General features: G+C 57.6%; 12 protein-coding genes and 1 long non-coding RNA gene across 27 annotated transcripts in view; 10 read left to right on the top strand and 3 right to left on the bottom strand.

Moving 5' to 3' along the window:
- Positions 1-1,513: 1,513 nt before the first annotated feature.
- capn1 (calpain 1) lies at positions 1,514-22,192 on the top strand. Its single transcript, XM_069180209.1, is given in 23 exon segments — positions 1,514-1,694; positions 8,170-8,962; positions 9,399-9,468; positions 10,118-10,221; positions 10,224-10,238; positions 12,455-12,588; positions 12,934-13,102; positions 13,506-13,589; positions 14,011-14,096; positions 14,663-14,737; positions 14,827-14,987; positions 16,111-16,274; positions 16,574-16,585; positions 16,784-16,995; positions 17,211-17,250; positions 17,768-17,833; positions 17,914-17,971; positions 18,161-18,225; positions 19,256-19,324; positions 19,420-19,498; positions 20,681-20,797; positions 20,945-21,003; positions 21,083-22,192. Coding segments are annotated over 22 exon segments (2,127 nt in total). The 5' UTR covers positions 1,514-1,694; positions 8,170-8,701; the 3' UTR covers positions 21,110-22,192.
- A 4,959-nt stretch (positions 22,193-27,151) lies between these two features.
- slc22a6l (solute carrier family 22 member 6, like) lies at positions 27,152-34,090 on the top strand. Its single transcript, XM_069180266.1, has 10 exons — positions 27,152-27,636; positions 28,527-28,630; positions 28,913-29,067; positions 30,075-30,243; positions 30,559-30,682; positions 30,978-31,093; positions 31,471-31,685; positions 32,407-32,515; positions 32,775-32,978; positions 33,235-34,090. The coding sequence occupies exons 1-10, from the start codon at positions 27,310-27,312 to the stop codon at positions 33,326-33,328; spliced, it is 1,617 nt and encodes a 538-aa protein (XP_069036367.1). The 5' UTR covers positions 27,152-27,309; the 3' UTR covers positions 33,329-34,090.
- Positions 34,091-34,471: 381 nt separating this feature from the next.
- Positions 34,472-35,873, top strand: LOC138224027 (cytochrome c oxidase subunit 8A, mitochondrial-like). The gene is made up of 2 exons (XM_069180268.1): positions 34,472-34,649; positions 35,578-35,873. The coding sequence occupies exons 1-2, from the start codon at positions 34,536-34,538 to the stop codon at positions 35,671-35,673; spliced, it is 210 nt and encodes a 69-aa protein (XP_069036369.1). The 5' UTR covers positions 34,472-34,535; the 3' UTR covers positions 35,674-35,873.
- A 1,433-nt stretch (positions 35,874-37,306) lies between these two features.
- On the top strand, positions 37,307-45,809 carry LOC138224026 (ubiquitin thioesterase OTUB1-like). The gene is made up of 7 exons (XM_069180267.1): positions 37,307-37,415; positions 38,815-38,876; positions 40,852-40,950; positions 42,130-42,248; positions 42,360-42,444; positions 43,776-43,970; positions 45,261-45,809. Exons 1-7 carry the CDS (start codon positions 37,373-37,375, stop codon positions 45,456-45,458), a joined length of 801 nt encoding a protein of 266 aa, XP_069036368.1. The 5' UTR covers positions 37,307-37,372; the 3' UTR covers positions 45,459-45,809.
- Positions 45,810-47,385: 1,576 nt separating this feature from the next.
- On the top strand, positions 47,386-49,647 carry cskmt (citrate synthase lysine methyltransferase). Its single transcript, XM_069180549.1, is given in 3 exon segments — positions 47,386-47,718; positions 48,502-48,756; positions 48,759-49,647. Coding segments are annotated over 3 exon segments (756 nt in total). The 5' UTR covers positions 47,386-47,612; the 3' UTR covers positions 49,154-49,647.
- A 404-nt stretch (positions 49,648-50,051) lies between these two features.
- On the bottom strand, positions 50,052-56,145 carry LOC107075860 (ependymin-like). The gene is given in 7 exon segments (XM_069180385.1): positions 50,052-50,903; positions 50,906-50,982; positions 51,978-52,065; positions 53,099-53,285; positions 53,446-53,580; positions 54,297-54,331; positions 56,000-56,145. Coding segments are annotated over 7 exon segments (654 nt in total). The 5' UTR covers positions 56,076-56,145; the 3' UTR covers positions 50,052-50,847.
- A 2,858-nt stretch (positions 56,146-59,003) lies between these two features.
- On the top strand, positions 59,004-70,822 carry syvn1 (synovial apoptosis inhibitor 1, synoviolin). Its single transcript, XM_069180293.1, has 17 exons — positions 59,004-59,090; positions 59,726-60,129; positions 61,672-61,813; positions 62,636-62,728; positions 63,144-63,296; positions 63,425-63,473; positions 64,866-64,969; positions 65,437-65,563; positions 65,700-65,799; positions 66,171-66,236; positions 67,035-67,151; positions 67,267-67,424; positions 67,576-67,734; positions 67,831-67,968; positions 68,077-68,263; positions 69,322-69,428; positions 69,579-70,822. Exons 3-17 carry the CDS (start codon positions 61,682-61,684, stop codon positions 69,740-69,742), a joined length of 1,854 nt encoding a protein of 617 aa, XP_069036394.1. The 5' UTR covers positions 59,004-59,090; positions 59,726-60,129; positions 61,672-61,681; the 3' UTR covers positions 69,743-70,822.
- Positions 70,823-71,143: 321 nt separating this feature from the next.
- On the bottom strand, positions 71,144-77,658 carry gpr137 (G protein-coupled receptor 137). 3 transcript variants are annotated; one of them, XM_069180296.1, is made up of 9 exons: positions 76,550-77,658; positions 76,218-76,438; positions 75,504-76,085; positions 75,324-75,373; positions 74,361-74,583; positions 73,523-73,672; positions 72,556-72,684; positions 72,351-72,466; positions 71,144-72,231 (listed from the first exon to the last, which is right to left on the bottom strand). In XM_069180296.1, the coding sequence occupies exons 3-9, from the start codon at positions 75,876-75,878 to the stop codon at positions 72,111-72,113; spliced, it is 1,164 nt and encodes a 387-aa protein (XP_069036397.1). In that variant the 5' UTR covers positions 75,879-76,085; positions 76,218-76,438; positions 76,550-77,658; the 3' UTR covers positions 71,144-72,110. The 3 variants fall into 3 exon arrangements, with proteins under 3 accessions (XP_069036397.1, XP_069036396.1, XP_069036395.1); XM_069180295.1 differs by lacking the exon at positions 76,218-76,438; XM_069180294.1 differs by having other exon boundaries at positions 75,504-76,438.
- A 166-nt stretch (positions 77,659-77,824) lies between these two features.
- On the top strand, positions 77,825-85,957 carry pld7 (phospholipase D family, member 7). 8 transcript variants are annotated; one of them, XM_069180292.1, is made up of 12 exons: positions 77,825-79,682; positions 80,143-80,337; positions 80,952-81,617; positions 81,672-81,899; positions 82,148-82,389; positions 82,725-82,908; positions 83,441-83,555; positions 83,663-83,790; positions 83,870-84,073; positions 84,162-84,467; positions 84,630-84,729; positions 84,982-85,957. In XM_069180292.1, exons 1-12 carry the CDS (start codon positions 79,590-79,592, stop codon positions 85,185-85,187), a joined length of 2,667 nt encoding a protein of 888 aa, XP_069036393.1. In that variant the 5' UTR covers positions 77,825-79,589; the 3' UTR covers positions 85,188-85,957. The 8 variants fall into 8 exon arrangements, with proteins under 8 accessions (XP_069036393.1, XP_069036392.1, XP_015194271.2 ...); XM_069180291.1 differs by having other exon boundaries at positions 77,826-79,682; positions 80,952-81,590; positions 81,645-81,899; XM_015338785.2 differs by having other exon boundaries at positions 77,826-78,051; positions 79,240-79,682; positions 80,952-81,899.
- Positions 85,958-86,295: 338 nt separating this feature from the next.
- On the top strand, positions 86,296-89,430 carry polr2g (RNA polymerase II subunit G). Its single transcript, XM_069180297.1, has 8 exons — positions 86,296-86,450; positions 87,041-87,150; positions 87,247-87,406; positions 87,720-87,770; positions 87,910-87,975; positions 88,095-88,166; positions 88,254-88,287; positions 89,015-89,430. The coding sequence occupies exons 1-8, from the start codon at positions 86,439-86,441 to the stop codon at positions 89,026-89,028; spliced, it is 519 nt and encodes a 172-aa protein (XP_069036398.1). The 5' UTR covers positions 86,296-86,438; the 3' UTR covers positions 89,029-89,430.
- A 1,501-nt stretch (positions 89,431-90,931) lies between these two features.
- Positions 90,932-97,488, top strand: eef1g (eukaryotic translation elongation factor 1 gamma). The gene is made up of 10 exons (XM_069180298.1): positions 90,932-91,037; positions 92,802-92,960; positions 93,041-93,104; positions 93,742-93,884; positions 93,970-94,113; positions 94,759-94,888; positions 95,527-95,734; positions 96,169-96,341; positions 96,433-96,557; positions 97,219-97,488. The coding sequence occupies exons 1-10, from the start codon at positions 91,026-91,028 to the stop codon at positions 97,375-97,377; spliced, it is 1,317 nt and encodes a 438-aa protein (XP_069036399.1). The 5' UTR covers positions 90,932-91,025; the 3' UTR covers positions 97,378-97,488.
- LOC138224041 (uncharacterized) lies at positions 95,627-96,173 on the bottom strand. Its single transcript, XR_011182393.1, has 2 exons — positions 95,992-96,173; positions 95,627-95,905 (listed from the first exon to the last, which is right to left on the bottom strand). It is a non-coding gene; the product is annotated as an uncharacterized lncRNA (long non-coding RNA).
- Positions 97,489-118,665: 21,177 nt separating the features above from the next.
- ahnak (AHNAK nucleoprotein) overlaps positions 118,666-134,410 on the top strand; it is a 42,050-nt gene continuing 26,305 nt past the window's right edge. For 5 of the 6 annotated variants that reach the window (XM_069180341.1, XM_069180344.1, XM_069180343.1 and 2 more), the window contains exons 1-2: positions 118,666-119,006; positions 127,680-127,743. The gene's annotated coding sequence lies outside the window, so the exon portion shown is untranslated. The remainder of the gene's footprint in view (positions 119,007-127,679; positions 127,744-134,410) is intronic. The other variant, XM_069180342.1, reaches the window with a different exon arrangement.

Here is a 134,410-nt window from a genome sequence, read left to right on the forward strand (position 1 = left end):
CGTCCGGCATCACAGCAGCACCACTTAAGCACATCGTGAGAGGAGTTGCTGGGGTCTGGTAATTTAGCAAATTAACACAAAAGTTACACTAAGATGCCATAAAGCTGATTTGCTTTAGCAGCCCCAGTGGCTTAACGCTACATAGTAAACAACAGGAACAACACCCACAAACAGGACACAGCAGACCAATGTCTACTGCAGCTCAAAGGACAGAACCCAGAGCAAGACAGAGCAGGACAAGAGGTTATTACATATCAAAGAACAGGACAAGCACTCGGATCGTGAAACAAACTTTCTTCTGACTGTCTATAAGAGCTGGGAGACCCTTGCAGCCTGTCTGTTCTGTGGGGCCGACCCAGCGAGCGTTGTGGGACTTATTGAGCTCAATAAAACTGAATCTGCACAAGGCTGCGTCCTGCTCCTCTGAGGAAGAATTCCCCACAACACTGCCGATAAAGGCAGTACTTCCTGTTGGCACTGCACTCTGAGATCAGATAAGATCAGATCAGACTTTAGTTGAGGCGTTTGTGAGTTTGTGAGTACGATCCCTCCCAGTGAGACCCTGCAGGCTCCACGGAGACACAGCGAGGAATCAAGAGTCCAGCTCACCTGACATTCGGCAGGAGGTGTGATTCTACAGAGCAGAGCAGTAACACGTCAGAGACGATGGGCTGCAGTCCGGCCCGAGCTCATCTTGTTGATTCAGTGCCCTGATGGCACTCCGAAAATAGCTTTTAGGTGAGGTTGTGACTTTTTCATTTTTGTCTTTTTTTTTTTGTGCAAGTGCCGGAGCGATGAGTCTCTTGTGACCCAGCCCGTGTGGTGTTCTGCCCTGCTGACAAGATTGAAAACGACTCACATCTTCTTCATGGGTCCGAGGTGTCCAGTCCTGGAGGGCCAGGGTGTTCAGAGATGATAGAATCAGCTCTTGAATTCAGACATGTGAAGCTAAATTGTGTTATTTACCAACATCTTGAACTGATTTTTATCGCCTCAACACACACCAGTATAGTTGGTTATATTATACTGTTATAGTATAACATAGTTTGTTATATTACACTATACTGGAAAAAGGCGCCGTCCTTCGGATGAGACGTAAAACCAAGGTCCTGACTCTCTGTGGTCATTAAAAACCCCAGGGCGTTTCTCAAGAACATTCAGGGTGTAACCCCAGTGTCCTGGCCATATTCCCCCCTGGCCTTCACCCATCATGGCCTCCTAATAACCCCCCTCTCTGAACTGGCTCCATCACTCTGCTCTCCTCCCCACTGAGAGCTGGGGTGTGGGGAGCGGACTGGAGCATCATCCAGGTGGGGGTGGAGGGGATCCCCATGACCTGTAAAGAACTCTAAGTGGAGGGCCCAGAAAAGCGCTATATAAGTGTGAGCAATTATTACTATTATTGTTGTTATTATAGTAGAGAGCACAGATCCAGATCCGGGATCCGGAGCGCCCTACTGCGTTTGTATCGGCTCCGCTCCGAGCTCCGGCTCCGGGTCTTGCGGAAGTGTCCGTGCTCGGCAGCTCGGGAGCGCGCTCTGCGCTCGCCTGGGCTGGGTGTGTGTTTCAAAAGATTTAGCAACACATGCGACCGAGAGGCGGAGGCGAGGCTGTGAAATAGGAACTCAGACTCGCCCGGAGAGTTCAGAGTCACACATACAGACCGAGAACACGGCCGATAGAGAAAGGGCAAGGTACAGTAAACCAGCTTTTTCTGCTGCAAAAAAAAAAGAAAGTTTTGGAAAATCGCGCATCTTTAGTCACGGGGTCTCTGACAGCTCTGCTGCTGCTGTTGGGTTTGGTCCCGGGGGGTTCGGCTCAGAAACTTCTTGGGGCCACCGCGCAGGGAACTTGGGGTAATGCGATCGAGCTCCTCTGAGCCAAAACAGGGAGGGAGAAGAGGGGGGGGTCGGCGTGGGCGTCTCGCCAGGGCGGCAGCTTCACAAGAAGACAGAGGAAAAAGCGCAGCTTCCGCGTCGAGCCCTCGCTGAGCGCAGACTCGTCACAACAATCAATTCGCGTGGCTCCAGCGGGGTTTCGACTCTGGGAGCGTGCCCGTGTCGTGTCCGTGTCGTGTCGTGTCGTGTCGTGCGGGGCCGTGCAAACGCACCGTGGCGCAGCGAGTCGTTGTTAAACACGCACAGTACTGGCCCCCAGCCGCGGAGCTGCGGAGCTCGCTCTCTCTTCCTCTTCCTCTGCAGGAGCGGTTTGTCGGAGCCGATCTCTGGATACCCTGTGATGGGGTATTTCTCGCGCTCCTGGGGGGGGCATTTTGAAACGAGCAGACGCTGGCGAGTTCTGGGCACGAGGCGTGTGTGGGTGTGAGAGGGGAGGGGGGTGTGTGTGGGTGTGTGGGGGGGCCGGGAGTTCACTGTTGTTCCGTGTGGGATACTGCAGTATCCCGGTGGGAAGGGTGTTTCAGACAGCGGCCTGACAGTGTGTCTGTGCATCAGCGTGTGTGACCGTTGTCTCAGGTGTGCTGGAGTCTGGGACAGTCAGAGAGAGACTGTGTGTGTGTCAGTGTGTGTGTCAGCTTGTGTGACAGTTGTCTCAGGTCTGCTGGAGTCTGGGACGGTCAGAGAGAGACTGTGTGTATCAGTGCATCAGTGTGTCAGTGTGTTTGAGTTCTGTCTCAGGTCTGCTGGACTCTGGGACAGTCAGAGAGAGACTGTGTGTGACTGCTGTCTCAGGTGCTGTTGCAGGAGCAGACTGGGAGTCGGAGAGAGAGAGACCCCACACAGGGGCTGCCCACACTGCCTGTCCCAGAGCATCACTGAGCCAACAGCTGGAGCCCTGGGGCAGTGAGCAGAATATTCACTGAACGGACTCCTGCTGGCCCTTCCTCTCTGAGCACTGGTGCACCCTCCTCCTGAACTTGAACTTGATCTTTATTGCCATATGTAACCGGTACTGGTACAATGGAATTCTTACTGACAGGAAGTCTCTCGATTGTAAAACAAGTGTAAAAAAACAAAACAAAGTGCAAACAGTGCATCAAGACAATATACAAACAAACAGTAGACAATGTGCAAGTAAACATGCAGACAGTTTGAATGTAAACAATACAGACGTGTAAACAATGACTGGAGACGTACAATTAATAAATTACAATGAGGTAGATGGTGATGGTGTAGGTGTGGTCCGAGGGCGATGGCTAAATGTGTTCGCCAGTCTCACTGCTTGTGGATAGAAGCTATTGAAGAATCTAGTGGTCAGTGTCCGTATGCTCTTATATCTCTTGCCTGAGGGCAGTGGGGTGAGGAGCTCATGCCCGGGGTGGTGACTGTCCTCTGTGATGGCCAGAATTCTACCACGGCAGCGGTCCTCATAGAACTGTTTAATCAGCCGATGATCTTCTGGGCCATATTGACCATTCTCTGCAGTGCCTTTCTTTCTCGCGAAGAGGTGTTGCCATACCACACGGTGATCCCGTTGGTGAGGACGCTCTCGATAGTGCAGCGGTAGAAGTTCACCAACACATGTATTGGCATCCCCCATCGCTTGAGGCACCTCAAGAAATAAAGGCGCTGCTGAGCCTTCTTCATGATAGAGTCAGTGTTCACAGTCCAGGTTAGATCTTTAGAGATGTGAATTCCCAAAAACCTAAAGCTGGTGACTGTTTCCACTTCCGTTCCATCAATACTGAGTGGGCTGTGAGTGTGTGTCCGAAGTCCACTATTATCTCTTTCGTTTTCTTTATGTTCAAGTCCTCTCCCCCAGGGTGTGTTAATTACAGCCTGCTCAGCGCTCAGGCCCGCATCGGCGCTGCAACCCGATCCAGGAATTGTGCTGTTTCCAGCGCGATGCGGGCCCTAGGGTGGAGTGGAGTCAGATCGATTGTTGTGGCCTCTGCCTCTCTGCTCCAGGGTCTTATGACCCAGCCTGTGTGGCATCCTGCCCTGCTGACAAGACTGACAAGGTGTGTGTTTAAAAAGATTTAGCAACACCTGCGACCGAGAGGCGGAGGCGAGGCCGTGAAAGGGAGAAGAGGGGGGGTCGGCGTGGGCGTCTCGGAAAAAACGCAGCTTCCGCGTCGAGCCTCGCTGAGCGATGGGGTGATGGGTATTTCTCGCGCTTGTGGGGGGCATTTTGAAATGAGCAGACGCTGGCGAGTTCTGGGCACGAGGCGTGTGTGGGTGTGAGAGGGGAGGGGGGTGTGTGTGGGTGTGTGGGGGGGCCGGGAGTTCACTGTTTCTCCGTGTGGGATACTGCAGTATCCCAGTGGGAAGGGTGTTTCCGACAGCGGCCTGACAGTGTGTCTGTGCATCAGCGTGTGTGACCGTTGTCTCAGGTGTGCTGGAGTCTGGGACAGTCAGAGAGAGACTGTGTGTGTCAGTGTGTGTGTCAGTGTGTGACCGTTGTCTCAGGTGTGCTGGAGTCTGGGACAGTCAGAGAGAGACAGTGTGTGTGACTGTGTGTGTCAGTGTGTGACTGTTGTCTCAGGTGTGCTGGAGTCTGGGACAGTCAGTGTGTGTCAGTGTGTGTGTCAGTGTGTGTGTCAGTGTGTGTGTCAGTTGTCTCAGGTGTGCTGGAGTCTGGGACAGTCAGAGAGAGACAGTGTGTGTGTCAGCGTGTGTCAGCGTGTGTCAGCGTGTGTCAGCGTGTGTCAGCGTGTGTCAGCGTGTGTCAGCGTGTGTCAGCGTGTGACTGTGTGTGTCAGTGTGTGTGTCAGTGTGTGACTGTTGTCTCAGGTGTGCTGGAGTCTGGGACAGTCAGTGTGTGACTGTGTGTGTCAGTGTGTGACTGTGTGTGTCAGTGTGTGACCGTTGTCTCAGGTGTGCTGGACTCTGGGACAGTCAGTGTGTGTCAGTGTGTGTCAGTGTGTGTCAGTGTGTGTCAGTGTGTGTCAGTGTGTGACTGTATGTGTCAGTGTGTGACTGTTGTCTCAGTTACTGCTGCAAGAGCAGACTGGGAGTCGGCGAGAGAGAGACCCCACACACCAGTGTGTTAGAAACAGCTCGCCCACACTGCCTGTCCCAGAGCATCACTGAGCCAACAGCTGGAGCCCTGGGGCAGCGAGCAGAATATTCACTGAACGGACTCCTGCTTGCCCTTCCTCTCTGAGCACTGGTGCACCCTCCTCCTCCTCTCCCCCAGGGTGTGTTAATTACAGCCTGCTCAGCGCTGCAACCCGATCCAGGAATTGTGCTGTTTCCAGCACGCTGTGGGCCCTAGGGTGGAGTGGAGTCAGCTCGATTGTTGTGGCCTCTGCCTCTCTGCTCCAGGGTCCCGGGTTCGTGTTTTGCCTGGGGGGGGACTGTCTGGGTGGAGTTTGCATGTTCTCCCAGGGAGGGGCGGGAGTGTAGCCGGTCCTGGCTGGGTGAGGGCAGGGATCTGGACAGCTCCAGCCTGGGGCAGCAGGAGTTTCCTCCCCCTCCTCCCCCGCCTCTCTCGATGGGAGTTTCCCAAACCCAGGCTTTCCCCGGAGATCCGCAGGCACGGGCCCGTCCCGGCACGGCGCCCCACCCAGCCGGGGAGCGCACGGGACTTCGGGATCAGCCTGAGGGGACCGGAGACAGAGCCGCCCAAACCTGTTCCTCCAGCCCGTTCCGGCCCGGCGGCGGGCGCGAGGGTCTGACCCCAGGGTCTCCTGCTCCGGCTGTCCCGCCACGAGGCTGTGCTGCCTGGGAGCCGCGTGGGGAGGGGCTCCCCTCAGCGCAGTACAGTGAGATCGGGGTAAAAATACAGTACAGCGCAGTGAGATCAGGGTAAAAGCACAGTACAGCGCAGTAGAGCCCAGTGAGATCAGGGTAAAAACACAGTACAGCGCAGCAGAGCCCAGTGAGATCAGGGTAAAAGCACAGTACAGCGCAGTAGAGCCCAGTGAGATCAGGGTAAAAGCACAGTACAGCGCAGTAGAGCCCAGTGAGATCGGGGTAAAAGCACAGTACAGCGCAGTAGAGCCCAGTGAGATCGGGGTAAAAGCACAGTACAGTGCAGTAAAGCCCAGTGAGATCAGGGTAAAAGCACAGTACAGCGCAGTAGAGCCCAGTGAGATCGGGGTAAAAGCACAGTCCAGCGCAGTAGAGCCCAGTGAGATCGGGGTAAAAGCACAATACAGTGAGATCAGGAGAGTGGGTGCAAAGTGAGAGTGCAGCTGGTGTGTAGATTTGAATCGCTCTCGGGGCGTGAAGCTGTTTGCACTGTGAGAAATTCTGTTGCACAGCAATGTGTGGCCACTGTGTGAGCAGGGGAGAGAGGAATTCACAGGGCGGTGAGTTTGTTTGAGTGTGTCAGAGCATGCGTTCTGAGGGAGAGATCACAGGGGAGCGCCTCTGGGTGTGCGTGTCAGTGTGCCTGTGTGTCAGCTACAGGGGAGCGCGTGTGTGTGTGTGTGTCAGCTACAGGAGAGCGTGTCAGTGTGTGTGTGTGTGTGTCAGCTACAGGAGAGTGTGTGTGTGTCAGCTACAGGAGAGTGTGTGTGTGTGTCAGCTACAGGAGAGTGTGTGTGTGTCAGCTACAGGAGAGTGTGTGTGTGTGTCAGCTACAGGAGAGTGTGTGTGTGTGTCAGCTACAGGAGAGTGTGTGTGTGTGTCAGCTACAGGAGAGTGTGTGTGTGTGTCAGCTACAGGAGAGTGTGTGTGTGTGTCAGCTACAGGAGAGCGTGTGTGTGTGTGTGTGTCAGCTACAGGGGAGCGTGTCTGGGTGTGGCTGGGTTCAGACCTACCCCCAGGGGCAGAGAGATTTGTTTTTTTTTTAGGCCGTGTGCAGCAGGAGCACTAATATATCCCAGCTGCCCTCTGTCGGCTGCTGAAGTTTTTCTAGCGTCAGAAACTGCGGCGCTGCAGGGTTCCAGCGCGTCGTCTCTCGTCACCGGTATGGGACACAGGGACACAGGACAGGTCCCAGACAAGAGCAGCTGCCCGACTGGCCTAGAGTAGCTGATTGATCCCAGAATCTCCTGCAGCCGTTTCCTGAGAGAAACCAGAGTATAACCTGTGACAACAGGGCTGGGCAGCCTGTTCCCCACTCCCACCACCCTCTGTGTAAAGAAGAGCCTCCTGTTGTTGGTTTGCAGTGCTTCTCCTTGAGCCCTGTGGGCGGTGCTTCACGCTTGATTTTGATGCTCGCTGGGCTGGCTCTGTTGATGCCCCTGAGGATTTGGAACACTTACTGTATTTATAATAATAATAATAGTTTATTAATCATCATAGTTTCTATTTATAAAGCACCTTTCCAAATCCAAGAATGCTGTACATAGTGATAAAAAAACAATAAATAAAAATCAATAAAATAAAACAAGAACATACCAGACAAAACTGTAAGCCAAGCGGACAGGAGCCAGGAGCCAGGAGCCAGTACAAGGCTGTTTCAGCTGCAGCTTTAGAAACAGTCGGAAGTGTCGCAGGACAGATCCCTGCTGCCTGAGGACAGGGCCCCTGTGATGGGACACGATGGAGCTGTCGTCTCAGGTGGATTTCTCAGACGCTCGCTCTGCCCCCAAGAGGCACACACACACACAGCACCACATAAACATAACATGAATAATAAACATAACATTACATAGGAGGCATCAGCCCCAACGTGCTCATTACTCCTACAAGAATCCACACGGGTGACACAAGACCTTCGTGGCCTGCGTGTTTGCACGTAGCCACTAGTGGTAAAATTATTTTATTCCACGTCATTTATAGATTTCTTTTGTTCTGTCTCACCATGCATGCATGGTTTCTTAAGGGGTTCATGTTGTGTCGAAGGATGTTGTGTGACTTGTGTCTTTACCTGCCTGCAAAGCGAATTTCCTGTCTGGGACAATGCCAGGGGGTCAGTGCTGCTGTGTTAGTCTCCTCTGAGGAAGACCAAAGAGGTTCAGTCCTCTCGGCCTGTCGGTAAAGGCCGTCCCGCAGTGGAATACGGCAGCGGTGTAATGACAAGGGGTCGCCACTAGGTGCCGCCAATGTGCAGGGCGAAAGCTGGGCTGTAGTTCACGTATTGCAGGTGATTGTGAAACGGTGGAATGCAAGGGGGTTCTGTCATTTGCAGGGGACGGTGGTCAGGTGGCATTCCAGGTCCCTCGCGGTGTAACACGTGCTTTATTTTGTCGCACGCCGCTGTGCTTTTCCACCGTTTGACCTGGTCCTCATCGGCGGTGTTGCCCATGGCAACCTGTAACCTGTAACTGGCATTGCACTCTGAACCCCCATGGGTGTGTTTCTCTTCTCTTTCCAGCAGGGGATGCTGTCCTGGCCGGATCTGTACCCTCCTCCTCCTCCCTTCTGATTGGGCCGCGCTGTCCCAGTGCTGTTCTGTGATTGGCCACTGCTGCTCCGCTGTTGGGCTCTGATTGGTTGCTACTGTCTCCTTGATGTGCCTCTGCCGTTGTTGGGCTGGTCTCTACTGGTCCTGCGTCACGCTGTAATCGGCGCGATTTCTCCCTCTGGCCATCGCCGTGTTCCCCAACGGGCCCTGTTGTTCTGTTGCAGTCGTCTGCCGTCTGACTGAGACTCTTACTGATCTGCTATTGGCTCTCTCTTCTGCCTGGTTCCTCGTGATTGGCTTTGTCCTTTCCCCCGCCCTGCTCTGTGATTGGCTCTCCCCAGCTCTGTCTGCAATCTGATTGGCTCCGTTTGGCCCTTTGGGTTCTACAGTTGGCACAAGAGGCGGTCTGCGATTGGCTCCCTCTGTCCCTGCCTGCTGTCTGATTGGTTCATTCCGGCCTTGCCTGCTGTCTGATTGGTCCCCGGTGCGCTAGTGGGCGGACATGGCGGTGGTGGAGCAGGTGTTTGCCTCGGGCATGGCGGCGCGTCTGCGGAGCCAGTGGGACCGGGAAGGCGGTCTGGGTCAGCACCACCAGGCTGTCAAGTACCTGGGCCAGGACTACGAGACGCTCCGGGACCACTGCCTGCAGAACCGGACCCTGTTCAAAGATGACGCGTTCCCCGCCGAGCCGTCCTCGCTGGGCTTCAAGGAGCTGGGGCCCCGGTCCGGCAAGACGCAGGGCGTCCGGTGGCTGAGGCCCGGGGTGAGAGTCTGACAGCTGGACAGAGCGTTTCTCCACTGCGTCCAGCGAGTCTGTACCCCAGGGGTGTCTGTACCCCTTTGTGACCAGTAAGAGTCTGTACCCCAGTGTGACCAGTAAGAGTCAGTACCCCAGCGTGTCTGTACCCCATTGTGACCAGTAAGAGTCTGTACCCCAGCGTGTCTGTACCCCAGTGTGTCCAGTAAGAGTCTGTACCCCAGGGGTGTCTGTACAGTGTGTCCAGTAAGAGTCTGTACCCCAGTGTGTCCAGTAAGAGTCTGTACCTCAGCGTGTCTGTACAGTGTGTCCAGTAAGAGTCTGGACCCCAGGGGTGTCTGTACAGTGTGTCCAGTAAGAGTCTGGACCCCAGCGTGTATCTGTCCTCTGAGGGCAGTGTACTGCAGAGTCCAGTTAATTGTCCTTCCTCCTCTCTCTGTAGGATATCTGCTCGAACCCGCAGTTCATTGTGGGCGGAGCCACGCGTACCGACATCTGTCAGGGAGCTCTGGGTGAGCTGCGCCGCCGGTGACCCTGTGTGTTGGGAGGTCAGGGCAGTGGGGAAGATAAGACAGTGGGACTTTTCTGTCATCGTCAGCCACCATCTCTCTCTCGCTCTTTCTGTCTCTCTGACACGCAGACGTGCCTTCATCTCTCTCCGTACCTTCCTCAGCCCTCCTCTCTCTCACTGCTCTCCCTCTCTATCCTGGGGTGTCTCTGGGGCTGCGTTGTGCGGGGGTTGTGTCTCTGGGGTGTGTATCTCTGGGGTGTCCCTGGGGCTGCGTTGTGCTGGGGTGTGTGTCTCTGGGGTGTGTATCTCTGGGGTGTCCCTGGGGCTGCGTTGTGCTGGGGTGTGTGTCTCTGGGGCTGCGTTGTGCGGGGGTGTGTGTCTCTGGGTCACAGCGCGCTGTGTGTGTCCTGTTGACACTGGGGACTGGGGTTGATGTGCCAGTACACCAGGTTCGGACACGCCCTCTCACTGGCTTGCTCTGGGCATTTTTAGGGGCTACGTGTCCTCTTTCCTTGCCTCTCTCGGGGTCTCGCCCTCTCCGATACAAACCCCTCTCCCCAGCCTCCCATCATGGCTGCCCCCTCTGTACAGCTGCACGTGTGACGTCGACCCCTGACCCCCTCCTGACCCTGTGACCTCCTGTCTCCTAGGCGACTGCTGGCTGCTGGCGGCGATCGCTTCTCTGACTCTGAACGATACGGTGCTCCATCGGGTGGTGCCCCACGGGCAGAGCTTCCAAAGCCAGTATGCTGGCACATCTTCCACTTCCAGGTACCCCCCTGCGACCCTCCTCCTGCTTCCCCGAACTGCCAGCGCTGTACCTACCCCTCCCCTCTCTCCCAGTGCCCCAGGGGCGTCGTGTCTGCCCCAGCTGTTGCGCCTGTCCGCTCTGTGACTTCCCAGCTACACGAGCAGGACTATATTTACACGCGGTATTTATAGAGGACCCTCGCACATCACAGCCTCCCGCTGTCCCATAATCCTCTTCAACCTCCGCCGCCCCTTCCCTCATTAATACCACAGAGCTACTGATTTTCACACCCGGCTCGGCCACTGGTTCAGGTCCGGTCTTGTTGGACCAGGAGGACAGCTGGTCCGGTGGTTCACGTCCGGTTCTATTAGACCGGGAGGACAGCTGGTCCCCAGTGGTTCAGGTCCGGTTCTGTTAGACCGGGAGGACAGCTGGTCCAGTGGTTCAGGTCCAGTTCTGTTAGACCAGGAGGACAGCTGGTCCGGTGGTTCACGTCCGGTTCTATTAGACCGGGAGGACAGCTGGTCCCCAGTGGTTCAGGTCCGGTTCTGTTAGACCGGGAGGACAGCTGGTCCAGTGGTTCAGGTCCAGTTCTGCTAGACCGGGAGGACAGCTGGTCCGGTGGTTCAGGTCTGGTCTTGTTAGATCAGGTGGACAGCGGGTCCGGTGGTTCAGGTCCGGTCCTGTTGGACCAGGAGGACAGCTGGTCCAGTGGTTCAGGTCCGGTCCTGTTGGACCCGGAGGACAGTGGTTAGTTCACAGTCTCCTGCTTGTTCCTTCACTGCCCTGTCAGCTGGAATCCCTCCTGTGGGCTTGCCCGTTGCGGGGGGGTGATGAGACATGAGTCGAGACCTGCCTGCTCTGCCCTCCAGCCAACCGCTAATCATAGCACCAGGCCCGCGGTGTCTCGTGACGGATCAGACATGCGTTAGACATGCCTGGCCTGGGACACGAGCAGGACAGCTCACCAGCTCTGTCCCGCGGCCCGGCTGGCTGTCACATCCCCAGAACCGCTCCAGGGCTGGGTGACCGGGCTGGCCTGGTCAGGGGTGCCGGTGTGTGGTTTCACGTGGGGTGTCCGCTGGCTGCCTCAGCCCCGCAGTGGGCACAGCTCCCAGATTCAGGAAGATACATGCCTGCAATGCAGAGAGACCTGTCCATCTCTCTCTCTCTCTCTCTCTCTCTCTCTCTCTCTCAATTCAATTCAAGGTGCTTTATCAGCATGACCGAGGGGTACAATCAGTGTTGCCAAAGCAGATAAAAATAATAAAATTAACATAGAACAAAACACAAAATAAAAGTAGAATAAAACCTACAGACATATTACAGACATCTACAACAGAGACATAATAATAATAATAATAATTGCTTACACTTATATAGCGCTTTTCTGGACACTCCACTCAAAGCGCTTTACAGGTAATGGGGTCTCCCCTCCACCACCACCAATGTGCAGCATCCACCTGGATGATGCGACGGCAGCCATAGTGCGCCAGAACGCTCACCACACATCAGCTATTAGTGGGGAGGAGAGCAGAGAGTAATGAAGCCAATTCATAGATTGTCATGACATGTCATAAAATATTTACTGTACATATACTGTAGACAGATGGAGCATTATTGGGAGACAGGCTCACTGTTCCTCAGGCTGGGACAGGAGATCACACACTGGGCTGCCAGTTCTCTCTCTCTGGGACGTGAAGATGGCCAGCTATAATGGTAGCTGATGCACGGCTATAATGATTGTTGAAGCCTGACCTCTGGTGGCCACCTGCTGCAACTGCACCCGGGGGACAAGCCCGGACTCCACTGTCCTGCTTGTGAGAAGTGGGATTATAAAGCACACCAGTTCCCATGTCCTTGAAGGGCAGGAGCCTGTAACTACTCTTAGGGAGGTACTGTAAGGAAACTGCTATCGTTATCCTGCAGTTTGTCACTGAACTTTTCCAGGCACACACCTCCTCTTCTACTCTTTGCGTACAGAAGCTTAAATACCCTGTGCTGCTCCTGGTTCCTCCTCCTCCTCTTGTTGATCATGAAGAGCAGTGTCTGTATTTGGTTTTCCCAGGAGATTGGAACGTTTCGGTGGAAACCAGGATGCTGTGCTCCTGCCTTCTGTAGAAATCTCTTCGCATGGTCCTTCAGCATGCACTGTGGCGGCCATGTTTGTAGTCCTGGGGGGCAGGGGGCCTTGTAGTCCTGTGACGCGCGGTGTGTCCGTGTGCTCTTGCCGTAGTTCTGGCAGTTCGGCGAGTGGGTGGACGTGGTGATCGATGACCGGCTGCCGGCGCGAGACGGGAAGCTGCTGTTCGTGCACTCGGCCGAGGGGAACGAGTTCTGGAGCGCCCTGCTGGAGAAGGCCTACGCCAAGTGAGCAGGGAGCAGGGAGGAGGAGGGGGGAGATCGGGGAGGGGCAGTTATACGGGGAGGGGCAGCAGCAGGAGATCGGGGAGGGGCAGTTATACAGGGAGGGGCAGCAGCAGGAGATCGGGGAGGGGCAGTTATAGGGTTAGGGAAGGGGCAGTTACACAGGGAGGAGCAGCAGCAGGAGATCGAGGAGGGGCAGTAATACAGGCAGGGGCAGTTATAGGGTTAGGGAAGGGGCAGTTACACAGGGAGGGGCAGCAGCAGGAGCTCGGGGAGGGGCAGTTATAGGCTTAGGGAAGGGGCAGGGGGAGAAGCTGCACGCTGGCCTGACCCCCCCCCCCCCCCCAGGGTGAACGGCTGCTACGAGGCTCTGTCCGGGGGCAGCACCTCGGAGGGGTTCGAGGACTTCACGGGCGGCGTGACGGAGATGTACGAGCTGAGGAAGCCGCCCTCTGACCTCTTCACCATCGTCTCCAAGGCCGTGGAGCGGGGCTCCCTGCTGGGCTGCTCCATCGACGTGAGTGGGGGGCCGGGGCGGCGGTCCGGTCAGTACCTGCTCGGGGGGACCCCACTGCCCGCAGCCGCGTCGGCAGGTTTTCCCAGTAAGAGCCGGCGCCCCGCTGGGCTCCGGACCCGGCTAGCGGACGTCTCCCCGGGGAGACAGGACAGAGGGCATTGAAGTGAAAAACACTGTTCCCCTCCTTCCTGAGAGAGGCCTCCTGTCTGTGTGTGCCCTTGTGGGTAATGAGTAGCTGATCGATCATCCGTTTCTTCAGTTCGATCGTTGTTTCTTGGGAGGAGCTGGGGTATCAGCTCACAACCACAATAGCGACGCTATTTGTAGGGTCGTTGTCGCGGGAACGTTCGCCCTGCGTTGCCGGGAGACGGTAACCGTGCCGCCGTGTCTTCCCTGTCGCCAGATCACCAGCAACCTGGACATGGAGGCCGTGACCTTTAAGAAGCTGGTGAAGGGCCACGCCTACTCCGTGACGGGCGTGGAGGAGGTGAGGGCTCGGCCAATCCGCTTACACTTCCTGTATAAGCCATACCCCTTCCTCTTTCTCCCTCTCTCCTTCCTCCTGTGCCTCACCGTCTCCCTGACCAGCAGCACACTGAGCCAAGTCAGGCTGTGAACCAGAGCCAGGGGCCGATGTGCAGCTGATTCTTGAGAGAAACCAAGGTATCGGCTTCAACAGCGGGGCTGGGCTACCTGTTCCACTCCCCCACCACCCTCGGTGTCCAGTAGCTCGTGCCCTCTGGTTTGTGTCCCACTGCTCATTCTGAAGGGATCGGGGGCTCCTGTCCGACAGCGGGGAGACAGGGGTCTCTAGGCCGGTGTTCTGCCCTCTGGGGTGTCCTCGCTCTGGAATGGGAGCCCCCACACTCATCTGCTCTCCCCCTCTCCTGTCCGGTACCGTCCCGCAGGTGGTGTGCAGGGGCCTGCCCACCAAGCTGGTCCGGATCCGGAACCCCTGGGGAGAGGTGGAGTGGACCGGAGCCTGGAGTGACAAGTGAGGGAGGGGGGAGGAGGAGGAGGAGGAGGGGGGAGACAGGGAGAGGGGGAGGAAGGCAGACTGGGGGAGAGGGGCGTGAGGGTGACTGAGGCAGCGGCGGGGGGAGAGGGGGGCCGTGGCATTTTAGTTGTGCAGCCTTGCAGCGCTTGGGTCAGAGTCTTCTGTGGGGAGTTTGCGTGTTGTCCCTGGGTCCTCGTGGGTTTTCTCCGATAGCGGAGGGGTGGGGACGGAGGGAGGAGAGAAAGAGAGGAGCAGGGACGGGGGGGGGCGTGGCTGTAGCGTAGGCTGGGCGGGCCTTGTTGATCAAAGGGGGCGGGTGGGGCGTGTCAGTCGAAGAGGGCGGGGCCACCGCTGGGGCGGGACGGGGCGTGTCGGTAGAAGGGGCGGGGCCACCGCTGGGGCGGGGCGGGGCGTGTCGGTCGAAGAGGGTGGGGCAACAGCGGAGGCTGGGCGGGGCGTGTCGGTCGAAGGGGGCGGGGCCACTGCGGAGGCGGGGCGGGGCGTGACGGTCGAAGGGGGCGGGGCCGTGCCCGCTGGGGTTAACGAGCGCTCTCCTCCCGCAGCTCCACGGAGTGGAACAGCGTGGACCCGTCCGTCAGGAGCCGTCTGCAGAACCGAAGCGAGGACGGGGAGTTCTGGTCAGTCCGCCAGCCCGCCGGGGTCCGCCTGTCCGCTAGAGTCTGTCTGCTGGTCACTCACCCCCCCCTCCTCCTCCTCCTCCCCGCAGGATGTCGTTCACTGACTTCCTGCGGGAGTTCAGCCGGCTGGAGATCTGCAACCTGACGCCGGACACGCTGCAGTGCGCCCGCGTGCGGAAGTGGAACACCACGCTGTACGGGAGCAGCTGGAGGAGGGGCAGCACTGCGGGGGGCTGCAGGAACTTCCCTGGTACAGCGGGGAGAGGGGGCACACACTGGGGAGGGGAGGGAGAGACTGCAGGGAGGGGAGGCACAGACTGGAGAGGGGAGGGAGAGACTGCAGGGAGGGGAGGCACAGACTGGAGGGAGGGGAGGGAGACTGGAGAGGGGAGGGAGAGACTGCAGGGAGGGGAGGCACAGACTGGAGAGGGGAGGGAGAGACTGCAGGGAAGGGAGGCACAGACTGGAGAGGGGAGGGACAGACTGCAGGGAGGGGAGGCACAGACTGGAGAGGGGAGGGACAGACTGCAGGGAGGGGAGGCACAGACTGGAGAGGGGAGGGAGAGACTGCAGGGAGGGGAGGCACAGACTGGAGAGGGGAGGGACAGACTGCAGGGAGGGGAGGCACAGACTGGAGAGGGGAGGGAGAGACTGCAGGGAGGGGAGGCACAGACTGGAGAGGGGAGGGACAGACTGCAGGGAGGGGAGGCACAGACTGGAGAGGGGAGGGAGAGACTGCAGGGAGGGGAGGCACAGACTGGAGAGGGGAGGGACAGACTGCAGGGAGGGGAGGCACAGACTGGAGAGGGGAGGGAGAGACTGCAGGGAGGGGAGGCACAGACTGGAGAGGGGAGGGAGAGACTGCAGGGAGGGGAGGCACAGACTGGAGAGGGGAGGCACAGACTGGAGGGAGGGGAGGGAGACTGGAGAGGGGAGGGAGAGACTGCAGGGAGGGGAGGCACAGACTGGAGGGGGGAGGGAGACTGGAGCGAGGAGAGGGACTGCAGGGAGGGGAGGCACAGACTGGAGAGGGGAGAGAGAGACTGCAGGGAGGGGAGGCACAGACTGGAGGGGGGAGGGAGAGACTGCAGGGAGGGGAGGCACAGACTGGAGAGGGGGGGGAGAGACTGCAGGGAGGGGAGGCACAGACTGGAGAGGGGAGAGAGACTGCAGGGAGAGGAGACGCACACAGGAGGGAGGAGGGACAGACTGGAGAGAGAAGGAAAAGACAGAGAGAGAGAGAACACAGACTGGAAACAGGAGAGAGACTGAAGGGAGAGGAGGCACAGACAGGAGAGAGAGAGGAGGGCCACAGGGAAAGTGGGGGCGAATTTACTCCAATGTTCACCCCCGTGTCCCCCTCTCCTCTTCAGCAACCTTCTGGATCAACCCCCAGTTCAAGGTGGCCCTGAAGCACCCCGACACCGACTCGGACGAGTCGGGCTGCAGCTTCCTGGTGGCGCTGATGCAGAAGGATCGCCGCCGGCAGCGCAAGGAGGGCGCGGACATGGAGACCATCGGATTCGCCATCTACGACGTGAGCGGCGGGGGCGGGGCTGGGGGGCGGGGGCGGGGCAGGGGAGTGGCCTCAGCCGAGGTGGGAGGGGTCACATCGCCCTAGCCTTATATGGTGTGAAGGGGGTGGGGTTAAGAGGTGTAGAGGGAGGGGCCCAGCTGCAGATTGGCTCTTCTCTTGATGGCGTGGGCGGGGCCAGGCAGAGGAGTGGAGCCTCTGGTGGTCAGAGAGGGAGACTGGCTCGGAAGTTGCCCAGCTGGGGAGCGGGCGGTAGGTTTTAATACTGACACCCTTCTCTCGTCTCTCTCTCTCTCTCTCAGGTGCCTGATGAGGTATGTCCATCATCGCCGAGCGACACTCTCCGAGAGAGCTGTTTGTCTCTCCGCTGCCCCGTTGGTCAGTAACGCGCCCGCTGTGTGCGGCGGAGAGCGACCGTCCAGCAGCAGTGTCCACTCTGGCGTACGGTGCGGCACGGTACCGTGGGTGGTCACCTCCCATGTCCTCTCTCTCTCTCTCTCTCTCTCTCCCAGTACAAGGGTCAGTCGGGAGTGCACCTGAAGAGGGACTTCTTCCTCACCCACGGGTCGCGGGCCCGGTCCGAGCTCTTCATCAACCTGCGGGAGGTCAGCTCGCGGTTCTGCCTGCCGGCCGGCGAGTACATCATCGTCCCGTCCACCTTCGAGCCCAACAAGGAGGCCGACTTCGTGCTCAGGGTCTTCTCTGAGAAGCCTGCCGACCACGAGTGAGTGAGGGAGGGACCGAGGGGACTGTCCACTGCAGCCCAGGGGTCAGAGGGGACTGTCCACTGCAGCCCAGGGGTCAGGGGTCAGAGGGGACTGTCCACTGCAGCCCTGGGGTCAGAGGGACTTCCCACTGTAGCCCTGGGGTCAGGGGTCAGAGGGGACAGTTGAGGCGAGAGTGCAGCAAGAGTCTGAGTAACCATGACTCTCTCCACAGGGAGCTGGATGATGAAATCTCAGCTGACCTGCCTGCAGAGGTAAGACAGACACCTGGACACGCCCACCCTCCCCCAGACACGCCCACTGACGGGCCCCAAAAGACACGCCCACTGACGGGCCCCAATAGACGACCCCCCTCCCAGACACGCCCAGTGACGGCCCCCAAAAGACGCCCCCCCCCCCAGACACGCCCACTGACGGGCCCCAAAAGACGCCCCCCCCCCAGACACGCCCTTTGACGGCCCCCAAAAGACACCCCCCTCCCAGACATGCCCACTGATGCCCCTCCCAGACACGCCCACTGACAGCCCCAAAAGACTCGCCCACTGACGCCCCCAAAAGATGCCTCCCCTCCCAGACACGCCCACTGACAGCCCCAAAAGACTCGCCCACTGACGCCCCCAAAAGATGCCTCCCCTCCCAGACACGCCCACTGACGGCCCCAAAGTCATGCCCATCAGCTGCCTGACCAACACTAACGAGTGACCAACTGTGGTCAGACAGAGGGGGGTTTGACACTGGCACTGACCCAGGTGTGTGTCTGCGTGTTCACAGGTCGCACTGAAGGAGAGCCAGATCGACGAGGGGTTCAAGACTCTGTTCAGGCAGCTGGCCGGAGCGGTGAGCACACGCACACGCACACGCACACGGGGGGGCGACCCCAGTTCCTCACTTGCTCACTTGTGCGTCTGTGTCCCCAGGACATGGAGATCAGTGTGACGGAGCTGCAGACGATCCTGAACAGGATCATCTCGAAGCGTGAGTCCGGAGAGGGTGGGGGTGGGAGGGGGAATGGGGGTGGGGCTAGAGACACGGCTCCATCCTGACTGACCTCGGAGGCGAGCCGGAGGGGTGTTTGTGCCTGCTCCAGTTTGTGCCTGGTGCTGTGCTTTTTTTGTCTCTCCCTCCTCGCTGATCCCTCGCTCTCTGTCCCTCTGTCCCTCCCAGACAAGGACCTGAAGACGGACGGGTTTGGGAAGGAGGCGTGCCGCAGTATGATCAACCTCATGGACGTATCCTTCGGCCCCCCGCTGCTCTGTGAGGCTGGCCGCTGACGAGCCCAGCTTCATGCACTGCTCCTGCTGTGGAACCTGCTGCCGGGCTGTGTGTGTGTGTGTGCGCGTCTCCGCGTGTGCGCGTCTCTGTGAGTGTGTGGCTGTGTGTGGCTGTCTGCTCCTGACCTGTCTCCCTGCCCTGGACATCGAAGGAGGTCAAACGTACAGAGTCAGGAATCTACCTGTGTCCACTTGTCACCCCCCCCCCTCTCTCTCTCTCTGTTGCTGTCCCTGTCTCTGTGTCTCTCTGTCGCTGTCTCTGTGTCTCTCTGTCGCTGTCTCTCTCTCTTTCTTTCTCTCTGTCGCTGTCTCTGTGTCTCTCTGTCGCTGTCTCTCTCTCTTTCTTTCTCTCTGTCCCTGTCTCTGTGTCTCTCTGTCCCTGTCTCTGTGTCTCTCTGTCCCTGTCTCTGTGTCTCTCTGTCGCTGTGTCTGTGTCTCTCTGTCGCTGTCTCTGTGTCTCTCTGTCGCTGTCTCTGTGTCTCTCTGTCGCTGTGTCTGTGTCTCTCCGTCGCTGTCTCTCTCTCTTTCTTTCTCTCTCTGTCGCTGTGTCTGTGTCTCTCCGTCGCTGTCTCTCTCTCTTTCTTTCTCTCTCTGTCGCTGTCTCTGTGTCTCTCTGTCGCTGTCTCTCTCTCTCTGTCTCTCTGTCGCTGTCTCTCTCTGTGTCTCTCTGTCCCTGTCTCTGTGTCTCTCTGTCGCTGTCTCTCTCTCTTTCTTTCTCTCTGTCGCTGTGTCTGTGTCTCTCTGTCGCTGTGTCTGTGTCTCTCTGTCGCTGTGTCTGTGTCTCTCTGTCGCTGTGTCTGTGTCTCTCTGTCGCTGTGTCTGTGTCTCTCTGTCGCTGTCTCTCTCTCTTTCTTTCTCTCTCTGTCGCTGTCTCTGTGTCTCTCTGTCGCTGTCTCTCTCTCTCTGTCTCTCTGTCCCTGTCTCTCTCTGTGTCTCTCTGTCCCTGTCTCTGTGTCTCTGTCCCTGTCCTTGACTCAGCTGTGCTCAGAAAGATGGAAATGGAAAGCTGGGCCTGACGGAGTTCCATTTGCTGTGGGAGAAGATCAAGCACTACCTGGTGAGTGAAGACTAGACAGGAAACGTGGCCAGGCCGTGGGGTCGCAGTCCATCATTGTCCATCGCTAACCCCTGCCCTGCCTCTCTCTCTCTCAGACCATCTTCAGGAAGTTTGACCTGGACAAGTCCGGCACCATGAACTCCTACGAGATGCGCTTGGCGCTAGAGGCTACAGGTACAGACTCCTCCTCTACAGTATTCCCTTGTTCTCTCTGTTCCTGACTCTCTCTCTCTCTCTCTCCCTCTCAATTCAATTCAGTTCAATTCAAGGTGCTGTATCAGCATGACCGTGGGGTACAATCAGTGTTGCCAAAGCAGATAAAAATAATAAAATTAACACAAAACAAAACAAAAAATAAAAGTAAAATAAAATCTACAGACATATTACAACAAAGACATATCATACTGTAAACATACTGAGCATTATTGGGAGACAGACTCGCTGTCTGTTCCTCAGGCTGGGACAGGAGATCACACACTGTATTATTATTATTGAGAGACAGGCTCACTGTCTGTTCCTCAGGCTGGGACAGGAGGTCACACACTGTATTATTATTATTGAGAGACAGGCTCACTGTCTGTTCCTCAGGCTGGGACAGGAGATCACACACTGTATTATTATTATTGAGAGACAGGCTCACTGTCTGTTCCTCAGGCTGGGACAGGAGATCACACACTGTATTATTATTATTGAGAGACAGGCTCACTGTCTGTTCCTCAGGCTGGGACAGGAGATCACACACTGTATTATTATTATTGAGAGACAGGCTCACTGTCTGTTCCTCAGGCTGGGACAGGAGATCACACACTGTATTATTATTATTGAGAGACAGGCTCACTGTCTGTTCCTCAGGCTGGGACAGGAGGTCACACACTGTATTATTATTATTATTGAGAGACAGGCTCACTGTCTGTTCCTCAGGCTGGGACAGGAGATCACACACTGTATTATTATTATTGAGAGACAGGCTCACTGTCTGTTCCTCAGGCTGGGACAGGAGATCGCACACTGTATTATTATTATTGAGAGACAGGCTCACTGTCTGTTCCTCAGGCTGGGAGAGGAGATCACACACTGTATTATTATTATTGAGAGACAGGCTCACTGTTCCTCAGGCTGGGACAGGAGATCACACACTGTATTATTATTATTGAGAGACAGGCTCACTGTCTGTTCCTCAGGCTGGGACAGGAGATCACACACTGTATTATTATTATTGAGAGACAGGCTCACTGTCTGTTCCTCAGGCTGGGACAGGAGATCACATACCTCTCGCTCTCTGTTCCTGCCTCTCTCTCAGTTCCCTTTCTCCCTTGTTCTCTCTGTTCCTGACTCTCCCTCTCTCCTGTCTCCCAGGGTTCAAGCTGAACAACCACCTCTTCCAGCTCATTATCCTGCGCTACACGGAGCCCGACCTGTGTGTGGACTTCGACAACTTCGTCAGCTGCCTGATCCGGCTGGAGACCATGTTCAGTGAGTCCTGGTGTGGGGGGGGGGGGAGACACGGCGCCCCCCTGTGGCGAGGCAGCAGGGCGGCGCTCGGAGCGCTCTGAAAGTTTCCTTGGATCTGGGAGCGAGCTGTGTGCTGATTGGCTGTCTCTGCCTCTTGTCCGTGCGCAGAAACCTTCAAGACCCTGGACACGGACGCCGATGGGGTCATCTCGCTGAACTTCGTCCAGGTACGGTGTGCCCCCTGCCCCCTCCTGCCCCTCCTCCCCGCTGCCCCGTCTCACGCGGTGTCTCTCTCTCTCTCTGCAGTGGATCAGCTTCACCATGTTCGCCTAGACCGAGGCCCACGGCTGCTCGACCCCCGACCCCCGACCTCTTCACCTCTGACCTTTCTCGGAACGTGCCTTTTTTTTTTTGGGTGGTGGGACTCCAGTGCACTTTTTGTATCCTCTCTCTCCACCACGCCCGCTTGGATCGTACACTTCTGCCGCTACTGCCTGTCTCCAGCCAAGCCTCAGTCACGGGTCCGGGCCAGGCTCTTGGGTCATCAGGTCCTAAAGCCGACCGGTTCCGGTATTCGCTCGCTTAAAGGACTGGTTCCAGCTGGCGGCTGGCAATCCGGACTCCTGACACGCACGGGTCTGATCCACTCCGGGTTGTGCCGAGTTCTCAGCTGAACCGGCCGGTAGCAGCTTGTGGACAAGGGGAGCACCTGGAGTGGATCACACAGGCTGCTGTGCAATAGTAGGGGCCCGACGGCGTTCTGAAACCTGGAGTGGATCAGGGTGTGGATCCCCTCTCCGAGCACAGAGGGCTCGATTGATAGCAATATAAAACGCGGAGTGGATCAGGGTGCTATGCCATGACTTTCTGATGTCACACGAGGGCGGCCTTGTATTTCTAGCAGCTGGTTTACAAATCGACCGAGCACTGTGTCTGTACCTCCCGCGCTGTCTTCACCGCTGCCATGCCCCCCGATTCCCGTTTCTGAACGACACGGAAGCCCAGGGGTTGACCCCAGCGTCTTCTGTGATTGTTTCCGCCTGATCTGTCACCGGAGCCCCTAATTGCCTTAATTGATGTGCTTAATTGGGCCTTAATTGTCCTCCAGAGCGTTCCGTGATGCCAGCGTCTCTTGAGATGAGACTCGTGAGTGAGTCAGCTAGTCAGGGCGAGAGCTGGTTCGGACAAACACACGCACGCACACACACACGCACGCACACACGCACTGAGAAAGAGGTCCACAGCTATCCTTGACCAGCGCTACAGCTGCACTGTATCCAGAGTTCGGAATGCCAAAGAGAATGCCTTTCTGCAACGTTATTTTATAAAGTAGGGATCTTCTGTGGGGTTAACTCCTGTGTCTTCTGCCTTTTTTTATTTTTAATGGAGAAAATAAATTTGTTTTAAACTTCATAATGTTTTTCGGTATTTTATTCAGCCAAATTAAGTGTCATAATCTAGACCCTGACGGTCTCTCTCCCTGACCTGTCTGTCTGAATCTGTCTCTCTGACTTGTCTGGCTCTCTCTCCCTGACCTGTCTGGCTGTCTGAATCTGTCTCTCTGACCTAGCTAGCTCTCTCTCTCTCTGACCTGTCTGTCTGTCTCTCTCTCTCTGACCTGTCTGTCTGAATCTGTCACTCTGACCTAGCTCTCTCTCTCTCTCTCTCTCTCTCTCTCTCTCTCTCTCAATTCAATTCAATTCAAGGTGCTTTATTAGCATGACCGATAGGTACAATCAGTGTTGCCAAAGCAAATAAAAATAATAAAATTAACATAGAACAAAACAAAAAATAGAAGTAAAATAAAATCTACAGACATGTTACAGACATTTACAACAAAGACATATTATATAATATCGACATATACTGTATTCGGCTGGAGCATTATTGGGAGACAGACTCACTGTTCCTCAGGCTGTGACAGGAGATCACATACTGGGCTGCCAGATCAACTGAGTTCCCTCCTCCCTCTCCCAGTAGGATTGGGACCTGTTGTGGTTTTGGCAGGTGTGGGAACTCTGGGATTAGATTTCTGAATTTCGGGAAGAATGTTTCTCTAATCCCAGAGTATCTGTCACAGTGCAGTAGGAAGTGCACCTCTGTCTCTATTTCTCCCTGCTGGCAGTGGGAGCACAGCCTGTCCTCTCTGGGCAGCCAGGTCTGCCTGTGTCGCCCAGTTTCTATGGCCAGGTTGTGGTCACTGAGCCTGTACTTCGTCAGGGTCTGTTTCTGTTTGTTATTTTTTATTTTGGGCTCTCTCTCTCTCTCTCTCTCTCTCTCTCTGACCTGTCTACAGATGTCTGGATCAGTGTAATCACATTCCAACAGATTCCCCACACGTTTACAGTGACCAGCGCAGTAAGAGTTTGAAGGATCTGTGTTAATTATTGCAGTGCCCGGTGCCCAGCTCGTTAGCGCAATCTGGAGACGGGTCTGACGAGCGTCAGTGTGACGGTACTGTCAGCGGCGTGAGACACCGTTCAATCTCCCGGCAACGGGTGTGATGTCTCAGCCCTGACTACCCCTACTGCCTCTGTCTCCTTCGCCCTCTGTCTTCCTCTCCTTCTGTTCTTCTCTCTCTCTCTCCCGGTCTCACTCCCTCTCCCTCTCTCCCTGTCTCCCTCCTTTTCTCTCCCAGTCCTTACTCCCTGTCTCTCCCTCCCTGTCTCTGTCCACAGTCCTTGCTCCCTGTCTCACTCCATCTCCCCCTGTCTCTGTCTCACTCCCTCTCTCTCCTGGTCTCTGTCCCAGTCCTTGCTCCCTGTCTCACTCCCTCTCCTTCCCTCCCTCTCTCTGTCCCAGTCCTTGCTCCCTGTCTCTCGCTCCCTCTCCCTCCCTCCCTGTCCCCCTCCCTGTCTCTGTCCCAGTCCTTTGCCCTACTGGCCCACAGACAATCATTACCAGGCTGGCTCTCAGGTACGTGACTGGGAGAGCAGGGTGCCGGCTCACTGGACCTCACTGGGAATTGGCACAGCTCCCGACGAAGCTGGCCGCCAGAAACGACGCTGGCTTCCTCCTCGTGAGCTCATCGCAGTGTGCCACGCCCACGCCAGCGCCCGACGTTAATGGGGCGTGTCGCCTTAACGAGGCTGACGAGCCACTGTTTAACTGCGCTGTCCGCGAGAGGACTGTAAATCCTGCTGCATCACGGGGACCTGGAAGAGAGTCAAAGATCCGTTATTATTGATGTGTGCCCTTAAAGCTGAGGAGTAAGAATCATTTTCTTATTGTTTCAGAACCCCTGGGGTCCAGACTCTTACTGGACACGCTGTACAGACACCCCTGGGGTCCAGACTCTTACTGGACACGCTGTACAGACACCCCTGGGGTACGGACTCTTACTGGACACACTGTACAGACACCCCTGGGGTCCGGACTCTTACTGGACACACTGTACAGACACCCCTGGGGTCCGGACTCTTACTGGACACGCTGTACAGACACCCCTGGGGTACAGACTCTTACTGGGCACACAGTACAGACAACCCTGGGGTCCAGACTCTTACTGGACACGCTGTACAGACACCCCTGGGGTACAGACTCTTACTGGACACGCTGTACAGACACCCCTGGGGTACAGACTGTTACTGGGCACGCTGTACAGACACCCCTGGGGTACAGACTCTTACTGGGCACACAGTACAGACACCCCTGGGGTCCAGACTCATATTGGACACTCTACAGACACCCCTGGGGTACAGGCTCTGACTGGACACTCTGTGTCACAGGGTTGCTCTGTTTCGCCGGACATTGATGAGTGAGGTCAGCTCCCGGCGGCCTGCGTCTTGCTCTGGGACTCTGTGCTGTGAAGGGGGCAGTGGAGCTGGAGAGCTCTCCTACTGGAGCACAGTGTCTGGGGAAAAGGGGAATCACAGTTAGAGATTCTCCTGGACTTTGGAATCTTGTCATGAGGAGAAGGTCAATTGTTCCTGGCCTCCTCCTCCTCCTCCTCCGTAGGAGTCTGGCCAGGGACTCTCTCTCCCAGTGCCTCAGCTCTCACCACTAGCCCACACTGCCTCCCTCTCTCTCTCCCAGTGCCTCAGCTCTCACCACTAGCCCACACTGCCTCCCTCTCTCTCTCTCCCAGTGCCTCAGCTCTCACCACTAGCCCACACTGCCTCCCTCTCTCTCTCCCAGTGCCTCAGCTCTCACCACTAGCCCACACTGCCTCCCTCTATCTCTCTCCCAGTGCCTCAGCTCTCACCACTAGCCCACACTGCCTCCCTCCCTCTCTCCCAGTGCCTCAGCTCTCACCACTAGCCCACACTGCCTCCCTCTCTCCCTCTCTCCCAGTGCCTCAGCTCTCACCACTAGCCCACACTGCCTCCCTCTCTCTCTCTCTCCAGTGCCTCAGCTCTCACCACTAGCCCACACTGCCTCCCTCTCTCTCTCCCAGTGCCTCAGCTCTCACCACTAGCCCACACTGCCTCCCTCTCTCTCTCTCTCTCCCAGTGCCTCAGCTCTCACCACTAGCCCACACTGCCTCCCTCTCTCTCTCCCAGTGCCTCAGCTCTCACCACTAGCCCACACTGCCTCCCTCTCCCTCTCTCCCAGTGCCTCAGCTCTCACCACTAGCCCACACTGCCTCCCTCTCTCTCTCCCAGTGCCTCAGCTCTCACCACTAGCCCACACTGCCTCCCTCTCTCTCTCTCCCAGTGCCTCAGCTCTCACCACTAGCCCACACTGCCTCCCTCTCTCTCTCTCCCAGTGCCTCAGCTCTCACCACTAGCCCACACTGCCTCCCTCTCTCTCTCTCCCAGTGCCTCAGCTCTCACCACTAGCCCACACTGCCTCCCTCTCTCCCTCTCTCCCAGTGCCTCAGCTCTCACCACTAGCCCACACTGCCTCCCTCTCTCTCCCAGTGCCTCAGCTCTCACCACTAGCCCACACTGCCTCCCTCTCTCTCTCTCCCAGTGCCTCAGCTCTCACCACTAGCCCACACTGCCTCCCTCTCTCTCTCCCAGTGCCTCAGCTCTCACCACTAGCCCACACTGCCTCCCTCTCTCTCTCTCTCTCCCAGTGCCTCAGCTCTCACCACTAGCCCACACTGCCTCCCTCTCTCTCCCAGTGCCTCAGCTCTCACCACTAGCCCACACTGCCTCCCTCTCTCTCTCTCTCTCTCTCCCAGTGCCTCAGCTCTCACCACTAGCCCACACTGCCTCCCTCTCTCTCTCCCAGTGCCTCAGCTCTCACCACTAGCCCACACTGCCTCCCTCTCTCTCCCAGTGCCTGTAAGAACAACAATAATAATAACACTTCCTCACACTTCTGTAACTCTCTTCTGGACACCCCACTCAGAGCTCTGTACAGGTCATGGGGATCCCCTGCACCCCATGAGGGGTAAAGGCCAGGGGGGAATATGGCCAGGGCACTGGGGTAACACCCCTACTCTTTTTGAGAAAGACCCTGGGGTTTTTAATGACCGCAGAGAGTCAGGACCTCAGTTTTCTGTCTCTTGTCCTTGGACGCTGTAAGACTCCCCTGTCTCTATGGCTCCTGCTCCTGGCTTATTGTTTTACACGCCATGTTGCCCATTAATCCGCCCCCCCCACACGCATACCTCCCTCTCGCTTATAGTAAACCCAGAAAACAGTAACCAGTCCCACAGGATTATAGGAGTTTATGTAACCTGCTAGAAACACAGAGCAGAGTAGAAGCCTCTCGCTTGCTGGACACTGAAGACTGACCGCACACAGCCTGCAGCTCGCTGGACACTGTAGACTGACCGCAGACAGCCTGCTCACTGGACACTGCAGACTGACCACACACAACCTGCTCACTGGACACTGAAGACTGACTGCACACAGCCTGCTCGCTGGACATTGAAGACTGACCGCACACAGCCTGCAGCTCGCTGGACACTGCAGACTGACCGCAGACAGCCTGCTCACTGGACACTGCAGACTGACCACACACAACCTGCTCACTGGACACTGAAGACTGACTGCACACAGCCTGCTCGCTGGACACTGAAGACTGACCGCACACAGCCTGCTCGCTGGACACTGAAGCCTGACCACACACAGCCTGCGGCTCGCTGGACACTGAAGACTGACCGCACACAACCTGCTCGCTGGACACTGAAGCCTGACCACACACAACCTGCGGCTCGCTGGACACTGAAGCCTGACCACACACAACCTGCTCGCTGGACACTGAAGACTGACCACACACAACCTGCTCGCTGGACACTGAAGCCTGACCACACACAACCTGCGGCTCGCTGGACACTGAAGACTGACCGCACACAGCCTGCTCGCTGGACACTGCAGACTGACCCCACGCAGCCTGCGGCTCGCTGGACCCAGGGGTTTCTGGCCCCCGAACATCATTTCGACTCGCTCATTCGCCCCGCCTGTCGCACCCGGACCTGAGGGGTGAGGCGTGAGGTCAGTCCAGCTGCGTGGTCCACGGTCAGCTGTCCACAGCGCTGTCCGTCAGCCGTCTGGTGGGGGGGTGTCCGAGAGGAGGCGGGGGGGCGCGCTCTTCCCGGGTTTTTCCCTTGCTGGTTCCTGCTCCCGGGAGCTCGGCGCATGGCCTTCGCGGACGTGCTGGAGCAGGTGGGCGGCACGGGCCGGTTCCAGGCGCTGCACGTGGTGCTGCTGTCGGCGCCCATGCTGCTGGCGGCCAGCCACAACCTGCTGCAGAACTTCGCGGCCGCCGTGCCCGTGCACCGCTGCCGCGCCCCCGCCAACCTGTCGCGCCTGGCGCTGGACGCCCGGGGCCGGCCGGCGCCCTGCCACAGGTTCGCCCCGCCGCGGTGGAACCGCAGCCACAACGGCTCGGACCCGGGGCTGGAGGCCTGCCGGGACGGCTGGGAGTACGACCTCTCGGAGATGAGCTCCACCGTGATCACTGAGGTACAGGGCCCGCCCCCTCCCCTCTCTCTCCCCCTGTCTCCTCTCTCCTCTCTCTCCTCTCTCCCCCTGTCTCCTCTCGCCCCCTCCCCTCTCCTCCCTCGCCTCTCTCTCCCCCTGTCTCCTCTCTCCCCTCTCCTCCCTCGCCTCTCTCTCCTCTCTCTCCTCTCTCTCCCCCTGTCTCCTCTCGCCCCCTCCCCTCTCCTCCCTCGCCTCTCTCTCCCCCTGTCTCCTCTCTCCCCTCTCCTCTCGCCCCCTCCCCTCTCCTCCCTCTCCTCTCCTCTCCCTCCCCCTGTCTCCTCTCCCCCTCCCCTCTCCTCTCTCTCCTCTCTCTCCCCTGTCTCCTCTCGCCCCCTCCCCTCTCCTCCCTCTCCTCTCCCTCCTCTCTCACCCCCTGTCTCCTCTCCCTCTCTTTCCTTTCTCCCCCTGTCTCCTCTCCCTCTCTCCCCTCTCCACTCTCTCCCCCCGTCTCCTCTCTCCTCTCTCTCCCCTCTCTGACCATCCCTCTCTCCTCTCTCTCCCCTGTCTCCTCTCGCCCCCTCCCCTCTCCTCCCTCTCCTCTCTCTCCCCATCTCCCCTCTCTCCCATCTCCTCTCTCTCCCCCTGTCTCCTCTCGCCCCCTCCCCTCTCCTCTCTCTCATCTCTCTCCCCTGTCTCCTCTCGCCCCCTCCCCTCTCCTCCCTCTCCTCTCCCTCCTCTCTCTCCCCCTGTCTCCTCTCCCTCTCTTTCCTTTCTCCCCCTGTCTCCTCTCCCTCTCTCCCCCCTCCTCTCTCTCCCCCTGTCTCCTCTCCCTCTCTCCCCTCTCCCCTCTCTCCCCCTGTCTCCTCACCCTCTCTCCCATCTCCTGTCTCCCCCCTCTCTGACCATCCCCCTCTCCTCTCTCTCCTCCTCAGTGGGACCTCGTGTGTGACCTGCGCTCTCTGAAGCAGATGGGTCAAACCATCTACATGGGGGGGGTGCTGGTGGGTGCTGGTGTCTTTGGGAGCCTGTCAGACAGGTAAGTCCCGGTGCACACAGACACACCGCTCATGGCTCTAGGACTGTACCATCCCAATCCCCCCTTCTTCCCCTAGGCTGAATCAGCACCTGGAAACTATGTGTAAGTGCAGTTGAAACAGGAGGCATTTCTTTACACAAAGGGTGGTAGGAGCGTGGAACAATATAATTCACTCTCCTTTCTCTTCCTGTCTCTCACCCCTGCCCCTCCTATATCTCGGGCCCCTGCTCTCCCCCTCTCTCCCTCTCTCTTGCCCCCACCCCCCACTCCTGCCCCCTCCAGGTTTGGCCGGAAGTGGCTCATGCTGTCCGCTCACCTGCTCCTGGCTGTATCCGGTACCTGTGCTGCCTTCTCCCCCACCTTCCCTGCCTTCTGTGTCTTCCGGTTCGTGTGTGGAATGGCTCTGTCCGGCATTATGCTCAACTCCTTCTCCCTCAGTGAGTCTCCCTGCCAGCACATCTCTCCATATCAGTGCCTGTCTGTCTGTAGCAGTACCTGTCTGTCTAGATCAGTGCCTGTCTGTCTGTAGCAGTGCCTGTCTGTAGGAGTACCTGTCTGTCTGTAGCAGTGCCTGTCTGTCTAGATCAGTGCCTGTCTGTCTGTAGCAGTACCCGTCTGTCTGTAGCAGTGCCTGTCTGTCTAGATCAGTACCTGTCTGTGTGTAGCAGTGCATGTCTGTCTAGATCAGTACCTGTTTGTCTGTAGCAGTACCTGTCTGTCTAGGTCAGTACCTGTCTGTAGGAGTACCTGTCTGTCTGTAGCAGTGCCTGTCTGTCTAGATCAGTACCTGTCTGTGTGTAGCAGTGCCTGTCTGTAGGAGTACCTGTCTGTCTGTAGCAGTGCCTGTCTGTCTGTAGCAGTACCCGTCTGTCTGTAGCAGTGCCTGTCTGTCTAGATCAGTACCTGTCTGTGTGTAGCAGTGCATGTCTGTCTAGATCAGTACCTGTCTGTCTGTAGCAGTACCTGTCTGTCTAGGTCAGTACCTGTCTCTAGGAGTACCTGTCTGTCTGTAGCAGTGCCTGTCTGTCTAGATCAGTACCTGTCTGTCTGTAGCAGTGCCTGTCTGTCTAGGTCAGTACCTGTCTGTAGGAGTACCTGTCTGTCTGTAGCAGTGCCTGTCTGTCTGTAGCAGTACCCGTCTGTCTGTAGCAGTGCCTGTCTGTCTAGATCAGTACCTGTCTGTGTGTAGCAGTGCATGTCTGTCTAGATCAGTACCTGTCTGTCTGTAGCAGTACCTGTCTGTCTAGGTCAGTACCTGTCTCTAGGAGTACCTGTCTGTCTGTAGCAGTGCCTGTCTGTCTAGATCAGTACCTGTCTGTCTGTAGCAGTGCCTGTCTGTCTAGGTCAGTACCTGTCTGTAGGAGTACCTGTCTGTCTGTAGCAGTGCCTGTCTGTCTAGATCAGTACCTGTCTGTCTGTAGCAGTGCCTGTCTGTCTCCCCCAGCTTTGGAGTGGATCCCCACGCGTGTGCGCACTTTGATCGGCATGGGAACGGGATACTGCTACACGATTGGTCAGCTGATCCTGGCGGGCGTGGCGTACGTGATCCGTGACTGGCGCTGGCTGACCCTGGCCGTGTCAGTGCCCTTCTACGTCAGCTTCCTGTACTCCTGGTGAGGGCCGCCACGGGTTCGAGAGACCGCGGGCGTGTGTTCACCTCTGTGTACTCTGCGTGTAGTACTCCGTGTGTGTGACCCTGTGTGTGACTCAGTGTGTGTGTTACCCTGTGTGTGACTCTGTGTGTGTGTGACCCTGTGTGTGTGACCCTGTGTGTGACTCAGTGTGTGTGACCCTGTGTGTGACTCAGTGTGTGTGTGACCCTGTCTGTGACTCTGTGTGTGTGACCCTGTGTGTGACTCAGTGTGTGTGTGACCCTGTGTGTGACTCTGTGTGTGTGTGTGTGACCCTGTGTGTGTGTTATTCTGCAGCTGGCTACTGGAGTCGGCTCGCTGGCTGGTTGTGAACGGGCAGACGGACGTGGCTGTGCGGAACCTGCAGCAGGTGGCACGCATCAACGGGCGCAAGGAGGAGTGCAACAAGATCAACTCCGAGGTCTGTCCGTGTGTGCCCGCCTGTCTGTCTGTGTGCCCACCTGTCAGTGTGTGCCCACCTGTCTGTCTGTGTGTGTGTGTGTCTCTCTGCCTGCCTGTCTCCCTGACTGGAGCAGCGCTCGGTGTCCATCCTCGGGGCAGTGTGATGTCTGTCTGTGTGTGTGTGTGTGTGTGTGTGTGTGTGTGTGTGTGTGTGTGTGGGGCAGTGTGTTGACTCTGTGTGTGTGTGTGTGTGTGTGTGTCTGTGTATGTGTGTGTGTGTGTGTTGACTCGGTGTCGAACCCGTGTCTCTGCAGATGCTCCAGGCGGCGATGCAGAAGGAGATATCCTCCACCAAGAGCTCCCACACTGCGCTGGACCTGCTCAGGACTCCGGGGATGAGGCGAATGACTGCCTTTCTCAGCTGCGCCTGGTGAGGGCGCTGTCTCTCCCTCCTCTTCCCGAGCGGCAGAGTGCTCCGGACCCCGGGGGCCCCTCTCCCACCGAACTCTGACCTTCTGCGCTCGCAGGCCCTGCACAGGGGTGTCCAGCGCCAGGACCAGCTTAACTGAGCACACTGGCAGTAGCACAGACCTTATTAACATTAATTGAAACCATTAGCATCTTACTTGATCCAATTAGCACCTTGACCGAACCCTTTGATATTTTCCCTTAGCAGCTGATCTAATTAGCATATTCAATGACCCCTTTTATCTTTAATTCCATTCATTGGCATCTTAATTGGACCATTCCAGCAGGCTAACGGAGCCCATCAGCCTCTCCTGCTGACGTCTCCCCCTCCCCCGCCAGGTTCTCCACCAGCTTCGCCTACTACGGCCTGTCCATGGACCTGCAGAAGTTCGGCGTCGGCATCTACCTGATCCAGGTCATCTTCGGGGCCGTGGACATCCCCGCCAAGCTGCTCATCATGGCCACCATGAGCACGCTGGGGCGGCGCCCCTCGCTGAGCGGCGCCCTAACCTTCGCCGGCACCGCCGTGCTCGCCAACCTGCTGGTGCCCCACGGTCCGTCCCTGCCGCCCGTACGGGACTGGGGGGGTGTCGTCACCCGTGAGCCTGTGTGGGGTTTGACGCCACGCGTGGTTCTGTGCTGGATAGGAGGGGGGCAGTGTGGCTGGGAGGTTGCCGGTTCGAATCCCGCGGCCGGCAGAGGAATCCTATTCCGTTGGGCCCCCCGAGCGAGGCCCCTTCACCCCAGCTGCTCCAGGGGCGCCGTGTAAATGGCCGACCCTGCGCTCTGACCCCCAGCTTCTCTCTCCCTGTCTGTGTGTCTCGCGGAGAGCCAGCTGGGGTCTGTGGAAAGACACATTCCCGATGCAAGAGATTGTAGATGACCGATCAAGTGCCCTGGTCTGATCTGATCTGGAAAGAGACAGTGCCTGGGCTGTGGAGAGTCTCCAGGGGGGAGAAGAGAAGGGAAGCCGATAGAGGAAGGGAGAGCAGAGGGGGGGGGAGAGGGAGAAGCAGAGCCGGCTCTGGGGGGGGCAGGAGAGGGGTGAGGTCAAAGCCGGCAGACGGACAGAGAGGCGGAGACGGGGGCGAGCCCGAGGTTGAGAGAGGGGGGGGCGGTGCGATCCCAGCTCCAGGATCCTCTGGGGTTCGATGTCGAATGGGGGGTTCGGCGGTGTCTGGCTGGGGTTTCGCGGGACGGCCTGCCGCGTGACAGGTGTGGACAGGTGTGGACACGCGAGGACGGCGCGGTGACAGCCGGTGTCTCTGTGTGCAGATCTGCAGACCCTGAGGACCTGTCTGGCTGTGCTGGGCAAGGGCTGTCTGGCTGCCTCCTTCCAGTGCTGCTACCTCTACTCCGCGGAGCTGTACCCCACTGTCATCCGGTAACACCCCCGATTCCTCACCCCGTCACCCCCAGTCCTCTCCCTCTCTATACCGTGGAGCTGTACCCCAAATCTTCACCCTATCACCCCATCACCTCCAGTGTTGCTGTCTCTACTGTGGGGAGCTGTACCCCAGTTCCTCCCCCTATCACCCCCCCCTCTCTCTAGTGCCGCTGTCTCTCCTCCAGGGGGCTGTACCCCACCATCAGGGTGGAATACGGGGTGCTGATTCCGTCTCCCTCCTGCCCCCTCTCCCCAGACAGAATGGCATGGGGTGGGTGAGCATGATGGCCCGGCTGGGGGCCATGGTCGCCCCCTTGGTGCAGCTGCTGGGGGAGTTCCGGTTCTTTTTGCCCGGCCTGATCTACGGGGGCGCCCCCGTTGTTTCGGGGATCATCGCCGCCTTCCTCCCCGAGACGCTGGCAGTCGCCCTGCCTGACACCATCCAGGACGTGGAGGAGAGGTGAGGGGTCACGCAGGGGCGCCAGGGAGGGCTGGGACTGTTCTGACGCTGTCGGGCTCCAGAGGAACCTCCTTTTCCAAAAGACTGGACCTGAGCCACCGGACCAGCTGGTCTTATAACACTGGACCTGAACCACGAGTTGTCTCCTGTCCAAGCGTACAGTTCTGGACAACTGAATTATAAATGAATATATAAACTTCTGCTGACTTAATTACTGTTTTTTTAACATTTTAACATGCGTCTCTCCCTGTTCCAGAGCGCAGGGGCAGAAGGCGGCGAAGGCTCCGCCCAAAAAGGAGGAGCTTGTGCTGAAAGAGGTCAAGCATTCGCTGCTGAAAGAGGCCATATGAGACCACGCCCCCAATCACAAATGACCACACCCCATCACTTCTATAAACACTCCCATTGGCCAGTCCTATCGCCTTATTGTCTGTATCCCATATATGCGCCTTGTCCACATGCCAGCGTATTAGATCAGTACCCAGAGTCTCAGGGTGTCAGCATCTCAGAGAGCTGATTGATTTTAAATTTTTTGGCTGCTAACGAGAGGAGGCTTGATCCCAGTGTGGCTCATCTGGTAGTCTAGTAGCGCAATCATTCTAAAATTTTGTTCATCACCTCAACCACCTGCTCCAGACACCCACAACTCTCCTTTGTGTAAAGAACTGCTTCCTGTTCTCCGTCCTAAATGAACGCACGTCCAGTTTCGACCGTCCGGCAGCACGTCTCTGCTGCTCCGCCGAGTCTGGCGCGGTCACCTGGGCTGACCCCCGGGGTTCAACGAGCCGGTGTGCTTCAGCGTGTCAGCGGATGAGTGCGTCTCTGAGTCTGAGTGCGCCTCAGTGTGTCCGCGTGTCCACACAGCGCCTGTGTATCGGTCAGACCACATACAGATACAGAGAAACAGGATCTAAGTAAAGAGGACATCACCTGTCTGAAGCACAGAGAGGGGTGAAGATGTATCCCAGGGGGAGGGAACAGCTCTGTACGGTGACCCTTCAAGAAAGCCTGGAAAGGGATGTTGCTCACTTGCCCTTGTCTTGCCTGGTGTGTCTTTTTCCTGCCTCATGTTTTCAAATCCTAAATAAATAATTTCAATAATCTAGCACATACCCTCTGGCTAAAACTCAGTCTGCTTTTGCTTGGTGGTTTTGAGATTATTTACAGGTACAGCACTGCTGTATGAAATAAAAATAGTGCCGGATTCAGAAAGGTATTCTAAAGATTTAATTTCCTCTAACCAGTATGTATAGAAACGTGCAGGATTTTTCCCTTCACCCGACTGAAGGGGGTGTCTTTCCAAGGAAGCACGTTCCAGAGGTAGGGTTGCCAGCTCTGGCTGACTGTGGGCCTCGGCGAGTTTTATTTTGGGGGTGGGAGGGTTTTCTACAAGCTGGAGTGTCGATAAATAAGACACCCCCACCCAAAAGACTACAATTCCCAACATCCCCGGTCCTGAAGGCCGCGCCGTCGACGTCATATTCCCGTGACGACTCTTATTGCCTTCCGCTAGGAACTGACGGCTGCAGGTTTTACGACTTGAGCACTGGAACAGCGATGTCTGCACTCCTGCGAGGTGTCCTGACCGCCCGCTCGGCCCTGCGGGGACCAGCCATCGCCCAGCGGGCTAGTATTTACACAAAGCCGCCCAAGGAGGCGATCGGCACCGTTGTAAGTGTTCGGGAGTGAGTCTGGGCGCTGGCCCGGGATCCGGAGGGTGTCGCAGCCCGGGCGGAGAGCGCACCCGAGGCCGGGGATGTGCCAGGGGCCTACTTGTAATCGCCCGGAGGTCGACGTGGTGCGAGAAGTAAACAGTTCATGACGCTCAGTTATCAGCCGTAGTTGTGAATTTGGTCCTTCTTCCTGTTTTGCCGTGTGATGCGGGAAGGTCACGGTGTGTCCGGCTGGAGGTCGTTGATTCGGGTGGCGGGTTTAGCTGTCGGGATAACGTGCAGTCTTGGTTTTTAATACGCACACGGCCATCTCCCTAAATAGGTAGTAAGTAATAAGTAATATGGTTAGAAAGGGGGTCAGGGCAGATCGAGACGGTTTATCAGCGCAGGTGTGATGTAACCGGCCGCCTTTAAATAACCCCCTTCCTCTGCTGTGGGGAAAACCGACTCCTGTCGGCTTCGGCCGGAATGGAGACGCGCTCTTCCGCCCACTAACTTCTTACGAATCAGCGCCGAACCTCAGGGCTGTCGGAAGGGGTCCCGGCCGGAGTAGTCCCCGGCCTGCTGGCGCTCACTCTGACAGGTGATGGCTGAAGGCCGGCAGGGAAACCTCCTGCAGCTCCGGGGAATCCCGACTCTAGGCCCTGATCTTTATTCACCTCCCTGGCTCTGAATTGCCGGCTGATGCCTGATTCCTAGTTTTGTGGCAGAGCCTGGCTTTAGGAATTAGCTTCTAGTCCGTGGAGCGCAGCCAGGGATCTCCAGCTTCTCACTGTGCTTTGACCACCATTGTGCGGTCTGTGACCTGTGACCTGTGACCTGTGACCTGTGACCTGTGGGCACACGCCTCTCCTCGGAACACGGCGGGGGGGGTCACCCTTCCCTTTCCTTCCCTGATCCCCCTCGGCTTCTCTGCTCCCTTCCAGGAAACGGCCATCGGGATGTTTGCGTTCTCGCTCGCCATCCTGGGCCCCTCCGGCTGGATCCTGTCCCACATGGAGGACTACAAGAAGAGGGACTGAGAGAGCCCCGGGCCGGGCCGGACTGGACCGGACCGCCGCGGACCCCCAGGGACCAGCGCTCCCCTCCTTCCTCTGCCCCCGTCCGCGGGTCTCCCAGGAGCCGCCCGGCGCTCGCTGCCTCCACGTTGTTGTTGTTGTTGTGATGTTTTGTTTTTTTTGCCCTCTGACGAGTATGTTACAATAAAAGCTATTTAAACTTCCCTCCTGTCCTTGTTTCCCCCCGGAGGGCGCCGTCCGCCTGTCCTGCCCCACTCCACTGTGGGGTGTGCTGGGACACAGGCCTGGCTGCCTGGCCCTTCAGAGTGAACACAGCCTCACTGGACAGCAGCTGCAACAGGCATCTGCTTGCTTCATCAGCGGTTTGGAAGTTCCTTTAAACTGGGGCTGTGCGGTCCTGGAGGGTCAGTGTGTCTAGAACAGGGCTGTGCGGTCCTGGAGGGTCAGTGTGTCTAGAACAGGGCTGTCCGGTCCTGGAGGGTCAGTGTGTCTAGAACAGGGCTGTGCGGTCCTGGAGGGTCAGTGTGTCTAGAACAGAGCTGTGCGGTCCTGGAGGGTCAGTGTGTCTAGAACAGAGCTGTGCGGTCCTGGAGGGTCAGTGTGTCTAGAACAGGGCTGTCCGGTCCTGGAGGGTCAGTGTCTCTAGAACAGGGCTGTCCGGTCCTGGAGGGTCAGTGTGTCTAGAACAGGGCTGTCCGGTCCTGGAGGGTCAGTGTGTCTAGAACAGGGCTGTGCGGTCCTGGAGGGTCAGTGTGTCTAGAACAGGGCTGTCCAGTCCAGTCCTGGAGGGTCAGTGTGTCCAGAACAGGGCTGTGCGGTCCTGGAGGGTCAGTGTGTCTAGAACAGGGCTGTGCGGTCCTGGAGGGTCAGTGTGTCTAGAACAAGGCTGTGCAGTCCTGGAGGGTCAGTGTGTCTAGAACAGAGCTGTCCAGTCCTGGAGGGTCAGTGTGTCTTCAGAACAGAGCTGTGCAGTCCTGAAGGGTCAGTGTGTCTAGAACAGAGCTGTCCAGTCCTGGAGAGTCAGTGTGTTAAGAACAGAGCTGGCCGGTCCAGTCCTGGAGGGTCAGTGTCTAGAACAGAGCTGTCCAGTCCCAGTCTTGGAAGGGCAGTGTGGGTCACACCTCCCCTGTCCTAGACACACTGACCCTCCAGCACTGGACAGCTCTGAGCAGGAATCCCTCACAGAATCCCTGCAGAACACTCCTGTTTCTCTGCAGCCCCTCACGGGGCTGGTTCAGTTCAGAAGCACCACACACTCTCACACAGTGCGTCATCGCTCAGAGGAAACCGCTGTTTTTACTCACCTCGGCCCTGTGTTTGGGTTCACACTGCCCTGCACCGGGAGATTAAGCAAACTGTCCAACTGAGATTTACACCATTCCTGTCTCATTCCCTACCAATCGATGCTTCAACCCGTTTAACTCAGTATTTGTCCACTCGAAGCTGTCGAGGGATACTAGGTAAAAGCTATGTTTGCGCGATAGTATAGACGACCGTTTTCTTTTTCAGTTTTATTGAACATCAGATAATACAAGCGAAGGAGAAGAGGTTTCAAGCGGCACAATACAGCCGTGAGCTATCGCCATGCAAACCCCGGTGACGTCATCCCCGAGCGATCCCCAGCAGCCTGACCCGGAAGCTGTTGGAGAAGAGCGAGACGCCGGGGGGAGGGGGGTCAGACAAACAGGACCGGAGAGGAAAGATGGCGGAGGAGCAGCAGGAAGCGACGCAGGGAGAGATGGAAGGTAAGAAACGGGCGAAAACGGGGACGGGAACGGCCGGCCGGCTCTCTGCAGCCCCCGACGCGGAGCTCCGCTCAGACGGCCCAGCGGTGAAACCCGAGGCCGGGGACTGAACGGGGCAGCAGGCCGCGAATCTCCGGTCTGAAAGATGGAGGGGGGGCTGCCGTTTACATGGAAACCGGAGAAGAAAGACAGGAAGGGGGACAGAGATGGAGGGATGACATTAGGAGGGGAGGGAGGCCGGCAGAGCGCCAGACCGACGGGGTGACAGTCTCCGATCCGGGGATCAGGCGGCTCTGGGTTACTGGGGGTTTGTCTGTGAGCCGACCCGACAGACCCGATCAGTGACACTCGACCGCGAACCCCGAGAGGGAGAGAGAACTGAGCGAGTTACCCCAGCCCAGCCGTCTGAACCCAGCACACTGCACCGGGGTGTCCAGTGGGGTCAGCGCTGGGGGTCACACTGCACCGGGGTGTCCAGTGGGGTCAGGGCTGGGGGGTCACACTGCACTGGGGTGTCCAGCGGGGTCAGGGCTGGGGAGTCACACTGCACCGGGGTGTCCAGTGGGGACAGTGCTGGGGGGTCACACTGCACTGGGGTGTCCAGTGGGGTCAGGGCTGGGGAGTCACACTGCACTGGGGTGTCCAGTGGGGACAGTGCTGGGGGGTCACGCTGCACTCGGTTGTCCAGTGGGGTCAGACTGCACTGGGGTGTCCAGTGGGGTCAGTGCTGGGGGTCAGACTGCACTGGGGTGTCCAGTGGGGTCAGTGCTGGGGGTCAGACTGCACTGGGGTGTCCAGTGGGGTCAGTGTTGGGGGTCACACTGCACTGGGGTGTCTCGTGGGGTCAGTGTTGAGGGTCACACTGCACTGGGGTGTCCCGTGGGGTCAGTGTTGGGGGTCACACTGCACTGGGGTGTCCAATGGGGTCAGTGTTGAGGGTCACCTTGCACTGGGGTGTCCAGTGGGGTCAGTGTTGGGGGTTAAAGTGTACTGAGGTATCTGAGGTATCGGGGTCAGTGGACAGATGTCTCGGGGTCAGTTGGTCAGTGGACGGGTGTCTTAAGGTCAGTGGGTCAGTAGATAGATGTCTCGGGGTTGGTGGGTCAGTGGACGGGTGTCTCGGGGTCAGTGGGTCAGTAGATAGATGTCTCGGGGTCAGTGGACAGGTGTCTCGGGGTCAGTGGGTCAGTAGATAGATGTCTCGGGGTCAGTGGACAGGTGTGTCGGGGTCAGTGGGTCAGTAGATAGATGTCTCTGGATCAGTGGGTCAGTGGACAGGTGTGTCGGGGTCAGTGGGTCAGTAGATAGATGTCTCTGGGGCAGTGGACGGGTGTCTCGGGGTCAGTGGGTCAGTGGGTCTGTCAGAAGTGACCCCGTCTCTCACTCTTTGTGTCCGCAGGAGTGAACTGCCTGGCCTACGACGAGGCCATCATGGCCCAGCAGGACCGTATCCAGCAGGAGGTGAGTCCGCCCGCCACGGGGCCCCTTTGGAATCTGCTGCGATCCCCTGGGATCTGTTTTGGGAAGGATCAAGCGGTGTGCCTCTGAGGTGGGATATTCTTGGGATACGGAGTTTCCCTTGGGGCCCGGCCAGCTGGGTGGCGTGAGCTCCGTGCGCTTGGCGTGCTCGGTGTGTTCGGCGTGGTCAGTGCTCGGGCCGGGCTGGTCCGGGCAGCTGCAGGGAACAGGGATTGAGGAGGCAGGGAGGATGGAGCCCGTGCTCCAGTCTCCCTGCAGAGTTAGTGCTCAGTACAGGACAGCCGTAGGACAGCCACTGGTCAGCCGTAGGACAGCCATTGGCCAGGTGTAGGACATCGGTAGGACAGCCGTTGGTCAAGCGTAGGACATCGGTAGGTCAGCCGTTGGCCAGGCATAGGACATCGGTAGGACAGCCGTTGGTCAAGTGTAGGACATCGGTAGGACAGCCGTTGGCCAGACGTTGGCCAGGAGTAGGACATCGGTAGGACAGCCGTTGGCCAGACGTTGGCCAGGAGTAGGACATCGGTAGGACAGCCGTTGGTCAAGCGTAGGACATCGGTAGGACAGCCGTTGGTCAAGTGTAGGACATCGGTAGGTCAGCCGTTGGCCAGGCGTAGGACATCGGTAGGTCAGCCGTTGGCCAGGCGTAGGACATCGGTAGGACAGCCGTTGGTCAAGCGTAGGACATCGGTAGGACAGCCGTTGGTCAAGTGTAGGACATCGGTAGGACAGCCGTTGGCCAGACGTTGGCCAGGAGTAGGACATCGGTAGGACAGCCGTTGGTCAAGTGTAGGACATCGGTAGGACAGACGTTGGCCAGGAGTAGGACATCGGTAGGACAGCCGTTGGTCAAGCGTAGGACATCGGTAGGACAGCCGTTGGTCAAGCGTAGGACATCGGTAGGACAGCCGTTGGTCAAGTGTAGGACATCGGTAGGACAGCCGTTGGCCAGACGTAGGACATCGGTAGGACAGCCGTTGGTCAAGCGTAGGACATCGGTAGGTCAGCCGTTGGCCAGGCGTAGGACATCGGTAGGACAGCCGTTGGTCAAGTGTAGGACATCGGTAGGACAGCCGTTGGCCAGACGTAGGACATCGGTAGGACAGCCGTTGGTCAAGTGTAGGACATCGGTAGGACAGCCGTTGGCCAGACATTGGCCAGGAGTAGGACATCGGTAGGACAGCCGTTGGTCAAGCGTAGGACATCGGTAGGACAGCCGTTGGTCAAGTGTAGGACATCGGTAGGACAGCCGTTGGCCAGACGTAGGACATCGGTAGGACAGCCGTTGGTCAAGCGTAGGACATCGGTAGGTCAGCCGTTGGCCAGGCGTAGGACATCGGTAGGACAGCCGTTGGTCAAGTGTAGGACATCGGTAGGACAGCCGTTGGCCAGACATTGGCCAGGAGTAGGACATCGGTAGGACAGCCGTTGGTCAGGCGTAGGACATCGGTAGGACAGCCGTTGGTCAGGCGTAGGACATCGGTAGGTCAGCCGTTGGTCAAGTGTAGGACATCGGTAGGTCAGGTGTTGGCCAGGCGTAGGACATCGGTAGGACATCGGTAGGACAGCCGTTGGCCAGACATTGGCCAGGAGTAGGACATCGGTAGGACAGCCGTTGGTCAGGCGTAGGACATCGGTAGGTCAGCCGTTGGTCAAGCGTAGGACATCGGTAGGACAGCCGTTGGCCAGGCGTAGGACATCGGTAGGACATCGGTAGGACATCGGTAGGACAGCCGTTGGCCAGACGTTGGTCAAGCGTAGGACATCGGTAGGTCAGCCGTTGGCCAGGCGTAGGACATCGGTAGGTCAGCCATTGGTCAGCTGTTGGCCAGGCGCAGGTCAGCCCAGCTGGTGATCAGAACTGGTGTACCAGACCCGGAGTTCTGGATGGGCTTCCTTTCTTCCGTGCTCCTCCGCATGGCTCTCGGGCCCTCTTTCACCGGCTCTGCTCTTCCAGATCGCCACCAGTAACCCGCTGGTGTCGGAGCGGCAGGAGCTGTCGGTGCTGAAGAAGGAGTACGCGGAGGACGACACGGTGTACCAGCTGAAGATCAAGGCAAGGCGGGGGGGCGCCGCAGTGGGGTCACTCTCTCTCCTCGCTCCTGGTGCCGTCGGAGCCCCTGGATTGACGGGGCTGAAGGGAGCGTTGCTGCCTCAGTCATTTCACAACACAGCCCCCCCTCACCCCACGCTCGGGGTCCAGCGGGAGTGGGGGACAGCGCCTATCCCATCGAGCAACGGGCTCAGGCCGGGGTGCGATTACGGCACGCGCGCGCGGAGACCAACCCGGGCGCACTCGCCTCACCCCCACCCCCCCCCAGCGTGTCTGCGGACTGCGGGAGGAGACCTCAGCCCCCGGGGGAGCCCCTCCTGCCCCCACGTGCACCCCTGTGTTTTGTACTGCACGCTGGGTAGAGCACCGCTGACCTGCTCCTGTCCCCGGGAGCTGTGATGTCATTCGTCACGTGAGGAAAACACGCAAGTTAGCTTCTCCTTGAACGTGAAACCAGGGAGAACATGCAGACTCCACACAGACAGCCCCCCCCCAGTGGGGTCAGTGCTGGGGGTCAGACTGCACTGGGGTGTCCAGTGGGGTCAGTGCTGGGGGTCAGACTGCACTGGGGTGTCCAGTGGGGTCAGTGCTGGGGGTCAGACTGCACTGGGGTGTCCAGTGGGGTCAGTGCTGGGGGTCAGACTGCACTGGGGTGTCCAGTGGGGTCAGTGCTGGGGGTCACACTGCACTGGGGTGTCCAGTGGGGTCAGTGCTGGGGGTCACACTGCACTGGGGTGTCCAGTGGGGTCAGTGCTGGGGGTCACACTGCACTGGGGTGTCCAGTGGGGTCAGTGTTGGGGGTCACACTGCACTGGGGTGTCCAGTGGGGTCAGTGCTGGGGTCACACTGCACTGGGGTGTCCAGTGGGGTCAGTGCTGGGGGTCACACTGCACTGGGGTGTCCAGTGGGGTCAGTGCTGGGGGTTAAAGTGTACTGAGGGATGTCACTTATGCTTAATATTATAGGACTGTCACTAGATACATGAGACATACGTGTGTCAGAGTATGTAGATGGGTGTCTGTGGGGGTCAGTGGACAGCTGTCAGTGGGTCAGTAGATGTCTCTGGGTAGACTCCACACAGACAGCCCCCCCCCAGGTCCGGAACTGAACCCGAGGTCGCGGTGCTGCCCACTGTCCAGAGTAAAATCACACTTCTACCCTCTCCCTGCCCCTCTCGCTCAGGACTTGCACAAAAAGTATTCCTACATCCGGAAGACGAGGCCGGATGGGAACTGTTTCTACAGAGCCTTCGGCTTCTCGCACCTGGAGTCGCTGCTGGACGACGGCAAGGAGTTGCAACGGTACGGCCCTCCCCGTCCCCTCGCGCCCCTCTTCCCCGTTTCCCCGTGGCCGGGCCGCTAACAGCTGCCCCCCTCCTCTGCCCCCTGTCTCGCCCCGCCGGGGACCTGCAGGTTCAAGGCCGTGGCGGCAAAGAGCAAACTGGACCTGGTCAGTCAGGGCTTCACGGAGTTCACCATCGAGGACTTTCACAACACTGTGAGTCCGCCTCTCTCTCGGTGTAGAGTCCAGTGGGTCCGTGTGTCTGTATGAACCCCCCTCTCTCTCTCAGTGTGTCTGCATGAACCCCCCTCTCTCTCAGTGTGTCTGCATGAACCCCCCTCTCTCTCTCTCAGTGTGTCTGCATGAACCCCCCTCTCTCTCTCTCAGTGTGTCTGCATGAACCCCCCTCTCTCTCTCAGTGTGTCTGCATGAACCCCCCTCTCTCTCTCTCAGTGTGTCTGCATGAACCCCCCTCTCTCTCTCTCAGTGTGTCTGCATGAACCCCCCTCTCTCTCTCTCAGTGTGTCTGCATGAACCCCCCTCTCTCTCTCTCAGTGTGTCTGCATGAACCCCCCTCTCTCTCTCAGTGTGTCTGCATGAACCCCCCTCTCTCTCTCTCAGTGTGTCTGCATGAACCCCCCTCTCTCTCTCTCAGTGTGTCTGCATGAACCCCCCTCCCTCTCTCTCAGTGTGTCTGTATGAACCCCCCTCTCTCTCTCTCAGTGTGTCTGCATGAACCCCCCTCTCTCAGTGTGTCTGTATGAACCCCTCTCTCTCTCTCTCTCTCTCAGTGTGTCTGCATGAACCCCCCTCTCTCTCTCAGTGTGTCTGCATGAACCCCCCTCTCTCTCTCAGTGTGTCTGCATGAACCCCCCTCTCTCTCTCTCAGTGTGTCTGCATGAACCCCCCTCTCTCTCTCTCAGTGTGTCTGCATGAACCCCCCTCTCTCTCTCAGTGTGTCTGCATGAACCCCCCTCTCTCTCAGTGTGTCTGTATGAACCCCTCTCTCTCTCTGTGTGTCTGTATGAACCCCCCTCTCTCTCAGTGCAGTATTAATGTACTGGAGTGTCCAGTCAGTGTGTCTGTATGAACCCCTCTCTCTCTCAGTGCAGTGTTCATGTACTGGAGTGTCCAGTCAGTGTGTCTGTATGAACCCCTCTCTCTCTCTCAGTGCAGTGTTAATGTACTGGAGTGTCCAGTCAGTGTGTCTGTATGAACCCCTCTCTCTCTCAGTGCAGTGTTAGTGTACTGGAGTGTCCAGTCAGTGTGTCTGTATGAACCCCTCTCTCTCTCAGTGCAGTGTTAGTGTACTGGAGTGTCCAGTCAGTGTGTCTGTATGAACCCCTCTCTCTCTCAGTGCAGTGTTCATGTACTGGAGTGTCCAGTCAGTGTGTCTGTATGAACCCCTCTCTCTCTCTCAGTGCAGTGTTCATGTACTGGAGTGTCCAGTCAGTGTGTCTGTATGAACCCCTCTCTCTCAGTGCAGTGTTCATGTACTGGAGTGTCCAGTTGGTCAGTGTGTCAGTATGAACCCCTCTCTCCCTCAGCTCATGGACTTGATCGAGCTGGTGGAGAAGCAGGGCTCTCTGGCCGAGCTGCTGACTGCTTTCAATGACCAGAGCACGTCAGACTACCTGGTGGTGTACCTGCGGCTGCTCACCTCCGGCTTCCTGCAGAGGGAGGGCACCTTCTTCCAGCACTTCATCGAGGGGGGGCGCTCCGTCAAGGAGTTCTGCCAGCAGGTACCGGGCCCGGACCGCGAGTCTCTCTCTCGGAGCGCCAGGCGTCTGCAGTGCTGCCCGAGCCCATACAGGACCCCAGTGCCCCCTCACACCTGAACTAACGAGAGCAAGCGACTGCAGGAGCTCTGCACAGCCAGGGGACGGCCTGAGCACACGGCTGGTCAACACCAGAGCTGGCCGGAGGCTCACAGGACAGAGCAGTCAGGACACCCTCCTGCACCCTTTGTCTTAGCCCTGTGCTGACGGGGCTGTCTGATCTGTCCACTCTGTCTCTGTGTCCACCCCAGGCTGTGGTCACTGAGCCTGTCCTCTCTGGGCAGCCAGGTCTGCCTGTGTCCAGTGTCTGCTGTGGCCAGGCTGTGGTCACTGAGCCTGTCCTCTCTGGACAGCCAGGTCTGCCTGTGTCCAGTGTCTGTGTCCAGGCTGTGGTCGCTAAGCCCGGTCTCTCTGGACAGCCAGGTCTGTCTGTGTCCTGGCTGTGGTTACTGAGCCTGTCCTCTCTGGGCAGCCAGGTCTGCCTGTGTCCAGTGTCTGTGTCCAGGCTGGGGTCACTGAGCCTGTCCTCTCTGGGCAGCCAGGTCTGCCTGTGTCCAGTGTCTGTGTCCAGGCTGTGGTCACTAAGCCCGATCTCTCTGGACAGCCAGGTCTGTCTGTGTCCTGGCTGTGGTTACTGAGCCTGTCCTCTCTGGGCAGCCAGGTCTGCCTGTGTCCAGTGTCTGTGTCCTGGCTGTGGTTACTGAGCCTGTCCTCTCTGGGCAGCCAGGTCTGCCTGTGTCCAGTGTCTGTGTCCAGGCTGTGGTCACTGAGCCTGTCCTCTCTGGACAGCCAGGTCTGCCTGTGTCCAGTGTCTGTGTCCAGGCTGTGGTCACTAAGCCCGATCTCTCTGGACAGCCAGGTCTGTCTGTGTCCTGGCTGTGGTTACTGAGCCTGTCCTCTCCGGGCAGCCAGGTCCGCCTGTGTCCAGTGTGTGTGTCCAGGCTGGGGTCACTGAGCCTGACCTCTCTGGGCAGCCAGGTCTGCCTGTGTCCAGGCTGTGGTCACTGAGCCTTTTCATTGGTCAGGACTGTCTCTGACAGCGGACTTGTATTCAGACTGTTTTTGTTGAGGGACACTGAAGTCTGTCTCCCTGTTTCTTCCACCCCCATCCATCCTCCCCGCCCCCTCTCTCCTCCTTCTGTCTCCCTCCTCCTCCTCTCCCTCCCCGCCCCCTCTCTCCTCCTTCTGTCTCCCTCCCCCTCTCTCCTCCTTCTGTCTCCCTCCCCCTCTCCCTCCCCGCCCCCTCTCCTCCAGGAGGTGGAGCCCATGTCGAAGGAGAGCGATCACATCCACATCATCGCTCTGGCCCAGGCGCTCAACGTCTCCATCCTGGTGGAGTACATGGACAGAGGGGAGGGCGGGGCGGTCAACCACCACGTCTTCCCCGAGGGCAGCGAGCCACGCGTCCACCTGCTCTACCGGCCGGGCCACTACGACATCCTGTACAAGTAGCCGGGACAGCGCCCCCTGCCTGCGGCGCGCGGGACTGGCGGCGTCTGCGGCGTCTGCGGGGCGCGGGCTGTACGGAGACCGAGAGAGAGAGAGGGGCTCCGACCAGACGAGGCGTCCGGCCGCCCGGGCCGCCCCCAGAACACACACACACACGAGAGTAAAAAAAAAACAAAAAAAAAGCTTAAAAAAATTAAAAACGATAGCAGTGACTCCAAACCGTTTAGCGCTGTACAGAGTTTTTTTCTCGTTTCCGTTTGTGGTTGTAAATGGTATTGACTGGCTGTCTCTTTGGTTCTTTCCTGAGTTACACGACTTCCTTTCCTGTGTTTTATTAAAGGGATTCCAATCTTGCCCGTCTGCTCCGGTTCCTGTCCCAGCCGCTGGCCCGGCACGGGGGTGGGGGTGGGGGTGGGCCGGTTGTCACGGTTCTGAGGAGATCCCAGTACGCTCTGCTGGGGAGTGGTGCTGGTTCTCTTTCTCCTGAGGTCTGGTACTCTCTGCAGGTGAACAGCGCTGGTTCTGTCTCTGCCGAGATCCGGTACGCTCTTCTGGGGAGTGGTGCTGGTTCTGTCTCTCCTGAGATTCCGGTACTCTCTGCAGCTGAACAGCGCTGGTTCTGTCTCTGCCGAGATCCGGTACGCTCTGCTGGGGAGTGGTGCTGGTCCTGTCTCTCCTGAGATCCAGTACTCTCTGCAGCTGAACAGCGCTGGTTCTGTCTCTGCCGAGATCCGGTACGCTCTTCTGGGGAGTGGTGCTGGTTCTGTCTCTCCTGAGATTCCGGTACTCTCTGCAGCTGAACGGCGCTGGTTCTGTTTCTCCTGAGGTCTGGTACTCTCTGCAGCTGAACAGCGCTGGTTCTGTCTCTGCCGAGATCTGGTACACTCTACTGGGGAGTGGTGCTGGTTCTGTTTCTCCTGAGGTCTGGTACTCTCTGCAGCTGAACAGCGCTGGTTCTGTCTCTGCCGAGATCCGGTACGCTCTGCTGGGGAGTGGTGCTGGTCCTGTCTCTCCTGAGATCCAGTACTCTCTGCAGGTGAACAGCGCTGGTTCTGTCTCTGCCGAGATCCGGTACGCTCTTCTGGGGAGTGGTGCTGGTTCTGTCTCTCCTGAGATTCCGGTACTCTCTGCAGCTGAACGGCGCTGGTTCTGTTTCTCCTGAGGTCTGGTACTCTCTGCAGCTGAACAGCGCTGGTTCTGTCTCTGCCGAGATCCGGTACGCTCTGCTGGGGAGTGGTGCTGGTTCTGTCTCACCTGGGGTCCAGTACGCTCTGCAGCTGAACAGCGCTGGTTCTGTCTCTCCCAAGATCCGGTACGCTCTGCTGGGGAGTGGTGCTGTTTTTTTTTTCTCCTGAGGTCCAGTATGCTCTGCAGCTGGAAAGCGTGGGTTCTGTCTTTCCTAAGATCGAGTATGTTCTGCTGGGGAGTGGTGCTGGTTCTGTTTCTCCTGAGGTCCAGTACGCTCTGCAGCTGGACGGTGCCGGTTCTGTCTCTAATGAGATCTGGTACGCCCTGCAGGGGAGAGGGACACGAACCAGAGACCACAGGCGCAGGCAGCAGGGAAGTGATTTAAAAGCAGGAGCAGCTCCTTTACGCAGACAGTGGCGGGTGTCTGGAACAGCAGGAATGACGCTAGGGTGCCCTTCAGTGGCAGTATGCTGCTGAATAGCAATCAGGCTCAATAGGCAGAAAAGCTCCTCTCGTCCACCTCTGACGTTGGAAAAGACGGCTCTTTCCCCGATTCGGGGTGACCTAGAAGACTGACTGGACTGGGGCTCCCCAGGACCAGGGCTGGGGGACCCCTGATTCAGGGGGGACCTGTGAGACTGACTGGACTGGCCCCAGTCACCCCGAATCAGAGTCTTCTCAGTCTGTCCCGGAAGTACGAGGTACAGACCCACCAGCCTACCGCAGGACGCACCCTGGGAAAAATCTACATCTAACAATTAAAAAAAATACCATCATAACTTTGTGACCGAGCAATGACTTCCTCACTATACACAATGTCCACTTTTCCTTGAGCTGCATCACCGCCTGTCGATATCCCATCTACCACTGGCGGCAATTCAGACTCCCAAGTCAAACCGGAATCTCCAGGTGGACGGAGACGCCGCGTCGCAGCGCCCTCTGGCGGCGGGCGGGCGTGTGTCTGGCAAGATGGCGGCGGCGTTGGGCAGGCTGGTCCGCAAGAGACGTGTTTCGGTCATGTTCGCGGCCAGACACTGTTTCCCCTGGCCGTGTCGGCTCCACGGCACGCTGACAAGTACGTGGCCTCTCTCTTTCTCAGCCCCCCCGTCTCCCTGTCTCGCTCGCTGGGCGCTGGGGTGGGCACGCTGGCCGGGGTCGCTCTCGACAGCAATCACAGCTCCTCGGGAGCTTTTTAAATCTCATTTAAACCCGTACCGTGCGGCTCTGTGACTGCAGCAGAGCTCCGCAGAAGTTGAACCGTGTTTACTGAGCAGACGGGGAGAGCGCACAGCTCTTCAACTGCCCCAGTCACCCGGAGAGCCGTGTTTTTTACATCTGTAGTCCGTGGGCAGGACACGCTAATGACAGAATAAAGCCGGAGGAATGAGGGGTGATGATACTGCACATCCACGGTGGTTAATTAAGAGTCTGCCTGTGTCTCTCTCTCCCCTCTCCCCCGTCTCCCTGTCCCTGTCTCTCCTCCCTCTCCCTCTTCCTGTCTTCTCCCTGTTTGCCTGTCCCTGTCTCTCCCTGTTCCTCTCCCTCCCCTCTGTCTCTGTCTCCCTCTCTGTTCCTCATCACCCTCTATCTCTCTATACCTCCTCCTCCCTCTCTTCTGTCCCCCTGTCCCTCTTCCCTCTCTCCTGTCCCTCTGTTCCTCTGTCTCTCTGTCCCTCTCTCCTGTCCCTCTGTTCCTCTGTCTCTCTGTCTCTCTTCCCTCTCTCCTGTCCCTCTGTTCCTCTGTCTCTCTTCCCTCTCTCCTGTCCCTCTGTTCCTCTGTCTCTCTGTCCCTCTCTCCTGTCCCTCTGTTCCTCTGTCTGTCTGTCCCTCTCTCCTGTCTCCCTGTCTCCCTGTCCAGCGGACCTGATTGAGAACATGCACAAGAAGGAGACGTGGGACCGTTTCTACCAGCAGGGCGGCGCCGGCCCCTCGCCGCTGCGCCCCTTCGAGTGGTTCTTCGGCTACCCGGCGGTGTCGGCGCTCCTGCTGTCCTTCCTGGAGCCGGGGCCCGGCCCCGAGGGCCCGGCGCGGGTGCTGGACCTGGGCTGCGGCACCTCGGACCTGGGGCCGGGCCTGTACCGCGACTCGGCCCGCGCCGTGCGGGTGACCTGCGCCGGCGGCTGGCGGGGAGCCCCCCGCGCCCGGGGCACCCCGCCTCGCTGATCCGGGTGCTGGAGCTGGACGGCACCGCCGAGCTGGTGCCGCGGCTCGGCCCGCGGACCCTGGACCTGCTGCTGGACAAGGGCACCACGGACGCCCTGCTGCGCTCAGGCGGGGGCGCCGCGGCCGGCCGCTGCCTGCAGCAGAGCCTGGGCGCCCTGCGGCCCTCGGGGTCCCTGCTGCAGTTCTCGGACGAGGACCCCGACGCGCGCCTGCCCTGGCTGGAGAGAGAGGGCCGGGGCGCCCCGGTCCGGCTGCTGGAGCTGGGCGCTCTGAGGGGGGTGAGCTACTACTGTTACATCATCAGCCCCCCCGCGCCGGTGACCACGTCGGAGACTAATGGGCAGTGACCCCAAAACTGACCCCCGTGTGACCCCAAAACTGCCACCTGTACCCCAGCACGGGTCCCCATGTGTCCCCATCACTGACCCCTGTGACCCCAAAACTGACCCCCATGTGTCCCCATCACTGACCCCTGTGACCCCAAAACTGACCCCCATGTGACCCCTAAACTGCCACCTGTACCCCAGCACGGACCCCCATGTGTCCCCATCACTGACCCCTGTGACCCCAAAACTGACCCCCATGTGACCCCTAGACTGCCACCTGTACCCCAGCACGGGCCCCCATGTGTCCCCATCACTGACCCCTGTGACCCCAGCACTGAGCCCTGTAAACACAACGGGGGTCTGCTGTGCTGCCCCCTGCTGGTCAGTGTGGACTAAGGACACCTCAGGGGTACACTCCGAACCAGCAGCCTCAGGGCTTGAGCCACATGCAGGCCTGGAATCAGGTCTCTTATTCTGTTGTTTTTTTTAAAAATAAAATTTCCAGTTACCTGAAAGTCATGTTCCTGGGTTTGACTCTGGAGTGGAGCTCCTTCCGTGTGGAGTCTGCATGTTCTTGCTGTGCGTATGTGGGTTCCTCCAGGTGGTCCCGGTGCTGTCAAGGTTAACTGGGACATTATCCCTGTGTGTGTGTGTCTGGACTAGTGGACTGGACGGGTCCGAAAGGTTGTTTCTTCCCTGGTCAGGAATGATGAGCTGTCTGGCACTGGAGGGAGAGATGGGGGCCATCTTGTCACACAAACTAGCTGAGCTCCCCCGTCTCTGTCCAGGAGTGTCCTTCAGGGACTGGGGCGACAGCAGTCTGGGACCTGATCTACATTTGGGGAGACCTGGGTCTACTGTCCCTCTGTCTTTCAGTGGTTTCTGGACACACAGAGTTGACAAGAAGACACAGAGTCGGTTGTACTTTCCGAGTGTTTAATTTGCTGCTTGTGGAGTTGCAGGGTACAGAGAGTGAAAGAGTGAGAGAGAGTGAATTTCCAGCACCGTCTGTTTCTCTGATGATCAGTTCATCAGACACCAGCACCCGGAGTCTCACTGCGGGGAGGGTTTGAGTCACTACGCTACACCTGCAGCCTGACTCTGGGGGTTCAACCACAGGGAGTCAGTGACAGAGCTGGGGCTCCAGCTGGCCACCTCTGTGTCTAACAAGACCGGACCTGAACCGCCGGCCCAGCTGTCCTCCCGGTCCAACAAGACTGGACCTGAACCGCCGGCCCAGCTGTCCTCCCGGTCTAACAAGACTGGACCTGAACCACCGGCCCAGCTGTCCTCCCGGTCCAACAAGACTGGACCTGAACCCCTGGACCAGCTGTCCTCCCGGTCCAACAAGACTGGACCTGAACCACCGGCCCAGCTGTCCTCCCGGTCCAACAAGACTGGACCTGAACCCCTGGACCAGCTGTCCTCCCGGTCTAACAAGACTGGACCTGAACCGCCGGCCCAGCTGTCCTCCTGGTCTCCCCGGTCTCACACTGTCTCTCTCTGTGCCCCCGGGTGTAATTATGAGTTTTCAGCTTATTTTGCCGTGAAACAAGAAAGACTACAGAGTTTAGGATTCATGTTAAAACCCCACCGAGACCGAGGCACCACTGACACCAGAGTAAGGAGAAGGGGGGGGGGGTGAGCCCCTGAGATTAGCACCCCAAGAGATCTGCACTCCATTTTTAGAAGACCAGACTACAGAAGCGTGTGTGTCAGCTCCACACCCTGCTCCTGGGGGAGACGGAGATCAGATTTCGGGGCTCCCTGCCTCCTCGTCTTTGTGGTTGCAGAAGGAAGGAGGGATGAGGACGTTGGGGTTCCGGATACCCCTGGTTATGTCGTAGAACCTGGGGATCACAGATGAGAGCAGCCAATGAGCAGCTCATGTTCATGAGGCCACTTTAACACCAGTTAAGAGAGACAGACAGAGAGAGAGAGACAGGTACTGGGAGAGAGACTACAGCGAGAGAGAGAGACAGGTACAGGGAGAGAGGCAGGTACAGGTAGAGAGAGAGATACAGGTACAGGGAGAGACTACAGGGAGAGAGACGGGTAAAGGGAGAGAGACTACAGCGAGAGAGAGAGACAGGTAGAGAGAGAGATACAGGTACAGGGAGAGAGACTACAGCGAGAGAGACAGGTACAGGAAGAGAGAGATGATTACAGAAAGAGAGACAGGTACAGGGAGAGAGAGAGAGACAGGTACAGGGAGAGAGGCAGGTACAGGGAGAGACTACAGGGAGAGAGACGGGTAAAGGGAGAGAGACTACAGCGAGAGAGAGAGACAGGTAGAGAGAGAGATACAGGTACAGGGAGAGAGACTACAGCGAGAGAGACAGGTACAGGGAGATAGATACTGAGAGAGACAGGTACAGGAAGAGAGAGATGATTACAGAAAGAGAGACAGGTACAGGGAGAGAGAGATGATTACAGACAGAGAGAAAGGTACACGGAGAGAGAGACGGGTACAGGGAGATCGATACAGAGAGACAGATACAGGAAGAGAGACAGGTACAGAGAGAGAGAAAGGTACACAGAGAGAGAGGCAGAGATAGAGTCATCTCCAGAAAGAGACAGATGGAGAGAGTCAATTGTGGATCAGAGAGCAAGAGACAGAGACAGGTACAGATATAGAGAGATGGAAAGACAGATAGGGCCATACAGGGACAGACATGTCCAGACAGAGACAAGTGAAGAGAGTCAATCACACGTCGGAGAGAGACAGGGGGGAGTCAATCATGGACCAGAGAGACAAGGGGTCAGTCACGGATCAGGGAGAGACAGGGAGTCAATTTGGGATCAGAAGGAGACAGGCAGTCACGTAGTTCGTAGCGAGACTCACGAAGAGGCAATCCAGCCAGTACTGTTGCTGTAGTAGAGGTTTGAGATAGGCAGGCAGCCGAACTCGGTGAAGGTGGATATGTAGGTACCTAGGAGAGCCCGACACAGTGATGTATTAGTGGAGTACCACAGGGGTCTGTACTGGGACCACTGCTCTTAACTATCTATACCACTGATGTGTTAGTGGAGTACCACAGGGGTCTGTACTGGGACCACTGCTCTTAACTATACCACTGATTTGTTAGTGGAGTACCACAGGGGCCTGTACTGGGACCACTGCTCTTAACTATCTATACCACTGATGTATTAGTGGAGTACCACAGGGGTCTGTAGTGGGACCACTGCTCTTAACTATCTATACCAGTGATGTGTTAGTGGAGTACCACAGGGGTCTGTACCGGGACCACTGCTCTTAACTATCTATACCACTGATGTATTAGTGGAGTACCACAGGGGTCTGTACTGGGACCACTGCTCTTAACTATACCACTGATGTATTAGTGGAGTACCACAGGGGTCTGTACTGGGACCACTGCTCTTAACTATCTATACCACTGATGTATTAGTGGAGTACCACAGGGGTCTGTACTGGGACCACTGCTCTTAACTATCTATACCACTGATGTATTAGTGGAGTACCACAGGGGTCTGTACTGGGACCACTGCTCTTAACTATCTATACCACTGATGTATTAGTGGAGTACCACAGGGGTCTGTACTGGGACCACTGCTCTTAACTATCTATACCAGTGATGTGTAAGTGGAGTACCACAGGGGTCTGTACTGGGACCACTGCTCTTAACTATACCAGTGATGTGTTAGTGGAGTACCACAGGGGTCTGTACTGGGATCACTGCTCTTAACTATACCACTGATGTATTAGTGGAGTACCACAGGGGTCTGTACTGGGACCACTGCTCTTAACTATACCAGTGATGTGTTAGTGGAGTACCACAGGGGTCTGTACTGGGATCACTGCTCTTAACTATACCACTGATGTATTAGTGGAGTACCACAGGGGTCTGTACTGGGATCACTGCTGCCTCTCTTTTGAGACCTGTTTTGTGCTCACAGTGAGAGAAAGGTTCTCTGCCTTTGTACCACCTCCCCCCTCCTCCTCACCTTGTGTCTCCGGAACCTTCCCCTTCCAGACGTTCACGAGGAGCCCCTCCCCTGGGCTGGACGACCCCCCCAGGATCACCTGGCTGAGGAATTCGGCATCGGGGGGGATCTGGATGGGCTGGAAATGGGCCTCCAGTGCCGACTTCTCACAGGTGTGGTTGTGGTAGGAGATGGTGTACTGGACAGCCTGAGGGAGAGGGGTAGTGTCAGTGGGTCAGCGTGTGAGTCAGTGTGTCAGTCAGTGTGTGGGTCAGTCAGTGTGTGGGTCAGCGTGTCGGTCAGTGTGTGGGTCAGCGTGTGGGTCAGTCAGTGTGTGGGTCTGTGGGTTTGTGTGCGATGGCTCCTACCTCCCTGTAGAGCAGTAGTTTGTCGACAGTGAGAGTCTTGTTCTTGACTGTCACGACCTCCCGGATGCGATATTTCCTCCCGAATGCGTCGTAGGTAAACTGCCCGTACACTGCGGCGTGCTCCTTGGGGTCAAACTGTGGGATCGCCGGAGAGAATCAGCAACACCGTTCAGAAGGGATCAGCTTCCTTGGACGGACTCGTGAACAGACAGGGATCGCAGCGCCGTGGAGTCTGCACGTTCCCCGCAGACACTCCCCTGTCTGCGTGGAGTCTGCACGTTCCCCACAGACACTCCCCTGTCGGCGTGGAGTCTGCATGTTCCCCACAGACACTCCCCTGTCTGTGTGAAGTCTGCATGTTCCCCACAGACACTCCTCTGTCTGCGTGGAGTCTGCACGTTCCCCACAGACACTCCCCTGTCTGCGTGGAGTCTGCACGTTCCCCACAGACACTCCTCTGTCTGCGTGGAGTCTGCACGTTCCCCACAGACACTCCCCTGACTGCGTGGAGTCTGCACGTTCCCCGCAGACACTCCTCTGTCTGCGTGGAGTCTGCATGTTCCCTCTCCCCTCTCCAGCCTTTCAAAGACATGCTAGTTGGGTTAAGTGGGGTCCCTAATTTATCCCTCTGTGTGTGTCACGTGTGCTGCACCCATCAAGGGTGCAGCCCCAGCCTGTGAACTGTGAACTATGACCTATGACCTGTGCTTCCAGGACGGGCACTGGTTTGCCAAGACCCTGACCAGGCAGAATCCGCTCTCCGACGAGGGACTCAGAGGTGCAGAAACAATGAACAAACCAGAGAGAGGCTCCGCATTCTGGGACAGGAGGAAGAGGAAGAGGATACTCACGACAGACATGCTTCCTTCCAGGAGTGGGGGCGACGCTGTGGAAAGGGCCAGGGGGCGGGGAGAGAAGAGACAGTCGATCAGTGAGTGCTTCTGATGGGACCAGACTGACCGGTCTCCCTGACCAGTCGTCACCCTCCTGCAGGGACTGGTGACGATGTCTCATCTCTCTTACAGAGACCCAGACTGGCCAGGATTTTCAACATGGCAGGAAAAACAACTGGGAACAGCAGCCCCAGCTCTGTGATTCCATCAAAACACAGGTCTCAGGAAACAAGGAGCATCAAGAGTGACCACACACACACACACGCACACACACACACTCACGTGCACTCACACACACACACACTCACAGACAGACACACACGCACTCACAGACACACTCACGCGCACTCACAGACACACACACACATGCACTCACACACACACACACACACACGCACTCACATACACACACACGCACACACACACACGCACACACACACACGCACACACACACACACGCACTCACAGACACACACACACGCACTCACAGACACACACACACTCACGCACTCACAGACACACACACACACAGAGAAAGTACAGGGGACCAAATTCAAAAACACATTTGGAAGACGTAACACTTCCTCAGACTTTACCAGAGACAACCTCATTAACTCTCTTCAAATCTAAACTTAAAACTGACCTTTTTACCAAGGTCTGTGTCTGACTGCCGGCATCTGTACTTTTTTCATTGACTTGATTTGGGTTTTTTCTTTATTCACGTGCAGTGTCCTTGGGTTTGGAAAGGTGCTTGATAAATAAAAGTGATCATTATTATTAATACTGATTGATTTTGACAACAGCTGAGCAGACAGGTGAATTTCCTGCAATACTGATTGTTATTGATGATCTGTGCGCAATCAGGTTAATTCCCCATATTGCTGATCATTATTGACGATCTCTGAACAGATTAATTCTCCAAATTATTGATCATAATTGATAATTGCTGAACAGACACTAATTCTCCTTGTGGTCGATAACTCCTAACATACAGATTGCTTCTCAATATAATATCAATATCACTCTGGGTGATCTCTGAGCAGAGGAAAGTTTTTTCTCCATACTCCTAGTTGACTTGATGAGCTCTGAGCTCTGAATTAGCTGTGATAATTATTAACGAGCTCTCGATGTTGTGACCAGCGCTCGTTGAGCTCGTTAACCCCGCAGGTCTGCGTGTGGAGATGGTATTTTAGACCGGTGCTGCCAGATCTCTCCACCGTCCGCTCGGAAACAGAGGACTGGACCTCCCTCCGAAGACAGAGGAGAAAGTGGAGACACAGGAAGACCTGTCACAGTGCGGAGATGGTCCTGTACACCTGTACTGTACACCTCGGTACCCCCTGCTCTGTCCTCCCTTTCCCTCTCCCCCCTCCCTCACTCCCCACTCTCTCTTCCCCTGTCACCCCACACTCTCTCTCTCTCTCCCCCTATCACCCCTGCTTTCTCTCCCTCACTCTCTCACTCTCTCTCCCCTGTCACCCCACACTCTCTCTCTCTCTCTCCCCTGTCACCCCACACTCTCTCTCTCTCCCTCTCCCCCTGTCACCCCTGCTCTCTCTTTACCTCTCCCCCTGTCACCCCTGCTCTCTCCCCCTCACTCCCTCACCCTCTCCCCCCCCTCTCTCACTCTCTCTCAGACGATCGCGGTCTCTGTCTCTTACCGCAGGGTTTGGGCTTCTGTCCCTGGGCTGACAGAGCCAGACACAGGCAGATCAGGGCCAGAGCAAGGGGCTGCATGCTTCTCTCGGGCAGACGGGCTCAGTGCTGCAGACTCCAGCAGCTCCTCCAACACACATGAGGAACTGCCTGCAGTCCCTTATATACACAGAAACACTCCCCTCCACTGGCACTCCACTCAGCCAGGTTTTCACTGCAAACAGCCACCCACGCACAGTACAAGGCTGGTTGATCTCATGACTTTTGTGTAAGCATGATTTTATCATGACCCCACTGGGCTCTACTGTGCTGTACTGGGCTTTTACCCTGATCTCACTGGCCTTTACTGCACTGTACTGTGCTTTTACCCTGATCTCACTGGGCTCTACTGCGCTTTACTGTGCTTTTACCCTGATCTCACTGGGCTCTACTGTGCTAGTCTGTGCTTTTACCCTGATCTCACTGGGCTCGACTGCACTGTACTGTGCTTTTACCCTGATCTCACTGGGCTCTACTGCGCTGTACTGTGCTTTTACCCTGATCTCACTGGGCTCTACTGTGCTAGTCTGTGCTTTTACCCTGATCTCACTGGGCTCGACTGCGCTGTACTGTGCTTTTACCCTGGCCTCACTGGGCTCTACTGCGCTGTACTGTGCTTTTACCGTGATCTCACTGGGCTGTACTGCGCTGTACTGTGCTTTTACCCTCTGAGATCAGGGTAAGGGTATAGGACACCTGTCTGACAAGTGCTTAATCACATCTGGGAACAGAAAGCTGTGTGTAAATGGCAGGGCTGTGGGAAAGTAAGACCAGGAGTGCCAGCGGACTGGAGTCTGAGAGCGCAGCTCAGGTGACAAACATGCTGGGGGAGTCAGTCAGCTGACTTGCACACCTTGTAGGGCAGAGAGCACAACCTGTTTACAGAGGGAGAGAGAGGGGGAGGGGGAGAGGAGAGAGGGGAGAGAGGGGAGAGGAGGGGAGAGAGGGGAGAGAGGGGAGAGAGGGGAGAGAGAGGGGAGAGAGAGGGGAGAGAGAGGGGAGAGAGAGGGGAGAGAGAGGGGAGAGAGAGGGGAGAGAGAGGGGAGAGAGGGGAGAGAGGGGAGAGAGAGGGGAGAGGGGAGAGAGAGGGGAGAGAGGGGAGAGGGGAGAAGGGAGAGGGGAGAGGGGAGAGGAGAGGGGAAGAGAAGATAGAGAGGAGAGGGATTAGGAGAGAGGGGAGATAGAGAGCAGAGAGGAGGAGAAGGAGGGGAAAACCCTGTGTTTTGTTGTTACTGGAGATGCTGTTGTCACCCCACGTGCCTCCTGTCTCCTGACATCATGACGACACTCCCCTGTGTCCTCTCCACTGGGTCACAGTTCAGCTCTGCGTCTCTGACACCCTGGATCATGTTATTTCAAACTGTGTTTTACTTTACAAATAATCTTTTTCATTTTTTTGTTACTTTCTACTGGATATCAGTGTTTTATGGTCCAGTTGTTTCAGCACATTTGTGAAACCTCACCTGACTGACACTATATTAGTAAGGAGTTTCTGGACAGGGTGTCCAGTAAGAGCTTGGACCCCAGGGGTGTCTGTACAGGGTGTCCAGTAAGAGCCTGTACCCCAGGGGTGTCTGTACAGTGTGACCAGTAAGAGCCTGTACCCCAGGGGTGTCTGTACAGCGTGTCCAGTAAGAGTCTGTACCACAGGGGTGTCTGTACAGCGTGTCCAGTAAGAGTCTGTACCACAGGGGTGTCTGTACAGCATGTCCAGTAAGAGCCTGTACCCCAGGGGTGTCTGTACAGTGTGTCCAGTAAGAGCCTGTACCCCAGGGGTGTCTGTACAGTGTGTCCAGTAAGAGTCTGTACCCCAGGGGTGTCTGTACAGCGTTTCCAGTAAGAGTCCGTACCCCAGGGATGTCTGTACAGCGTGTCCAGTAGGAGCCCGTACCCCAGGGGTGTCTGTACAGCATGTCCAGTAAGAGCCTGTACCCCAGGGGTGTCTGTACAGCGTGTCCAGTAAGAGTCCGTACCCCAGGGGTGTCTGTACAGTGTTTCCAGTAAGAGTCCGTACCCCAGGGATGTCTGTACAGCGTGTCCAGTAAGAGCCTGTACCCCAGGGGTGTCTGTACAGCGTGTCCAGTAAGAGTCCGTACCCCAGGGGTGTCTGTACAGTGTGTCCAGTAAGAGTCTGTATCCCAGGGGTGTCTGTACAGTGTGTCCAGTTAGAGTCTGTACCCCAGGGGTGTCTGTACAGTGTGTCCAGTAAGAGTCCGTACCCCAGGGGTGTCTGTACAGAGTGTCCAGTAAGAGTCTGTACCCCAGGGGTGTCTGTACAGCGTGTCCAGTAAGAGCCTGTACCCCAGCATGTCTGTACAGTGTGTCCAGTAAGAGCCTGGACCCCAGGGGTGTCTGTACAGCATGTCCAGTAAGAGCCTGTACCCCAGCATGTCTGTACAGTGTGTCCAGTAACAATCTTTGCTTATTTGTCAAATGTTTCAGAAGAACTAGCAGGTCAACATGTTTGTTGAAGAAGGATTGTTTCCGCCTCCCAGCAGGGCATCAGCTCTGTTGACGGTAAACGGTATTGTCAAAGAAGAGATAAGGGGAAAAAAAGAGATACAAATCCACAGTTTGTATTAATGTATTTATAGGATTAAAACGGTTTCGAGCCGCTTCGAGTACAACTCACCCTTCTGTTGTTTGGTTTTTACCCTCAGTGTCGCTACACAGTCATGACACGTGGCGGCGCTGTCTGTCCGCTTGTTAAAACAGAAATTAAAACGTCCGCATGACGATTAAAAGAGCGACACGCGATTGGTCCGCGTCAGCAGACTGGAAAAACCATTTCCGTGGAATTCAAATTTGATTGGTTGATGTTTGTGCATTTGCCAGGAGGTGATTGGTTTGCAGTTTCACTACACGCCACGCCCATTGGCCCATTCCGAAGAGTGACGCCGGTTACCGTAACACCTTGGTAGAAGCGCATCTTTCGATTCCAATGGCTCTTTCCTGACTGAAATTTGAATTTGTAGAGACCTTTGGTCTGAAGATGACTTCAGCGTGCCTGGAAAATTAGAAGCGTCTCTTGTCATGTTTGCACGGAGCGGTTTTGAGGTGCGGGGTCTTTTTTTCTAGCCTGCAGCTCCACTGTCTTGTGTTTTGAAAAACCGTTAACTCGGATCGGGTGCTCTCGATCGTCTCATTTATCGTCATTATTTATTTCATTGAGCTAGCTTTAACAGACTGCACATAGTACATTATAGAGAGAACACGAGTCCTCGCATTATCACCTGAACACAATGCAAGGGTCATCAGTTATTGGAAGCGCTAGTTCTCTTGAAGTGTTAAGCGCATCCTTGCGATATTCGTGATATGCGCGTTTGTTATGATCACTATGGTAACTACAGTCCCCTTTCAGTCCAATCACAGCCCGACACGGACTCGGGGATCCGGTCATCGGGAAGGAATTTTGAGGGGGGGGGGGGTGTATTGGGGTTGTGAGTTAATTATTAAGCGTTTATAAACATCAGATCAGTAAAACGTGAACTCACCCAGTGTTAAAAAAAGAGTTTGAGACATTTTCCCTTGAATTGACGCTGAAGATGAAAAAAAGCATAAATTAATAATTTGAACTGGGCGGTTGGTACAGTCCGGCGGTCGTGCCGAGGGTTGGAGATTATATTTTAAACTGAAATGGGGGGGGGGGGCGCAGAATATTTACATGTTTGATTTCCATATTCTCTTCCAAGGTCTCTCAACCTCGCAGGGGTGAGGGGTCACTGGGTGTCTTCCGGCGCTGTAGAATGTATTGAACCCGGGCTGCATGAACCACGGTCGCGGCAGAGCGACTCCTCGGTGCTCCCCCTGCCCGAGCAGATGGTCGGGTCCGAGCCGGAAGTGAGGTGTCCCTCCTGCTCAAGGAGGATCTGTGGAAAATAAACACGCAGCTGCGAGACGGAGTTGTTCGAGACGCGCGGAAGGAGCGGGTGATAATCCACGGGAGAGGCCAGCTGGGGACGTGAAACGTTACGGGAACGCTTGTGGACCCGTTTTGCGCGCCGGTCTTGCCCGAACAGAGCCCACACCGACTGGGAGCGCCCGAAGAGGCCGGGGGAGGACTGCATTCCGCCGGCGTGACAGAGAGAGAGAGTCGGTAAGTGTACACCCCCACCCCCCCGTCCACACACACACACCGGGTCTAATAGACACGACGCGATACGGGACAGGACCGGTGCCTGTGCGTCACCAACACTCACTGTAAAACTCAAAACAGAGACAGGATTCCGGCAGGAGACCTGTGTTCGTATGGCAGAGCAGAGTCTCCAACTCGGGCTTCCCCAGTTACTGGGCTTGTGTGTGGAACTCGGTCCCTGGTGCTGGAGGCTGGACACGTGTTAACTTCACTTAAGACACGGAGCGGATCAGACTGCTGCACACCGGGAGTCTGACTGACAGCACTGTCACACCTGGAGCGGATCAGACTGCTGCACACTGGGAGTCTGACAGTACTGTCACACCTGGAGCGGATCAGACTGCTGCGCACTGGGAGTCTGACAGCACTGTCACACCTGGAGTGGATCAGACTGCTGCGCACTGGGAGTCTGACTGACAGCACTGTCACACCTGGAGCGGATCAGACTGCTGCGCACTGGGAGTCTGATTGACAGCACTGTCACACCTGGAGCGGATCAGACTGCTGCACACTGGGAGTCTGACTGACAGCACTGTCACACCTGGAGCGGATCAGACTGCTGCACACTGGGAGTCTGACTGACAGCACTGTCACACCTGGAGCGGATCAGACTGCTGCGCACTGGGAGTCTGACTGACAGCACTGTCACACCTGGAGCGGATCAGACTGCTGCGCACTGGGAGTCTGACTGACAGCACTGTCACACCTGGAGCGGATCAGACTGCTGCGCACTGGGAGTCTGACTGACAGCACTGTCACACCTGGAGCGGATCAGACTGCTGCACACTGGGAGTCTGACAGCACTGTCACACCTGGAGCGGATCAGACTGCTGCGCACTGGGAGTCTGACAGCACTTTCACACCTGGAGTGGATCAAACTGCTGCGCACTGGGAGTCTGACAGCACTGTCACACCTGGAGTGGATCAGACTGCTGCGCACTGGGAGTCTGACTGACAGCACTGTCACACCTGGAGTGGATCAGACTGCTGCGCACTGGGAGTCTGACAGCCCTGTCACACCTGGAGTGGATCAGACTGCTGCGCACTGGGAGTCTGACTGACAGCACTGTCACACCTGGAGCGGATCAGACTGCTGCGCATTGGGAGTCTGACTGACAGCACTGTAACACCTGGAGCAGATCAGACTGCTGCACACTGGGAGTCTGACAGCACTGTCACACCTGGAGCGGATCAGACTGCTGCGCACTGGGAGTCTGACAGCACTGTCACACCTGGAGCGGATCAGACTCTTGCGCACTGGGAGGACAGCTGGTCTGGTGGGTCAGGTCCGAGAACAGCTGGTCTGGTGGGTCAGGTCCAGTCCTGTGAGACTGGGAGGACAGCTGGTCCGGTGGGTCGGGTCCAGTCTTACCAGAGACTCTGCAGGTGTAGGTGCTGGAGCTCCCTGACCCGTCCTCAGCGGTGTGGCTGTGCAGAGTGTTTTTGGAGCAGCCTGCCTGCTCTGGTTTTCTGGTTGACCCTAACCCCTCCCTCCTCTCTCAGTGTGGCAGCGATGGTGCGGGCAGCGATGGTGACGGCCATCAGCGTGGCGCTCACGGCGGCGGTGGTGGCCAACGCCTACTACCTCAAACACCAGTTCTACCCCACGGTGGTCTACCTCACCAAGTCCAGCCCCAGCATGGCTGTGAGTACCTGCGACAGACGCGCTCCCTCCCTCTCCCTCCCCTGTCTCCTCTCTCAAAGAATTACACTGATAAATTACATTGAAGCAGATACATATCATTGGACATTCATAAAACATTTGAGACATGGGCTCACTGTTCATCAGGAGATCACACAGTGTATTATTATTATTGAGAGACAGGCTCACTGTTCCTCAGGCTGGGACAGGAGATCACACTGTATTATTATTATTGAGAGACAGGCTCGCTGTCTGTTCCTCAGGCTGGGACAGGAGGTCACACACTGTATTATTATTATTGAGAGACAGGCTCACTGTCTGTTCCTCAGGCTGGGACAGGAGATCATACACTGTATTATTATTATTGAGAGACAGGCTCACTGTCTGTTCCTCAGGCTGGGACAGGAGGTCACACACTGTATTATTATTATTGAGAGACAGGCTCACTGTCTGTTCCTCGGGCTGGGACAGGAGATCACACACTGTATTATTATTATTGAGAGACAGGCTCACTGTCTGTTCCTCAGGCTGGGACAGGAGATCACACACTGTATTATTATTATTGAGAGACAGGCTCACTGTCTGTTCCTCAGGCTGGGACAGGAGATCACACACTGTATTATTATTATTGAGAGACAGGCTCACTGTCTGTTCCTCAGGCTGGGACAGGAGATCACACACTGTATTATTATTATTGAGAGACAGGCTCACTGTCTGTTCCTCAGGCTGGGACAGGAGCTCACAGACTGGGCTACAGCTCTTTTGAGTTTCCCCCTCAGTAGGAGTGGAAGTTGTTCTGAGTCTCTCCTCTCTCCTCTCTCTCAGGTGTTGTACATCCAGGCCTTCGTGCTGGTGTTCCTGTTGGGGAAGTTCATGCGCAAGGTCTTCTTCGGACAGCTGCGCGCTGCAGAGATGGAGGTGTGTGTTGTGAGTGCTCGTGTCACATGGTGTGGAAGAGTCTGCCTCACTGCCCTGCACAATGACTGCGTTCCTGCAGCGTGGCAGTGTCTCTCTCAGCGCCTGACTGAGTGCTCCTGGTAGGCAGTGTCAGAGACCTGCCGGTCAGTGGGTCAGTCGGTCAGTGTCTCTCTCTCAGCGCCTGACTGAGTGCTCCAGGTAGGCAGTGTCAGAGACCTGCCGGTCAGTGGGTCAGTCGGTTAGTGTCTCTCTCTCAGCGCCTGACTGAGTGCTCCTGGTAGGCAGTGTCAGAGACCTGCCGGTCAGTGGGTCAGTCGGTCAGTGTCTCTCTCTCAGCACCTGATCAAGCGCTCCTGGTAGGCAGTGTCGGAATCCTGCAGGTCAGTCGGTCAGTCGGTCAGTCTCTCTCTTTCAGCACCTGATCGAGCGCTCCTGGTACGCCGTGACGGAGACCTGCCTGGCCTTCACAGTCTTCAGGGATGACTTCTCTCCACGATTCGTCGCCCTCTTCACCCTCCTCCTCTTCCTCAAGTGCTTCCACTGGCTGGCCGAGGACCGGGTGGACTTCGTGAGTGGGGGATCGGGGGGGGGTCGGGATGGACTTGGGGAGTCGGGGGGGACAGTGGGGGGTCAGGGAGGAGAAGGGAGCAGTGTGTCTGCTGGCTGAATCTTGAGTCTCACTCCTCTTCCTCACAGATGGAGCGAAGCCCCAACATCTCCTGGCTCTTCCACTTCAGAGTGCTGTGTGAGTGTCTGCCGCAGTGTCACACACACACTCTCGTACCACCACACTCTTGCCTGGTAACACGCTCGCTGACGCTCTGGTGAGCTCGCTGACACACACTCGTGCTCGCTGACGCTCTGGTGAGCTCGCTGACACACACTCGTGCTCGCTGACGCTCTGGTGAGCTCGCTGACACACACTCGTGCTCGCTGACGCTCTGGTGAGCTCGCTGACACGCACTCGTGCACGCTGACGCTCTGGTGTGCTCGCTGACACACTCGTGTACGCTGACGCTCTGGTGAGCTTGCTGACACACACACAGGTCTAGTGACACGTACGCTGACGCTCTGGTGAGCTCGCTGACACACACTCGTGCTCGCTGACGCTCTGGTGAGCTCGCTGACACACACACAGGTCTAGTGACACGCTCGCCGATGCTCTGGTGAGCTCACTGACACACACTCGTGCTCGCTGACGCTCTGGTGAGCTTGCTGACACACACACAGGTCTAGTGACACGTACGCTGACGCTCGCTGACACACACTCGTGTACGCTGACGCTCTGGTGAGCTCGCTGACACACACTCGTGTACGCTGACGCTCTGGTGAGCTCGCCGACACGCGCACAGGTCTAGTGACACGTACGCTGACGCTCTGGTGAGCTCGCCGACACGCACACAGGTCTAGTGACACGCTCGCTGACGCTCTGGTGAGCTCACTGACACGCACAAACTTCTAGTGACACGTACGCTGACGCTCTGGTGAGCTCGCCGACACGCGCACAGGTCTAGTGACACGTACGCTGATGCTCTGGTGAGCTCGCTGACACGCACATAGGTCTAGTGACGCGCATGCTGACTCTCTGGTGAGCTCGCTGACACGCACACGTGCACGCAGGCCCGGTTCCGCACTGAACCCACTGCCGCCTGCCCCAGGGAGGAGACAGCTGCTCCTGGTCACGCCTGGGTGAGCTCCTCACCGCTCCGTGAGCAGGTGCTTAAATTGCCAATGGGGCCGTTTCCTTTAACTAGTGATCCATTGCACTGACACTCCTGGTGCAGGACCTTCCTCGTTAATAAGAAGCTGGGGAAGTGGCTTGTAGGAGGTAACGTATTGCTGAACACCGTGACTCTACCCACACTCTGCGTAGATCAGTGCAGCGCCTTCTTACAATCATTCACCCCCAACGTCTCGCTCGTCTCGAGCGAATCCCTCCCACAAGTCCCCGCTAGCTGTGGCGGATCGCTGCTCGGAAATACAGCTGGGGTCGAGCGTCGCTGCCGTCTGTTGTGAACCCGCGCTCACTGTGCGTTGCGTTGTGGTGAGGTCTGTGTGTGCTCTTGAAGCTCCTCCGGCCCTGCTTCCATAATCCCCCTGTCTATTTGTCTGTCCGTCTCCCCTCCGTCTCTCTCAGCTCTGATGGTGCTGCTGGGAATTCTGGACTTCCTGTTTGTGAGCCACGCCTGTCACAGCATCATCACCCGGGGGGCCTCGGTCCAGCTGGTGTTTGGGTTCGAGGTGAGTTCCCTGCCTCTCTGTCTCGCCTCGCCTCGTCTCTCACGAGCTCTCTCTGCCCCCCTGCCTCGCCTCTTCCCTCACGAGCTCTCCCTGCCCACCTGCCTCGCCTCTGCCCTCACGAGCTCTCCCTGCCTCGCCTCTGCCCTCACGAGCTCCCCCTGCCTCTCTGCTTTTCCCTCACGAGCTCCCCCTGCCTCTCTGCTTTTCCCTCACGAGCTCCCCCTGCCTCTCTGCTTTTCCCTCACGAGCTCTCCCTGCCTCCCTGCCTCGCCTCTGCCCTCACGAGCTCTCCCTGCCTCGCCTCTGCCCTCACGAGCTCCCCCTGCCCCCCCGCCTCTGCCCTCACGAGCTCCCCCTGCCTCGCCTCTGCCCTCACGAGCTCCCCCTGCCTCGCCTCTGCCCTCACGAGCTCTCTCTGCCTCCCTGCCTCGCCTCTGCCCTCACGAGCTCCCCCTGCCTCTCCTCAGTACGCGATCCTGCTGACCATGGTGCTGACCACCTTCATCAAGTACGCCCTCCACACCGCCGACCTGCAGAGCGAGAACCCCTGGGACAACAAGGCCGTCTACATGCTGTACACCGAGCTCTTCACGGGTGAGGCTCGGGCCGCGGGTCCGGGGAGCGGGCGGCTCGTGTCCGTCCTCCTCCGCCGCCCCCCCGCTGTCCCGGGAGTGCGGTTCCCGGAGGTCCGCGGGGCCCGTCTGACCGTGTCCCTCTCCCCTGTGTCCAGGCTTCATCAAGGTGCTGCTGTACATGGCCTTCATGACCATCATGATCAAGGTGCACACGTTCCCCCTCTTCGCCATCCGCCCCATGTACTTGGCCATGAGGTCAGTGTCCCGGTCCGGAATCGCTCTCCTCCTCCTCTCCCTCCCCCCCCCTCCCGCGGGTCGTGGCCCCTGTCCAGCCTGTGTGGGAGGGAGGTGTTCCTCACCCTGGCTTCTCTCCGATATCGGCTTGAGCAACAGGGCTGGGCAGCTTGTTCCAGTCTCCCACCTCTCTTAGTGTAGAGTAGCTCCTCCTGTGCCTGGCGTGATCCGAGTATCGCACCCAAGACAGGCCTGGGAATCGGCTGGATCCCGACTCCCAGCTCTCCTTTCCTGTGTGCTTGTGCCCGGCCCCCTCCCCTTCTCCCCCCCCCCCCCCCCCAGTTGGCTCCGCGGTGACGCCTGTGCCCTCTCTCCCCCCCCCCCCCCCGCAGGCAGTTCAAGAAAGCTGTGACGGACGCCATCATGTCTCGACGGGCCATCCGCAACATGAACACGCTGTGAGTGCTGCAGCTGCGCCCGCCGACACGCAGAGCCTGCAGGGCGGAGCCGGTACTGAGCACTCACAGTGCCCTCTCCTCCCTCCCTCTCTCCCCCCTCTCCACCACCTCTCTCCCTCCTCTTTCTCTCTCTCTCCCACCTCTCTCCCCTCCTTTCTCCCTCTCTCCCCCCTCTCCACCACCTCTCTCCCACCTCCTTCTCCCTCTCTCCCCCCTCTCCACCACCTCTCTCCCACCTCCTTCTCCCTCTCTCCCCCCTCTCCACCACCTCTCTCCCCTCCTTTCTCCCTCTCTCCCCCCTCTCCACCACCTCTCTCCCACCTCCTTCTCCCTCTCTCCCCCCTCTCCTCCACCTCTCTCCCCTCCTTTCTCCCTCTCTCCCCCCTCTCCACCACCTCTCTCCCACCTCTTTCTCTCTCTCTCCCTCTCTCCTACACCTCTCTCCTCCTCCTCTTTCTCCCTCTCTCCCCCCTCTCCACCACCTCTCTCCCACCTCCTTCTCCCTCTCTCCCCCCTCTCCACCACCTCTCTCCCTCCTCTTTCTCTCTCTCTCCCTCTCTTTCACCTCTCTCCTCCTCCTGTTTCTTCCTCTCCCTCCCTCTCTCCTCCACCTCTCTGTACCTCTCTCTCCCCTCCCTCCTCACCTTTCTCTCTCCTCTCTCTCCCCCCTCTCCTCCACCTCTCTGTATCTCTCTCTCCCCCTCTCCTTCTCCTCTCTCTCCCCCCCCCCTCCTCCACCTCTCTGTACCTCTCTCTCCCCCTCTCCTTCTCCTCTCTCCTTCCTCCTCTCTCTCGCAGTTACCCTGACGCGACCCCAGAGGAGCTGCAGGCCACAGACAATGTCTGTATCATCTGCCGGGAGGAGATGGTCACTGGAGCCAAGAGGCTCCCCTGCAACCACATCTTCCACTCCAGGTACGGAGCCGCCCCCTCTCGCTCGCTCGCTCTCTCTGTCCTTGCCGCGTTCCCGGTCACGTCTCGCCCCCCCAGTCCGTGCGCGTCCCGTGTTAACGGCCCCCCTCTCCCTCAGCTGCCTGCGCTCCTGGTTCCAGCGGCAGCAGACCTGCCCCACCTGCCGCATGGACGTCCTGCGGGCCTCGCTGCCCAATCAGACGCCGGCCCCGCCCCCGGCCCAGCCCCCGGCCCCGCCCCCCGCGGCCAATCCGGCGGGCGTGGCGCCCGGCAACGGTGAGTCCCCGCCCACCCGGGAAACGATCCAAGAGGCACCTGTTAAAAAGGGGTCTTGTGTTAAATTTCAACCGCTGTGCAGTGGGGGTCTGAGCCGCGGTTTCCCCTTCCTGTCTGCCGGTGTAACGGTGAATTCCTTCCCCCTCCGCAGTGCCTCCCGGGATGATGCCTCCCTTCCCTCCAGCCATGTTCCCATTCTGGGGGCCGTTCCCAGCGGCGCCCCCCCCCGCGGGGCCCCCCCAGGCCACACCGGCCCCGCCGGAGCACCCCCAGCCCAGCGCCGCGGCCGCGGACACGACGCAGGGAGCGGGTGAGCGGCGCGCGCCGGGGCCTGGCCGACAGACTGACCGGCGGGCTGGCCGGGGCCGGCTCGATCCGCTGACCCCCTCTCTCTCTCTCTGTCCAGGGGCTCCGGACACTGGCCGCCCAGCCCAGCCTGGGGCTGAAGCCCTGCCCGCGGGCGCCATCCCAGGGTTCCCCTTTTCCCTCCCGCCACCCTTCCCATCAGCCCCCTGGCTGGGCATGCCGCCGCCCCCGCCCTTCGGTGAGTGAGTCGCCGGACCGGCGACGTGTCCGGCGCTAGGGGTCAGTTAGTCCCGTGTTTGTGCTGCAGGGAGTTGTAACCTCGTTAACCTCCTCCCCCCCCCCCCAGGGCTGTCCCCCCCGCCGGCGCCCCCCGCAGGGTTCTCGGGGCTCAGCGAGGAGGAGCTGGCGGAGATGGAGCAGGAGGGCAGGAGGGGGCTGGAGGCCCGGCTGCAGTGCCTGCAGAACATCCACACGCTGCTGGACGCCGCCATGTTGCAGATCAACCAGTACCTGACCGTGCTGGCCACTGTCAGGTAACCGCACACACTGCTGGCCACTGTCAGGTAACCCCACACACTGCTGGCCACTGTCAGGTAACCCCACACACTGCTGGCCACTGTCAGGTAACTACACACACCTTACACCCCACACACACTATACATTATACACTACGCACATGCACTGCTGGCCACTGTCAGGTAACTACACACACTGCATGCACCACACACACTATACACTACACACACCCGCACACACACACACACACACACTGCTGGCCACTGTCAGGTAACCCCACACACTGCTGGCCACTGTCAGGTAACCCCACACACTGCTGGCCACTGTCAGGTAACACGCACACACTGCTGGCCACTGTCAGGTAACACGCACACACTGCTGGCCACTGTCAGGTAACACGCACACACTGCTGGCCACTGTCAGGTAACACCCACACACTGCTGGCCACTGTCAGGTAACACCCACACACTGCTGGCCACTGTCAGGTAACCGCACACACTGCTGGCCACTGTCAGGTAACCGCACACACTGCTGGCCACTGTCAGGTAACTACACACACTTTACACCCCACACACTGCTGGCCACTGTCCGGTAACTACACACACCTTACACCCCACACACTGCTGGCCACTGTCAGGTAACCGCACACACTGCTGGCCACTGTCAGGTAACCGCACACACTGCTGGCCACTGTCAGGTAACCGCACACACTGCTGGCCACTGTCAGGTAACTACACACACCTTGCACCCCACACACTGCTGGCCACTGTCAGGTAACTACACACACCTTACACCCCACACACACTATACATTATACACTACGCACATGCACTGCTGGCCACTGTCAGGTAACTACACACACTGCATGCACCACACACACTATACACTACACACCCGCACACACACACACACGCTGGAATTCGACAGCGCCGCCACACTGTGAATAACCGCACCCTGTTGGTTTCGATTTCTCGGCTGATGTTGGTGACGCTCGGCTGATGAGGAATGTACATGATAGACCCGTATCCGTCTACCTAGAAGAAACAAACTTGCCTCTCTTCCATCCCCCCCCCAGCCCCCCCAGGCCTGCTCCCACCAGCAGCGCCCCGGCTGAGACCGCGAGCTCGCAGGTGGCGCCCCCCTCAGGCCCGGAGGAGAGCACCAGCCAGAGTGCAGAGAGCGGTAAGTGGTGCCGAGGGCCACCACCAGGGGGAGCTGCGGCGCAGGCGTGGGTGGGCGTGGAGGTTCGGGGTTTCCGGTGTCGGGACGGTCGTTTCGGAAAAGGGGAAGGCCTGTTCCTGCACTTGTCCAACCCCGCCCTCTCCGCCCCAGGTGAGCCTCTGGAAGGTGCAGTGGGGTTCTCCGTCCCAGAGTCCATCTCTCCGGGAGAGCCGGATGACCGCAGGGAAGGGGAGGAGGACGGGGAGCCGGACGCCGCCGAACTGCGGCGGAGACGCCTGCGCAAGCTGGAGACGGCGCCCCCTGCTGACCACTGATGGGCCACGAGCGCTTGGACACACAGTGTACACTGTACCCTGGCTACACACACTGCTACACACACAGTGTGCACTGGACACACTGCTACACACACAGTGTACACTGTACCCAGGCTACACACACTGCTACACACACAGTGTACACTGTACCCTGGCTACACACACTGTTAAACACAGTGTGCACTGGACACACTGTTAAACACACAGTGTGCACTGGACACACTGCTACACACACAGTGTGCACTGGACACACTGCTACACACACAGTGTACACTGTACCCAGGCTACACACACTCCTCACACATAGTGTACACTGTACCCAGGCTACACACACAGTGTACACTGTATCCAGGCTCCACACACTGTTACACACACAGTGTACACTGTATCCAGGCTCCACACACTGCCACACGCACAGTGTACACTGTACCCAGGCTACACACACAGTGTGCACTGTACCCTGGCTACACACACTGCTATACTGGGACACTGCTCAGCGACACACACCCACGTGTAGTGCGGCATTTGTCCATGGCACAGAAACCGCCTGCGCGCGATGATGTGAAAAGGCCAGGTCCCGTTTCCCAGCAGCCTGATCCGCTCCACGTTTTACCAGCTCTCAGAGGTCCCTGGACAAACACAACACTGGGTGAAGACACAGGCTGGCTCAGGCACAGCTGCACAGGGAGAGATTTTAAATTCTACAGTGTTTCATTTCCCCTGCTGCACTGGTACACAGAGTCCTGTGTCGCGGGAGGGACAAAATTCCTAAATGGAGCAGACTGCTGAGGAAAGGGATCCCGGCTGCCATCGGGGTAATCTTGTCCCTCCTGTATCTGCGCACTGTGCTGCCGGGGGGGAGGGTCATGCATATAACAGGCTTGTCTTTTTCTTCTTTTTGTATTTTTTTTTTCTCTGTTGGGTTATTAATCTCTGCGAAGGGGGGGAGGAGGGGGGGGCAGGCTCTGTTCGGACTACAGCAGTGGAGTGTGGAGGGTTAATTTAATTTGTACATACTGTATAAAGAGTTTTATGAGGATGATCTGTACAGACTGCAGAATAAACCTGTTCTTCAGAGGAGCAGACTGTCTGTGTCTCTGTGCTGCTCAGTCTTAACGGGGCCCGGCGCCTTGTTCCTGGACACCAGGCACTGCAGTCGAGAGCAGAGCTCTCTTTCTCTCTCTGAGCCCTGTCTCATGAACGCCAGGCACTGCAGTCGAGAGCAGAGCTCTCTCTCCCTGGGCCCTGTCCTGTGAACGCCAGGCGCTGCAGTCGAGGGCAGAGCTCTCTCTCTCACTAGGTCCTGTCCTATGAACACCATGCACTCCGGTCAGGACAAGAACTCCAGCCAACATCAGGAGGTGGATGGGAGGGCGGTCGAGACGCAGGCAGAGGAAGAGCTTGTTACCATTACACAACTTTTATTAATTAGCACTCATTTCTTAACACGTCACTAAAAGCTGAAATATTAATACAATGGAAAGATGGGAGTTGAGTCCCTAATGATCGGTCTGGGATGGAGTCATGGGGCTCCCAGTGGAGGACCCCTCTCTGTAGCCCCTGGTCCTGGGGAGCCCCAGTCTGCCCCCATGTGGCCTCAGGAAAACCCCAAATGGATCCGTGAGGACGGCGGGGGGCTGGGCCAGTGGGGTAGGGGACCCCCGTTGTCCCCGCGCTGGTGAGAGTGTGAGATCTGACACGCGGGGACTCTCCTAGGAAACAAAAGCACAGCAGCTGTGCATCGCTGCGCAGCTCGACGGCGCCCCCTACAGCACGACGTCCTGTCCCACCGATCCCGCCGTGGCTCGGGGCGGTCCGGTTTTAACAGAGCGTAGTTCCTGTGCTCCCCGTCCCAGCGGAGAACAGGAAACAGCCTTCCGCTGGTTAGAGGGGCGCCAGTCAGCGCGGTGCTGTCTGGAGTAAGACCCCCCGTCTTCTGGGTGAGCAGACAGTCCTGCACGGTCCAGACAGCAGCCATTGCTCCGAGTGGGTCAGAGCTGCAGGGCCGAACTCACCTGCTCGGGCTGGACAGGTGACCGGTCCCGCTGTCCCTCAGTCCCTGTTTCTGTCGAGACTTTTGGTTCTGGTAGGAGGAGTGTTGGAGCACAAGGGCACAGTACTGACCAGTCACCAGTAGAAAGTTCGGAGGACAGACGGGCAGGGATTGTCCAAGAATGAAAGACTCTGGCTGCGATGGGTCAGTCCCGAGACGTGGGCGTGCCACAGACTCTGGCTGCGATGGGTCAGTCCCGAGACGTGGGCGTGCCACAGACTCCGGCTGCGATTGGTCCGTTGTTCGTAGTGCAATCTTTCAGACCATCATCGGTCAATTCCTGGTGCCCAGACTGCCAAGTCGGGCCGCGACTGGTCAGTTCTGAGGGGTGGAGTACAAGGAGTGGTGCTGATTGGTCTGCTGAATGTCTCGTGCGAAGAGCAGGGGTGCCGTCTCACCGGATCCGAACCAGGAGGACTCGCTCGACTGGTACCAGCTGGAGAGAGAGAGAGTTATTGTAGGTCATGCCAATAAAGCATCTTGAATTGAGAACTGAATTGATGTACCAGCTGGAGAGAGACATGCCGGCACCGTGCGCGGATTATTTCGGGGTACCTGTTAGGCTGAGCAGTGCCGTGGCCCCAGGGGCCCCCTGGGTCGCTCTCTCCCCCTTGAGGATCATCGAAGAAGTAGGAGCGTGGCCCCCGCGTGCCGATAGCCACACTGCTGCCCTGAGGGGGAGAGGAGGAGAGCGTCAGGCAGGGAGGGGGCGCTCGGGGAGGGGCGCAGCGGAGCAGGAACGAGAGAGCGGGGGACCCACCGTGTCCCGCGGGGGGCGCCTCACTCTGAAGATGGCGATGAGCAGGGCGGTGGGCAGCAGCTCCCAGATGAACAGGATCGCCCCGAACACCAGGTACCCCCAGTCGCCCATCTCGCTGCGCAGGTCTGCCTGGAGACAGGGGGGGTGCACTCTGTGAGACCCCCCACCCCAGTGTACAACTCAAGTACTGTCTTGCAGCCTGGGAAATACACGAGTGCTGCTCCATACACACTGTACTGTCCACCGCTAAGATCAACTCCACTGTGAGGCACTGTTTTCAGATAATAATCCTGGCACTGCTATAGTTCTTTTCTGGACAGATCAATGGGGATCCCCCCCACCACCACCCAGCAGTGTGTACCCCCCACCTAGATGAAGTGCCAGTCTGCTTCCCACACCCCAGCTCTCAGTGATGAAGCCAGTTCAGAGAGGGGGGTTATGAGGAGGCCAGGGGGGAAATGTGGCCAGGACGCCGGGGTAACACCCCTACTGTTCTCGAGCAACACCCTGGGATTTTTAATGACCACAGAGAGTCAGGACCTCAGTTTTACAGTGTAGCGTCCCCGTCACTATAGTAGGGCATTAGGACCCACACAGACGCAGGGTGAGCGCCCCCTACTGGTCTCACTAACACCACTTTCAGCAACAGCCTTAGCATTCCTGGGAGTCTCACACCTGCTGAGCTCCAGTGGGCTGCCAGTGGTGAGCTGCGTGGCGATAGAGCTGCAGGCTAGTGTTTTTCTTTACACTGAGGGGGGTGGGAGGGTGGAACAAGCAGCTCGGCCAGGTGGTTGAAGCCGCGGACAGCCTGGCTCCTCTCCCGAAGTCTCTCAATCAGTTTACCAACGCCCAACCGGGCTGGACGGGCCGATCTGCTCCTCTCCTGCGACTGAGGCGGCAGCAAGGCCGCGTCGCTAACGCTGGGGTGTCGGGGTGACCAGCTCAGGGGGGCAGGGCGGGCGGGTACCTGGTCGGAGATGTTGTACCAGTCGTAGTCGAAGGACTCCACCTTGTGGCTCTGGGACAGCACCAGCACGGCCAGGTTGTAGCAGGCCCGGCTGGAGAAGAGCACGATGACACCCACGCCCAGCACCACCGTGTGACACACCGTCGTGCCCTGCGAGGAGACGGGGGGGTGATTCTTGCGTGTACCCTGACAGGAGGACAGGGGTACTGCGCTGCCAAAGAGCATCCAGTCACCCCTCCATTTTCCAAGTGCTCTACCCCGTAATAATTAATAATAATAATAATTGCTTACACTTATATAGCGCTTTTCTGGACACTCCACTCAAAGCGCTTTACAGGTAATGGGGATCCCCTCCACCACCACCAATGTGCAGCCCCACCTGGATGATGCGACGGCAGCCATAGTGCGCCAGAACGCTCACCACACATCAGCTCTCAGTGGGGAGGAGAGCAGAGTAATGTAGCCAATTCATAGCGGCGGATTGTTAGGAGGCCATGATTGGTAAGGGCCAATTGGAAATTTGGCCAGGACGCCGGGGTTACACCCCTACTCTTTTCGAGAAGCGCCCTGGGATTTTTTTAATGACCACAGAGAGTCAGGACCTCGGTTTTACGTCTCATCCGGAGGACGGGCAGGACACCAGTCTACACACAGACACTCACACCAGGACCAGTTTTCACACCAGAAGCCAAATATCTCCCCAGCATGCCTCTGCACTGTGGGAGGAAACCCACACAAACAAGAGAAGAACATGCAAACTCCACACAGACAGCCCCCCCCCCCCCCAGGTATTGGACCCAGGGCCCCTCTGTACTGGTCTGTACTGGAGAACGGGTACCTGGCCCTGCAGGTAGAGGCTGGTGGAAGGGGCAAGCCGGGTGAGGATGAGGAGGCAGCCGGCCAGGGCGATGGCCTCCAGGATGAAGAGCGAGTCGTTGACCAGAACCCGGACCAGCACCAGCCGCCAGCCCTCGCCGCCCCGCTCCCCCAGGAGGGCGCACGCCACGTTGACGCTCAGGAAGACCGCGCTGGCGCCGCCGTACGCCAGTCGGGCCAGCGCCCTGCGGCACAGAGAGGAGGAGGCAGGCTTAGCATGTGGGCGTGCAGCCGGAGGGGCGTGGGGCTGGGCCTGTGTGCCTGTCTCCCATCTCCGCCTGCCTGCGTCTCTGGCCCTGTGTGTCCCTCTGGCCCTGTGTGTCCCTGTGGGTCCCTGTGGTTCTGTGTGTCCCTGTGGTTCTGTGGTTCTGTGGTTCTGTGTCCCTCTGGCCCTGTGTGTCCCTGTGTCCCTGTGGTTCTGTGTCCCACTGGCCCTGTGTGTCCCTGTGGTTCTGTGCCCCTCTGGCCCTGTGTGTCCCTGTGGTTCTATGGTTCTGTGTCCCTATGGCCCTGTGTATCCCTGTGTCCCTGTGGTTCTGTGTGTCCCTCTGGCCCTGTGTGTCCCTGTGGTTCTGTGTCCCTCTGGCCCTGTGTGTCCCTGTGGTTCTGTGGTTCTGTGTCCCTCTGACCCTGTGTGTCCCTGTGTCCCTGTGGTTCTGTGTCCCACTGGCTCTGTGTGTCCCTGTGGTTCTGTGCCCCTCTGGCCCAGTGTGTCCCTTTGGTTCTGTGGTTCTGTGTCCCACTGGCCCTGTGTGTCCCTGTGGTTCTGTGTCCCTCTGGCCCTGTGTGTCCCTGTGGTTCTGTGGTTCTGTGTCCCTATGGCCCTGTGTATCCCTGTGTCCCTGTGGTTCTGTGTCCCTCTGGCCCTGTGTGTCCCTGTGGTTCTGTGTCCCTCTCTACGCGTCTGTGTGAGAGGAGTACTCACAGGCCTCGACTGGGCTCCGACCGGAACTTCTCTCTCATCTTCAACACCACCTAGAGAGAGAGAGTGAGAGAGTGAGAGAGAGAGAGTGAGAGAGTGAGAGAGAGAGAGTGAGAGAGTGAGAGAGAGAGAGGGAGGCAGCGATCTTCCTCGCCCCGTGAGGCCGGCCGGCCGCCCAGTTACCTGGGAGAAGTAGAGGTTGATGAGGCTGAGGGTGAAGAACTGCAGGCAGACGGGGCAGCAGTACAGCAGCCAGTAGGCCGGGGGGGGCAGCCGGTTGGCGGCCGGCGTGTCGCGGAAGTAGAAGGAGAAGAGGGTGGCGCGCAGGCCGGCCCACAGCAGGCACAGGAACAGGAAGGCGCTCTGGTAGCTCCAGCGCTTGTGGCCCGACACCAGCAGCAGCCACAGCTGGGCGTAGGCCAGCAGGAAGAGGGCGCCGTAGAGGGCCGCGTACGCCGCCGTCAGCCCCAGCTGCACCGAGGGCGGCACGGCGGGCCGCAGGGGCCAGGGCGTGGGGTCCGGCCGGGAGGCGTTCTCCGGGGCGGCCCGGGGGTCCATGACGGCGGCGGCGCGGGTCCGAACCCGGCTCTCCGTCCCGCTCGGCTGGCGCCGGGGGCCTCGCTCCCTCCCTCTCCCTTATTAGAGGCGGCTTTCTGGTCCGACCGGCTCAGATGCTGTTGTTGTTGTTGTTCGCCAGCATTCCTGCTTCTCAGCACAGGCAGCCAGATCCATAATAGGGGCGGCAGCCAGGGGGGGGGTTCTGATCTGGAGGTACAGAAAGAGGGAATGAGAGACACCTGGACAGAGGGAGGGTTCCCCCCCAGCCCGGCTCAGCCCGGCCCAGCCCGGCGTCTCTGACAGCTTCTTCCGTGCGCCGGTCTCGGTCCGGCTCCGCACCGTGCTCCTCAAATCCTGGAGGCACTCAGGGGCCGGGCGGCTCGGCGAGCAGACCCCGGGTCCGGTCCGGCTGCTGTCCGTCACATCTCCCTGTAAGCGAGGCGGCGGGGCGGCCGGTCCGGCCGGTCCGGTCGGCACCGAGACCCTGCTGAGGTCTCGGCGGGGTCCAGAGCCGCCTTCAGCCCTGTCCAGCGACAACAACACCCGTCTCCACCTCCTCTCTGGGCACACACAGAGGAAGAAGACCACGGGCGCTCTTTGTTTTGTGTTTCTGCTCAGTTGGACCGAGTTACAAGGAAACAGCACAAGTACACAACCCGGCTCTCACCCACCGGCAGCGAGACACACGCCTCCTCGGACTTCGACTCTCAAGCTCCCCGGTGTCGCCGACGTATCTCCCCTTGAACCAGCAGAGGCGGGGAGCGGGGGACCTTCCGTGCCTCGTCTTCACCGTTTCGAAACCGACGCCTCTGTCGCCCCGCCGGCACCCGAATCAGGACGACTTACCTGCCTTGACGGACCCGCACAGCGCCAGTCGGCTCCTTCCTGCGCAAGCCGGCCTGCGCTGTTTGCGTAGTGCCGGAACGGCTGAGGACTCGCTTGCTGCGCACGGGGCGGAGTGGCGTTTCGAGAATGGCTCCGCCCCGGGGGCGTCTTTGACAGGTCGCGCAGTAGGGCGCAGGCGCAGAGGCAGGCACGTTCCGCCGGTAAACAAGTGGGGAAAGTGGGAGGGGCCGAGGTGTCCATCAAGGCGGGGACAGCCAATCGGGAGCGAGAAGGGGAGGGAGCCTCTCGGTCACGTCCCTTGCGGATATTAATAATCCCCGCGTTAGTACTTTTGCTGAAAAATAACATGAATGCAATTGCTTTTATGTACACAATTTAGATTAATTGTGTTCCGATGTTTAAATACCTCGGGCAGAGTGTTGTCCTGTACTTTTTGTTCTTTTACCTTTCTCCTTTTTGTGTGATTTGATGTTCAGTAAAAGTGAGGGGGAAATAGTATTTTAATAGTCTCAGTGTTACTAGCGGCAGTAATATGTATTTATTTTTAAAATACAACACAGTGGATTGTTGGATTCCTGACGAATGCTCTGCCTTGTCTTCAGTCCTGCTGTAGACCCAGAGCAGACCTGCAGTTGAGGATAACGGGCGATAGTTGACACTTTCATTCCTTAATTGAGTCTCAGATTGTCTAATTAGCAGGTGACGCACACAGCATGAACACAGGAGCACGAAAGGGGCGCCATGCCCTGGAAGGGACAGTTTGTGCTTGTTAGAGACGTCTTACAGGCGTTCACAATAAAGGAATCCATGCACGTTAAGCTTTGGAAGGCGCTGGTTGTTGTTTTTTTAAATCTACAAGAGTGACGAACTCAAGAGCTGTGCCCCTGCGCCCCTCGTTTCATTACACGTTTTAGGTGACCGATAGAGAACACGGTGCTGCAGGGTCCTCCGGCCCCTTCCCAACATGGCGGCCGCACGGCGGCGACGACGACGAGCGTCACGGGGTTCTAGAAGCCCTGCGGCGCGCGCGGCCCCCCCCCCCCCCCCGCCTTCAAATTTCAAATTCAAACCGACGCGCTCTCGCGCCGCGCAGGAGACGGAGGCCGGTAGGAGAGGAGGAGGAGGAGGAGGGAACAGCGCCCACCCGCGGCGGGAGGACCGTCGGTGACGCGACGCGACGCGACACGACACGACAGGAGACGCCGCGATTCCGCCTCAAAACATCACACCAGCCCGTCGTCCGGGAGCCTTAACGGCTTGATTCGTCGACATTATATCGTCACCATCCCTGGGGAGCTCAGTCAGCGGTGGCTGACAGCTCGGAATCGTAAGGGTGTCGAGTTGTAGAGGAGAGATGTGCAGGGTGTTCGCCAGTCGATGCGAGAGCCGATGAGGGCTGTACGGATCAATGTTAGACTGCTGACCGGACGCTGTATGACCGAGGGCGCTCCTCAGTCCTCAGGCTGTTTAATGTAAACGGCGCTGTTCTTGTTGTTTTGTCTTGACCAGGGTGTGGGCTCTTTCCCCAGCTCGGGAGGGCGGTCTGGTTGCACAGAGGCTGGTTTCTGCTTCTCCTCTCGTGTAACACCTTCCTTGCCCTTCCCTAGCTCTTCTCCACTCGTCCTGGGGGTCCCCTGCACCCCCAGCAGTGTGTACCCCCACCTGGGTGAGGCGCCAGTCCGCTCCCCACACCCCAGCTCTCAGTGGGGAGGAGAGCAGAGTGATGGAGCCAGTTCAGAGAGGGGGGTTATTAGGAGGCCATGAGGGGTAAAGGCCAGGGGGGAATATGGCCAGGACACTGGGGTAACACCCCTACTGTTCTTGAGAGACACCCTGGGATTTTAATTTGAATTGTTCCTACAGGCCGGTGCTTTTTAGCAGGATCACTGGTGTCTGATGGAAGCAGCCGCAGGAACCCAGGGGACCCGATCAGTCTGTCGAACCCGCTCACAAAGGGGCATCTTCCCCCTCTGCAGGTCCGGCGGGTTCTGGGTCAGGCAGCAGACCTGACAGAGGGCGGTCCTGGTACTGGCAGACTGGTACAGGGGTGATACCTGGTACAGATCCGGGTCGGGCAGCAGACCTGAGTGAGGGCGGTTCTGGTACTGGTACAGGGGTGATACCTGGTACAGATCCAGGTCGGGCAGCAGACCTGACTGAGGGCGGTTCTGGTACTGGTACAGGGGTGATACCTGGTACAGATCCGGGTCGGGCAGCAGACCTGAGTGAGGGCGGTTCTGGTACTCACACTCACTCAGGTACTGGTACAGGTTGATACTGGGTTGGGCAGGAGACTTGACAGAGGGTGGTTCTGGTACTGGTACAGGGAGGTCCCGGTACAGATCCCCCTGGGCCTGTAGGAGCTGGAAGCCGATCTGCCCCACTCCCTAACTGCAGGCTCCCCTGGAGTGTAAAACAGGAGCCACTGTTCCTCGGGGGGCTCGGGTTTGGGTGGGAACTATATGAATATATAGGAAGAGGCGCTATATGAATGAAAGATGCTCATTTTCTCCAGCTCCCGCGGCATGGGTCCTGGGGGGGTGTAGGACGGGTCCGTGTCCGCCAGGGGGCGCGGTGCGGCGCGCCGGCCCCTCTCTGCCCCCCTCCCCGCTCCCTCTCTCTCTCTCTCGGCCGCCAATTACCAGCCGGCGCAGGAAACCGCGGTCCGCTTCAACTCCAGCCGCTGCGGGGCAGTTCGTCTTCGTGCGTTTGGCGTCACGGCCGTGGAAAAAGATATATTCGGCGAGCGAGAAGCCGGGCTGTAGTCGAGGGCGAGAGGACAGACGTCTTGGAAACGCAGCGACAGCCGCCGCCTGCTTCCGTTTGAGGCCCCCGGCGCCCGGGCTGCCGCTGGCCCGGTGAGCGATGGGCCGGCGGAGGTCGGCTCGGCTGGCCCGGGCGGAGACGCCGCTGCGGCGCTCGGCGAGACTGCGGGACACCCTGGGCGGGCCGGTGGAGGTGCGGGTCTCTCCGTCTCGTCGGTTCGCTGCGCACCGCGGGGCCGGGGACGAGCTGTCAGCTGCCGGCCGAGCAGACGTCTCCGCCGCCGCAGCGCCAGTGTCGTGAGCGCTGGGGCTTGAACTGGGCCCCATGGGGGTCCCAGCCCAGCTCGGGCCAGCCGTGAGCTGTGGCGCTGCAGAGAGATGATCACAGTCGAGCTGGTCTTGAGCTGGTTCTTCTGTCAGGGTCGTCAGGAGTGAGCACTGGGGCGGCTGGAGGACCGTGCAGTCCCGCAGCAGTGCGGAAGGACAGACCAGGGCTTCGCTGGTCCGCACAGACCTACAGGCGCGTGTGGGGCAACGGGCACAGTGGCTACTTCAGGGAGGGGAGGTGCTGCTGTACGCGAAGGGCGGTGGGTGCGTGGCACAAGCCGTGCCGTCGAGACGCACTCTGACCCCCGGTGTCCACTGTCCTGCAGGAGGTGGTGGACATGTCTGCAGAGCAGTCGGAGGGGGAGGACGCCCAGGACCTGCAGCCACGCCCTGGCATCCGGGCCCACCACTCTGCTTCTGGGGACCCAGCGCCAGTAGAACCAGAACCAGAGTCTGAACTGGAGGAGCCTGAGGCCAGAGGCAGGGGCCGCCCTCGCCAGCACCCCCAGCTGGACTCCATGGTAGGTCCTCTGTTGTAGAGCTCCTCTCTGGACCGCACGGGCTCTGACCCGGTCTGGAGCTACAGCGCCGCGGAGCCCAGCTCCTCTCTGGACCGGACGGGCTCTGACCCGGTCTGGAGCTACAGTGCTGCGGAGCCCAGCTCCTCTCTGGACCGGACGGGCTCTGACCCGGTCTGGAGAGGGCAGTGGGGGCTCTCCTGGGGATCAGCAGGTGCCGGGCTGCTCCAGGCGATGGCTGAGGGGTGTTTTATGCACTGAGCTGCTCAAACAGGGTGTGTTTTTCAGCCCGGCTGCGAGGGCGCTGAGCTCCGGGGGCACACCCTGGGCCAGGGGTCTGCCCTGGGGGCAGGCTGGGTTGGTTGACGTTGCTTTGCGTTGGGTGCAGGGCGTGTCCCTGGCGCCCTCCTGCCACACAGAGGCTCTTGTGTTCCTCTGCTAACCACATAACTGGGTGTGATGGGGGGCATCATGTGCCTGTTGACACACCAACACACTGCAGGAAGAGCCTCCAGACGCTCTCCCGTCAGCTGCGCAGTCTGAGCTCGGGGCGTCGCTCTGAGCCGCTGGGATTCTCGTTAACGGGTGTTGCTTTCTCTCTGCTCCCTTGCGGTCAGTGCCCCTCGGTCATCCTGCGCAGACTGGACCTGGAGGACCGGGAGGGAGAGGAGACGGAGCCCCCCCGGGCCGCGGCGCCGAAGGCCCCCACCTCCAGGATCCCCACCTTCCAGAGCTCCGGCGCCCGTCTGCTGCGGCCCGTGGACCGCCCCCCCCCGGGCAAGCCCCCCCCCTCCCAGCTCCCCGTCAGGCCCTGGGAGCGCGCGGCCAAGCCGCACCTCGAGATGGGCTGGTCGGACACCGCGCTGAGCCCCCGCCCGGCGCTCAGGGCCGAGACCGGGACCCCCAGGCCCGAGGCGGCGCAGGAGGCTGGCGCAGGGGCTCTCGCCCCCGAGACCAGGGGAGGGCAGCTGGAGAGAGGCACACCTGCCCCCAGGGCCGAGGCCACGAGCAGGGAGGCCTCCAAAACACAGCCTCGGAGAGGCCCCCCCGTCCCCTCGGAGGCAGAGCCCAGAGAAGACACGCCGCCTGCCTCCGAGGAAGGAGGAGAGGAGGCTGAGGCCGAGCGAGAGGAGGTGGGCTCCGAGGCCGAGCGAGAGGAGGTGGGCTCCGAGGCCGAGCGAGAGGAGGCAGGCTCCGAGGCTGAGGAAGAGGAGGTGGGCTCCGAGGCCGAGGAAAAGGAGGCTGGGGAAGAGGAGGTGGACTCCGAGGCCGAGGAAGAGGAGGTGGGCTCCGAGGCCGAGGAAGAGGAGGTGGACTCCGAGGCCGAGGAAAAGGAGGTGGACTCTGAGGCCGGGGAAGAGGAGGCTGAGCAAGAGGAGGCTGCCCCCGAGGCTGAGGCTGAGGGAGAGGAGGTGGGCTCCGAGGCTGAGGCTGAGCGAGAGGCGGTGGTCTTTGAGGTGGGAGCCCGGAGCGAGAAACCCGCCCTCAATCCCAGAGGCAGACGAGCGGCCGGAGGGAGGGAGGCGAGGCAGGAGGGAGCGGGCCGGCCCGGGCCCCGAGGCAGGGTGAGTGCTCCTGTGGGTGTTCTGATTCCTCGGCCACTCGGGGACCGCCGAGCTGTGTGCTTGACCTCCCTCAGGCCAGGGCGGGGCTGGGGTTGCTTTCCCCTTTGAGCAATCTTTGAAGCTGTCCAAATGGGCAACTAGATCCTTTACCTGGAATAGCTGTAGCTCTGCTGAAGGCCGCGGGCTCTCGGCTGGGCGGGAGAGGACCAGCCCAGCTGCTGACCGGCCTGCTCTCTCCCTCCCTGCAGCAGACTGGTTCTCAGCAGGGGCTGACCGGCCTGCTCTCTCCCTCCCTGCAGCTGCGGCGCTACTGCTCCACCCTGCTCTGCCTCCTCCCCCCCCTGCTGCTCCTGCTGGGGGGGGGCGGCCTGTTCCTGTGGCCCTCTGGGAGGCCGGGGCTGGCCGGCGCCCTGCTGGCGCCGCTGGACCTGGACTGGCTGTGGGCCGGGGACCTGTGGGCACGGCAGGAGGCCTGCGGCTCCGACTGCAGGTAGGGACGCGCGGGCGCTGCCTCCACATCCCAGGGATCCTGCTTGCTCCCCACCCCCACCACTCTCTGTGTGAAGACGTGCCTGTGGCCCTTGTTTCTCTGCGGATCCAGACCTGGGTGCTGTCAGAGAATTGGGTGACTCTTGCTGCGTGTGTGGAAAGTCTGTGCTACTGTGCTAATGACCTGATATGGCATTTATCTGGAAGGCCACAGAGTCCCAGTCGCCGTTGTACGCAGTATAATTGTAAATCCGTTAAAAATATCGAAGATCGTGCTGCCGCTGATACTGAAATCAGCAGATTGGAACGTGTCAGTCTCTGTCCCTCCTGGTGCAGCCTGTCCCTGCTGGAGAGCCTCCCTGAGGGGCTGGAGTACCCCCCTGGCTCCCCCCGCCTGACCCCCATCTCCCAGGCCTGGAGAGACCTGCTGCACAGAGCCAACCACAGCGTCAGCATCGCAGCCTTCTACCTCACACTGAGGGACACCGACCTGGAGGCCTCCGAGCCCAGCGCACTGGAGGTGAGTCAGGGAGAGGGCTTGGAGCACTGGAGGGGAGAAGGGAGAGGGCTCGGAGCACTGGAGGGCAGGCAGGGAGAGGGCTCGGAGCACTGGAGGGGAGTCAGGGAGAGGGCTCGGAGCACTGGAGGGCAGGCAGGGAGAGGGCTCGGAGCACTGGAGGTGAGTCAGGGAGAGGGCTCGGAGCACTGGAGGGGAGTCAGGGAGAGGGCTCGGAGCACTGGAGGGGAGTCAGGGAGAGGGCTCGGAGCACTGGAGGTGAGTCAGGGAGAGGGCTCGGAGCGCTGGAGGGCAGGCAGGGAGAGGGCTCGGAGCACTGGAGGTGAGTCAGGGAGAGGGCTCGGAGCGCTGGAGGGCAGGCAGGGAGAGGGCTCGGAGCACTGGAGGTGAGTCAGGGAGAGGGCTCGGAGCGCTGGAGGGCAGGCAGGGAGAGGGCTCGGACGCTCGGAGCACTGGAGAGAAAGAAAGACTTTCAGCTGCACTAGTCATGTGGGCAGAAGGTTAATGAGCTGTCCCTTGTGTGTGTGCGGCGCAGGGGAAGCGTGTGTTCGAGGCTCTGAGGGGCCTGCCAGCTCGAGGGGTGGGCCTCAGGATCGCCGTCAACAGCCCCCAGACGTACCCCAGGGACACGGACGACCTTGCGCTCGCAGGTAGGAGGCCGCACCCCGCACCCCACCCCCAAGCCTGCTCACAGCCCCTGGGGGAAGGCTGCGCGAGTCTGATCCCTGTCCCTCCCTCTCCCTCTCTGTGTGCGCAGGCGCGGAGGTGCGCCCGGTCTACCTGCAGAACCTGACCGGGGGGATCCTGCACACCAAGCTCTGGGAGGTGGACGGCCAGCACGCCTACCTGGGCAGTGCCAACATGGACTGGCGCTCCCTCACACAGGTGCCTCCCTTCCGGCTCATGGCCTGCCCGCCCCCCTGCAGGAGACCGGCTCTGTAACTGGCCGTCTGCTCTCCCGCAGGTGAAGGAGCTGGCCGTCTCGGTGACGAACTGCAGCTGCCTGGCCAGAGACGTGTCCCGGCTGTTCCAGGCGTACTGGCTCCTGGGCTCTCCAGCAGGGGGCGCAGTGCCCGCGCGCTGGCCCCGCCGCCTCAGCGCTCTGTCCAGCGCACAGCGCCCCCTGCAGCTGCAGCTGAACGGGCTCCCGGCGCAGGTCTACCTGTCGGTGAGGGCCGGCCGTCGGACAGCGCTCGTGCGTGACTGAATTTGTGTGCATGCTGCTCCTGACTCTCTGCCCGCCCACTCCCCCGCAGAGCGCTCCCCCGCCGCTGTCCGCGGACGGCCGCACGGACGACCTCTCGGCCATCCTGGGCGTGATCTCGGACGCCCGCCGCTTCGTCTACGTCTCGGTCATGGACTTCCTGCCGGCCTCCCAGTACACTGAGCCGGCCCAGTTCTGGCCGCCCATCGACTCAGCGCTGCGGGCGGCGGCGTGCGCGCGTGGCGTGGAGGTGCGGCTGCTGGTCAGCTGCTGGCCGCACTCCGACCAGCCCATGTTCGTCTTCCTGGAGTCGCTCGGCGTGCCGAACCACCCGCCCCTGAGCTGCCGGCTGCACGTGGTCAGTCCTCTCTCTCTCTCTCTCTCTCTCTCTCTCTCTCTCTCTCTCTCTCTCTCTCTCTCTCTCTCTCTCTCTCTCTCTCTCTCTCTCCCGCTGTCCGAGCGGTCTTCCCCCTCCCCGGCCGGGGCCTCACCGTGCTCGTCCTGTCCTCTGTCTCTGTAGAAAGTGTTCGAGGTGCCCTCCACCGAGGAGCAGAAGATGATCCCCTACGCCAGGGTGAACCACGCTAAGTACATGGTGACGGACAGAGTCGCGTACATAGGTAAGCAGTGCCTTGCCTCGCTGAGCCCCGCCCCACCCTGAGGCTGACTGGCCTATCACAGCCCTGCCCTGAGCCAAGCCTCACTTAACCCCTCCCCCCCGTAGGCTGGCCCTATCACAGCCCTGCCCTTTCTTAGCCTTGCCCCCCCCTCCCCCCCCTGCAGGCCAGCCTCTCAACTTTTCATTTCGTCACGCTCAGCCTTGTACCACACTGACGGTGCCCCGTTCTCTCCCCCCTACCCCCCTCGCGTAGGGACATCCAACTGGTCGGAGAATTACTTCACCCACACGGCGGGCGTGGGGCTGGTGGTGAACCAGACGGGGGCTCCAGCCGGGGCAGGCAAGCGCAGCGTCCAGAGTGACCTGCAGGCCGTGTTCGAGAGGGACTGGGACTCCGGCTTCGCTCAGCCCCTCTCCTCGGAGCCCGCCCACCTCTGCGGAGCACGGGAAAGCGCATAGCCCCGCCCAGCTGGGGGGCAGGGGGGGCACCGTCGCTCGTCTGCTTGCAGCAGCTTCCTGCGCTGCCAAAGCCACACAGCCAAAGCCTGAAGTTGAAACGGAGGAGAGACGCTGGAGTCCTTGTCAGCGAGAGTGGACACCAGGGGGCGCGCTTGATAGCCGTGTGTGTGGAGCTTCTGTCAGAGGGAGTCTGGGACACACACTCTTTGGGCCACGAGGTCCTAAGGATGGATAGTCAGTGTGTGTGTCCCAGGCTCCCTCTGACTGGACCAGTCCTCCCTCGCAGACGAGGCCCTGGACTGGCTCGGGTCGGGTCGGGTCGGGTCGGGCTGCGCTGTTCTCTCTCCACCTTGAGGGAGGTGGGCATGGGGGAGGGTTTCAGTAATAAAAGAAATTGCCTGGGTGGGGGGGTTGATTTTGATCTAATCTGTTCTGAAATGCTGAGTGAGCTGCAGCTGTAGATGTTCGTACCGCAGCGTGTTTGAAGTGAGAGCTTTGTTCGATGTTGATTTTTATTTTTTTAGGAATGGGTTTAGGATTATTTTACGGTGTGAATGCTTCTGCCTGGGTAGTGGATCAAAGCCATAATGAAGCCTCTACAAGAATATAGCAGCGTCCTCGCTGATCTTATTTTGCCTTGCATCCTTCTTAAATTATTTTTATATTTTCTGTTGCCAAATGATATGTGTATATGATGGTTCTTGTATGCACACACCTATCAAAGCCATGTAAAGCCTTTTTTAAATAAAGTTGCCTTCAGTACTCGGAAAGACGGTGTGGCTGTGGAGAGTGAACAGGAACGGTGGAGGCTGGGGTGGCCCTGGGGTCGGTGACGGAACCCACCCTCTCACTGCCTGACCTGAGAGCCAGGCCTGTGGACAGAGGGCTCAGGTCAGCCTCAGACGCCTACAGTTCTACCCATCTGACGCGTTAATTATACTTGCTCACATGAGCCTTGATAATGCTCTACGTTTTACGGCTTTAGTCGTTTGTGGGTAATACATAAACTGAAGAAATAAGGCATAACATATTTCCCTAGATGGGCCCTCTATGTAGACTAACGTGAAAGCGCTCCAGGACTCCAGTGTTAGCACCGCCCCCTCGGATGACGTAGAAATGCTGAGACGGAAACGGAAAGGCGGAGTGAGCGTCGGCGCTTCATTCGTGTTGTAGCGTTGTTGCTTTATTTATATTCGTATTTGTGTAATTAAATTGGGTTTAAAGGGGTTCTCCTTGTGGAAGTGGGACACGATGTTTTATCACGTAAGTAGCTGAATCGTTAATTTCCGCGGTCACGTAGCCTGGCGGCTCTGACTGGGGGAGAACGCTGGGCTCAGAAACGCAAGAATATTCATATTTCATTTTTAAAGTGCAAAGTTCGTCTTTGCCGGAATATTTTATAGCAGGACTGACAGAAATAAACATATTTAAGTGTGCGCAAGTGAACGCGTCTCCATTCTTGCCTGTCGACAAACGTTTCAATGTGAAAGGTTTTATTTTTAGAAATAGAAATGGGAATGCTTCATTTCACCGAACCTGCTTATGAGTTTCTCTATCCTCCTGATCCGCTATGTGTCTCCCAGCTGGCGGTGAATTGGGTCTCTCCTGTCTGGGGAGACTCCTGGGGAAAGTGCGGTGTAAATACAAGGAACTTGCTAAGCGCTGGTCACATGGTGCAGCTGGCGCACCTCACACCAGAGGTTTAGAGGATTAATCACTGCCTCCTCCAGCACCTGCTGAGGTGATGTCGCGTCCTTGTTTGACCGTCTTGTGGAAGAGCCGTGCAACAATTATTTTTAAAAAGTGGGCAGGTGCCCTGGTCTCCCGCTCTGTAACGCCTGCCTCCCTCCCAGATCTCCCTGGAACACGAGATCCTGCTCCACCCCCGGTACTTCGGCCCCAACCTGCTGAACACGGTGAAGCAGAAGCTGTTCACGGAGGTGGAGGGCACCTGCACGGGCAAGTGAGTGAGCGGGATCGCTGCAGTCCGCTCCGCTCCGCTCCAGGTCTTCCCTGCGGCGCAGGTGCTGACGGCCCCCTCTCTCTGTCTCTGTGGCAGGTATGGCTTTGTGATCGCTGTGACCACCATCGACAACATCGGCGCCGGCGTGATCCAGCCTGGCAGGGGCTTCGTGCTGTACCCGGTCAAGTACAAGGCCATCGTGTTCCGACCCTTCAAGGGAGAGGTGGTGGATGCTGTGGTCACTCAGGTCAACAAGGTCAGGACAGAGCATGGAGACCTCCTGATGGCCTGTCTCTCTCTCCCCTTCTCATCCATCTCTCCTTTCCTACCTTCCTAATCACCTGTCTCTCTCTCTCTGCTCTCTTCAATCGTCCTAATGGCCTGTCTCTCTCCCCTTTCTTCAATCGTCCTAATGGCCTGTCTCTCTCTCTCTGCTCTCTTCAATCGTCCTAATGGCCTGTCTCTCTCTCTCTGCTCTCTTCAATCGTCCTAATGGCCTGTCTCTCTCTCTCTGTCCTCTTTTCTACCCTCCTGACGGCCTCCTGACAACCCGTCTCTCCATCTCCTAGGTGGGGCTGTTCACAGAAATTGGACCAATGTCGTGTTTCATCTCTCGTCACGTGAGTACCGGACCCCTCTTCCTCTCTAGTCCCGATGCTCGGCCCTGCTTCCTGTTTCCCTCTCTGCTGCGACTTGGAAGTCTGTCCCAGCTCTCCCTCCGGCGCTGCAGGACGGTAACTGTTGCTCTTGTGTTCACAGTCCATTCCTTCAGAGATGGAATTCGACCCGAACTCCAACCCTCCCTGCTACAAGACGGTGGACGAGGTGAGTCTGGGCTTGGGTTTAACAAGGAGAGGCGCCGCCCCCCCCTCTCTCTCGCTGCCCGCTATTGCAGAGCTTCTGACTCCCCGCCGCTGGTCGGTCTGTCTGTCTGTCCCGTGCAGGACATCGTGATCCAGCAGGACGACGAGATCCGGCTGAAGATTGTGGGGACGAGAGTGGACAAGAACGACATCGTGAGTGTCTCTCTCTCTCTCTCACCCCTCCCCCCCATCTCTCGTGCTCCCGGTAACTCCCTCCCTCATGTTGTTTTTCTCTTTCAGTTTGCAATTGGATCCCTGATGGATGATTATCTGGGTGAGTCCTTCAGTCAGTCATTCCAGCCACTAGTGTTGCAGCATTGTGTGCTGTCTGTCACTGTCGCCCCCTAGTGTCACTGGACTGGGATTGCAGCCCCCAGTGTACCAGACTGTCCTACTGAACTGGAGCCCCCAGTGTAACAGGACTGTCCTACTGGACCGGAGCCCCCAGTGTAACAGGACTGTCCTACTGGACCGGGACTGGAGCCCCCAGTGTACCAGGACTGTCCTACTGGACTGGAGCCCCCAGTGTAACAGACTGTCCTACTGGACTGGAGCCCCCAGTGTAACAGACTGTCCTACTGGACTGGAGCCCCAGTGTAACAGACTGTCCTACTGGACTGGAGCCCCCAGTGTACCAGGACTGTCCTACTGGACTGGAGCCCCCAGTGTACCAGGACTGTCCTATTGGACTGGAGCCCCTAGTGTACCAGGACTGTCCTATTGGACTGGAGCCCCCAGTGTACCAGGACTGTCCTATTGGACTGGAGCCCCCAGTGTACCAGGACTGTCCTATTGGACTGGAGCCCCCAGTGTACCAGGACTGTCCTACTGGACTGGAGCCCCAGTGTAACAGACTGTCCTACTGGACTGGAGCCCCCAGTGTAACAGACTGTCCTACTGGACTGGAGCCCCCAGTGTAACAGGAGTGTTTTGGCCTTTAAAGATGAACCTCACTGTTGCTTGAATGAAGGAATGATCGCTCTCTCTCCGTCTCTCTCCAGGCCTGGTCAGCTGATCCTGCTGCAGAGGAAACTGGAGAAGAGAAGAGATCTATTTTTATAAGTGTCTGGCATCAACCCCCACCTCCCCCACACGAACCCCGACAGCGCAGCACCCCCACGAGAAGCTGCGCCCCAACTCTGCGGCCCCTGCGGGGGGGGGGGGTCAGGGTGTCACGGTTCCGGAGCACGAACCAGTCTGGGGGTGCAGCTCTCCCCAGACTGCGGGCCGAGAGAGCTGCGTTCTCTGGCTGCCCCTGCCCCTGCAGGTGACTCAGCAGGTTCTTGCTGGAGTGCTGACTCGTCAGTAACCCCCCTGCGCCTGTTCTGCAGTGTCACCCCTCCCCCCCCCCGCCTGCTGTTCCGCACTGTGGCCTCTCCCTCCTGTCCAGATCAATAAAAGCCTTTTGCTGCCCTGACTTCCAGGCCTTCACCTTGTTGTCGTTTCTTTTACCGGGGTTCGTATTTGTATATGTGCACAACAAAGCTGAAATCCTGTAATCTGTCTCCTGATAACCTATACTAATACAGTCTGTCTCACAAGAGTCTGGACCCCAGGGGTGTCTGAACAGCCTGTCCAATATGAGTCTGGACCCCAGGGGTGTCTGAACAGCCTGTCCAATATGAGTCTGGACCCCAAGGGTGTCTGTACAGAGTGTCCAGTAAGAGCCTGTACCCCAGGGTGTCTGAACAGTATCTAGTAAGTGTCTGTACCCCAGGGATGTCTGTACAGTGTGACCATTAAGAGTCTGTACCCCAGGGGTGTCTGTTCAGCGTGTCCAGTAAGAGTGTGTACCCCAGGGGTGTTTGTACAGTGTGACCAGTAAGAGTCTGTACCCCAGGGGTGTCTGAACAGTATCTAGTAAGAGTCTGGACCCCAGGGATGTCTGTACAGTGTGACCATTAAGAGTCTGTACCCCAGGGGTGTCTGTTCAGCGTGTCCAGTAAGAGTGTGTACCCCAGGGGTGTTTGTACAGTGTGACCAGTAAGAGTCTGTACCCCAGGGGTGTCTGAACAGTATCTAGTAAGAGTCTGGACCCCAGGGGTGTCTGTACAGTGTGACCATTAAGAGTCTGTACCCCAGGGGTGTCTGTTCAGCGTGTCCAGTAAGAGTGTGTACCCCAGGGGTGTCTGTACAGTGTGACCAGTAAGAGTCTGTACCCCAGGGGTGTCTGAACAGTATCTAGTAAGAGTCTGGACCCCAGGGGTGTCTGTACAGTGTGACCATTAAGAGTCTGTACCCCAGGGGTGTCTGTTCAGCGTGTCCAGTAAGAGTGTGTACCCCAGGGGTGTCTGTACAGTGTGACCAGTAAGAGTCTGTACCCCAGGGGTGTCTGTACAGAGTGTGCAGTAAGAGCCTGTACCCCAGGGGTGTCTGAACAGCCTGTCCAATATGTGTCTGGACCCCAGGGGTGTCTGTACCGAGTGTCCAGTAAGAGTCTGGACCCCAGGGGTGTCTGTACAGTGTGTCCAGTAAGAGCCTGTACCCCAGGGGTGTCTGAACAGTATCTAGTAAGTGTCTGTACCCCAGGGATGTCTGTACAGCGTGTCCAGTAAGAGTCTGTACCCCAGGGGTGTCTGTACAGTGTGACCAGTGAGAGTCTGGACCCCAGGGGTGTCTGTGCAGTGAGTAAGTTATCTGCTTTGGCAACACTGATTGTACCCATCGGTCATGCTAATAAAGCACCTTGAATTGAATTGAATTGAGTGCACCCCCAGATAACACATGCAGGCATGGAGTGCCGGTCTGGGGCTGAACCCGGGATGTGAGAATCGGGAGGCAGACCCGCCGCGCCCCGGGGACGCGGGCACTCAAGCCCGGTGGGAGTTTGCCGCACTACGGAGACGGAGGAGACCAGTCCTGCGGGCAGACGGCGCCTCTCGCCGACCCCTCCCCCCGTCACAGCCCCGCCCCTCTCACGCAGAAACCCCGCCCCCCCTCGCGCGCCACGCGGCCGGCCTCGCTATACGTCACTCGAGCGCGCCGCCCTTCCTTCTTTCTCTCCTGTCGAAGATGGCGGCCGGGGTGAGTACGGAGCAGCCGGGGCCGGGTTTTCAAACTGGTGGGCGCCGGCAATCCGGCCGCCATCCCCCTCATCCTTCGCCGCTCGGCCCGGCCGCTGGGCGCTGCGGGGGCCGCAGGCTGCTGTGTCTCCGCAGGGAGCTGTATTTCTCTCCCGGATGGCGGAGGAGGGGAGGGGGTTCGCTCGGTTTTATTGTTGGGAAGCGGCTCCGTCACGGACTCTCTCGCCGCTTGCTTACAGGCGCCGGTGCCGGAGAGACGCGGGGTGGGGTCGCAGTCCTGCGAGAGGGCGCTGCTCTGTGGTGTCAGGGGGGGGTCCGGGAGCTGTGTGGCGGGGGCTCGGCTCGGGGGGGGAGGCCCGGCTGTCAGTGAGCCGGGTCTGCGGGCCCGGGCGTGCCGCCGCTCCGCTCGCCGGTACCGGACACAGGACACAGGGCAGAGGACAGAGGGGGGCCCCGGCTGTGTGTGTGGTGGGGGACAGAGGGAGCCCCTGCTGTCTGTGTGTGTGTGGTGGGGGACAGAGGGAGCCCCTGCTGTCTGTGTGTGTGTGGTGGGGGACAGAGGGAGCCCCTGCTGTCTGTGTGTGTGTGGTGGGGGACAGAGGGAGCCCCTGCCGTGTGTGTGTGTGTGTGGGGGACAGAGGGAGCCCCTGCCGTGTGTGTGTGTGTGGTGGGGGACAGAGGGAGCCCCTGCCGTGTGTGTGTGTGTGGTGGGGGACAGAGGGAGCCCCTGCCGTGTGTGTGTGTGTGTGGGGGACAGAGGGAGCCCCTGCCGTGTGTGTGTGTGTGTGGGGGACAGAGGGAGCCCCTGCCGTGTGTGTGTGTGTGTGAGGGGGACAGAGGGAGCCCCTGCCGTGTGTGTGTGTGAGGGGGACAGAGGGAGCCCCTGCCGTGTGTGTGTGTGGTGGGGGACAGAGGGAGCCCCTGCCGTGTGTGTGTGTGTGGGGGACAGAGGGAGCCCCTGCCGTGTGTGTGTGTGTGTGTGAGGGGGACAGAGGGAGCCCCTGCCGTGTGTGTGTGGTGGGGGACAGAGGGAGCCCCTGCCGTGTGTGTGTGTGTGGTGGGGGACAGAGGGAGCCCCTGCCGTGTGTGTGTGTGTGGTGGGGGACAGAGGGAGCCCCTGCCGTGTGTGTGTGTGTGGTGGGGGACAGAGGGAGCCCCTGCCGTGTGTGTGTGTGTGGTGGGGGACAGAGGGAGCCCCTGCCGTGTGTGTGTGTGGTGGGGGACAGAGGGAGCCCCTGCCGTGTGTGTGTGTGTGTGTGGTGGGGGACAGAGGGAGCCCCTGCCGTGTGTGTGTGTGTGTGTGGTGGGGGACAGAGGGAGCCCCTGCCGTGTGTGTGTGTGTGTGTGGTGGGGGACAGAGGGGCCCCTGTTGTGTGTGTGTGGTGGGGGACAGAGGGGCCCCTGTTGTGTGTGTGTGTGGTGGGGGACAGAGGGGCCCCTGTTGTGTGTGTGTGTGGTGGGGGACAGAGGGGCCCCTGTTGTGTGTGTGTGTGGTGGGGGACAGAGGGGCCCCTGTTGTGTGTGTGTGTGGTGGGGGACAGAGGGGCCCCTGTTGTGTGTGTGTGTGGTGGGGGACAGAGGGGCCCCTGCTGTGTGTGTGGTGGGGGGGGGCGCAGAGGGAGCCCCGGGTCTCTCTCTGAGTGGTCAAGTGGACTGTTTGAGGGGTGACAGTGTGCCCCCACATGCCCTTGGGCTGTCCAGAGCTGCTGGCGCAGGTGTCCGGACGCCCCTGGTTCTGCTCACCCTCTGCCCTCTGTCTCCCCAGACTCTGTACACGTACCCCGAGAACTGGAGAGCCTTCAAGGCTCAGATCGCAGCCCAGTACAGCGGCGCCAAGCTGCGCCTGGCCTGCACCCCCCCGGACTTCACCTTCGGACAGACCAACAAGAGCCCGGCCTTCCTCAAGAACTTCCCCCTGGGCAAGGTGAGGCGCCGTGGGCGCAGGCCAGCGAGGAGCGCCCCCCCCCTCCCCTCCCTCTCTCACTCCCCCTGTTTCTCGCCCAGGTCCCTGCTTTCCAAGGAGACGATGGCTTCTGTCTGTTCGAGAGCAACGCCATCGCCTACTACTGTAAGTCCTGACTGGCACTGCTCACTCTCTCCTCTCTCTCTCTCTCCTGTCTGGGGGTCTCACACACACACTGTCTGTGTGGGGGCTCTCTCTCTCTCTCTCACTCTCCTGCCCTCTGTCTGTAATAATACAGTGTGTGACCTCCTGTCCCAGCCTGAGGAACAGTGAGCTCCAGATGTTTAAATGTAACTGTATTTAGAGGGGTCTGTATTTTGTGTTAATTGTATTTGTTTTGCTTTGGCAACACTAATTTATTCATTGGTCGTGTCAATAAAGCACCTTGAATTGAATTGAGAGACTGAGTGTGTGTGATCGACTGGCTTACTGGCACACACACACACACAGAGAGAGACAGTGTGTCTCAGTGTGATTGACTGTCTAGCTCTCTCTGTGTCTCAGTGAGCCAGTGTCTCTATGTGATTGACTGTCTCGCTCTCTCTCTGTGTCTCAGTGAGCCCGTGTGTCTCAGTGTGATTGACTGTCTCGCTCTCTCTCTCTGTGTCTCAGTGAGCCCGTGTGTCTCAGTGTGATTGACTGTCTCTCTCTCTGTGTGATTGACTGTCTCTCTCTCTCTCTGTGTGTCTCAGTGAGCCCGTGTGTCTCTGTGTGATTGACTGTCTCTCTCTCTGTGCGTCAGTGAGCTCGGATGCTCTCAGAGGCACCACTAAGCAGGACTCGGCCCAGATCCTGCAGTGGCTCAGCTTTGCGGACTCTGAGGTCATCCCCCCGGCCAGCACCTGGGTGTTCCCCACGCTGGGCATCATGCAGTACAACAAGCAGGTGAGTCCCAGCGGCGTCCACAGCGGGCTGCTTTCGTCCGCGTCTGCGCCGGCAGAGAGCCGTTAACCCTTGACCTCGCCCCCAGGCCACGGAGCACGCCAAGGAAGAGGTGCGCAGGGTCCTGGGCGTCCTGGACGAGCACCTGAAGACCAGGACCTTCCTGGTGGGGGAGAGGGTCAGCCTGGCCGACATCGGGGTGTCCTGCTCCCTGATCTGGCTCTACAAGCAGGTGAGGGGGTGGGGGGTGTTGGCAGACTGCTCATGTCTCCATGTCTGCCTGTCTCACTGTCCCTCTCTGGCCACACTGTCAGTCAGTCTGTCTCACTGTCCCTCTCTGGCCACACTGTCTGTCAGTCTGTCTCACTGTCCCTCTCTGGCCACACTGTCTGTCAGTCTGTCTCACTGTCCCTCTCTGGCCACACTGTCTGTCAGTCTGTCTCACTGTCCCTCTCTGGCCACACTGTCTGTCAGTCTGTCTCACTGTCCCTCTCTGGCCACACTGTCTGTCAGTCTGTCTCACTGTCCCTCTCTGGCCACACTGTCTGTCAGTCTGTCTCACTGTCCCTCTCTGGCCACACTGTCTGTCAGTCTGTCTCACTGTCCCTCTCTGGCCACACTGTCAGTCTGTCTCACTGTCCCTCTCTGGCCACACTGTCTGTCAGTCTGTCTCACTGTCCCTCTCTGGCCACACTGTCAGTCTGTCTGTCTCACTGTCCCTCTCTGGCCACACTGTCAGTCTGTCTGTCTCACTGTCCCTCTCTGGCCACACTGTCAGTCTGTCTGTCTCACTGTCCCTCTCTGGCCACACTGTCAGTCTGTCTGTCTCACTGTCCCCCCCCAGTGTCCGGGTCTGACCGGTGTCTCTGTCCTGCAGGTCCTGGAGCCGGCGTTCAGGCAGGCCTTCCCCAACGCCAACCGCTGGTTCGTGACCTGCGTGAACCAGCCCCAGTTCAGGGCGGTGCTGGGCGAGGTGCGTCTGTGTGAGAAGATGGCCCAGTTCGATGGTGAGTCCCAGCAGCCAGAGACCTGGGGTGTCCAGTCCTGCTAGACCGGGAGGACAGCCGGTCCGGCGGGTCGGGTCTGTTCTTGTTAGACCAGGAGGACAGCTGGTCTGGTGGTTCAGGTCCAGTCCTGTTAGACCAGGAGGACAGCCGGTCTGGTGGTTCAGGTCCAGTCTTGTTAGACCGGGAGGACAGCCGGTCCGGTGGTTCAGGTCCGGTCTTGTTAGACCGGGAGGACAGCCGGTCCGGTGGTTCAGGTCCGGTCTTGTTAGACCGGGAGGACAGCCGGTCCGGTGGTTCAGGTCCGGTCTTGTTAGACCGGGAGGACAGCCGGTCCGGTAGTTCAGGTCCGGTCCTGTTAGATCGGGAGGACAGCGGGTCCGGTAGTTCAGGTCCAGTCTTGTTAGACCGGGAGGACAGCTGGTCCGGCGGGTCGGGTCCGGTCTGGTTAGTCTGGTTAGGACCGGAGACACGGACTGGGCTCCCGGCTCTCGGGTGCCTCTGGAAGCTGAGCTGTCCGCAGCGCCTGACCAGGGCTGAGGAGTGTGTCCGCTGGTCCGCTGGTCCGCTGGTCCGCCGGTCCGCCGGTCCGCCCTGCCTGTGTCCCGGGCCGTGACTGTGCGTCTCCCCTGTCCCGGCAGCCAAGAGGTTTGCGGAGATGCAGCCCAAGAAGGAGGCCCCCCCAAAGAAGGAGAAGGGGGCGAAGGAGGGGGGCAAGTCGGAGAAGAAGGACAAGAAGGAGGAGAAGAAGCCCCCGGCCCCCCCCGCCGAGGAGGAGATGGACGAGTGCGACGCTGCGCTGGCCTCCGAGCCCAAAACCAAGGACCCCTTCGCCCACCTGCCTAGGAGGTACCTGTCCCCCCACTGTGCTGTCCTCGCCTGTCCCTACCTCTTCTCGCCTGTCTCCCCACTGCGCTGTGCCCCGTCTTTGCCTGTCCCCCCACTGCACTGTCTTTGCCTGTCCCCCCACTGCACTGTCTTTGCCTGTCCCTACGTGTCCTCTCTTGTCTCCCCACTGCGCTGTGCCCTGTCCCTACCTGTCCTCTCCTGTCTCCCCACTGTGCTGTCCTCTCTTGTCTCCCCACTGCGCTGTGCCCTGTCCCTACCTGTCCTCTCTTGTCTCCCCACTGCGCTGTCCTCTCTTGTCTCCCCACTGCGCTGTGCCCTGTGTCCTCACCTGCCTGCGAGGGGAGGCGCAGTCTGGGCCTCGTGCTGCAGTGCGCCGTCGTCTCAGTGGGAGCTCTGCCCCTTCCTCACCTCCTCCTCCCCCTCCTGTGCCCCAGCCCGTTCGTGCTGGACGAGTTCAAGCGCAAGTACTCGAACGAGGACACCCTGACGGTGGCGCTGCCGCACTTCTGGAGCAGCTTCGACCGCGAGGGCTACTCCATCTGGTACGGCGAGTACCGCTTCCCCGAGGAGCTGAGCATGACCTTCATGAGCTGCAACCTCATCACGGGTGAGCCCCCCCTCCGCCCCGGGCCCCTCCTCCGGCCGCCCCGCACGCGGCTCCCGGCCTGAGCCCTCCCCTCTCCTCCCGCCCCCCCCAGGCATGTTCCAGCGCCTGGAGAAGCTGCGCAAGAACGCCTTCGCCAGCGTCATCCTCTTCGGCACCAACAACGACAGCAGCATCTCGGGCATCTGGGTGTTCAGAGGGCAGGACCTGGCCTTCACGGTGAGCCCTCCTCTCTCCTCTCTCTCACTCCCTCTGACCCCTCCTCTCTCCTCTCACACTCTCTCCTCTGACCCCTCCTCTCTCCTCTCTCTCATTCTGTCCTCTCTGCTCTCACACTCTGTCCTCTGACCCCTCCTCTCTCTCTGCTCTCTCCTCTCTCATTCTGTCCTCTCTGCTCTCTCCTCTCTCATTCTGTCCTCTGACCCCTCCTCTCTCCTCTCTCCTCTCTCTCATTCTGTCCTCTCTCCTCTCTCCTCTCTCTCATTCTGTCCTCTCTCCTCTCTCCTCTCTCTCATTCTGTCCTCTCTCCTCTCTCCTCTCTCTCATTCTGTCCTCTCTCCTCTCTCTCATTCTGTCCTCTCTCCTCTCTCTCATTCTGTCCTCTCTCCTCTCTCTCATTCTGTCCTCTCTCCTCTCCCTCTGACCCCTCCTCTGTCCTCTCCCTCTGACCCCTCCTCTGTCCTCTCCCTCTGACCCCTCCTCTGTCCTCTCTGCTCTCTGCTCTGTCCTCTCTGCTCTCCCTCTGACCCCTCCTCTGTCCTCTCTGCTCTCCCTCTGACCCCTCCTCTGTCCTCTCTGCTCTCCCTCTGACCCCTCCTCTGTCCTCTCTGCTCTCCTCTCTCCTCTCTCTCACTCTCTGACCCCGCCCCTCCGCCCACAGCTCTCGGAGGACTGGCAGGTGGACTACGAGTCCTACAGCTGGCGCAAGCTGGACGTGGACAGCGAGGAGTGCCAGACCATGGTGAAGGAGTACTTCGCCTGGGAGGGCGAGTTCAAGCACGTGGGCAAGCCCTTCAGCCAGGGCAAGATCTTCAAGTGAGAGCCCCGCCCACGCGGACAAGGACCGAGGGGCACGCGGGGAGAGGGTAGCCGCCCTGCGCCCACGAGGAAAAAAGCAAAAATAAAAAAAAACAGTATTTTCCCAAAATAACATCCGAGTTCGATCCGTTTTTTCCCCCCCCTTCTGCGTTTTTGTGGGGGGCGGCGGAGGCACAGAGCTCTGTACCCCTCGGCAGACGGGATCGCGGGTTCGGTTCTGCGCCGGCTGGCCCTGGGGACCCCGCTGGCCTGCAGCGCCCCCTCCTCGCGCTCCTGACCCCGTGAGGCTGCTCGGACGGGCCCGGTTCTGGGGCTGGTTTCTCGGGGAGCTGCTCCTGCAGACTTCCTGCTCCCCCGGGGCCTCCCGACAGGCCTGTTGGGGTGCTGAAGAGTCGCGGTAAATCGGGCTGGGGTCCCCCCTGCGCAGTGCGGAGGGCCCCGGAGGGGGGGCTGGGGTGCAGGAGACGTGTGCCGAGGGGGAGGAAGGGGGGTGTTGGGAGTGATGACGTCACCCCTGGCGGTCCTCCGTGACGAACTCCGGTGATGAGTTGGGGGCGCCTGGGCCGGGCCCGTCTCTCTCCGGCGCCGGGTCCTGCTGGGCCAGCCGGTACTGCTGACTCATCCTGACCGGCTTCTGCAAAGGTCGTTCAGGGAAAAACGGGGTTCGGTTGCTGTGGAGTTTCGGGGAAGGGGGGATCTGACGTCTTGAGAGAACTGCTGGCTCGAGACTCCTTGGGGGGGTGGGGGGTGGCTGTGACCTTTGACCTTTCAAACCTCGACTGAGCCCTCTGCTCCACTCATCCCCCACCACCCCACGGATCAGAGCTAGAACCGGGGCAGTTTGAAACACCTGCTGTGGGGCACCCCAGCTTTGGAGGGAGACCCCCCCTCTCTCGTGTCGTCCCGCGGAGATGCCCCAAGAACTGAGGGGGGGCGTCGGACGCTCTCCCGTCTGCCACAGGGGGGCGGCGGTGAGGCCCCTCGGCCGAGCCCCGGTGAATCCGCCCGGATCCCGTCCTTGTGCTCGTGAAGCCGGGGTGCCCGTTTCCCGCCCGGGGCGAGCGGGCTGGCGGAGGAAAGGGGCTTTTTCCCCGGAAGGTTCCTGGTGTCCGAGCTCGAGACGCCGGGCAGTGGAGGGCGCGCTCCGGACTGTCCGACTCCCTCTTCCCTCAGGTATCCGAGGAGCCCCTCCGGCTGTGTCCCAGGAGACTCCCCTGGGAGCTGGCCTCCGCCCGGCCGTGCCGCAGTGTTGGTGGGGGGGGAGGGGCTTGTGCCAGACACCCGCCACCCTCTGTGTAAAGCGGCCCCTCCTGGTTCCGAGTCCTGAAGGTGCTCCCTCTTCCCCAGGCCCGTGGGTCCGGTGTGGTTGGCGGGTTCGAATCCTAGGGGTGGAGGTGCACCTGTCAGGCCCTGCACTGGTGGGGAGAGCACCTGTCCACATGTTTGGCTTAAACAGAAGACGTGACTGAATTCAGATTAATTGATTTCATAGCGAGTGGGTTTTTTTCTGGTGAAATGGTGGGGGGTACTTCGAGGGGAGAGGGTCCGAGACTGACCTGTTCGACTATCTGGGCGATGAAAGACCAACGCAGGCAGGCGAGCAGTGTCTCTGGGCACGTCCTCCAGGAGCAGCAGAGGGACACTGGGGCCACTGACCACTGACCCAGGTACTGTGACTAGACACTGAACCCAGACAGCTCCCACCCTCTCCCTCCTGTCCGCACGCACACTGGACGTCTGACCACGGGCCCACAGACAGTGAGTGGACACAGGTCAGCTTTATGACTACTGTGTCCTACACACGATGACTCCTGACCCAGCGGACAGTGACTGGACACTGATCAGTTTCATGACTGCTGTGTCCCTCACACCCACATGCAGTGGACCACTGGTGGACACTGACCACTGACCCACGGGACAGTGACTGGACACTGATCAGTTTGGTGACTGCTGTGTCCTTCACACCCACATGCAGTGGACCACGGGTGGAGACTGACCAATGACCGGCGCTCTCGACTCTGCCCGCCGGAGGGCGTCTCCACGGCAACCCGACCCGGGCGCGTGGCGTGGCTCACCGCAGGCCGCGGGTTCGACTGCTTTTCTCTTCGGGGTGGGCAAAGGTCGTCTAATAGGATACGTAGATGAAACAGTGCGCCCGTTGCCTCGTTAGAAACGAGAGGAAAACATTTTGAGGGTACCCTGCTCTGCAAACACCTCCTCCGTTAGATTTACTGCCCTTTTAACCCGATTCCAACAAGAAAATGAGCCTTTCTCTTCTTCACGAGAGTCACGAACGCAGCCGAAAGGACCGACTGTTCGTTTATTTTAGTACTGTAAGCGAGGAGGGTCTGGTTTATGGGGTCCCGGAGTCTCCCGTGATCCCGGCCGCCGCCGGAGAGGCGCCACCAGGGGGCGCTTCTGTCCCGGTCAGCGGGCCGCGAGCGAGCCGGCGTGTTCAAAATGGCCGCTGATGGCGCTGTCCCAGGCTCTCCGTCCGGGCTGTCCTTTCTCCTCGGACAGATTGCGGTTAAAAGTGTAAATGATCCTACTGCCTGTGGACTGTTTTTTTTTATTTTAAAAATCTGTGCTCTGTGTTCCTGCTCTTTTACCGGATAAAGTGATTTATTGGAACACAGTCCAAGTCCAAGTGGCTCACTTTAGTTCGCTTATTATGTGTGTATATGCACACTCCTGTTCAAACTTGACCGTGAGCTTGATTAAATAATTAAATAAAATAATAATTTCCACAGATATATGCGCAGCAGTCTGATCCGCTCCAGGTGTGACAGTGCTGTCAGTCAGACTCCCAGTGCGCAGCAGTCTGATCCGCTCCAGGTGTGACAGTGCTGTCAGTCAGACTCCCAGTGCGCAGCAGTCTGATCCACTCCAGGTGTGACAGTGCTGTCAGTCAGACTCCCAGTGTGCAGCAGTCTGATCCGCTCCAGGTGTGACAGTGCTGTCAGTCAGACTCCCAGTGTGCAGCAGTCTGATCCGCTCCAGGTGTGACAGTGCTGTCAGACTCCCAGTGCGCAGCAGTCTGATCCGCTCCAGGTGTGACAGTGCTGTCAGACTCCCAGTGTGCAGCAGTCTGATCCGCTCCAGGTGTGACAGTGCTGTCAGTCAGACTCCCAGTGCGCAGCAGTCTGATCCGCTCCAGGTGTGACAGTGCTGTCAGTCAGACTCCCAGTGCGCAGCAGTCTGATCCGCTCCAGGTGTGACAGTGCTGTCAGTCAGACTCCCAGTGTGCAGCAGTCTGATCCGCTCCAGGTGTGACAGTGCTGTCAGACTCCCAGTGTGCAGCAGTCTGATCCGCTCCAGGTGTGACAGTGCTGTCAGTCAGATTCCCAGTGCGCAGCTGTCTGATCCGCTCCAGGTGTGACAGTGCTGTCAGACTCCCAGTGTGCAGCAGTCTGATCCGCTCCAGGTGTGACAGTGCTGTCAGACTCCCAGTGCGCAGCAGTCTGATCCGCTCCAGGTGTGACAGTGCTGTCAGTCAGACTCCCAGTGTGCAGCAGTCTGATCCACTCCAGGTTTGCCTGACGGCAGTGGGTTACTGTATATTGTAGAGAGGAGAATTAGCAGAGTGCCTGACATATCTTCAGTCCCAGGGTACGCTTCTCATCTCACTGTCCAGGGTTACAAAGGTGGAGAGGGGGAGGACTGGTCAGTTAAAAACAACCCGCAGGGAGGGGGAGAGGCCGGAGAGGAGAGACAGATGGTAAACAGCAGCAGGAGGAGAGGGGGACTTCGGGAGAGAGAGAGAGGGACGCACGCAGAGACAGCGCAGCTCAGAGGCATCTCAGGAATGGGGTTTGGCGCGGTTGCCGCGACGACGGGCCTAGCTCCCCTCAGCGGGGAAGCAAGCCTGGGCCTCGCCTGCTCTGGCAGGGCTGGAAGAAGGGAAGCGCCCGCCCCTGTCACCTACCTGCCCTGCCCGGCCACTCCTAGTGCTGCTCGGGGCGATGAGAGAGAGAGAGAGAGACGGGAGGGGTGAGTGTCAGGAGTGTGTGAGAGAGAGAGCAGGAGTGTGTGAGAGGGTAGGAGTGTGAGAGAGTGAGAGAGCAGGAGGGAGTGAGAGAGCAGCAGTGTGAGAGAGTGAGAGAGCACTAGGAGTGTGTGAGAGAGAGAGCAGGAGTGTGTGAGAGGGTAGGAGTGTGTGAGAGTGAGAGAGCAGGAGGGAGTGAGAGAGCAGCAGTGTGAGAGAGTGAGAGAGCAGGAGGGAGTGAGAGAGCAGGAGTGAGAGTGAGAGCAGGAGTGTGTGAGAGCAGGAGTGTGTGAGAGTGAGAGAGCAGGAGTGAGTGAGAGAGCAGGAGTGAGAGTGAGTGAGAGAGCAGGAGGGAGTGAGAGAGCAGGAGTGAGAGTGAGAGCAGGAGTGTGTGAGAGTGAGAGAGCAGGAGTGAGAGTGAGAGAGCAGCAGTGTGAGAGAGTGAGAGAGCACTAGGAGTGTGTGAGAGAGAGAGCAGGAGTGTGTGAGAGGGTAGGAGTGTGTGAGAGTGAGAGAGCAGGAGTGAGAGTGAGAGCAGGAGTGTGTGAGAGCAGGAGTGTGTGAGAGTGAGAGAGCAGGAGTGAGTGAGAGGGCAGGAGTGTGTGAGAGGGCAGGAGTGTGAGAGAGAGCAGGAGTGTGTGAGAGGGCAGGAGAGTGAGAGAGCAGCAGTGTGTGAGAGTGAGAGTAGGAGTGAGAGTGTGAGAGCAGGAGTGAGAGTGTGTGAGCAGGAGAGTGAGAGAGCAGCAGAGTGTGAGAGCAGGAGTGAGAGTGTGTGAGCAGGAGAGTGAGAGAGCAGCAGTGTGTGAGAGTGAGAGAGCAGGAGTGTGTTATTGATTGTGCGCTGCTGTGAGAGCAGTAAGCGAGTGTGTGAGAGGGCAGGAGAGTGAGAGAGCAGCAGTGTGAGAGAGTGAGAGAGCAGGAGTGTGTGAGAGGGCAGGAGTGTGTTATTGATTGTGCGCTGCTGTGAGAGCAGTAAGCGAGTGTGTGAGAGGGCAGGAGAGTGAGAGAGCAGCAGTGTGAGAGAGTGAGAGAGCAGGAGTGTGTGAGAGGGCAGGAGTGTGTTATTGATTGTGCGCTGCTGTGAGAGCAGTAAGCGAGTGTGTGTCACATTGTGAGCTGAAACAAACAGCCCCTCCCTCCCCGCTCTCCAGCTGTGGAACAATAGCTGAGTGTGCGCCAGCGGACCCCCCGCCCCCCTCTCCCCGTGTCACTTCCTGCCCAGCCCTGCGCGGGCCCGCACAAGCATGGCGGCCAGATGTTGGGCTCGTCCTCACATCTGGAGGGGAGGAGGAGGAGGAGACGGAGAGAGCGAGAGACAGACAGGTCAGGTTACAGCTCTCCCCCTCTCTCGCTGTCTCCCTCTCTGTCGCCCCTGCGCCCCCCTCTTCACTTCCTCTTTCCTTTCAGACATTCAGAACATGCTGAGCCCCCCCTCTGCACTTGCGATATCTCGGTCTCTTTCTCTCCGCTCTGAAGAATCTGCACCATCAACATCTGGATCCGTCCCCTCCTGTCACGGCCAGGGGACGGTCCTCCCTCTGCCTGTCTGTCCTGCTCTGCAGCCCAGCCCTGCGCTGTCCCTCAGGAGGAGACACAGTCCTGGCAGGGTGTCCAGTGTGACGAGGCAGGGCAGCGCTGGACAGTACTGGACTGAGAGACACAGGGCAGTGTTGGACAGTACCGGACAGGGAGACACAGGGCAGTGTTGGACAGTACTGGACAGTGGGAGACAGGGCAGTGTTGGACAGTACTGGACTGAGAGACACAGGGCAGTGTTGGACGGTACTGGACAGGGAGACACAGGGCAGTGTTGGACAGTACTGGAGAGGGAGATACAGGGCAGTGTTGGACAGTACTGGACTGAGAGACACAGGGCAGACCTGGACGGTACTGGACAGGAAGACACAGGGCAGTGTTGGACAGTACTGGACTGAGAGATATGGGGGCGGTGCTGGACACTACTGAGCCCCGGGAGCCAGCTGGACTGGACTTCCTCTCCTTGACCTTCAGAGCCCACAGCCCAGCGCTGGTCACCACAGGTGAGTGAGAGCGAGCTGGGGGAGGGGCGCCCCTTCCTCCCCAGGGCCAGCAGGGGGCGCCAGAGGCTCAGGGCAGTCGGTTTGTCCAGGACGTGACTCTCGAGGATCGGGTGACCTCCACCACTGCGGCTCACCAAGCGCGTCAGGGTGCAGGACGCTGGGGTAACAGGAAGTCCTGGCACCTGGAATCCGGAATGGGACATACCGGATCACTCCCTGTTCCCTGGAAGCAGAATGCAGGGGCCTGCGCTCTCCCCAGGACTCAACTTCCAAACGTCTGCGTGACGGTTGACTCAGGTACTGAGAAAGCACTGCTACACAACACACCCGTCTCACTGACTCTGCTGTGTGCAGTACAAGATAAGCTTAATCTCTGCGCCCGGAGCACAGACTTCGAGGGGCCCGGCTATCAGAATCCTCAGTTACTGACTCACTCAACCCAGCGAAACAAACCACAGGTGACGACTGCGAACTACAGGGGAGCGCGATTAAAAACTAAAAAAAAAACAGGAGTCAGTTTGTACACAGAGGGTTGTAGGTGTCTGGAACAAGCTGAGCTGGTCTCCATGTAGGTCCTGATCATACTTGCGTTTTTGGTGTTGGTTTTGTTAAGCCTTTCCTGCTCTGGTCCGGTCCGGGTTCTAGCTGCTGGGCTCGTCATTCGGGTGCTGACCCGGTCCGGCCCAGTGAGCTCCAGTACCGGCCGGCTGAGGGGACTGGGCCCAGACGCGTTGTGCTGTGGGGTTTCCGGACGGGGGGGGGGGGTGAGCCTGCCGCATTTGGACCCAGAACCGCGGGGGCTCGTAGAGGAGGGGAACCGGCTCAGTTCTGCCCCGCAGTTCAGTACCTCGCCGCCACCCCGAGAGACCGGCTCGACCGCTCTGATTCTTGTGGGTGGTCTTATCTCTGCTCTCCGGCATGCCTGGCCTCTTCAGGCCTCTGTTGTCCAGATGAAACCCCCCCCCGTGTCAGAGCAGGGCGGGGGGCTGCAGGGGCAGGAAGGCAGCAAGGTAATTTCGCTGTGGAATGCAGAGGCCAGAGGTGAACCAGTGGGGGGAGGGGCCAGGTGCCGAACAGCTGAGGCCTGCTGCTCTTGGCAACAGGGAGGGGGGAGGGGCCAGCCGGAGGGCAGGATGGGAACTGTAGTTCTTCCTCCCTTCTCAAACTCTTCTCAAGTTTCTGCGTGTTTTTCTCAGCTTCTGACAGGCCTCCGCTGGCCTGCTCTCTCTTTCAGCGAGTGAGTGTCCCGGCCTGGTTTCATTCCAGCTCCGAATCCCTGTTTTTCCTCCCCCCGTCCTCACCGCGCTGCAAGACGTGCTCCAAACCTTTTTTTCCCCTCAAACAGACAAACATTCTTCCCTAAAATAACAACTCTAATCCCAGGACGGCTTCCAATCCTCCTGGGGGGGGACTCAACAGAGCTACAGCCCAGCGTGTGATCTCCTGTCACAGCCCGAGGAGCACAGAGCGAGCCTCTCTCATAATCATGGTTTTCAGAAATGTCTGTGAAGCTCTCACAACAATACGTTTTTTGTTGTAAACGTCTGTAAATATTTAGGTGATTGTTACGGCTTTGGCAGCGCTGCAGCTCGGGGGGCTGCGCCCGCGAGCGGAGGGGGGAGAGAGGAACAGCCCCGGAGGTCGTCCAGCAGTGATGTCATCTGGCTGTCAAATCAGACCGAGAACCAGAACAACAACACAGCCCCTGCGCGTCGGGGCCGGACGCCCCACACCCCTCGGGTCACTGCAGGACGGAGAGCTGCTACTGGGGGGCAGGTTCCAGGGCTGTCCGGCCTGGAGAGGCTGTGCCACTGTCAGAACTAATCCAGCTCCCAGTCCAGCCAGTGCAGTCCAGCCTGGAGAGGCTCTGTCAGTGTCAGAACTAATCCAGCTCCCAGTCCAGACAGTGCAGTCCAGCCTGGAGAGGCTCTGTCAGTGTCAGAACTTATCCAGCTCCCAGTCCAGCCAGTCCAGTCCAGCCTGGAGAGGCTCTGTCAGTGTCAGAACTTATCCAGCTCCCAGTCCAGCCAGTCCAGTCCAGCCTGCAGTGTCTCAGACTGCTCTGTCAGAGTCAGTGGAGTCTGATTATAATCCCAGTGAAGAACTAATCCAGCTCCCAGTCCAGCCAGTCCAGTCCAGCCTGCAGTGTCTCAGACTGCTCTGTCAGAGTCAGTGGAGTCTGATTATAATCCCAGTGAAGAACTAATCCAGCTCCCAGTCCAGCCAGTCCAGTCCAGCCTGCAGTGTCTCAGACTGCTCTGTCAGAGTCAGTGGGGTCTCCAGGACATGTTTAGTGCTTGAATGAGGCTGCTGAATAATTTCACATTGGCTGCTAAAATGGAAAAAGAAATTATATTTGACTTCTCGGTTTTGTGAATGGAGTAATACACAATGGGCTGTTATAAATTCGGGTGGGCATGACAAAAGCAACTGGTGTAGAAAAGGGTTTGACGCTGGGAGTGCTTTTCCACCGCGCTCTGGCGAAGTCACGCTGTCGGCAGGACGCCCCTGAGTCACGCAGTCATGTGAGAGAACTGCTGCCCGCTGCCCGGGCACACAGAGAAAACACTCTACTCCCAGGATAGAGACACCACCCCCCCCCCTCGAACCCGGGGCTCTGAAAAACATTTTAAAATACCGTAAAGAGATAGTCTGTCTCCTCTGTATCTTCGCATTAACACACCATCTTAAACACAGTTTTTAGAGATGTACATGCATCTTATGTTGCGTTGAATATCAGATTGCGGCTTGCAGATTGTGTGTAACTGCACAGCTGACTTTATCTTAACTTGTTCAGACAGAGAAGAAAGGTTCTTTATCAGGAAGAAGTTTCACCACCGCCTGGATCTGATCAGTTTGTGTTGAAATGCTCAGTGACTCCATCTTCCCTGCACCCCTCCCCCTGCCCCCACCCTGGAATGAGCTGGAGCGCGATTGTGAAAGAGCTGTCATCACAGGAGCAGGCTGGGAGCACCCACTGTGGGATCGGAGAGCGCAGGAACGGAGGAAAGTGTGAGGGAGCCCAGGTACAGGAGTGAGAGAGGTAGAGAGTGAGAGAGTGAGAGAGCACAGGAACAGAGGAAAGTGTGAGCCCAGGTACAGGAGTGAGAGAGGTAGAGAGTGAGAGAGTGAGAGAGCTCAGGTACAGGGGAGAGAGTGAGTGAGAGAGCTCAAGTACAGGGGAGAGAGTGAGTGAGAGAGCTCAAGTACAGGGGAGAGAGTGAGAGAGTGAGAGAGCTCAGATATAGGGGAGAGAGAGTGAGAGAGCTCAGATTCAGGGGAGAGAGTGAGAGAGCTCAGATATAGGGGAGAGAGAGTGAGAGAGCTCAGATTCAGGGGAGAGAGTGAGAGAGTGAGAGAGCTCAGATATAGGGGAGAGAGAGTGAGAGAGCTCAGATATAGGGAAGAGAGAGTGAGAGAGCTCAGATTCAGGGGAGAGAGTGAGAGAGCTCAGATATAGGGGAGAGAGAGTGAGAGAGCTCAACTCAGTTGATCTGGCAGCCCAGTATGTGATCTCCTGTCACAGCCTGAGGAACAGTGAGTCCGTCTCCCAATAATGCTCCAGCCGCCTACAGTATATGTCAATATTTTATAATATGTCTTTGTTGTAAATGTCTGTAACATGTCTGTAGATTTTATTTTACTTCTATTTTTTGTTTTGTTCTATGTTAATTTTATTATTTTTATTTGCTTTGGCAACACTGATTGTACCCATCGGTCATGCTAATAAAGCACCTTGAATTGAATTGAATTGAATTGAGAGCTCAGATATAGGGGAGAGAGAGTGAGAGAGCTCAGATTCAGGGGAGAGAGTGAGAGAGCTCAGATTCAGGGGAGAGTGAGAGAGTGAGAGAGCTCAGATATAGGGGAGAGAGAGTGAGAGAGCTCAGATATAGGGAAGAGAGAGTGAGAGAGCTCAGATTCAGGGGAGAGAGTGAGAGAGCTCAGATATAGGGGAGAGAGAGTGAGAGAGCTCAGATATAGGGGAGAGAGAGTGAGAGAGCTCAGATTCAGGGGAGAGGGGGAGAGAGTGAGAGAGTGAGAGAGCTCAGGTACGAGAGAGTGTTAGTGATTTCGTTATTGCTCATGGGTTGGGGACGTGCTCTTTGGGCTGCGGTGCTGTGTCGCTGGGTCGGGTCGGAGAGCTGTGCAGAAAGAGGAAGAGCCCAGCCTGCAGAGCTCACATCCGTCCGGGTACGAGGGAGCGTGTGTAAGAGACATGAGCACCCTGCAGGCTGCGCACGCTGTATTTATATACACACACCGCGGTTGCTGGGGAGACAGGACTCGTTACTTACAATAGCCCCTCCTCGCCCCCCCCACTGTCCCAGCCCCCCCAGCCTACCCTTCTATTATGTTACCATGGCTGCCATCCCAGAATAGTTTCTCTTTCCTTAAAAAAAAAGTCTCTCTTCCTGGCTGTGGCTGCTCTCACAAGCAGCCTGCGCATGAGTCAGCTGAGACAGGGAAACCGCACTCCAAGATCCCCTCCCCCTCGCTCCTATGAGAAGGGAATGCCTCTGAGTCACTGCACATGGGGGGGAACCCCAGATATACCTCTGTCGCCAGGGCAACTGCGGCCGCATGTCTGAATGCACTCAGGAACTGTTTTATTTTTTGCAACAGCACATCTGGCTGATGTCAGTGCTGCGATTGCAGGCCTGTGCAGTAACTGTAGAGACACTCATCCCAGCTCCTCTGTATCTGCACATTAACACACCATCCTCATCCTCAGATCTGTAGAGTAACTGTAGAGACACTCAGTCCAGCTCCTCTGTATCTTCACATTAACACACCATCATCATCCTCAGATCTGTAGAGTAACTGTAGAGACACTCAGTCCAGCTCCTCTGTATCTTCACATGAACACACAATCATCATCCTCAGATCTGTAGAGTAACTGTAGAGACACTCAGTCCAGCTCCTCTGTATCTTCACATTAACACACCATCCTCATCCTCAGATCTGTAGAGTAACTGTAGAGACACTCAGTCCAGCTCCTCTGTATCTTCACATTAACACACCATCCTCATCCTCAGATCTGTAGAGTAACTGTAGAGACACTCAGCCCAGCTCCTCTGTATCTTCACATTAACACACCATCCTCATCCTCAGATCTGTAGAGACACTCAGCCCAGCTCCTCTGTATCTTCACATTAACACACCATCCTCATCCTCAGATCTGTAGAGTAACTGTAGAGACACTCAGCCCAGCTCCTCTGTATCTTCACATTAACACACCATCCTCATCCTCAGATCTGTAGAGTAACTGTAGAGACACTCATCCCAGCTCCTCTGTATCTGCACATTAACACACCATCCTCATCCTCAGATCTGTAGAGTAACTGTAGAGACACTCAGTCCAGCTCCTCTGTATCTTCACATTAACACTCCATCATCATCCTCAGATCTGTAGAGTAACTGTAGAGACACTCAGTCCAGCTCCTCTGTATCTTCACATTAACACACCATCCTCATCCTCAGATCTGTAGAGTAACTGTAGAGACACTCATCCCAGCTCCTCTGTATCTGCACATTAACACACCATCCTCATCCTCAGATCTGTAGAGTAACTGTAGAGACACTCAGTCCAGCTCCTCTGTATCTTCACATTAACACTCCATCATCATCCTCAGATCTGTAGAGTAACTGTAGAGACACTCAGTCCAGCTCCTCTGTATCTTCACATTAACACACCATCCTCATCCTCAGATCTGTAGAGTAACTGTAGAGACACTCAGTCCAGCTCCTCTGTATCTTCACATTAACACACCATCATCATCCTCAGATCTGTAGAGTAACTGTAGAGACACTCAGTCCAGCTCCTCTGTATCTTCACATTAACACACCATCCTCATCCTCAGATCTGTAGAGTAACTGTAGAGACACTCAGCCCAGCTCCTCTGTATCTTCACATTAACACACCCTCCTCATCCTCAGATCTGTAGAGTAACTGTAGAGACACTCAGCCCAGCTCCTCTGTATCTTCACATTAACACACCATCATCATCCTCAGATCTGTAGAGTAACTGTAGAGACACTCAGTCCAGCTCCTCTGTATCTTCCTCACTGCACTGTGCTGAAACCAGTCCTCTCTCCTGGGAGCTTGACGCTGGATGCTGGACGCTGAGCGAGTTTCCTGTACCACTTCCTGAGGCAGCAGGGGGCTGTGCACAATGACAGAGCAGGATGGAATTGTGAGGAATTCCTTCGGAATGAGCGTCCCAGGGACGGGCGGGGCCGCTCCGCAGCAGAGAGGAAAGAGAGCCCCACAAGCAGGCTTGTTCTGAGAAGTTTTGCTCTGTTTTGCTGACCTCTGCATAGATTGCAGATTTCTGAGACAGGCAGTGTAGATGAATGCCAACAGCCTGGTTCAGACTGACTGGGGAACTGTGAATGGCTATCCTGGCCGCCTGACACACTGACAGCCTGACACACTGGCCGTCTGACACACTGACAGTCTGACACAGTCACCTACTGACACAGAGCCTGACTGACACTGGAGAGTTGACTGACATACTGACTGACACACTGACAGTCTGACACAGTGACTGACTGGCACACTGACTGAGTGACTGGCACACCAACTGTCTGACACCCAGCTTGGCACTGACAGTCTGACTGACTGGCATTCTGACTGACTGGCTAACTGGGACTCTGACTGACTGGTACTCTGACTGGCTAACTGGCACTCTGACTGAATGGCACTCTGACTGGCTGGTTGGCACTCTGACTGGCTGGTTGGCACTCTGAGTGGCTGGTTGGCACTCTGACTGGCTAACTGGTACACTGACTGGCTAACTGGCACTCTGACTGACTGGCACTCTGACTGACTGGCACTCTGACTGGCTGGTTGGCACTCTGACTGGCTAACTGGCACTCTGACTGGCTGGTTGGCACCCTGACTGGCTGGTTGGCACTCTGACTGACTGGTACTCTGACTGGCTGGTTGGCACTCTGACTGGCTGGTTGGCACCCTGACTGGCTGGTTGGCACTCTGACTGACTGGTACTCTGACTGGCTGGTTGGCACTCTGACTGGCTAACTGGTACACTGACTGGCTAACTGGCACTCTGACTGACTGGCACTCTGAGTGGCTGGTTGGCACCCTGACTGGCTGGTTGGCACTCTGACTGGCTGGTTGGCACTCTGACTGGCACGAAGCTCCTGGCAGCAGCAGGGTGTACAGCGGGGAGGCCGAGGTGAATGAGTGTGATGGCGCTTGTACCCCCCTCTCCCCCCTCCCCTCCTCGGGATCCCTGTGTCACTTCCACACCGTCACTGGAATCCTGGAATTCCAGCCTAATCTCAGGAATTCGTCAGGGCCGAGGGTCTGGGCTGCGGAGGACGGGAGGAGGGGCGCGGGCCTGGGAGAGATGTCCTCATGTCCGGGGGCAGCCAGGGTGTGTGGAAGGCCTCTGAGGCTCAGATAAGGGCTGGGGGAGCTGGCCAGGCCTGTGAGCGTTTGTGTTTACTGGTGTTTATCTGTCCTGTGAGGAACCACCATTGTCCCCAGACACACACACTAACACTCAGGCACACAAACACTCTCACACTCACACACACACTCTCACACTCACACACACACTCACACACACTCTCACACACACACTCACTCTCACACACACTCTCACACACTCTCACACTCACACTCTCACACTCTCACACACACACACTCTCACACTCACACACACTCTCACACACACTCTCACACTCTCTCACACTCTCACACTCTCACACTCTCACACACTCTCACACTCACACAAACACTCTCACATTCACACACACACTCACACACACTCTCTCACACACACACTCTCACACTCACACACACTCTCACACACACTCTCACACTCACACACTCTCACACACACTCTCACACTCACACAAACACTCTCACACACACTCTCACACTCACACACACTCTCACACACACACACTCTCACACTCACACACACTCTCACACTCACACACACACTCTCACACTCACACAAACACTCACACACACTCTCTCACACTCACACACTCTCACACTCACACACACACACTCAGCTGCATACTCACACACACACACAAACACTCACACTCACACTCTCACTCTCACCCTCACACACACCCTCCCCCAGACATCACGAGCCCCTCAGTCTGCTCTGTGTCCCAGATCTCCCAGACCTGCGCTGTTAACTGTTCGCCTGCCTCTCCAGTGCTGAGCAAGACCAGGGCCTCCAAGTCGTTGATGCCGATAACCTGGGTCATTTCAAGACACAGCTGGGTCAGTCAGCTACTAATGACCAGACGTGCTGGGCGGGCTGGGCACTCTGACCTCGCCGGTAGCCTCTCTATTCTTACAGTTTAGGTCTATTTTTTGTTTTCAAAATAGACTTTTCCAGCTTTCGGCCTTCTTACCGATAGCAGTAGTTGTATAAAACCTTTGCTTCCCAAAGTACATTTCCAAATATGAATCATAACAATGACAGATTTTCATTTTCCGTTTCATTGGCCAGATCGCCTGCGGAGAGATTCGCAACCCAGGAAACAGGAATAAACGCTTTTAAAACTGTTCAAGAGTGAAGACGGAACGACTAAACACGACCGTCCAGGAGCGGCAAAAAATAAAATTTTGGTTTTAATTGGTTTAAATTGGTTACGTTCTAAAATTAAACAGATGAGATGCTTCTTCGTATAATCAGTCATATAATCCACGCGTATTCTGCAAGAATTCCCTACCCACGCGGTGTGTGTAACGGGCAGCGTGGCTAATTTACAGTAATTTCCCGAGGAAAGTGCGTGTGTTGGTAGTGGGGAGATACACAGATCCTGTTGCTAGGAGCAACGACGCACAGCCCCCGTCCGTGCGTGACGCTGCCCGGAATCGTCCGTCAGGCCGGTTGCTACGGGCAACCAAGCAAAATAAGAGCAAATAGCAGCTGACGTGCTGTGCAGCAACCGAGCAGAAATTACACTAAATAAAACCAGTCACAAGCTCCTGAGTCCGGCTAGCATCCCCCACCGCTTAAGATTGTTTGTTTGTGGAGTAACCGGTGAAACTGTTGTTGCTTTCTTGGTTAATTCCACTGATCTTGTAGTGCGGGACCTGTTATTTGTCCGGCAGCAACGCCACGCTGCAGTTTTCAAGCTATTTATTTCCCCCTTTAAAGACCTCCTTCGTCTTTCTTTCCTGTCGGGCCGTGTTTACGGTGTCGTATAGCTAAATATACATTTTGCGAGCGAGCGAGCGTGTGTGCGTGTGTGTGTGTGTCTGTGTGCGGGCCGCACGTTCCTGCAGGTACCTGGTGTAAAAATGCACTCGCACGTCACCCCAGTCTGGGGGCCGCCTGCTCGGCCAGACCCTTCTATGAGCCCGGTCCTGCTCTCCGCTCGCCTCCACAAGCCTGCTGTTCCGCTGCTGGGGTGAAGAGGGGGTCAGAGGGGGGCGGCCTCCGGGGGGGGTTAACTTCCTCCAAAGACAGTGGTTCTGCTGTTACTGCTGCCCGCAGTACTACCAGTAATACTGCTACGCCTGTCGCCCAGGCTACAGATGGGACTGCAGCTGCTCCTGGTACCTCTAGCTCTGTGTGCACCGGGGCGTTTCAGCTGGAGCAGATTCCCTGCCAGTACGCACTCGAGTGCTGCTCTGTCGTCAGCTATGACGATATATTGAGGGCACCAGTGAGCCCCCTGGGGTGGTGACCCCAGTGCCTGCTAGGTGTTTTCGTCAGCTAATATGATCTTTTCTACGACTTCAGACTAATGCTTCAACTACTGCAGCTAATACTGCTATTCCTGCTACAGCTCCAGTTGTGCAACTACCAGTGCTGTCACTGCTGCAGCTCCAGCTGTGCAGCCACCAGTGCTGCTGCAGCTCCAGCTGTGCAGTCCCCAGTGCTGCTGCAGCTCCAGCTGTGCAGTCCCCAGTGCTGCTGCAGCTCCAGCTGTGCAGTCCCCAGTGCTGTCACTGCTGCAGCTCCAGCTGTGCAGTCCCCAGTGCTGCTGCAGCTCCAGCTGTGCAGTCCCCAGTGCTGCTGCAGCTCCAGCTGTGCAGTCCCCAGTGCTGCTGCAGCTCCAGCTGTGCAGTCCCCAGTGCTGCTGCAGCTCCAGCTGTGCAGTCCCCAGTGCTGCTGCAGCTCCAGCTGTGCAGTCACCAGTGCTGCTCGTGCTACTTCTGCAACTAAAGCTGTAGCTCATGCTGCTATTAACTAAGCCTAAGCAACTGCAATGAAGACAGATGTTAGAGAAATCCAGAGCTCACCTCAAATAAACACAAAGAGACTTAATCCAATCAAACCTGTTTCGAGCTCAGTTAAGGGAGCAGTGAGTAACTGAGTAATGGAGGCAGCCAGTCCCACACTTTCCAGTGTGTGTGCGGGGTTCAACACCGAGGATCTCCTGCAACAGCAGCTCAGCTGACTTTGAGCCAGAATTTCCTTTACCAGACTCATCTGCTGTGATTTAGTTCAGGACACTCTGATTTCCCCCCCAACCCCCCGTGCGCTGTCACGAGACACCCCAAAGCCCTGCCTTCTTCCTCGCATTCTCCCTCCCCTCCCTCCCCTCCCTGCTGTACTGTGCTGGGATTACAGCACTCTCCTCTCCACTCTGACTCATGCCGTGCTCAGCCAGGAACACACCCATCAGGCACACACTGTGAGCATGCATGTTATCCAACACCCTGTCCTCCATGCTGGCTGGCTGACCTGCCTATCTTTCTGTGCTTGACTATAGCACTGCTCTCTCCTGTGTAAATTCACCCGGTGCTCTCTCCTGTGTAAATTCACCCGGTGCTCTCCTGTGTAAATTCACCCGGTGCTCTCTCCTGTGTAAATTCACCCGGTGCTCTCCTGTGTAAATTCACCCGGTGCTCTCTCCTGTGTAAATTCACCCGGTGCTCTCCTGTGTAAATTCACCCGGTGCTCTCTCCTGTGTAAATTCACCCGGTGCTCTCCTGTGTAAATTCACCAGGTGCTCTCTCTTGTGTAAATTCACCAGGATGTTCTCTCTTGTGTAAATTCACCACTCTGTTCTCTCCAGTGTGAATTCACCAGGCTGCCCCCTCTCGACCGATCGGTTTGATACAATCGCTGCTGAACGCACTGAATGCTCTCCTGTCCGAGTGTCCAGCGGTCTGCTGCACTGGCTGGGCGAGTCGAAGTGTGTGTGTGTGTGTGTGTGTGTGTGTGTGTGTGTGTGTGTGTGTGTAAACAGCCAGGGGGACTGGAGCTGTACTGTTGCGGTGTGCTGTAGACTCGAGGGTGTGGGCCGTGGCGTGGCGTGGTTAAGTCTTCGGCCCAGACGAGTACTCTTTGTTCAAGAACTCCCATTTACATACAGGTAAACACACGCCCACACCACACTGAACACACCCAGCTCCCGCACTGACAGCGCTGCAGTGTTGCAGAGACACACACCACACCCAGCTCCCGTGGCTGCACACTCTTTCATTACAGTCCCCCCCACACGCCCGACAGCACGCACCTGCGCGAGGGGGAAAACTATCGGGTTAAAGCCCACAGTGGGAACGTCACAATACAAACAAGGTGGGTGGTGGTGGTGGGGTGGGGGGGTCCCCTTTGCTTGGGCTCAACCCGCCGAGTTTGTTTGGCCGCTCAGTAGTTAACTGATCCAGGGGTACCCTCTAGACCCTTCATCTGGGGAACCTGGGGAACTGGCTTGTTAGAGACACCCGCCACCCTTTGCGTAAAGAGGCGACTCCTGCTGTGGCCTTTGATAGCAGTTCCCTGCAGCTTCCGCTGCTGACAGCCGAAGCTGCACCCTGCTGTCGGCCTCATCTGGGCCTCCGAGGCTTCTGAACGGAGAAAGTTCAGCGCGATCCACCAGTCGAGGGGGAAAACCGGTTCGGGATTACAGAGGCACAACTGCAGTGGCAGCAGGCCAGTCCCACATTCGCACAGCTCCCAGCGTCCCTACCTCTGCTGAGCCGTTCCCCTCGGACAGGAGCGCAGAGGGGCGACACAGCAAAGCAGCTCCCGTTGATCTGCTGGCTCCTCGGATCAGTCCCAACTCCGCGGGTTCCGCAGGGCTCCCCCGCAGACGCAAACGAGGGGAGTGACGGCGCTTCTCTACACAAAGGGTGGTGGGAGCGTGGAACAAGCCGCCCAGCCGCGTTGTGGGAGCCGCTGTCCTGGCTTCTTTTGGGGAAACAGCTGGAAGAGACCCAGCGCCTCTCGGACAGATGAGCTGCCGAGGTGCCAAACGAGCTGTAAAAAAGACCAGCCTGATTGACTTCACACGCGGGTGAAAACGCTCTCCTGTGCACCTGGGGCTGTGCTCCAGAGGACCCCGCAGGGCGCCCCGCCCGGCGTGTTAGACCTCCGGCTCTGCTACGGTGAGTCAGCTCATTTGTTTCAGCTTAGTTCTGCTCTGTCCTTGCTCGCTGGATCAAACAGGGAGGGACCTGCCTGTGAGTAACTCTGTGTGTGTTGCAAACAGGGCTGTGCAGCCAGGCTGCAGTTTCAAGAAATCCTCACACAATAGAGAGGACAGGAGACGCAGTGAGAGAGAGAAGATGGCAGAGGATCCCTCAGTAATAAACACACACAACAGGACAGGAGACACAGCGAGAGGAGATCACAGAGAGTCCCTCAGTAATAAACACACAACAGGACAGGAGACACAGTGAGAGGGAGATCATAGAGAATCCCTCAGTAATAAACACACATAACAGGACAGGAGACACAGTGAGAGAGAGAAGATGGCAGAGGATCCCTCAGTAATAAACACACACAACAGGACAGGAGACACAGCGAGAGGAGATCACAGAGAGTCCCTCAGTAATAAACACACAACAGGACAGGAGACACAGCGAGAGGGAGATCATAGAGAGTCCCTCAGTAATAAACACACACAACAGGACAGGAGACACAGCGAGAGGAGATCACAGAGAGTCCCTCAGTAATAAACACACAACGGGGCAGGAGACACAGCGAGAGGAGATCACAGAGAGTCCCTCAGTAATAAACACACATAACAGGACAGGAGATGCAGTGAGAGACAGAGGAGATCACAGAGAGTCCCTCACACACACAACGAGAGCCTCTCTCTCCCAGTGGGATAGGGTCAGGGTATTTTTATCACACTGGAAGGCTTGGCCTGTTCACAGTCAGGGGATCCTTGACTGGAACACAGACAGCAGGGAGGGAGTCTGCAGGGGGCAAATCTTTAATTCCACAGAGAGGGAGTTTTCTGTAGGCCTGTAGACATCAGAGCCCCAGTTCTGGGAATTGATAAGAACAGGAGACCGATGACTGTCACCATGATTCAACCAGCTCTTTGTCCCGGGCTTAACGTACAGCTCTCTTCTGCGACTCGCTGGGCTGGGGCTTGTGTGATCTTGCACTGCTGTTAGCAATGTCTCTCCTCCACTCAGTGTGACTCTACTGTGATCTCTCAGTGCTCAGTGAGAGCTGGGTCTCTCCTCCAGTCAGTGTGACTCTGCTGTGGTCTCTCAGCGAGAGCTGGGTCTCTCCTCCAGTCGGTGTGACTCTGCTGTGATCTCTCAGTGAGAGCTGGGTCTCTCCTCCAGTCAGTGTGACTCTGCTGTGATCTCTCAGTGAGAGCTGGGTCTCTCCTCCAGTCAGTGTGACTCTGCTGTGATCTCTCAGTGAGAGCTGGGTCTCTCCTCCAGTCAGTGTGACTCTGCTGTGATCTCTCAGTGAGAGGTGGGTCTCTCCTCCAGTCGGTGTGACTCTGCTGTGATCTCTCAGTGAGAGCTGGGTCTCTCTTCCAATCGGTGTGACTCTGCTGTGATCTCTCTGTGAGAGCTGGGTCTCTCCTCCAATCGGTGTGACTCTGCTGTGATCTCTCAGTGAGAGCTGGGTCTCTCCTCCAGTCGGTGTGGCTCTGCTGTGATCTCTCAGTGAGAGCTGGGTCTCTCCTCCAGTCGGTGTGACTCTGCTGTGATCTCTCAGTGAGAGCTGGGTCTCTCCTCCAGTCGGTGTGACTCTGCTGTGATCTCTCAGTGAGAGCTGGGTCTCTCCTCCAGTCAGTGTGACTCTGCTGTGATCTCTCAGTGAGAGCTGGGTCTCTCCTCCAGTGGGTGTGACTCTGCTGTGATCTCTCAGCGAGAGCTGGGTCTCTCCTCCAGTCGGTGTGACTCTGCTGTGATCTCTCAGTGAGAGCTGGGTCTCTCCTCCAGTGGGTGTGACTCTGCTGTGATCTCTCAGTGAGAGCTGGGTCTCTCCTCCAGTCGGTGTGACTCTGCTGTGATCTCTCAGTGAGAGCTGGGTCTCTCCTCCAGTGGGTGTGACTCTGCTGTGATCTCTCAGTGAGAGCTGGGTCTCTCCTCCAGTCGGTGTGACTCTGCTGTGATCTCTCAGTGCTCAGTGAGAGCAGTTGACACTCCACTTTCTCCACCAAACTTAATACGCATAACAAGCAATTAATTTGAGCCTCGGTGATAAACACACAAGGGCTCTACGGCGTCTATTTAAACTGTGAGGTAATTATTTTGCTGCTGGGGGTGTTTTCACAGTGCGCGGAATGCAGAGAGACAGTCACGTCTCTAACCCTGTTATTAGCGTTCACGCGGCGTCTCGGGCTGTGTTAGAAGTTTTTTTTTATCTGCGGGGATGCTGTATCAACAAGGCAACAGGGTGGAGCTTTTACCAGCACAATCCAGTGCGCTCCCAGTCTCCCGTGCCCTCCCCCCTCTCGCCCCGAAAGCCTGGCGGCGCGACCTGTGAACCGACTCCCGGCCCCGGTCGCCCGCTGCGCCCGGGGGCTGCTGGGGCCGCCCGAGGCCTCCGCACGACCCCGGAGCCCCGTTTTCTCCTTCCGCCGTCGCTGGTGACACGTGTCCACGGCCGGGGGGACCCAGGAGGAGCAGCGCGCAGACCCGACCAGTTCAAACGCAAATTAAAAACAGTCGCACGGGACTGTTTTTTTTTTTTTTTAAAAACCCTGTCGCGTCTCAACTTTGTTTTGTTTTATCGGGTATGAAAACTTCAGGCGCGCACGGGAACTTGTATTTTTACACGAGCCTCGGGAGGTGGCGGTGTTCCCCAGCCAGCGCCGGTACCAGCACCGGAGCCTCGGCCCGGTATCAACGCCAGCCGGAGCCGCTGGTGTGTGCGAGCTCGGCCGAGCCTCTCTCTGCGCTGTCTCTACTCATCCAAAAAAAAAAACCCCACCGGCCACTCCCTTCCACCCTCCTCCTCCTCCTCGCTCGGCGGCCCCTCCCTCTCTCCCTGTCTCTCTCTGTGCCCCCCCTCTCTCTCTCCGCCGGGCACTACAAGAGCCCAGCCCAGGCGACAGGCTCGGCTAGTCTTCTGCGCGCAGCCCGGAGGAGCGAGAGACCAGTTCTGATCACACACGGGGCAGCGAGACCGAGAGGGGGGAGACCACCACAGCGAGGCGCCGACAGACGAAAACGACAAACTGGTGGGGGGCAGGATTCGGGAGTTAAAACCAGCGCGGCGCAAGCGAGAAAACTTTTTTTTAATTATTTAACTTTTTCAGAAACTTTTTTTAAAAACACTTTTGGGTCGTCCAACCCCCCCTCCCCCCCTCCTTCCTCACCCACAAACTATTCCGTCCGAGAAGGAGAGAGACTGGATTGCAGGATGCGAGGACTGGCGTGCTGAGAGACAGGTACGGCGTTATTATTATTATTATTATTATTATTATTATTATTATTATTTTATTATTATTATTCTGATGCGTCGGCTGGCCGTGCTGTAGATGGGAGTGGCAGTTCTCGTGAAGTGGGGGTGACACGGGAGCTCGCGGGGGTGCCGTGGCGTGGGGAGTGGTTGTCCACGTGTCCAGGTGCGGGGCGCGGGGGACCCTCCCTGCACGGCCCGGGCTGTGGGACGTGGACCGGGGGAGAAGGGACGTGCGTGTGTTTGCGTGTTAACGGGGGAGTCGAGTTTGTTGCGCAAATGGATACTGTCCGGCCAGCCACGCCTGGTTAACCGAGGGCGTCTGGACACTGGACTGTACATCTGGGGTGACTGGACTGTACATCTGGACACTGGACTGGACATCTGGGTACTGGGGTGACTGGACACTGGACTGTATATCTGGGTACTGGGGGTCCTGGACATGGAACTGCACATCTGAAGTTTAGGGTGTCTGGACACTGGACTGAACATCTGGAGACTGGGGTCTGGACACTGGACTGAACATCTGGATACTGGGCTTCTGGACATTGGACTGTATATCTGAGGGGTCTGGATGCTCGATTGTATATTTGGGGACTTGGGGTGTCTGCTCACATGACTGTGTATTACTGCACACTGTGCTGTGTATCTGGGGTGTCTGGACGCTCGATTGTGTATCTGGGGACTTGGGGTGTCGGGACACTGCAGTGTGTATCTGGGGGGTCTGGACGCTGGACCGCTTCTCTAGGTACCAGGCAGGGTGTGTGCACACTGTGTATCTCCTGGCTTTCATTCCACAGAGAGAGTGGCGTGTAAATGCGTTGTTATTCCCACACGTGACTGGGATTTCAGAACTTTTCCTCGTTGGCGTGGGAGAGACCAGGGACTGCGGGAACTAGTCCGGGCTCCTCGAACACAGACACGTTAAAAGCCTGGGTGCCGAGAGCCGTATCCAGGCCCCTCTCTCGGGGGAGCGGAACTCGGGAACTCGGGAAACGGGAACGTGTTTTCCCGCAAACACGACCGGGTATTCCCAGCGCGCAAGGCGTACGGAGTGGCAACGTGGAAAGACGGGGCCGCGCTCTCCCACACTGGCGAGCTCTGTTCTCGGCTGCACTCGCCTCCAGGCTGCAGCCGTGTTGTGGGCGTGGGCGGCGACCCTCTGCAGCAGCGAGGGAGGGGGGGCTCTGCGGGGAAACTCACGGGCGAGTGTGTGTACCCCCGAGATGTCCCTGTGGGGCGCGATTCCTCGGGTTCGAGTCCGGCCCGGGTCCCGTTCGGGACGGGCTGCCCGCCCTGCCCCGCCCCGCCCAGCGCCTCAGGCTCAGCCGCCGCCGCCGCCGCTGCTGCTGCTTTCTAATTCAAATTCTCGTTTCCCTGCGAGGAAAGGCAGCCCGAGCACACCCGCCAGTGAAAGCGCCTCGCCCCTGCTCCTCTCTCCCCCGGCCCCCCTCTCTCCCCTCTCTCCCCTCTCCTGTCTTCCTCTCTCCCCTCTCTCCTCCTCTCGGAGCTGCGCGGTGTCTCGGCCTGGGTGGAGCCGCCCAGCTCGCTCGCTCGCTCGCTCAGCCTGGGAATCCGGCCAGGGCGGGGAGGAGGAGGGGCGGCGGAATGTCGCGGTTTGGAAACACTGACTAATTGGAACCAGGTTCTGAGGAGAGGCGAGGAAACGGGACCGCGCAAACGGGCTGGGAGCGACGGGACCTGCAGCCGGTCCTGCAACGTCCCGAGTGTCGTTTCCGCGAGACGGCGTGGGGACCCCGCGGACTCGCGGGCGGTGCCACAGCTGGAGGAGTTTCGTGTTCCGGGCGGTCCCCCCCCCCCCGTCCTGCTAGCTTCCTCCTGCTCCTCTTCCTCACCAGGCCCCCGGTGCGTTGTGCGATATGACTCTGTGAGGCTGGCTGCCAGTTTCCTGGGGGGTTCTGGGCCCAGCTCACGGGTTGAATTTCTGAATCGGGGGTCTCCTGACTCGCACCCTTGCGCAGATGTCAAAAGGCAGACCCCCCAGCAGCAGCTTGTGGGGGTGTGGAACAAGCTGCCCAGCCCTGTTGTCGAAGCCGATACCCTGGTTTCCGTCAGGACACAGCTGGGCGAGCTCCTCCAGTCAGGACAGGAGGCCCTTTACACAGAGGGTGGCGGGGGTGTGGAACAAGCTGCCCAGCCCTGTTGTCGAAGCCGATACCCTGGTTTCCGTCAGGACACAGCTGGAGGAGCTCCTCCAGGCAGGACAGGTGTGTTATTCTTTACATAAAGAAGCTTTTTTCTTTTGGTGCAGGGGGGCGCCCTACAACCCCCCAGATTCTGACGCCCACCCTCACCCCAAGGCATCAGTCTCGCGGTGGTGTGTGTGTGCCTGGGCCCCACGGCTCCAGTTCATCCATATGAGCAGCGTGTGTGTGAATCTCTGTGGCTGTGTGGAGAGAGGCAGGTGTGCATCTAGGTGTGTGTGTGTGTGGGGTCTGTGTGTGTGTTTGTGCACATGGGCACCGGGCCTGGTGCTCGCCAGTGTGGGCAGGAAGCTCTGGGGCTGCACACTTCCTCTGCCGTTTCCTACGCCTGGGGTGCAGCGAGCTGGGCAGTGTGGGCCGCTGACACGCCAGGTCCCCAGCGTGCTCGGGGCGCAGGGGCTGCTGGGGTATCTGGGGCGCTGGGGCTGGTAGCTGGGGTAGCTGAGGCGTTGGGGTTGGTAGCTGGGGTATCTGGGGGTGGCAGCTGGGGTTGGTAGCTGGGGTAGCTGGGGTTGGTAGCTGGGGTATCTGGGGTAGCTGGGGTTGGTAGCTGAGGCGCTGGGGTTGGTAGCTGGGGTATCTGGGGGCGCTGGGGTTGGTAGCTGGGGTAGCTGGGGGCGCTGGGGTTGGTAGCTGAGGCGCTGGGGTTGGTAGCTGGGGTAGCTGGGGTAACTGGGGTTGGTAGCTGAGGCGCTGGGATTGGTATCAGCCCCAGGGGAGGGCAGTCTCGGGGCCGGAGAGGCGGGGGCGGGCGGACAGAGGGGAGCTCCTCGATGGCAGGCCGGGCGTTCGGGGGGGGGGTCAGGAAGCGCAGGCAAAGCCCAAACACCCCCCCCAGCAGGCTGAGTCATCAGGCCTGGTTCCGCGTGGAAAACCGGAACGTGAAACAAGGGCGTCTGCTCTCACACACGGGCAACGCCCTGCAGCAGGAGCCCAGCCGGCCCGGCGGGTCGGGGCCGGTCCTGTTAGACCAGGAGGACAGCCGGTCCAGGGGCTCAGATCCGGTCCTATTAGAACAGGAGGACAGCCGGTCCAGGGGCTCAGATCCGGTCCTGTTAGACCAGGAGGACATCCGGTCCAGGGGCTCAGATCCGGTCCTGTTAGACCAGGAGGACAGCTGGTCCAGGGGTTCAGATCCGGTCCTGTTAGAACAGGAGGACAGCCGGTCCAGTTCAGTTAGACCAGCAGGACAGTTGGTCCGGCAGGTCCAGTCCAGTCCTGTTAGACCAGGAGGACAGAGTGAGAGACAGGACCCCCTTGTCCTCTGTCCCTCGGGTGAGATATCGGACCCAGGTCCTGCTGTCCAAAACCTTGCAGCAGCAGCAGCAGAGACGCCCGTCCTCAGCAGCGCTCGTCCTCTCTCTCCCTCCCTCCTTACTCTCCTTGTCCTTCCGATGAGGCCCAGCTCCCGCTGTAGGAGACTGTACTGCAGCAGCTGCTGATCGTGCTGTGGTTTGCCAGCCAGTCTTGGGTTCAATGTCCCTCTTGCCGTGTGCTGGTGTCCCTGCAGCCCTGCAGGGCAGACCCGCGTGTGTTCCCAGACTCGGATTCCTCCGCCAGCCAGCCAGCAGCAGAATGACTGGAACGCAGCAGACTTCTGAGGAATGGCAGAGCAGTGACGGGGCCGGGGTGTTTATATCTGTGTGTGAGAGAGAGAGGGAGAGATCGGTGTGCGTGCGTGCGAGTTTCGGCAGTAGGCAGGGGGCACACAGGGAGGGGCAGGTCAGAGGTCAGAGGTCAGAGGGAATTGTTCTCTGTAGCAGGGCTATATAAGGGATCCCTGGCAGAACCGACTATTTACGACCCCATTAACGCCACCCCCCCTCCCAACACGCGCGCGCGCACACACACTGCCCTCCGCTGTCCAATTGGCGAGCCGTGCTCTTGAGATGAAAAGGAGAGGACAGAGCGTCTGTTCCAGCTCGTCTGTGATGTGTCTGTCAGACACCCTCCCCGTCTCCCTCTGTTTGCGTACATAGGCTGCAGAAGTGATTTGCGAAGTACTTGCTAAATGACGGTTCACCAGCGAGAGTGTTCCAGCCTCTGTGTTGAGTTTGTCACGCTAGTGCTCGGTGTGAAATGTACTGTAGCAAGACATGCGATTCACTTCAAAACCAATACAAATCTGAAAGTAAGATTGCACACATTCCAGAGGGTTTTGCAAACAGCGCCAGATATTGCAGCAGAGGGAAATACTGTCGCCTTCCCCTTATCTGAAACCTGGCTCTGCACTGGGGTGTCCAGTGGGGTCAGGGCTGGGGGTCACACTGCACCGGGGTGTCCAGTGGGGTCAGGGCTGGGGGTCACACTGCACTGGGGTGTCCAGTGGGGTCAGGGCTGGGGGTCACACTGCACTGGGGTGTCCAGTGGGGGCAGTGTGGGGTGTTAAACTGCACTGGGTTGTCCAGTGGGGACCGTGCTGGGGGTCACACTGCACTGGGGTGTCCAGTGGGGTCAGTGCTGGGGTGTTAAACTGCTCTGAGGTGTCCAGTGGGGTTGATTCTGTGGGCTAAACTCTCACTCGGCCAAGCCCGGAGTTTAAAAGATCCAGCGCATGAACTCCTCGGAGATTGTCATCTGTGTTTTCACGCCTGTGTACAAACAGCGCTCTGCTGCAGTGGCTCTCCCGAGCACTGGTGTCTCGGGCAGAGCCTGGCTGTGCCTGATGGCTGCAGTTCCTCCAGGAGCTGAAACCCTGGCCTCCTCTCGCTGTGTTCAGCTCTGTGTTCAGCGCTGTGTTCAGTCTCTTGGCTTGCACGCCTGTGCTCAAGGAGACCGACTCGTACTCCTCTCACTTACGTTCAGAAGCTACAGAAGGGCTTTAAGTGTTAGAAAAGCATTAAGAATTAGTGAACCTTTACAAATGTTCAGGGAAGGGTTAGAAGAATGTCTCTCTCATCCCAGAGTATCTGTCCCAGTGCAGTAGGAAGTGCACCTATGTCTCTATGTCTCCCTGCTGGCAGTGGGAGCACAGCCTGTCCTCTCTGGACAGCCAGGTCTGCCTGTGTCCAGTGTCTGTGTCCAGGCTGTGGTCACTGAGCCTGTCCTCTCTGGACAGCCAGGTCTGCCTGTGTCCAGTGTCTGTGTCCAGGCTGTAGTCACTGAGGCTGTCCTCTCTGGACAGCCCGGTCTGCCTGTCCAGTGTCTGTGTCCAGGCTGTAGTCACTGAGGCTGTCCTCTCTGGACAGCCCGGTCTGCCTGTGTCCAGTGTCTGTCTCCCTGTCTCGGAGCGTGCCGCCTGCGGTCTCCCTGCTCCTGTCTGCTCTTGTTCCACGCGGAGAGAGTCTCAGCAGGGAGGAATGAGACGTTGTGAAAGACAGACTTGCAGAGAGAGAGAGAGAGACAGTGGGGGGTGGGTGGAGTCCACCTGGATCGCTCCTCTCCTGGCTCTGTCGGGCTTTGAGTTTCCCCTCTGGGGTCAGTGCTGCCCAGGCCGCCGGTCACTCAGCCACACGGCCTGTGGCCGGCGCTCTGCTCAGAGACCTGTCCAGCCGGTCCTGGGGCCTCACCCTCACCGGCCCCCCGGCAGGGGCTCTCTCCCAGCCCCCCCCCCGCCTCGTCTGTCCGTTCCCCTGTTTGTCTCCCTGTCTGTCAGTGCAGTAACTGGTCTGACTGGGTCCTCTGCTCGCAGTGTTGTTGTTGTTATAGTCCACAGACTCTTCATACAAGCCATCCCTGAGCAAGTAACCCGTGTGCTGGGTCTGACTGTGATTATTGTACAGCCTGTGTGTTGGGGTAGTTGTGATTATTGTAAAGCCTGTGTGTTGGGTCTGACTGATTATTGTGTGGCCTGTGTGTTGGGGTAGTTGTGATTATTGTGTGGCCTGTGTGCTGGGGTAGTTGTGATTATTGTGTGGCCTGTGTGTTGGGGTAGTTGTGATTATTGTGTGGCCTGTGTGCTGGGTCTGACTGTGATTGTTGTATGGCCTGTGTGCAACAGAACAGGGAGCACCTCTTTACACAAAGGGCAGTAGGAGTATGGAAGAAGTGCGTGGCCTTCTCTTGTCTGGGACCCTAGTCCTGTTGTTCTGGTGTTTCCTGGGCAGGCAGGTGAGTGTGTGTTGTGGGCGAGCTGTGTACACACCTGCCTCTCCATTCTCTGCGCCCCTGTCTATTTTGAGCACAGCTGTGATGGGGGGGGTTGAAATAAACACTGGGAAATGGAGCCCTGCAGCAGGGGGAGGGTGTGGAGACGACAGCAGAGCACACTGTCCACGCTCTCGGCACAGCGAGGCCGGGCGGCAGCAGAGCGTCTGCGTCAGGCCCTGCGTCTGTGCTCATCGGCATTCACCTCGGCCGCCTCCTTCTCTCCCTCCTCCTCTTCCTCCATCTTCTCCCCCTTGCTCTATTGCTCCTCTTCCCTCTCCTCCTCTCCTCCTCCTCCTCCCTCAGTGTGCTCTGTGGCTCGATCGCTGACGTTACTCCTAAAACCTTCTCGTCTAGCTGGCTCTCTCAGCAGCGATGAGTAGCTCAGGGGGGTAATTAAGAGCAAGTCGTTACTTTGCAGAGTTTAGGAGCTCAGGGCAGGGCAGGCTCTGACTTGAACCCATGCTGTCATGGGTGAGGGTGGCTCTGTACAAACAGCGCAGACACCTCCCCATTCTTCCCAGCATCTGTCCAGACTTGTGCAGGAGGGAGAGCTCAGTGGTTTGTGAATGGGCTCACACTGCTGTCCTTGAACGTTCGACACTGGTTGTAGAGCCAAGTGAGATCAGGGTAAAAGCGCAGTACAGCGCAGTAGAGCCCAGTGAGATCAGGGTAAAAGCGCAGTACAGCGCAGTAGAGCCCAGTGAGATCAGGGTAAAAGCGCAGTACAGCGCAGTAGAGCCCAGTGAGATCAGGGTTAAAGCACAGTACAGCGCAGTAGAGCCCAGTGAGATCAGGGTAAAAGCGCAGTACAGCGCAGTAGAACCCAGCGAGATCAGGGTAAAAGCTGGAAGTGTTTATGGAACAATCTGAGTGAAGCACTTTAGTTCCACGCGTTCCCAGTTTTTCCCAAAATGACTGGACTGGCGCTCCAGGACAGAACCAGGATTGGAGGCCCCCATTGGTGGGACAGGAAGTGTCCCCGGGGGGAAGACTGTTGGCGTCGCACGGTGGTCTGTTTCCACCCGATTGACTGTGATGCTGCGGTGTGCGCTGGTGAAATGCTTCCCTCCTTGAGGAGTCCGTAGAGGGGCTCTGAAGACTCTTTCGCACACGTTGTTCAATGGCGGTGATCCAGTAACGTGAGCCGGGAGGGGGCCTTGCTCATCTGCACAGGAGAGGCGGAGAGAGTGGGGGGGTCTGGGCTGGATCCGGGGCTTGGTCAGGGTGGCGTGCGTCTGTCTGTGGGGGAAACGGGAACTGAGAACCGCAGGGACAGGAGGATGTGAAACTAGCTGGCAGGGACCGGGAACAGAGCCAGCAGTGTTTCAAACACAATGCAGTACTCCCTGTACTGACACCCCTGGGGTACAGGCTCTAACTGGACATGCTGTACAGACACCCCTAGGGTACAGACTCTAACTGGACACTCTGTACTGACACCCCTGGGGTACAGGCTCTGACTGGACACTGTACAGACACCCCTGGGGTACAGGCTCTTACTGGACACTCTGTACTGACACCCCTGGGGTACAGGCTCTGACTGGACACTCTGTACAGACACCCCTGGGGTACAGGCTCTGACTGGACACTGTACAGACACCCCTGGGGTACAGGCTTTGACTGGACACTGTACAGACACCCCTGGGGTACAGGCTCTTACTGGACACACTGTACAGACACTCCTGGGGTACAGGCTCTGACTGGACACTGTACAGACACCCCTGGGGTACAGGCTCTGACTGGACCCTCTGTACAGACACCCCTGGGTGCAGACTCTCGCTGGAGGCGCTGGGTGGCTGTGAAGGGCCGCAGGTGTGGACTCAGGTGTTGCCAGGGAGCTGTTTTGCGTCTGAATCCCGAGTCCAGGCGGCGCCCCGTCTCTCTGTATCTGGCCACCAGGCCCTATTGTCTCCTGAGCCACAGCAAACAGCGCACCCTGATAACGGCCTGTGTGCTTTCGGGGCGCGCGAGATAGCAGGCTGTTGTTCTGGGAGCCCGGCCCTGATTGGACCTGGGTGACCTGGGGGAGGGCGTGGCCACTCGGGAAGAGATCTGCCCTCGGTGCTACTGGTCAGGCAAATGAAGTTGCCCCACAGACTCCTGGAGCCGCCGATTTGCAAACAGCCATGCAAAGCAGCCTGACAGGCCGGGCCCTCCGACACACAGCCCCCGGCACGCGCATGAGTGTGCGTGTGGTTGTGCTTGTGCGTGCGTGCGAGTGTGCACTATGCTTGTGCTTGTGCGTGTCCCAGGTGTGGACCCGAGCCCTGTGGCTGGCTGGACTCCAGAGCGTCCCTCCCTCTCCAGCCAGCGTGGTGACGGGCCTCTCGCTCTCCCCTCTCCCTCAGGTGGGCAGGAGGACGAAGGGAGCCGTGCACCGGGCCCTCTTGGCAGTGAGGCCACAGGCAGGAGGTAGGTCTGCGCTCTGGAGTCTTCTGACAAGGAGGGATCAGTTACACTGCTGCTAGTATAACTACTGGCCCTGCTGGTATTAATACTGCTGCTGCTAGTGTTGATACTACTGCTGCTAGTATTACTACTGGCCCTGCTGGTATTAATACTGCTGCTAGTGTTGATACTACTGCTGCTAGTATAACTACTGGCCCTGCTGGTATTAATACTGCTGCTGCTAGTGTTGATACTACTGCTGCTAGTATAACTACTGGCCCTGCTGGTATTAATACTGCTGCTGCTAGTGTTGATACTACTGCTGCTTTTATTACTACTGGCCCTGCTGGTATTAATACTGCTGCTGCTAGTGTTGATACTACTGCTGCTAGTATAACTACTGGCCCTGCTGGTATTAATACTGCTGCTGCTAGTGTTGATACTACTGCTGCTAGTATAACTACTGGCCCTGCTGGTATTAATACTGCTGCTGCTAGTGTTGATACTACTGCTGCTAGTATAACTACTGGCCCTGCTGGTATTAATACTGCTGCTGCTAGTGTTGATACTACTGCTGCTAGTATAACTACTGGCCCTGCTAGTATTAATACTGCTGCTGCTAGTGTTGATACTACTACTGCTAGTATAACTACTGGCCCTGCTGGTATTAATACTGCTGCTGCTAGTGTTGATACTACTGCTGCTAGTATAACTACTGGCCCTGCTGGTATTAATACTGCTGCTAGTGTTGATACTACTGCTGCTAGTATAACTACTGGCCCTGCTGGTATTAATACTGCTACTAGTGTTGTTACTCGCACTGCTAGTATTAATACTGCTGCTGCTAGTGTTGTTACTCGCACTGCTAGTATAACTACTGGCCCTGCTGGTATTAATACTGCTGCTAGTGTTGTTACTACTGCTGCTAGTATAACTACTGGCCCTGCTGGTATTAATACTGCTGCTGCTAGTGTTGATACTACTGCTGCTAGTATTACTACTGGCCCTGCTGGTATTAATACTGCTGCTAGTGTTGATACTACTGCTGCTAGTATAACTACTGGCCCTGCTGGTATTAATACTGCTGCTGCTAGTGTTGTTACTCGCACTGCTAGTATAACTACTGGCCCTGCTGGTATTAATACTGCTGCTGCTAGTGTTGATACTACTGCTGCTAGTATAACTACTGGCCCTGCTGGTATTAATACTGCTGCTAGTGTTGTTACTCGCACTGCTAGTATTACTACTGGCCCTGCTGGTATTAATACTGCTGCTAGTGTTGTTACTACTGCTGCTAGTATTACTACTGGCCCTGCTGGTATTAATACTGCTGCTAGTGTTGTTACTCGCACTGCTAGTATAACTACTGGCCCTGCTGGTATTAATACTGCTGCTAGTGTTGTTACTCGCACTGCTAGTATAACTACTGGCCCTGCTGGTATTAATACTGCTGCTAGTGTTGATACTACTGCTGCTAGTATTACTACTGGCCCTGCTGGTATTAATACTGCTGCTGCTAGTGTTGATACTACTGCTGCTAGTATAACTACTGGCCCTGCTGGTATAAATACTGCTGCTGCTAGTGTTGATACTACTGCTGCTAGTATAACTACTGGCCCTGCTGGTATTAATACTGCTGCTGCTAGTGTTGATACTACTGCTGCTAGTATTACTACTGGCCCTGCTGGTATTAATACTGCTGCTAGTGTTGTTACTCGCACGGCTAGTATAACTACTGGCCCTGCTGGTATTAATACTGCTGCTAGTGTTGTTACTACTGCTGCTAGTATAACTACTGGCCCTGCTGGTATTAATACTGCTGCTAGTGTTGTTACTCGCACTGCTAGTATAACTACTGGCCCTGCTGGTATTAATACTGCTGCTGCTAGTGTTGTTACTACTGCTGCTAGTATAACTACTGGCCCTGCTGGTATTAATACTGCTGCTAGTGTTGTTACTCGCACTGCTAGTATAACTACTGGCCCTGCTGGTATTAATACTGCTGCTAGTGTTGTTACTCGCACTGCTAGTATAACTACTGGCCCTGCTGGTATTAATACTGCTGCTAGTGTTGTTACTCGCACTGCTAGTATAACTACTGGCCCTGCTGGTATTAATACTGCTGCTAGTGTTGTTACTCGCACTGCTAGTATAACTACTGGCCCTGCTGGTATTAATACTGCTGCTGCTAGTGTTGATACTACTGCTGCTAGTATAACTACTGGCCCTGCTGGTATTAATACTGCTGCTAGTGTTGTTACTCGCACTGCTAGTATAACTACTGGCCCTGCTGGTATTAATACTGCTGCTTGTGCTTGTATTACTGTCAGTACGGTCAGTATGACCACAGCTGCCATTGCAGTTGTTGCAGCATCAGAATTCTCACTCTGGGTCCTGCTGGTTCTGTCCCGGTTCTTCTCCGGGGGGCCGGCCCCCACCATCTGAATTGTTTTCGTCTGAACCCAAAGGCATCGTGAAACTGCCTGACCCATGGCTGAGGTGTCTGTGTGTGTCTGTGTGTGTGCGGGCGCGTGACCGGCCATCTTGTGATCGGGCGTCCCATGAGCACAAGGCTCTCCATTATGGACCGACCTGTTTTCGCTGTCTGGGGGGGCTGTCACACGGCTGGGCGCGTGACCTGGGGCGGTGGCAGTGTGGCAGTGTGGCCCTGCGCAGTGCGCTCGCAGTGAAACCGGTGTGCAGACCCTGCGGTTGAGACGGAGGAAACCGTCACCCCTGTAACACTCTTGGGGTGACAGCGTCAGTCAGACAAAGATTCAATCGTTTCAGCAACAGGGGGCGGATTGTGAAATCCTAGAGCAGCTGGTCATCTGTTTTCATCTCCACGTAGTGGTGTTTCTCAGTGATGAAGATCATTATTAATCTGGCTGAACACGACAACCATGATGGAGTGTTAATGTGAAGATACAGAGGAGCTGGACTGAGTGTCTCTACAGTTACTCTACAGATCTGAGGATGAGGATGGTGTGTTAATGTGAAGATACAGAGGAGCTGGACTGAGTGTCTCTACAGTTACTCTACAGATCTGAGGATGAGGATGGTGTGTTAATGTGAAGATACAGAGGAGCTGGACTGAGTGTCTCTACAGTTACTCCACAGATCTGAGGATGATGATGGTGTGTTAATGTGAAGATACAGAGGAGCTGGACTGAGTGTCTCTACAGTTACTCTACAGATCTGAGGATGAGGATGGTGTGTTAATGTGAAGATACAGAGGAGCTGGACTGAGTGTCTCTACAGTTACTCTACAGATCTGAGGATGAGGAGGGAGTGTTAATGTGAAGATACAGAGGAGCTGGACTGAGTGTCTCTACAGTTACTCTACAGATCTGAGGATGAGGAGGGAGTGTTAATGTGAAGATACAGAGGAGCTGGGCTGAGTGTCTCTACAGTTACTCTACAGATCTGAGGATGAGGAGGGTGTGTTAATGTGAAGATACAGAGGAGCTGGACTGAGTGTCTCTACAGTTACTCTACAGATCTGAGGATGAGGAGGGTGTGTTAATGTGAAGATACAGAGGAGCTGGGCTGAGTGTCTCTACAGTTACTCTACAGATCTGAGGATGAGGAGGGAGTGTTAATGTGAAGATACAGAGGAGCTGGACTGAGTGTCTCTACAGTTACTCTACAGATCTGAGGATGAGGAGGGAGTGTTAATGTGAAGATACAGAGGAGCTGGGCTGAGTGTCTCTACAGTTACTCTACAGATCTGAGGATGAGGAGGGTGTGTTAATGTGAAGATACAGAGGAGCTGGACCGAGTGTCTCTACAGTTACTCTACAGATCTGACAGTGACCAGCAGTACTGGTAACCACACAGATCACAGTATCCCAGCCTACACTGGTGCACGAGTGTCTCTCTCGCCCTGTATCCCAGTTCTGGGACCATGACGTCTTTTATTTTCATTCCTCCTTGTTTTCCTTCCCTCCGTCTTGTGCGTTCCTGAGCTCTGCTGCATTCCTCAGGAAACAGAGCTCAGGGCGGGGTCTCCCCCCCCCCCACTGATTCCTGCTCCCGCTGCCAGGAATCTGTCACGTCCGTGAGAACTAGGGCTGCCCTGGGAGCGCCCCGCCCCACCCAGAGCCCCCAGCGTGAGGAGGGGGAGGAAATGGTTACTGAGGCAGAGAGCAGCTCTCTCCCCCCCTGGACTGTGGAGGAAACCGGAGAGAGAGAATATGAGAGAGTGCGGAGATTGACAGCCAAGCTCTCCGGCCCCTGCGATCCTGCGACCCAGCGCTGTGGCCCCTGCGGTCCTGAGGCCCAGCACCGTGGCCCCTGCTTGTCCCTGTGTTCTGATCGCTGAACCCAGGCCCAGTGGGTGTGTCGAAGAAGGTGCCTCCATCTTGCTCAGGGTGTAGGACACTCCACTAACCCACAGCCAAATTCCTGTTTCATTACTAATGAGGCACCAATGGGTAATCACAGCCAACAGTCCAGCACTACAGTGGAGGAACATCGCGTCCCCGCCTGTCATTACCACGATCAAGTCTAATTAGCACAGACCTCCAAGAGTTCGCTCTGTGCAACACCCTTCACAATTACTGCGGTATTGGTGTGTGATTCTCATGAAATCATTTTCCAGTCGTGTGCTGAAGAGTTGCCCCTTTTAATAGAGATAATGTCGTGATCAGTGTTAGGTGATAGTCACTGATCTTTTTTTCACTTTCACAATTTCACTTTCATGTCCTCTGTGAGCGGAATTTCGGCTGAATATCCATCCTGTCTGGGCGCTGCTGCTGCAGGACCAGCAGAGCCCTGATGCTGATGACTCTTAATTTGCGGTGTCTGGACACTTAATTGCGACTGACGGGCCGGTGTGTTTTCATCCAAGTGGGTTTTTCTAGAGCTGTAGATGCTAATGTGGAAAACCCATATAGGAAATGCCTCTGTTATCTCGGTCTTCAGTGTGTACAATATAGATATCAACACACAACAGGACAGGAGGCACAGGGAGAGAGAGGAGCTCACAGAGAGTCCCTCAGTAATAAACACACAGAATAGGACAGGAGACACAGTGAGAGAGGAGCTCACAGCAAGTCCCTCAGTTATAAACACAAACAACAGGACAGGAGGCACAGGGAGAGAGAGGAGCTCACAGAGAGTCCCTCAGTAATAAATACACAACAGGACAGGTGGCACAGGGAGAGAGAGGAGCTCACAGACTCAGTCCCTCAGTCCCTGAGTTTTAAATGCACACAGAAGGGAGACCAGCCTCTGCAGGTTGTGCAAGCCTGCTTGAAGAGGGTGATATCAGATGTGCTTAGGGCAATAGCCAGAAGCTGGAATGTGTTTTACTGACAGTGTCACCTGCCCTGCTCACAAACAGCTCATGCCTCAGATGTTTGATTGCTCAGAGATTACAACACACACACAGCAGACTGGGAAAGCTCAGTAAATTAAAAAAGCATTGTGCAGAGTTCACACAGCTCAGCTTTCCTCATCCTGCCCCTCCTTTGTGATTCACTGTGCTGTACTGTGCTTTAACTCTGATCTCGCTGGGCTCTACTGCGCTGGACTGTGCTTTTATCCTCATCTCACTGGGCTCTACTGCACTGTACTGTGCTTTTACCCTGATCTCACTGGGTTCTACTACGCTGTACTGTGTTTTTACCCTGATCTCACTGGGCTCTACTACGCTGTACTGTGTTTTTACCCTGATCTCACTGGGCTCTACTGCGCTGTACTGTGTTTTTACCCTGATCTCACTGGGCTCTACTGCGCTGTGCTGTGTTTTTACCCTGATCTCACCAGGCTCTACTGCGCTGTACTGTGCTTTTACCCCAATTTCCCTGGGCTCTACTGCGCTGTACTGTGTTTTTACCCTGATCTTACTTGGGTTTACATTAAAGACAAATGACAGCAAACAGACACTCAACAGGATCACTAAGACCAAAAAAAGACAATCTTACTGTCAGCCTTATTGATTCATCCATTCAACTCCTGTCCCTGCTGTGAAATGCAGATGGGCTAATTAACTAACAGGCTCTAACGAGCTGAGCCACAGACCACAGGAATCTCTGAGAGTGATGGAGAGAGAAGGAGCCCTTCCCTTCCTCCTGTGTGTCTCTACTTCTCTCATCTCTGCTTACATGTTACCAGACATATTCTCTCCTCCTCTGTCTCGAACTCATATAGCAATGTCTAATCTCATAATCCTTACAATCACCAACTGGACCAAGAGTCTCTACAGTTACTCTACAGATCTGAGGATGAGGATGGTGTGTTAATGTGAAGATACAGAGGAGCTGGACTGAGTGTCTCTACAGTTACTCTACAGATCTGAGGATGAGGATGGTGTGTTAATGTGAAGATACAGAGGAGCTGGACTGAGTGTCTCTACAGTTACTCTACAGATCTGAGGATGAGGATGGTGTGTTAATGTGAAGATACAGAGGAGCTGGACTGAGTGTCTCTACAGTTACTCTACAGATCTGAGGATGAGGAGGGAGTGTTAATGTGAAGATACAGAGGAGCTGGGCTGAGTGTCTCTACAGTTACTCTACAGATCTGAGGATGAGGAGGGAGTGTTAATGTGAAGATACAGAGGAGCTGGGCTGAGTGTCTCTACAGTTACTCTACAGATCTGAGGATGAGGATGGAGTGTTAATGTGAAGATACAGAGGAGCTGGACTGAGTGTCTCTACAGTAACTCTACAGATCTGAGGATGAT

The sequence above is a fragment of the Lepisosteus oculatus genome, chromosome 18 (genome assembly GCF_040954835.1).
Source record: "Lepisosteus oculatus isolate fLepOcu1 chromosome 18, fLepOcu1.hap2, whole genome shotgun sequence".
NCBI classification, from domain to species: domain Eukaryota; kingdom Metazoa; phylum Chordata; class Actinopteri; order Semionotiformes; family Lepisosteidae; genus Lepisosteus; species Lepisosteus oculatus.

Bases quoted from the DNA above. Each gene is read 5' to 3' on its own strand.
- slc22a6l (XM_069180266.1), top strand. From the start codon at position 27,310: ATGGCCTTCGCGGACGTGCTGGAGCAGGTGGGCGGCACGGGCCGGTTC. The intron at 27,637-28,526 runs GTACAGGGCCCG...TCTCCTCCTCAG, and splicing joins GCTCCACCGTGATCACTGAG to TGGGACCTCGTGTGTGACCT. The intron at 32,516-32,774 runs GTAACACCCCCG...CCCTCTCCCCAG, and splicing joins CTGTACCCCACTGTCATCCG to ACAGAATGGCATGGGGTGGG.
- LOC138224027 (XM_069180268.1), top strand. From the start codon at position 34,536: ATGTCTGCACTCCTGCGAGGTGTCCTGACCGCCCGCTCGGCCCTGCGG. The intron at 34,650-35,577 runs GTAAGTGTTCGG...GCTCCCTTCCAG, and splicing joins AGGAGGCGATCGGCACCGTT to GAAACGGCCATCGGGATGTT.
- LOC138224026 (XM_069180267.1), top strand. From the start codon at position 37,373: ATGGCGGAGGAGCAGCAGGAAGCGACGCAGGGAGAGATGGAAG. The intron at 40,951-42,129 runs GCAAGGCGGGGG...CCTCTCGCTCAG, and splicing joins TGTACCAGCTGAAGATCAAG to GACTTGCACAAAAAGTATTC. The intron at 43,971-45,260 runs GTACCGGGCCCG...CCTCTCCTCCAG, and splicing joins TCAAGGAGTTCTGCCAGCAG to GAGGTGGAGCCCATGTCGAA.
- syvn1 (XM_069180293.1), top strand. From the start codon at position 61,682: ATGGTGCGGGCAGCGATGGTGACGGCCATCAGCGTGGCGCTCACGGCG. The intron at 63,297-63,424 runs GTGAGTGGGGGA...TCTTCCTCACAG, and splicing joins CCGAGGACCGGGTGGACTTC to ATGGAGCGAAGCCCCAACAT. The intron at 65,800-66,170 runs GTCAGTGTCCCG...CCCCCCCCGCAG, and splicing joins CCCATGTACTTGGCCATGAG to GCAGTTCAAGAAAGCTGTGA.
- gpr137 (XM_069180295.1), bottom strand. From the start codon at position 75,878: ATGGACCCCCGGGCCGCCCCGGAGAACGCCTCCCGGCCGGACCCCACG. The intron at 75,374-75,503 runs GTAACTGGGCGG...CTCTCTCTCTAG, and splicing joins TCAACCTCTACTTCTCCCAG to GTGGTGTTGAAGATGAGAGA. The intron at 73,673-74,360 runs GTACCCGTTCTC...GTCTCCTCGCAG, and splicing joins GCCTCTACCTGCAGGGCCAG to GGCACGACGGTGTGTCACAC.
- pld7 (XM_015338785.2), top strand. From the start codon at position 79,590: ATGGGCCGGCGGAGGTCGGCTCGGCTGGCCCGGGCGGAGACGCCGCTG. The intron at 83,556-83,662 runs GTAGGAGGCCGC...CTGTGTGCGCAG, and splicing joins GGACGACCTTGCGCTCGCAG to GCGCGGAGGTGCGCCCGGTC. The intron at 84,730-84,981 runs GTAAGCAGTGCC...CCCCTCGCGTAG, and splicing joins GGACAGAGTCGCGTACATAG to GGACATCCAACTGGTCGGAG.
- polr2g (XM_069180297.1), top strand. The intron at 87,771-87,909 runs GTGAGTACCGGA...TTGTGTTCACAG, and splicing joins CGTGTTTCATCTCTCGTCAC to TCCATTCCTTCAGAGATGGA. The intron at 88,167-88,253 runs GTGAGTGTCTCT...TTTCTCTTTCAG, and splicing joins GAGTGGACAAGAACGACATC to TTTGCAATTGGATCCCTGAT.
- eef1g (XM_069180298.1), top strand. The intron at 92,961-93,040 runs GTGAGGCGCCGT...TTTCTCGCCCAG, and splicing joins AGAACTTCCCCCTGGGCAAG to GTCCCTGCTTTCCAAGGAGA. The intron at 94,889-95,526 runs GTGAGTCCCAGC...CTGTCCCGGCAG, and splicing joins GAAGATGGCCCAGTTCGATG to CCAAGAGGTTTGCGGAGATG.